The sequence below is a fragment of the Clupea harengus genome, chromosome 21, assembly GCF_900700415.2.
Source record: "Clupea harengus chromosome 21, Ch_v2.0.2, whole genome shotgun sequence".
In the NCBI taxonomy this organism is placed as follows: domain Eukaryota; kingdom Metazoa; phylum Chordata; class Actinopteri; order Clupeiformes; family Clupeidae; genus Clupea; species Clupea harengus.
This window is the reverse complement of record NC_045172.1, coordinates 10,126,350-10,269,406: the sequence shown is the minus strand read 5'-3', so window position 1 is coordinate 10,269,406 and position 143,057 is coordinate 10,126,350. Positions and strand designations below refer to the sequence as shown.

The 143,057-nt window shown below is 42.5% G+C and overlaps 7 protein-coding genes and 4 long non-coding RNA genes across 23 annotated transcripts in view; 4 read left to right on the top strand and 7 right to left on the bottom strand.

Moving 5' to 3' along the window:
- Positions 1–9,600, bottom strand: part of LOC105911781 (high affinity choline transporter 1-like) — a 17,085-nt gene extending 7,485 nt beyond the window's left edge. The window contains exons 1-9 of the mRNA XM_031559189.2: positions 9,461–9,600; positions 9,077–9,277; positions 8,779–8,892; positions 6,809–6,964; positions 6,110–6,258; positions 5,745–5,888; positions 5,154–5,307; positions 3,431–3,603; positions 2,537–3,091 (exon numbers count right to left, since the gene is read on the bottom strand). Coding sequence (XP_031415049.1) covers positions 2,537–3,091; positions 3,431–3,603; positions 5,154–5,307; positions 5,745–5,888; positions 6,110–6,258; positions 6,809–6,964; positions 8,779–8,892; positions 9,077–9,277; positions 9,461–9,464 — 1,650 coding nt within the window. The 5' untranslated portion in view covers positions 9,465–9,600. The remainder of the gene's footprint in view (positions 1–2,536; positions 3,092–3,430; positions 3,604–5,153; positions 5,308–5,744; positions 5,889–6,109; positions 6,259–6,808; positions 6,965–8,778; positions 8,893–9,076; positions 9,278–9,460) is intronic.
- A 6,233-nt stretch (positions 9,601–15,833) lies between these two features.
- On the bottom strand, positions 15,834–21,575 carry LOC105911654 (toll-like receptor 13). The gene is made up of 2 exons (XM_031558980.1): positions 21,492–21,575; positions 15,834–19,219 (listed from the first exon to the last, which is right to left on the bottom strand). Exon 2 carries the CDS (start codon positions 19,090–19,092, stop codon positions 16,222–16,224), a length of 2,871 nt encoding a protein of 956 aa, XP_031414840.1. The 5' UTR covers positions 19,093–19,219; positions 21,492–21,575; the 3' UTR covers positions 15,834–16,221.
- A 14,010-nt stretch (positions 21,576–35,585) lies between these two features.
- On the bottom strand, positions 35,586–35,969 carry LOC122128606. Its single transcript, XR_006151487.1, has 3 exons — positions 35,930–35,969; positions 35,713–35,817; positions 35,586–35,627 (listed from the first exon to the last, which is right to left on the bottom strand). It is a non-coding gene; the product is annotated as an uncharacterized LOC122128606 (long non-coding RNA).
- LOC122128604 lies at positions 35,961–40,135 on the bottom strand. Of its 3 annotated transcripts, none has more exons than XR_006151481.1 (3): positions 40,093–40,135; positions 38,734–38,838; positions 35,961–36,004 (listed from the first exon to the last, which is right to left on the bottom strand). It is a non-coding gene; the product is annotated as an uncharacterized LOC122128604 (long non-coding RNA). The 3 variants fall into 3 exon arrangements; XR_006151482.1 differs by lacking the exon at positions 35,961–36,004 and adding an exon at positions 38,588–38,646; XR_006151483.1 differs by lacking the exon at positions 35,961–36,004 and adding an exon at positions 38,605–38,646 and having other exon boundaries at positions 38,737–38,838.
- LOC122128605 lies at positions 40,124–43,507 on the bottom strand. 3 transcript variants are annotated; one of them, XR_006151484.1, is made up of 3 exons: positions 43,465–43,507; positions 42,866–42,970; positions 40,124–40,167 (listed from the first exon to the last, which is right to left on the bottom strand). It is a non-coding gene; the product is annotated as an uncharacterized LOC122128605 (long non-coding RNA). The 3 variants fall into 3 exon arrangements; XR_006151485.1 differs by lacking the exon at positions 40,124–40,167 and adding an exon at positions 42,720–42,778; XR_006151486.1 differs by lacking the exon at positions 40,124–40,167 and adding an exon at positions 42,737–42,778 and having other exon boundaries at positions 42,869–42,970.
- A 2,844-nt stretch (positions 43,508–46,351) lies between these two features.
- On the top strand, positions 46,352–82,388 carry LOC105911834 (radixin). Of its 3 annotated transcripts, none has more exons than XM_012840682.2 (15): positions 46,356–46,565; positions 49,417–49,519; positions 59,811–59,894; positions 65,001–65,096; positions 68,117–68,239; positions 69,742–69,893; positions 70,840–70,923; positions 71,399–71,545; positions 72,937–73,033; positions 73,235–73,398; positions 74,105–74,235; positions 75,405–75,565; positions 76,383–76,475; positions 77,687–77,908; positions 78,496–82,388. In XM_012840682.2, exons 2-15 carry the CDS (start codon positions 49,508–49,510, stop codon positions 78,658–78,660), a joined length of 1,731 nt encoding a protein of 576 aa, XP_012696136.1. In that variant the 5' UTR covers positions 46,356–46,565; positions 49,417–49,507; the 3' UTR covers positions 78,661–82,388. The 3 variants fall into 3 exon arrangements, with proteins under 3 accessions (XP_031414300.1, XP_012696136.1, XP_031414299.1); XM_031558439.2 differs by lacking the exon at positions 46,356–46,565 and adding an exon at positions 46,595–46,639; XM_031558440.1 differs by lacking the exon at positions 76,383–76,475 and having other exon boundaries at positions 46,352–46,565.
- A 474-nt stretch (positions 82,389–82,862) lies between these two features.
- Positions 82,863–101,652, bottom strand: LOC105911653 (probable ribonuclease ZC3H12C). Of its 2 annotated transcripts, none has more exons than XM_031558437.1 (6): positions 101,515–101,652; positions 89,815–90,686; positions 88,742–88,881; positions 87,876–88,110; positions 87,653–87,759; positions 82,863–87,329 (listed from the first exon to the last, which is right to left on the bottom strand). In XM_031558437.1, the coding sequence occupies exons 2-6, from the start codon at positions 90,576–90,578 to the stop codon at positions 85,786–85,788; spliced, it is 2,790 nt and encodes a 929-aa protein (XP_031414297.1). In that variant the 5' UTR covers positions 90,579–90,686; positions 101,515–101,652; the 3' UTR covers positions 82,863–85,785. The 2 variants fall into 2 exon arrangements, with proteins under 2 accessions (XP_031414297.1, XP_031414298.1); XM_031558438.2 differs by lacking the exon at positions 101,515–101,652 and adding an exon at positions 94,361–94,790.
- Positions 101,653–101,677: 25 nt separating this feature from the next.
- LOC116218134 lies at positions 101,678–103,980 on the top strand. Its single transcript, XR_004162699.1, has 2 exons — positions 101,678–102,062; positions 102,570–103,980. It is a non-coding gene; the product is annotated as an uncharacterized LOC116218134 (long non-coding RNA).
- Positions 103,892–119,381, bottom strand: ankrd10a (ankyrin repeat domain 10a). 2 transcript variants are annotated; one of them, XM_031558444.2, is made up of 6 exons: positions 118,854–119,381; positions 116,895–117,047; positions 114,790–114,881; positions 107,514–107,728; positions 107,034–107,132; positions 103,892–104,931 (listed from the first exon to the last, which is right to left on the bottom strand). In XM_031558444.2, the coding sequence occupies exons 1-6, from the start codon at positions 119,052–119,054 to the stop codon at positions 104,510–104,512; spliced, it is 1,182 nt and encodes a 393-aa protein (XP_031414304.1). In that variant the 5' UTR covers positions 119,055–119,381; the 3' UTR covers positions 103,892–104,509. The 2 variants fall into 2 exon arrangements, with proteins under 2 accessions (XP_031414304.1, XP_012696243.2); XM_012840789.3 differs by having other exon boundaries at positions 103,892–104,928.
- Positions 117,021–128,625, top strand: LOC105911652 (heat shock transcription factor 2 binding protein). 4 transcript variants are annotated; one of them, XM_031558443.2, is made up of 11 exons: positions 117,021–117,074; positions 118,048–118,110; positions 120,686–120,833; positions 121,376–121,479; positions 121,618–121,767; positions 122,645–122,789; positions 122,872–122,989; positions 123,454–123,557; positions 123,661–123,744; positions 124,162–124,438; positions 125,871–128,625. In XM_031558443.2, exons 3-11 carry the CDS (start codon positions 120,728–120,730, stop codon positions 125,875–125,877), a joined length of 1,095 nt encoding a protein of 364 aa, XP_031414303.1. In that variant the 5' UTR covers positions 117,021–117,074; positions 118,048–118,110; positions 120,686–120,727; the 3' UTR covers positions 125,878–128,625. The 4 variants fall into 4 exon arrangements, with proteins under 4 accessions (XP_031414303.1, XP_031414302.1, XP_031414301.1 ...); XM_031558442.2 differs by having other exon boundaries at positions 117,065–117,868; XM_031558441.2 differs by lacking the exons at positions 117,021–117,074; positions 118,048–118,110 and adding an exon at positions 119,540–120,082.
- Positions 128,626–137,604: 8,979 nt separating this feature from the next.
- The window catches only part of LOC105911651 (serine/threonine-protein kinase SIK2-like), a 10,951-nt gene continuing 5,498 nt past the window's right edge, over positions 137,605–143,057 (top strand). Inside the window, exons 1-10 of one of the 2 annotated variants that reach the window (XM_031558828.2) lie at positions 137,605–137,886; positions 138,112–138,271; positions 138,403–138,519; positions 139,071–139,134; positions 139,578–139,739; positions 140,657–140,781; positions 141,167–141,290; positions 141,425–141,654; positions 141,822–142,206; positions 142,969–143,057. The exon at positions 142,969–143,057 is cut by the window's right edge and continues 199 nt beyond it. In XM_031558828.2, the coding sequence (XP_031414688.1) occupies positions 138,128–138,271; positions 138,403–138,519; positions 139,071–139,134; positions 139,578–139,739; positions 140,657–140,781; positions 141,167–141,290; positions 141,425–141,654; positions 141,822–142,206; positions 142,969–143,057 (1,440 nt within the window). In that variant the 5' untranslated portion in view covers positions 137,605–137,886; positions 138,112–138,127. Of the gene's footprint in view, positions 138,272–138,402; positions 138,520–139,070; positions 139,135–139,577; positions 139,740–140,656; positions 140,782–141,166; positions 141,291–141,424; positions 141,655–141,821; positions 142,207–142,968 lie in introns of both variants that reach the window. The other variant, XM_031558829.2, reaches the window with a different exon arrangement.

Sequence of the window (143,057 nt, the reverse complement as noted above, 5' to 3'; positions counted from 1 at the left end):
CCTCCCAATGTCTTGTGACAGGCCAATAAAACGGGAATCTCATTCGCAGACTCAATCATGACGTTTCTGACCATAACAAAGATCCAGGAACCATAACAAAGATCGCCAATGGTTTTTTTCCAGCGTTTTTGGGTTGGTAGACATGGCAGATACCCAAATGAACGTGTAGAAGCACTAAAAAAGTGGAATTTTCATAATATGGCCCCTTTAAATAACCTTAAACAATTTAAATGGAAGAATTCAATCTGCATGAAATGATAGCTAGTTATCTAGCTGATGTTATAGTCTCCTAGATTTAACTTATACAATTATAATGGGAAAAGGTAGAAACCCTCAGGGTGCTTAGTGTGCAACTTCGTATGAAAGAGTTCATATTCACGAGTTCATATTCATGAGTATATTTACACATTTGAACATGAGTTCATCACAAGCTAGCAGTTGCCAACTGTATGTACTTTACCTATGTGTGTGTAAAGAATGCTGATATGAAAAACAACCAGTAGCCAATGTGCAAGCTGCCAATTGAATGGTGATTTAAGATACTCTATTGGGTTTATATATGTGTAAGTTCAAATGCACCACATTTTCGCATATCAGTTCGAAAATTATCTCGGTAACTCCATAGGTACAAGCAATAGGGCCCTGATAGTGTCGCGAATTCCCCTGAATTCAAGTTTGTTTCAATCTGGTTTTGCTTTTATGTGTTATCACCACCTCCTGTTCCCTATCGCATATAACATATGGGACGTGACGTAGTCACGGAACCAATCGAAGCACTATTCACTCACGCTGGATGGCTGAGATGCGTCCAATCACTCTCCTGAGCCCGTCCCCTCAAAAGGAGCAGACAAAGGGCCTCATTGTGGGTATCCTCACTGTGTTGGAGGATGATACGGCTCAAAGTGTCACGAGTGCTGCAGGACAGAGATTGTCCTTCAAGATCTCCCTGACCTGCCAACTGCTTTTACTTACCTCTTTGGACTGATCTATGCTTTAAACCGTAGGTACTGTGGTTTGGGGGTTTTATTATATTCTTGGTTGTGTGTCTTAATTCTGAGGTTAATACAGTCCTGGTAAAGGGTGAAAAATTCCCTAACAGGTACCCAAAGGATCTCAGGTACACAATTTGAAACTGTACAGAAGGTTATCATGGAACTTGGTACAGACCTCTCTGCAAGGGTCAGATCCCTCAAAAACAAACTCCTTCAGTGAATCCACAAGTTAACTGATAATGTTGGATCTGGAACTGTTGAAAAGTTCCCTTCTGTCCAGCCAACGCCATGTCAATTTAATCTTGCTGTTACTCACTCTCAACTCTTATGTACCTCGATCTCCCACTCTCTTACGTTTATTTTGCACTTTATTGGGGTTTTCTTAAACATGTTACATGTTAAGATTCATTCAACCTTGTTAACAGATTTATTAGATTCATAGTTGTGTATCATACTGGTTCTGTATGGTCTTGTAAACATGACTCAGTGTTCGATCTTTTATTCAATCTCAAATTTTACAAGTATATAAATGTAGCACAAGTTGATGACTGGGAGAATTGGGTCTCATTAGTTTGCATTAACTTGGCCCTGTTGGAAGAGATTTGATGCTGGTACAGTGTAAATAAAACAAATGTTTTGAATGTATATGTTGCATCTGTAATTATTTATACATTTGATTAGAAGTTATTGGTTCTAAATTATAAAGTTGAGTTACTTTATAAACTATTGCAGTGTGCTATTTTAAATTCCTCTTAAATTATTCTGCTATACTAACTTAATCAAATTAAAGTGGATTCTGTGTAAGATTTCAGAGTTATTACAATGTATAATTATAAGTTAGTACATTTACAGGACAGTTAGCAGAAGTAAGGATTAAAAGTTATTATAATGTAAAATTATAAATCAGTACAATTTACAGGACAGTTAGCAGAAGTAAGGATTAAAAGTTATTACAATGTAAAATTATAAGTTAGTACAATTTAGGGGAGAGTTAGCACAAGTAAGGATTAAAAGTTATTACAATGTAAAATTCTAAGTTTATGCAATTTACAGGACAGTTAGCAGAAGTAAGGATTAAAAGTTATTACTATGTAAAATTATGAGTTAGTAGAATTTACTGTTGGGTTGACAAATCAGAATTCAGAGTTGAGCAAACTCAAAAGCAAAACTTAAAATATTTAGTTTAATTGCCAAACTTAAAATTTTATCGAAGATTGTTGCCTTGAAATTTTGAGTTCACCCAACTTTTCTTTTTTTACAGTGAGCATGACAAAAACTGAATCAACCCCCCTTCAAAAAGAGTGACAAGTCTAAATCACCACATCCATATTTGCAAACATTAAATGCCAACATGTATAACATTTAACAAGAATTAATTTACAACTGATTCTATACTTTTCATAAAGATGTTCCAAAACAGTGAATAGGTGTAGTGGTTTCATGTGCTTTGCAAATTGCTTGACCACAAATGAGAAATACACTTTTCCATTTGGCCTCAGAACACTAGAGCTGTCAACAAGCAGGACAGATCCCTAGAGCTTTGCCTTGTCTTCCACCTCCAAGTTTCTCCTGTTCACAGTGCTGGAGCCAGATGGTGACGTCATCATCAGTCTCTCTCCTTCAGCATTGCTTCCTGTTTGATCCAGCCCTGGCGTCATGACCTCGCTGACCCCAAGAACATCCCACTTTTTGGGCAGTATGCCACGGCGGAATAGTTGAGTGAAGAGGTAAGAGAACAAAAGGATGCAGAGGAGTGTGAAGAGCATAGCTATTGATCGGATAGGTGCTTGCTGGATGTACACACCATCGGTTATTTCACCACCTGGAAAATGGATTACTGGCGGAAGGCCTATCAGAGGCTCCCCACTCAACAACCTCAGCAATATGCCCATGAAGTACCCCACACCTGCCCCGTAAACATTGGAGACAGGACAGAAGAGGACACAAATCAGCTGAGGGAGGATGACACAGTACGCCACATCAGCTCCAAGGACCCAAAATGCCAAAATACTGTTATCAAGGAATGTCAGAGCTGTGCCTGCCACACCAGTCACAACCACAGTGATTCGGATCACCCACTGGATCTCTCTGTCTGATGCCTGTAGACACACAAACAAACAAACAAGCATTCATACATACACACGCACACACACACACACACACGTACACATAGACATACATTCATGCCCACATTGAGAGATTTATGCTTTTTTTTTCAAGTAAATGGTTACAAATTCATAATCATTATTGCATGGTGTACACATTCATCTAAATCATTAGTTTTAAACACAGTAAAAGAACATGCTTACTGAGGAGATTGTCCCTCATTCACATTCCTTTAGCAGATCAGACTGACTTGTGTCTTTGCAAAACCTGTTATTTTTTTTTTTTTTTTTCTTGTAATATCTTGTTAGTTATGAAAACCAATGGAAATGTACTGTGAGAGGAGTGCTGAATCTGTGGAGGACATAACTGCTGCTTCCCTGCTCCGATCCCCTAATATGGAGCATAAGGAGGAAGAAAAGGTACTGCCGAAACAGATAGGCAAGGATTCCATATGCCTCTCCGCGCTCGTATGGAGAAGGGGTGCCATAATCAGTCTGATTCCAGTCTGTGGAAATACATGCACACAGCATCACATAGCTAGAAAAGCAGTAGACCAGTCAGAATTAACACCATTGCTGTTGTCTTTGATAGGCAGAAAACCCTGTGAATCCTAACTATTGGCATGCAGACTTCTGATTCTTTGGCCAGGGGGTCATAGTCAGCTTAGCAGATGACCTCTCTCAGTTCTTCTCACAACAAAGGACTTTTAGGTACCAACCCCAAGAACAAAATTGGGGAAATAGGCCAGACCATCTATTAAGTGGTACCTGTATTGGTGAGGTCACAAAAAACTATACGCTTTAAAAAAAACTATCTGTAAATGTATATGAATGTAACATATTTATGCTCAGTCTCGAAATTGTCCTTATATGGGCAGCAGTCTGATCATTGTTTCATTACAATCTAAAGTATCTGTACATGATCGTGTTTTTGACTAGAATCTCAGTACTTTAGTTCCTGCATACTAATCAGCCTCCCTGACACCTCTACCCTATTCAACTCCAGACAGCCAACCAAAGAGTCAGTTGGGTAGAAGGTCTTACTTGAGCCACGTCATACATTTAGTTTATGTTGTTGCTGTTATGAAGTGAAGCAGTGGGGTTAATACGGGTTCAGCCTGAGGTTGCGAGGCGATCACGTGGGGCAATGACATCATCAGATTAGAAAGGGTTGCGGATAGGCGTGCACACGAACACCAACCCGCAAACAGATTCGAGTTACTCACTTTGGACCCCCGATTCGAAGGAGTGCGGCTACAGTGTGCGGATACAGTGGGTTAGTGTGCACGATAGGGCGATCCGGAGACATTTCTCTCCGGGATCAGGCAAACTAGACTCCGTATGCACGGGGGGCCTTAGAGCACTCTTTCTTTCTGGCTCTCTTTTCTGTGTTGGCCCTTCTTTCGTTCTCACTCAAACTCTCATTCTCTCTCTCCCTTCTCTTTCCTCTGTCTCTCCCCTTGTGATCTCTTCAACTCTTTCACTCACTGCTGCTACGCCATGCCACACTGTGCCACTAACTTATATACTGCTTGGTAAATTTGAGGTCATTTAATAATTTCATGTTGTCAGATTAATTGTATATTTCCACAATACCACTATAATGCATTATATTGTCCCATAATGTTCAGACATGTATAAACCTCCCAGCCTGGTGTTTTCTGTCTTCGGTAACATTTTGGCTGCGTATTTACTGTTTAAAAGTGCAATTTGCAATTCTGGCCAAAAGTTGTTCCTTGCAGCTGTGGACTGTGTGCTAACACTAAAAAAAATGTGCGCACACACTGCATGGACAGAGGACCGTGAGGAGCAGTGTGTTGAATTTGACAAAAAGCATAGTGAGTTTGAAGTGCGGACTGCACCTTTAACAGGAACATTCTGGAGAGAACTTTTGTTTAATGTGGATCAGGGCAGTGTGTCATTAATGGTTGGCTCCCTGTTCAGACTATGTATAAATCACGTGATTTATTAATTTACATACAAGTTCAAATACAATGTGGGATCAGTTACATCCTTAACGTGGCTTAGTGGTTAGCAATGGATAAGCAGCCCAAACCTGTAGATGCAGCCACTGCTCCTATCAGTACAGATGGAATGCCCAGGATGAGGACCAACACCGCCGCAGCAAAACATGTGATCTGTGCTTTGGCTGCTGAAGCAGAGGACAGGGTCCTCTGGTGAAAAGTCTGGAAGCCTAGGGCTCCGATGCCCTACCCAGGAAAAGTATTAATACACTGACAACTTTTAAAATTACACATGTACTTAATATAAAAAAGAACATATTTTGTTTATGTCACCATATGAGAACATGTACCTGCTGTGCCGATTGCAAAGTCTATGACAATTAGAAGGCTTGGGGCCTACTGAACTCAAGGAGTGGAGTTGGATTATAGTCATTTCATTTTAGTAGTGATTCCTTTTAGGAAAAAAGCAGCTCCAAAATGAATGGAAACAAACAGATGTTGAAGAGAAAGAAGGTAGTGTGTAGGTTGTAGGCAGAGGCAGAGTAGAGAGTAGGTTGTGCTAAGGATGGTGGAATTCAGGTAAAAAGAAAGATTGCTAGGGCAGCATTATAACAGGATCCATTTCAACTCGTTAAGGCACTATTTAGTCAGGCGAAGTAGGGATGTTGAGTTTAACTACATACCAGCACAAAAAAATCATCCAGCCATTTCCAGATGTCCCGTGTCTCCAGACGACCAATCCAAGGCGGCTGGTATGTTTGATTGAAGGCTGTGATGGAGATGTCAAGAGGGATGGGATTCAAAAGGATGAATGGCACACAGACCCACTAAAGAAGAAACACAACCCAGCACACTTAATATCACGATTAAACAATTAATTAAGGTCGTCCCATTCCACCATAATGATATCTCAATAAAATTAGTAAAGAAGGACAATTTCAATATATGTTAAGAGAAGATAGATGCTCTGGGTATATATATATATATTCCTGGAATCATAGCTCATACTCTTTCCACTATATATGGTCATGCACTGGCTGAAACTCACCAAAGCGATAAAGATTAGGATCAACTGAATGACATCGGTGTAGGCCACAGAGTACAGCCCCCCAAGGAGGGTGTAGATGATCGCCACAACCGCTGACAAGACCACAGAGTAGACATATGGCAGATCAAGGATTGTGCTGATAGTCCCTCCTGGAAAATATCAGACAAATGTCCTCCACTGAGAATCTCTCATTATGATAAGAGGGGGGACAGTTAAGACTGATTTGAACATTTACTTGCCATCATCATGTTTATCTCTCATCAACACCATCATGTTTATCTCTTCTTCACATAACCATATACAGTCATCGAAAGGAACCGGAGCATTTTATAAACCTAGTAGCTACCTTTAAGACATACCTTAAAATGGTTAAAACCTGCATATTGCTTTGAAGTAGCGGTTGAGAGTTTTGGTATAAAACTAGCAAGTTGGCACTGATTAAAGCTAGCTACTGTAGCTTGTTGATTGATGTATTTAGATTTTTTTTTTGTAAAAAATGCTGATTGAATATTTCAGATTTGTATCACAAAACTACAATGTGAATAGCCAGGGTGGCTAGAAACGACAGTTGTATTTATCTGTACTTCATAGGCTACTTTGGATATTTGTCAGTAAGTTATATTATTCTTCACTTATATAATTAATATGTCGTAATTAATGATTCATTTACATATAATAAAGAATATGTAATTATTTTACCCAGAGCCACGAGTGTACATGACACCCACAACACATCTCCAATGATGGCAGGGATGACCAGAAGACCAGTCATAGCTTTGCCATATTTGATCTGAAATGGATCCATCATGGTAACATACTTCTTCTCCCTCATTGGTTTAGCAAAGACTAAACCACCTGAAAAATATGAATCCAGAAAAAACACAACAGATTATGTACTGTAAAATAATAATTTAGTTTTAATAATCAAATTAATCTTCTCTCATAGCTGCCAAATGTTAAATGGATCCTTTGTGGAAGCTTGAGTTGATAGCATGTTGATTTTGAACTGTTAGGTGAAAATTCACTCAAGTTATCTCAGGACTCCGGAGTTGTAAATAAGTACATTTATTCAACAACAATTGTTGGACTCAGTCACAGCGCGAAGATGAGAGAGAAGCAATTTCACAAACATCGCACAAGGTTTATATACCCCTCACATCCCTCACACAATGTCTTTCTAATTCTCTCCTCGAGCAGACGCTACAGTTCTCTGTATACCAAAAACCACACAGACAGCAGTTTCTCTCCATATGCTGTGATGCTCATGAACAGCGGACCAATGACAGGCCTGTCTGCAAAGTCATTCTTCAAAAGTATTCTTTTTTTATTTTATATTCATTTATATAATGTATTTTTTATAGTGTACAAATACTCCATCACCATCACCATTGTTTTATTCCCATTCAAAAGGCACTCTGTTGTTGTTTTCTCTGCTGTACACTTCCACTTTATGTATAATGTTTTTATATTATTTGTGTATTGTCTGGGTTCCGGGCCTAATATGCTTGTTTTTCGGATTTATCCTGTTATGTGCTTCTCTGTCTGATTGACACCTCTGTAATAGAATAATAGTGGACATCCAAGGACAGGCTTTGAGAAGGATATTGGCAAGAGACTGATCAACACCTCTACTCCTCACTGCCTGATGTCCAGGAACTTAGAATAATCATTTGGCTTAACTAAGGGACTCTATAGTTACTGTATGCAGTTCTGTTTTCAACAGATACGTTCCCAAAGGGGTCTGCCAAAAATACTTTTTGTGTCATGATGTGGCCTCTAGAGGCCGCCAAAAAGACTCTTTACCTGGTGTCTTATGTTAACTTTCTGTCCTTGCATTCCCACCATTTTCTGTTTTCACCTGCTCATCAGCGAGTCAGGTGACCAATTAACTCAAGTATTTATACATGGCTTTTTGTTTTGATTTTTTCTGTGGCTTTGTTCTGGTTTCTGGTTTGAATTCTGGTTTCTAGTTTTCGGTTTCAAGTTTCCTACTCTCCAGTCTCCTACTCTCTAGTCTCCTGTCACAATCTTTGTGGTTTTTTGTAAGTTTTTGTAAATTCCTATCCTCTTGTTTTGTATAGTCTGTATAGCTGTTTTTGCCTGCACTGTTTTTTCCCTCTGTTTTTGATACGATACTTCTGAGCTTTGACTTTTAGGTTTTTGCCAGTATCCTCCGTGTTTTTGGATTATCCCTTTTTTGGCAATTGGGTCCTACTTTGCTCAGTGAGTTTGTCACTGAACCGGAAATCCAGCGGCTTATGTTCAATCCCGGACTCCGGCCCTGACAAATTGTAACTCCAACAACAATTGGAAGTCTTGTCCTTCATTCAGAGATAGTTTACATTCAATTTTAGTTTGAATGAGCTCAGTTAAAAAACACACTGCAATACGTGTGTGACGTATGGATAGTCAACAAACCGTGAACAAAGGTGGAAACGGACAAAGACAATTACAGTAGGAATATATTAAGACTGGAAAAAACCATCACATGACCATTAATTCTCAGGTGCATAAAGGGGGTGAAGTAATAGATTACACATTAAAAGTGGCTGTTTTTTTCCACTACTATCAGGCCTTCAGGTTTGCTGAAGACATATGGCTGCATGAACCGACAAATTCCTCTTCATTACTTTATTCATTCACAATTACAAATTACTAAATAAACTTACCTACAATAAATGATACTGAGTAATAGAGTGGCATCAGTGCCCAGATTAGACCCTTATTTGGGCTGTAGACAGCTTCCGCCACCCCGAGAATGAATCCACCTCCAACCCAGGTAGCTATGAGAAACACATACACACACACACTTTAGTGAGTCACATAAAATCACTAGCAATTCAACATTAATTTACAAAGAGTTAAAGAACGTAATGTTTGGTGATACACCTCCTGTACCATTTTGCACGCAAATGGAGATATTGAGGAAAAGCTATACGGCTGCCGGCACAATCAAAATATACTCACCCGTCATAGTGAAAATCCCCACAGCCAGATTTATGGAGCGTCCCCCTAACAGAGCCACTTCTGTGACTGTCCCAGTGGACTTTTTTGCTTTTGATCTCTTGGCAGCCCATATTCCTGTGCCCAGGACAGCAACATAGAAACCTACAGTGGCTATCAAACCTGGAACGTTAAGGCCCATGATCTCCAGTAGATCTATGACTGCTGAATGAGCAAAATGGTAAAGAGCAAAACATCCAGGGTCAAATTCTTGTAGTAGAGTAATTTTCCATTGAGGCTGCTGGGTATTTGCCAGGTTTAACAAACACACACATTTAAGCAGATATCTACCCATTTAAACACACCCAGAGACACACGACCCCCCAACAACCACAGAAACACACTTACACATATTGGTAATCCTGAAAGTGTCATAACTGCTCTCGTATGTTTTTTCAAAAGCTCAAGCTTTTTCTTTGAGTGACAATATAACCTGCTCCATTTTCCTATCTATTCCTAAAGAAGAAGAAAAAAACGTTGACCTGTACAGTCTGTTAATTATAAATGAAAAACAAATGATGACTGCCAAGCAGCAGGGGGGGGGGGGGGCATGGTTGAAAAAGTGTCACTAGAGTGAAAAGGGTGCCCTTATGAAGTGCCCTCTATGCTACCCCTTCATGACAGTGGGGGGGACACAAAAGGAGGAACTTCTGCTCTTCCACCTTTATCCACTTTCTCCTCACTAGGTGTCGATGATGCCACAGAATCTCTCTGATCCACTTTGAGCTCATGCTTGGACAGTTTGTGTCCACTTTCCACCAGACCTGCTCGATCTACCCAGTCTCATTCATGGCTGAGTGATACCCTCCGAACGCAGCAATCTCAGAGCGGCTGAGAGAAAGTGGCACAAATCTGCAGCACTGGACGATCTTGCAAGCTACCAGACACTGCTGTCCTCCTTCTCATCCAGCATCACTGCTGCTAAGAAGACTTTTTTCAATGACAAGATCAACGGTGCAACTGACGCTCGGAAACTATTCTCCACCTTCAAAACTCTGCTCTATCCTCCTCCTCCTCCCCCAGCTACTAACCTCACTGCTGATAACTTTGCTTCCTTTTTCACAGAGAAAGTGGGGCCATCGGGAAACAGTTCGACCAACTGTCTCCCCCCCCTAAGGGCGCAACCGTCAATGGCTCATCATTTCCTTCTTTCATCCCTCTCAGCGAGAGTGAGGTCTCCAAAATCCTAACAGGCAGCTGTCCAACTACATGCCCGCTGGACCCCATCCCATCCAATATCCTTCAAGCCATATCGCCTGCCGTCTTACCGGCAATAACACAGGTGATTAATGCTTCATTTAATTCTGGAACATTTCCTTCTCTTTTCAAAGTGGCTCGGGTAACGCCGCTGCTCAAGAAGCCGTCTCTCGATCCCACTCAGGTGGAAAACTATCGACCGGTCTCACTTCTCATGCTCCTAACTAAAACCATTGAGAGGGCAGCTTCCAAACAGGTCACCGAGTTCCTGTCAAAGAACAATTTCCTCGATCCAAACCAGTCTGGATTCAAAAGCGGTCACTCCACCGAAACAGCCCTGTTGTCTGTAACGGAGGCCTTAAAAACAGCTAGAGCAGCAGCTCAATCCTCGGCTCTCGTCCTGCTTGACTTATCAGCTGCGTTTGATACAGTCAACCACCGCATCCTTCTGTCCATACTGTCAAGTATGGGCCTTTCTGGCAATGCGCACTCCTGGTTTGAATCCTACCTCACTGGGCGCTCGTTCAACGTGTCTTGGCAAGGTCAGCTGTCTGTACCTCACCTCCTCACCACTGGGGTGCCCCAAGGCTCGGTGATGGGACCACTTCTCTTTGCCATTTACACCACCTCGTTGGGCCCTATCATCCGCTCGCATGGGTTTTCCTATCACTGTTATGCCGATGATACTCAACTGTTTCTGTCTTTCCCTCCTGAGGACACCACTGTCTCAGCGCGGATCTCGGACTGTCTTGCTGATATATCCACATGGATGAAAAATCACCACCTTCAGCTGAACCTGGCCAAAACGGAGCTGATGGTCTTCCCAGCCAAACAGGTCATCCACCATAACATCCATATCAATATTGACTCTTTATCTCTTGTTCCATCCAAAACAGCAAGAAACCTGGGGGTCATTATTGATGACCAACTGACCTTCACGGCCCACATCGCCTCTGTCTCCAGGTCGTGCCGCTTTGCGCTATACAACATCCGCAAAATCAGGCCGTACCTAACCCAGTATGCCACCCAGCTGCTGGTGCAAACCTTGGTGAGTTCCCGCCTTGACTACTGCAACGCCCTTCTAACGGGCCTGCCGGCTTGCGTGGTGAAACCATTACAGATGATCCAGAACGCGGCGGCGCGCCTGGTGTTCAACCAACCGAAAAGGGCACACGTCACCCCGCTACTCATTGAGCTCCACTGGCTGCCGGTAGCTGCTCGCATTAAGTTCAAGTCACTTATGCTTGCCTACAGAGTGCTTGCTGGTTCTGCTCCCACCTACCTAAATGCTCTTGTAAGGGCAAATGTTACACCCAGGACGCTGCGCTCGTCTAGTGAGCGTCGTTTGGCACTGCCGTCTGTGCAAGCACGGCAATCCAAACTATTCTCATTTGTAGTTCCACGTTGGTGGAACGAACTGCCTAGTACTACCAGAGCAGGGGCGTCCCTCTCTACCTTCAAGAAGCTTTTGAAGACCCAACTCTTCAGAGAGCACCTCCCTTCCTAACTGGCGCCTTGACTAGCGCTTAACTTGCACTTCAGCAGCTACATTCCTGCACTTCTTTTTTCTTTCTAGGTCGTTTTTCTAATTCTTATGTAAAGTAGTATTTATTGTTACACCATGTTTTTTATTGCTCTTAGCTTGACTGTTCTCTCCATTGTACGTCGCTTTGGACAAAAGCATCTGCTAAATGACTAAATGTAAATGTAAATGTAAATGTAAATGTACTTAAGGTTCCCTACAGGTGCCTTTCTGATGAAAAATACTCATGATGTGCCCTCTTACATACCTTTCAAAGTGGTAAAACAAGATGAAGGGCCCTTACAATGAGGAGAAAAAAAATCCCAGTGAAGAAAATTTAACTGACTTGAAGTACCCTACCGTCTCCCTTACAACATGCCCTTAAGGGCAGGCTTTCCCAAAGTGGGTGCTGTGTCCACAGTCTAGGGGTACCACAAAATAAGGTGATAAGATTTTGAATTTATCACTACAACCCTGCTTACATTCAAAACTAATTTTATTTTTGCAAGAGACCAATACATTAGCCTAATATCTAGCTTGCATTTTAATGTAATCTCATCTGCACTGTCCCTTTTTTATAATTTTTTTGGTAGGCCTGGGCGAACTAGGGTTACAGCCCCAAATGTTTTCTGAATTAATTTAAAAAATAGTCCCAGAAATATCCATCTGTCATTCCAATCATGCACTAAAGCCCTCATAAATAATATGATAGCGTTGAACAAAAACACAATTATGTTTTGAAGCAGCAGATCTACTTAACATTACTTCACTGAATTTACTGAAGCAAGACTTAAAAGCTAAGGATATAAGAAGCTTTTTCAAAAAGGATGAAGGCAACAAGGCACAGGTGAGGCAAAAGGAGGTGGAGGAATAATTATATCCTGCTTCTGACCGTTTGGGTAAGAGCCAAGTAACAGTTTAAATCCTCCAGTTTAGTCGATCTCCAGACAGCACTCTTTATAGGCCCATCTAAACTTCGGTTTACCAAACAAAGGCTGATGACTATTTAATCATACATGATGTATCATAGCTTTTTGAATGGTGGTGGGGTCCCATGGGGTGCAGTAGGTGCCCATCCTGCCCATCAGCTATTGGAGGCACGAGGCTCCTGCTACAAAACATGGCAACGACAAGGAGATGAAGTGCTTAATTACACGCTGACTCTAACTGGCATCGGATTGCGATGGTGGGAGGAGATGTAATTCATAAACTTTTGTTTCTTTTTTTGTAGACACACACACTCAGATTAATTACCAAATTAAAGCCCAGGACAGTTGTACGCAGCACCCCTCATCTCACCACCCAGAGGGAGTCAGTGGTCCCCAGCCCCTACTACACAGAGCATCACAGCAGCTGGAGGGACTCAGTTGGCCTTTGCCTTTATTTTAAACATTTTCTTGCTTTCCTGTGCGTGAGTGCCTGCACACACACACACACACACATCATCTTCTAATGCAATATCTCAGTTAGTACTCTTAAATCCGTATTCCTGCCCCTAGTTTAACCCTTGCATGGAAAAGCACGGGAGGAAAACCAGAGACAGGATAGAGATAAGAACACCAGCAGGGTGGTGAGAAAGTCAACCAAATGGAGCAATGCAGTTCTGGGATGTTATTATAGGCACAATCTCCAACCCAGATGGCTGTGAAACACACTGTGAGAAGGTGAAATCCCCCCTTCTCACCAAAATTGAGGTGGACTCATATTTTCCTACAAGAGCAGGAGAGACTTGGACTTCCCCCACTACAATGGTTGGGTCTAATTGGCTTGATTGGCCCAACTAAGCCCAGGTGGCAGGCTATTTAAAGGGTGCCTCAATCATAGCCAGGGAGAAGCATGGGAGGGGCATGGAACTATTTGAGATGCATGAGAAAACACTCACTGCTGTGAGGAAGTGTTAATGGTGTTTAGATGTGTGAACACTGTGTAGGTGTAATTGGTGCCAGCCTCACATGGGAGTACCAGAATATGTAGGTACCTTATCTTGTGAGCAGGCGCCAGGTGTGTAAATTGTGATACCATCACCAAGGTTTACTATCCTTTCCTATCCTGACACCAGCACCAATATGTTGGTAATCTCATGCGATTGGATAGGCATCAACCATTCAACACAACGGCAATCAATTAATTTGAACACCTAGGGGGCGCCACAAAAAGGGTAGTGTCCTCCACAGAGGTCAAAATACAGATAATCCACAAATCAGTCTCATTAAATATATCAGTCTCATAAAATAAACTCCTCAAAAAAAGTTCGGAAACGTTATTTCGGTCGATTATTCCTCTCTTTTAATAATACCAATTGGTTTTGTATTTTATATCGTTGGAAACCCTGATTAGTCACTATTACTACGAGGTACAACTTGTAAGGATCGTGCATTCGTGGAATGAGCAACACAGCTAACCGTGTGGGTAGCGGCCCAAATTTTTTTGCCAAAATCCCCTGCAATATTCTTCTGTTGGTATTCAGTGAGATATCGGAATGAGATTCTGGAGCCAGTGGCGATCCCATGTCTCCAGAATCTGGGACCTAACTCCATCCTCCAGGATGACAACGCTCGCCCCCACAGAGGCAGGATCATCACAGAGTACCTCCAGAATTTGGGAGTATAGAGGATGGAATAACCTGCCGTGAGTCCAGACCTCAACCAAATTGAATACTTGTGGGATCAGCTTGGGCGTGCTGTACGTGCCAGAGTGACCAACGCAACCATGTCAGCTGACTTGCGACAAATCCTGGTTGAGGAATGGGATGCCATCCCACAGCAGTGTGTGACCAGGCTGGTGACCAGCATGAGAACGAGGTGCCAAGCTGTTGTGGCTGCGTATGGATTTTCCACACACTACTGAGGTCCCTGACAGTGTAAAATGAAGTGTAAAAATGGCCAATATGTGTTGTTTTTTCCTTATTACTGTGGGAGAGTGCAATAATCTAATCCACCAAGCAACTCAAAACGAGAGTGAATACCAACAGAAGAATATTGCAGGGGATTTTGGCAAAAAAAATTGGGCCGCTACCCACACGGTTAGCTGTGCTGCTCATTCCACGAATGCACGATCTTAACAAAGAATGAATGCCTCCACTTGTCGCTAACCTAACTTCGCTAGCTAGTCAAACTTTAGCCATTAACGTATACCATGAAGGAAACGATTCAAATGTTGTGTACTATCATAGACCTTCTGCTAGTTTGTTAAGTTTGACTAGCTAGCGAAGTTAGGTTAGCGACAAGTGGAGGCATTCATTCTTCAGCAAAGTCGGCAACCGGAGGACTAAACATGGGTTTACTTTACACTAGCTTGCAGAAAACAACTATTTCGTATTATATCAAAAGTAAGTTTTCTTGCTGTACCAGTTAACAGAAACACCACAGCAGTATTCACTGTAAAAGCTGCTACTTTAGCTCATTCAGAAAGCTAGTCAACAGCTCCCTCATCTAGCTCTGACAACTTTTTTTCTAACAAAGTTCTGCTGAGAATGACGGCGTTTGGTTTGACAAAGTTTTGTGTGAGGATGACGCCGTTTGGTTTGACAAAGTTTTGTGTGAGAATGACGCAGTTTGGTTTGACAAAGTTTTGTGTGAGGATGACAGAGGTTTTTCTGAGACTGAAGCCGTTTCGCCTGAGTCTGACTATTTTTGGTCTGAGACCTGACGCCTTTTCGTTTGAGTCTGACACTTGAGTCTGAGATCTGAGGATGTCCTAATATGAATACCGTAACGGCGTGAATTTTCTGCAGATTACCTCACAAACTGGAATGCTAATGGTCTACAAGGCTGCAATTGCTGCGAATCGAGGATCCTTTGATTAAAAGAAGTAATCACAAATTATTTTGCTCTTTTGTGTATATGTTTATTGATTACATTTAGTCATTTAGCAGACGCTTTTATCCAAAGCGACTTACATATGTGCGACTTACAATGTATACACATTTTACATTTACACTGATGGCACACTGCACATCAGGAGCAATTAGGGGTTCAGTGCCTTGCTCAAGGACACATCGACAGGGAATCGAACTAGCAACCTTCTGATTACTAAACGACTTCTTTACCTCCTGTACCACTGCCGCCCTATGATTAATTGATTAATACTGAGTGTTTTAGCTAAATAACCAATGTACCTACATACATACAGTAGGCATAAGTAATATAACCTATGAAATCATTAACATTTTCCTGTGCTGTTAATTTGTATGGTCATGTCCACATTTTTCAGCATTTAAAAGAGAGAAAAAAAGTTTAATGTAAAATGTTCACATCAGCATTCATTTAGTAAAAGAGTTAATGAACTAAACAAACTATTACTGCAATCATAGTTTTAACAATGATTTCATCAGTTAGGTCAAACTGAACATGAGCTTAAGACCTTATCCCTTGACAGAATCTGACAAGGTTCAAAGAACATTCTGCACATCACTGAGGGAATTCTCCTCCTCAGAACCCCTTCTGGCACCGAGGGCAACTCGTAGTTTCTCCCAAAAGACCCGGGGGTCCTGTCTCGCTTTGGGCCAGCTGAGGTATGTGCACTTCTTCACGAGGCTCCTCATCCTGTAGTATGGGGACAGCCGATAGGTTGGAATGTCCTCCAGGAACACCAGGATCAGAACATCCTTTTTCTCATCGAACAGACGGAAGCTGGCCACCTGCACTTCCCTGGAGCACCACTCACTCTCCAAGTAGTGTTGGCTGATGACGCAGATAGTCTTACGGCTACCATAGATGCCATCCACGATATTGTCCACGATGGGCTTTCCTGGTTGGAAGTCCTGGTGGTGCAGACATATTCTCCATCCTTGTTCCCCCTCCAGTTTGGGAAGCAATTCACTAGTAACCCACAGTTCATCATGTGCGTTGTAGGAAACAAAAGCATCATACTGGAAACCACATGACTTGCTTGACCCCTGCCTTTTATAGTCATAGAGAAATGCCAAGAAGAGATAATAGACATAAACTATTTGCCTGTGTAGAAAGTGATAGATGAGAGAGGTGAACAAAGTCAGAAGCACAAGTAAAAAGCTGGATATGTAAAAAAAAAACGCTGTATCTTGTGAGTTACACGACTGTACATCTAGTTTTAGAAGTTTAGTTTCTATCAAATTGGGAGGACTATTACATTCATATTTATTAGCTGCAAGTACTTCTGTAAGGTCATCCTCCTCCACCCATTTGATGAACCAAGCCATACTGCAGTCACAGGTGAAGGTGTTTCCTCGCATATCGAGTAGCCTTAATCCAGGGAGAGACTGGATAATTGAGTGATTGATAGATGCAAGTTGGTTTTTGCTGACCTGCAAATAGTAGAGGTGGTGTAGGTTTGCTTGCACAAGAAAATCTAAAGTTTTCAGGTGGGTTTCTTCTAAATAGAGTTTATAGAGTTTTCGCAGGGGCAGGAATATATCAGGAGAAAGAGCCGTGAGGTCATTTCCACTCAAGGCTAGTTCGGTGATCTGGGTGTTATCCTTGAACAAGTCTACATGTAAAGACTTAACCCCAAGATTCTGAGCCCAAAAACTCTGTAAATGTGTCAAATTCCATAGAAAATTTGAGGGCAAGAAAGACTTCATTTTATGAGGAGACTGAGATAAAACTGAAAGCCATTGAAGAGATTTTAAATGAGAAAAAGGAGCTTTCCTAAAAGAATCTTTTTTCAATATGTGATTTTTCTGTAAATGCAGTTGTAAAAGATTTGAAAGTCCTGAAAAAACATCTGGTGTGAGTGATTCATCTGTAATTTTGTTAGACAGCAAGTTTAGTACTCTCAAGCTACTTAATGCCTCAAAAGTCCCGTTATCAATTACTTTGATTTTATTGTCATTTAAACGCAAAGAAGAGAGTGATTTTAAACCACTGAAGTCATCAGTTTTAAGGGAAGATAAGGAGTTTGAGCTTAGTTCCAGATGTTCCAACTTTGCAGGACCATTTTTGAAAGCTCCTCCTAAAGAACTAATATGGTTTGTTCCTAAGTATAGGCTTTTTAGATTTATCAGGTCTTTAAAAACACAGTCCTTCACCATATTAATTTTGTTTCCATACAAGTAAAGATTTTTGAGATTGGTAAGATTTCCAAAGGTGAAACAATCCAATTTTTCAATTTGATTAAATACAAAGTTTAACGTCTCCAACATGGATAGATTATGTATCATATTTGGAATGTATGAAAAATTATTATAGCCCAGTTGTAAAGAAGTAAGATTTTTTAGTGATGCAAAGACATTTTCCAGATTGGAAAGACTATTATAGTATAGATCCAATACCTTAACTTGAAAGCATTTCTCTAGCCCTGTTCCTGTTAAGTTTCTGATTCTGTTATCTCTCAAAGTAAACTCTGTGAGTGTTGGAATCAGACAAGTGCTATTTATGAGGGATTTTGCACGGTGCACAGCACTCAGTGTTAGCTGGGCCAGTGACTTATTAAATGCTTGCAGTATGGCATTGGATTTCACTTCTGAGACATTGACACCAGCCATTTCAAGCCTCTTTACATTCTTAAAGAAATCTGTGTTCAGAACTTCCCATTTTAATCCACCATTTGAAAAACAGAACGACAGATCGACTGCCTCAAGGTGGGGGAAAATATCTGCACTAATCCTGAAAATGTTTATAGGATTGTGCGCTAAATTCAACACTTGAAGTCTGAGGGATTTATTTGAAATATCAGTCGAATGAAAAATTGAAATGTTGTTATGTGCGATATGGAGTACGTTCAGTGTTTGTATCCTGAAAACGGGTTGCATTGATTCCACGTCTCTTAGCTTATTGCCAGACAGTTTCACACACTCAAGGTGATGGAAGACAGAAAATGATGAATTTTCAATTGTCGAAATGGAGTTATTCTCCAGGAGGAGCAGTTTAAGATTGGTCAGGCCATTGAAGAATTCATTTGTTATTACGGTCAAACGGTTTTCACTCAGGCACAATTCTGTTAGGGAAATCAAGTCTCTGAAAGCTCCTTTCTCTACACAAGAGATTAAGTTGCGAGAGATGTTTAAGGTTCCTAAATGTATAAGATTTTGGAAATCCCCACTCTTTATCACTGAGATGTTATTGTGAGCGATGTTTATATCAGTTACGTCGAGTGGGAGTTTTGGTGGCACCTGCTTTAGATTTTTTTTGTTGCAGAAAAACTTTACATGACCTCTGAACTGCTTTGGGTCATGTACCATGCAGTCCCCATATGTGAATCCAGTCACGTGACTAATACAGATCACAGTGTAGAGAGTAATGCAGAGAGGAGCAGTGAACCATCTGTGCACAGTGGTATGCATGGTGATGCCCTTTATCTTCAGTCCTCTTGTTGGGGTTGAAAGCCTCAATCACATCAGAAGACTTCCATCCAATGGCATTATATGACTGTGCCAGTGTTAACTAGATCCAGGCAGCGATCAATCGAGTCTGTAATGGAAATAACAAGTATTATTAAATAATGAATATTATTATATAGATATTATGAAATAATACATATTAAATTAATATTCCCTTATGACATTTTATTAAATCAAAAGAATATCATTCAAACAGGTGTTAAAAATTGTTTAGTTTCTGAAAAAAAGCTACAAATAGTCACCTACAAAGCAAGTGTTGACACATTTAGTTACAAAACGTTATACATTTAGCTTAGTCTTTCCATAATAAAGTATTATTAATAATGAATATTATTATATAGATATTATGAAATATTACATATTAAGTTAATATTCCTTTATATATTTTATTAAATAAAAATTAAATACATTTCATTTTAGCAAAATAATCTCTTTCAAACTGGTGTTAAAAATGGTTTAGTTTCTGAAAAAAAGCTGCAAAGCAAAGCAAGCTTTGACACATTTAGTTACAAAATGTTGTACATATATAGCTTAGTAGGCAGTGGTTCTCAAACTTTTTTTGTCATTCCTCACTTGGAACAAGGGGGCCTTTTCAAGCCCCACCTGTCCCTCATCGCTCCAATAAAATGGTAGGCCAAGCTTAAAATTATCTAATTTATTGAAATAACGATAAGTTCTAAATCTTAATCAATAACAAGTAACATCAGTTCACAAATATAGAAAATCAATAACAAAAGTAACATCAGTACAGAAAAAGAGAAAATAAAAGTGCAATGGTGTCAATCCTTGCCTCAAATGGGCTGAGTTCCAAAAATAAAGAAAAAGGGCCTACTATGCAATTGTGTTATCAATTGGCCAATCTTAAAATCTCCCTTGTACGTCGCTTTGGATAAAAGCATCTGCTAAATGACTAAATGTAATGTGTTGTAAAATTGTCAAATTTATTGAAATTTGAAATTTTCTTTTAGGTTGATTTTTTGGTGGATTAGCTGTCTTCTTCGCGAATGGTTCTCAATCGACAACCTTTGTATTTCGTGTCACAAATGTATCCATAACGTCAATATTAGCCTATCGCCGACTACACTTTCATGCTCCGGGAACGTTTTTTTTTTAATTGTCCTGCTGCATTTAATACGCCAACGTCAATCGAAATTTTCGCACTATGGTTCCAGGTTGAAACCATAATATTTAGAATATAAATAAATAAATGTATAATAAATGTATAATGTATAATGGAGCAACACGTAGGCTACAGGGTGGGTGTGGTAGAGCAAGAGAGAGAGAGAGAGAGAGAGAGCCAGCGAGAGAGAGAGAGAGAAGGGTGATGCACACGGATAGATCAGATGTAGCGACCGGAGTAAAGTTATGTTGCTGTAACGTTGAATTCTGTGCAACCAGTGTGGAGAATAAATAATCTGGCCAAATCAAGTTGCAATTAATTTGCTCATCAACCGCAGACCGAAGGGAAAGTGAGATAACCCCAGAGTTTAGAATATAGAACACTTCGGCCCTGGAGCAGTACACAAAAGTATCCCCTGTAATCTCATGTAATCTTTTCCTCAGCATACACACTGTCAATTTCATTTCTCAGTGTCAGTTCTCAGTTTAAAAAGCAGAGGAGGCAATTCATGCAACAAGTTTATTCTGTAATCCATGTCTAGGCTAAAATCATATCAGGCTTAGGGAGTTACTAGATACATCACATTCAATTTCAAAATAAATGTAATTGTAAAAAATACAGTTACTGTAATCAATTACAGTTACTGAGAACAATCAAACTAATCAACTAATCAAAAGTAATCAAATGTAAGAAGTTACAGTACTTTTTAATTAGTAATCTGTAGCCTTTAACATTTCAAAAGTAACCTTCTTAACCCTGGCTAAATTTTTTCAGGTTTGTTTGGTTGTTGTTTAGTTCTTTGATGATAACTTCCATAGTTAGCTATAACTTCCCTTTTGTACCCATCATATTCAGCTTTGTGTTTTTCAGCACAATTTCACAACATGAATGTTCTTTTTTGTTATTGCTGTTTTTCATCCCTTTTTTCCCATCGAAATGAATGGTCAAACATTTGCCTTTTGTGACGTTAACCGCTCTTCCATGGTTACATGGGTCTTTGGCCTGAGCTAGCCAGAGGGTAAGGCATCTCATTTTTTTATCTTAAAATTAGACAGTCTTTATTTTTGTGAAACTTGTATTAGACTAATCTGTGAGCAAAATTAAGACTGGCCTAACTACAAACTATCTATGTGAAACAGGCCCATTTAAGACATGAATAGTAAATAGTTGTTGTTGTTACATTAAGTATAAATGTTACATTGATGTTTCAATGCTTACATACCACTGGTCCTTTTCAGGTCTATGTTGGAAAAAGTTTTCCTTCCAGGCAGTGTAAGGAATGATTAACCTCACTCTTCTGTGCTGGATTGAGAAGTCTGAGACTCTCTCTCAATGAGACACAAGTCTTCAGATGTCTAAAGGGGAACTGAGTCTGATGCACTACCTGAATAAATGGAAGGAGTGGACTTTTCAAATTCACCATGAAGGGACCGGCATTTGAGAGTTAGTTTAATAAATATATTCCATAGTCAATAATTCAATATATCTCATTCCTAGTGGTAATTTTAGTGTTATTTGGAAAACATGAGAAGTGGAAAGTTGGAAAGTGAAAGAGATTAGGTGGAACTACACTCAGTGAAATCTAACTCTCTCTCCTCCTCTGGTGCGCATCATTGAAAGAATAAACCTGGATCCTTGGTTGTTCCTCACTTTGACTGAGTCTCCGATAATTGGGATAAAATAATTCCTATGAAGTGGAGGTTCCGACCGTGAGATATTACTTCTTGTATTTGAGATTTCAGTTCTGCTGTAGAGATCCTCTTCACCCCGTTTGACACAACACTGTGGTAAGTACTTCAATTCATGGTACTTACCTAATCTTGGGAAATATAGGAAGTAGAATCCTGTGTAAAAACAGATTTTTTTATTTTTTTATTTGGGTGATTTTCAAGAAATTGACAAAACACTCTAGTTTTGGGTCTTATAAGATTCTATGTGTGGGTATTAGTCCAAGGCGGTCTGAGCTGTACTTGTTGACATACTCTATTTGGTTTGCTTACCGCTCAGATATTATTCCCAAGACAATAGAAGTGTTTGTGGTCATAACGGGTGTTTGGAAAAAGGATCTTCAGCGTTTTAATATTTGTACATTTGTAAATTATTTACATTAGATTGTGGAGATTCAGTCTTTTGAGATGGAAAACCAGGATTCAAGACATAAAGTCCCTTTGAGTGTTCAGATTGCAATGGCCAGTGTGGGAAATTATATAAAACATGAGAAAATTAAAATTGAGATGATAAAAGATAGTTTTCAGCTAGTATGGGGAATCAGAAAAGCTAGTGAATGGGTGTTAGAGATTAAGTCTGAAAAGAGATATTCTCGCTATCTCATGAGCAGATGGACAAGCGTTCACAGGGTTTCTTGGTGGAATCAGACGGCCAGCCAGCGGCCCTTCCTAGACTGCGTGAAAGTATGAAACAGAATACTGACAAGCTTCAAGAAATTGTTAAGAATTTACTGGGAAAAGTCCCACCTACTGATGTTAAAGATCCCAAAGGTATTGCAGATTATGCCAAGCTAATAACTGAAGGTCAGTGTGGATAAAGCCGTTTTACAGGTAGAGGAGAGGTCTTTTGAAATTGCCGCTGTAACGGATACTAATGTGCCTACAGCCCCTCCCCCGCCTCCGGATTTGAAGCCACAAGTAAACTTGTACTCCACTGCTCCTTTTGTTTCACAGAATGTGTTATCTCAGATGCCTCAGATGGCTCCGATTAGGCCTGTGACACCAACAGAGGTTCAGGACAATGGGGTCCAGGGTGTTAATGTTACTTATAAATGGACTATGAGGTGACTTGGGAATGGCTACACCTGCAGCGCTTAGCCATATTTTGCAGCCTCTGCCGCCACTTCAAACACAAAATCCAAATGTTGATTTCTGGGTAAAGTTAAAAGATGCCGTGATTACCTTTTCTCTTGAATATAGTGAGGTAGCTACTATAATTAAAGCCAAAGCCCCTTTGGGCTATGCCTCACGTTTAGCTGATGCACAGTGGCCTAGGAGGATGCCAGATAATGATCTGGCCTGGGAAATCCATCTTGTGCAGTGTGAGAATATAACTCAAGCAATTTTAGGTAGAGGATATCAGTCATTTACTTCACTGTCAACCTGTACCCAGGAACCAACAGAGAGTTTTAACTGCTGGATCAACCGTTTCACAGAGAAACACAGGACCCTGGCTGTCTGTCGTACAGACATGCCAACTCTCGGGTCAAGTTTTATAATTGATACAGCTTCTAGAAATATGAATGAAAGATACCAACAGATGGACCTTAAGTCTGCCGGTAATCAGAGACTGGGGAGCATTTTTGACTTGGGGACAGAGAGCTGAAGCTAGTGTAGCACAACTTAATGACAATAAGATAGCTGCAGTGCAGGACGTATCCTCTCACAATAGTTATCAGGGAAGAAGGCAGGATACACCCACACATTTACATTGTCACATATGTGGGAAGTCAGGCCATTGGCCCAAGAATTGTAGAAATAGACATAGAAGCACAGACAAGTCTCAGCAGAGGGGCATGGACTCTGACACGACCTCTGAGATTTTAAATCTTCTCAGAAGTTTGGGTAAATCGAACATCACTGATCCATACCGCCAGGTGGCCTCCCTGGCTGCATCACATTCAGACATTAACTTTTACATAGAAAGCAGTTATTGGGGAAAGGTTAATCTGGTGTAAGATTTACAAAAGGCTTATCCTACTACTAAATGCATATCTTAAATAAGATGATAATTGCAGAATGTTCTTTCTCAAACAGGTCTTAGCCTGGCTGAATGTCTGACTTCACCAAATGATCCTGGAGCGCTGAAATAATTATGAAGAACAAAGAAAATATCAAAGGCCACCGGAATCTGGATACAAAAGGGGCTTTATGACATAATTCTGTAACTTGAACAGCCTGTTTCCTTTTCTCTAGGCATGAACATCTGTCTCCGGAGCAAGCGAATGAATGTGTGTGTGTCTGTGTGCCGGCCGGCTGTATGAATGAATTTACATGACTTTTCACTGACTTGTTTTCAGGGTAAACTGTTGGAATTGGAAATATTACTTTCCATTTCTTTCACAGGATCTGATGTGTCGATTATGCAATCAGAAACATTTGGCTTCCTGTCCTTAGGGAATGGACGACACCGGACGACATCGTTGGGCTTATCTATCGCAAATTAAACCTTTTGCATAAGATTAATTATTTTGTTAAGATCTCTTTCAGAAGCAAATCAGTTGACGGTCACCTGGACTCTACCACCGGCCCTCACAGTTGGAAGAACAAAACCGATAGAGCTCGCCACAGTGTCAAAAGGGGGAGGAGCACGACCATTGGAAACCCAAACAGCGCGCTAATTCAGCCATCCACATCCCAGACAGCGCTAATTCAATCACCATCAACTTCATCGACACCTTTCAACTCCAAGGAAGCACGGCAACACCTGAAACAATTTCCCACCCCCACCCAAGAACTTTGACGAAACAGCATATCGGAAAATTGCCGAAGGCGGAATTACCCCATATGGAGCAGGGCAAACAACTGAGACAAGCCAAGCGTCACACACACACACACCGTCACACACACACACACACACACGGACACACAAACACACAAACACACATACACGTTCCTACCCCCTCCCAAAACAGACAGTCACAGTCAACCATTGCTTTTAAACAAAGCAAGACACAATACACAGAGAAGACCACATGAGACTAAGAACTGAAACATCAAAACACAAACACACACACACAGACACTCACTTAACTGTATCAACTGTCAACCCACATTACAATAAAGTAATGCTACATGTCATGTACACCTCAGTAACCAGAAAGGAAATGTATTTCCCATAATCCGTTATCTTCTGTACTATTGTTTAATCCTAACATTTTTCATTTTTGTTTAAGTTCATCTTATAAGTCATCATGTGTAGTTATGTTTTTATGTGTTCCCGATGTTTGTAAATTCATGTTTCCGAATGGGTACCATGTACATAGTATGTATTTCTCTGCTTACATTTTTCGGCTCTCACGGCTGAGACAGGGCGGTTATTTTGAGATAACGTCGGTAAGGAATTTCCCCTTAAAACATCAGGGGTCCACCAAAATTGGCAAAAAGTGTGGGGTACCCTGATAGGAAAAGGTTTCGCCTTACCTCATGAGAGCATGTCACTTTTAGGAGAGAGAGAGAGAGAGAGAGAGAGAGAGAGAGAGAGAGAGAGAGAGAGAGAGAGAGAGAGAGAGAGAGAGAGAGAGAGAGAGAGAGAGAGAGAGAGAGAGAGAGAGAGACTGACTGTATTCACCCAGACTTAAGCAAGCGTTTACTCTGGTCTTACAACAAAGATTTATGTTCAAGACCTTAAGTCTTGAAAAGGGGGAATGAAGGGACTGGCATTTGAGAGTTTAAATAAATATATGCCATAGTCAATAATTCAATATATCTCAAGACCCAACTCTGCAGAGAGCACCTCCCTTCCTAACTGGCACCTTGACTAGTGCTTAACTTGCACTTCAGCAGTTACATTCCTGCACTTCTTTTTCCCTTCTAGGTCGTTTTTCTATTTCTTATGTAAAGTAGTATTTATTGTTACACCAGGTTTTTTATTGCTCTTAGCTTGACTGTTCTCTCCCTTGTACGTCGCTTTGGACAAAAGCGTCTGCTAAATGACTAAATGTAAATGTGAATGTACACGAACACTGCAAATGTAAGTGAATAAATAAATAAGCACTAAACTCAATCACGTTGATATAGCTATAGTGGAATAGAATGGACACATCTACATCCTGCAACGGTCCACCTCTGCACGTTGAAGTTAGATCTGCCTTTACTCGACGGTGCTCGCTTTCCGCTTTGACATGACTCGTTTACGAGTTGCTTTCGTGTAGATTCGGTCGATTCCGACTGCACACGTCACTACGGTTGCGTGCCCTTATAAGGAGCTGGCGGGGCGTGTATGTATGAGATTCAGGAGCACGAGAACGTGCTTTCAATTTAAGAAAACTCTTCCGGTGGAGCACAGCTCAGAACACTTCTGCTGCGTAGGAACACATTTTCAAGCGTTCATGAATTTGTCGGATGTCTTTTTCTTTTCTTTTTTAACTTTATTGCCCATGATGATCATTACAGGCATTTTTTTGCGGTACAACATCAATCATAAAATAAAAAGACACACCAAACAAAACAAAAACAGTCACCTTACGGTTGGGCTTTTAGTCATCACATACATTGGATACATACAGTAGGGTCATTTTACAGAGATACATCACACGTTAGGCAGATTGATATTCTTAATTCAGGTAGAGAATGACAGGTGTCCACCTTCGTACGAATATAGGTACTTTTAGCTGAAGGATAGCAGTCATATTTTCCATTGTATTGACCTGTCTGACTTTTTGTATCCATTGAGCTATTGTAGGAGGGCTATGCTTCATCCAGTTAATAGTGATAATTTTTTTAGCAATAATCAACAAAATATGTAACATATAGCACTGGTCCTTAGTAAACAATTCTTCCTGTGTTTTTTCCAGTAAAAAGAACAAAGGGTCCAGGGGAATATCAGTCCCAAAGATTTTTTCCAACTCTTCCTTGATGCCTTTCCAGTATGTCTGTATCACGGGACAATCCCAGAATATGTGGGTATGGTCCCCAACCATACCACAATTTCTCCAACATTTGTCAGTGGCATTATTTTTAAACATTGATACTTTCAGAGGAGTCCTAAAGAATCTTATCTTCACCTTCCAGTCAAATTCTTTCCACATCTGACTACCAACCCCCTTGTGACACGCAGTACAAATATCTTCCCATGTATCATCATCTATAGTTGTGTTAAGTTCCATTTCCCATTGTCCTTTAATGTGTAAAGTGTTATCTGATGTGTCTATCATCAACCTTTTATACATATGAGACACTTGGTGTTTGGTTAACACAGTTTGCTGAAAACTAAGTATGAAGTGGATCTCAATATTAATAGGGTGTCTTTTAATACTATCCCAGTCTGTGTGCTTTGTAATGTAGTGTCGTATCTGTAGATATCTATATAGGTCACTTGAGGGCAAGTCAAATTTGTCTTGGAGTTGTGAAAAAGATTTTAAAGTATTTCCATCAAATAATTGATTCATAATGTTTAGTCCCTTCTCAGCCCATCTTCTGTAGGTATTATCAACCAGAGATGGGAGAAACTCTATGTTTCCTAGTATGGGCATTGCCCTTGACAAGGCTACAGATCCCTTTAGTTGCTTTTGGACATTGTTCCAGACCTTTAGTGTGTTTTTGACCCATATGTTATCTATTTTGATTTTTTTCTGAGACTGCTTACTTAGAAATGGAAGAGTAGATATTGATATCCCTGGTAAAGAGTTATGTTCAATAGATACCCACCCAGTTTCCTCATCCTTGACCATTCACGCCATTATTGCTCTAAGCTGGGCTGCCCAGTAATACATTTTTAGATTAGGTAGACCCAGTCCTCCTTTCTCTTTGCTTATCATCAATATTTTCAGACGGATTCTGGGCCTCCTGTTTTGCCATATGAATTTAGATACAAGTTTTTCAAGCAGCTTAAATGTGGATTGTGGAACTAGAATAGGCAGAGATTGAAACAGGAAAAGGAGTCTCGGTAGGATATTCATTCTCACCGACTCTATCCGACCCAAAAGTGACAAGGGCAATACATCCCATCTGGTAAGATCTTGATTGATCTCTCTGACCAGTCTGCTTTAGTTTTCAGAATATAGTTGTGTTGGTTTTGGAGTGAGAATAACACCCAAATATCTAAATCCCTGCTTAGATCTCCTGAAAGAGACCAACTCATCTAATTGTAAAGGCCATTCACCACTTATCATCATGGCTTCAGATTTGTTTGCATTGATCTTATATCCTGACACAGCACTGTAATCATTTAAGCTATTTAGAAGTGCAGGAATAGAGACCATGGGGCGTTTTAAGAATAATAATATGTCATCTGCGAATAAAGGTAGTTTATGTTGAATCATTCCTTCGTCGGATATGCCTTGTATGAGGGGATTGGTTCTTATTAATTCTGCTAGAGGCTCAATGCTCAATGCGAATAGAGAAGGGGACATAGAATCTCCCTGGCGGGTACCACGCCCCAGGGGGAAGAAGTTGGAGCAATGACCGTTTACTCTGACTTTGGATCTAGGGTTTTTATAAAATATACCAATCCACTTGACAAATGTATTATTGAAGCCCATATATCTGAGGGTCTGCTGGAGAAAGGTCCAGTCAACCCTATCAAATGCCTTCTCAGCATCTAAGCTGAGAAGCATTGAAGGAGTATCCCTTTTGGCTGTACTTGCTTGTAAGTTCAGGGCTCTTCTGACATTATCAACGCCCTGGCGATTATTAATGAAACCGGTCTGATCTGGTTTAACAAGTTTATGTATGTAGTTTTGAATTCTCTTCGCTATAATTGAGGTAAGTATTTTAAGATCTACGCATAAGAGGCTGATTGGACGATAGGATGCACATTGGGTTGGGTCTTTATTATCCTTATGGATGACACTTATTATTGCTTCTGACCATGACCCAGGCGGATCCTCCTTTGTTAGTGCGTAGTTATAAACTTTGCATAAAACTGGGGTCAGCTCATTTACATATGTTTTGTAGTATTCTCCTGAAAAACCATCGAGACCTGGGGATCTATTGTTTTTAAGTTTTACGATATTTTCTCTGATTTCTTCTTCTGTAATTGGTAAAGACAGCATGTTTGCCTCTTCTGATGTTAATTTTGCCAGTTTAATTGATTTAAAAAATGACTCCATCCTCTCATTTTTATGGGGGTCTGCTTCCTCTTCATATAGCCTTCTATAGTATGAAGCAAAGGCCTCTGTAATATCTTTTGGTTGTGTTAATATCTTGTCACTGTCTGGGCCCTTTATTTTGTGTACTGTCCTGCTGGATTGAGCTTTACGCAGCTGGAAAGCCAGTAAGCGGCTTGCTCTGTTTCCCATTTCATAGTATTTTCTATTTATGAATCGCAATGCTCCCTCTGTTTGGTAGGTTAACAGATCATCCAGTTTTTTCCTAGTTTCTTTCAACGTTTGCAGTACTTCCTGCTTCTTGGATTGTTGATGCTCTGTCTCCAGTTTCTTAATTTCTCTCTCTAATGTATCCTGTTGAGCTAACCTTTGCTTTTTCAGCCTGGAAGAAATAGCGATAATGCTTCCCCTCATCACTGCTTTAGCCCCCTCCCATAAGATGGAGGGGGAGACAGTTCCGTTATCATTTATGTCAAAGTAATTTATTAAATCTTTGTGTATTTCTTCCTTAACTAATTCGTCATTGAGCAATGAGACATTGAGTCTCCAGTATTTGAATTGTTTAATTAGTCCTATATTTATCTTCAAGATGACTGGGGCATGATCTGATATAGTGATTGGCTCTATTTTACAAACACTGGCCCTGTATAGATCTGATCCAGACATCAGGAACATGTCCAGTCTAGAGTAACTGCCATGCACCTGTGACATGAAAGTAAAGTCCTTCTCCCTGGGATGCAAGTGGCGCCAAACATCCACCAAGCCCAGTTCACACATCATTGCCCGAAGAGTAGAGGACTTTCTAGATACAGAACCAGTTTCTGCTGGAAGCCTATCCATATTTTGTCTCAGGATGCAATTGAAATCCCCTCCTATTAATACAATCCCATCTGCTTTATCTGCTAATAACGTTGCTATATTCTTAAAGAAGTCAATACAGTCTTCGTTTGGGGCATATAAATTCAGCAGTGTTATTTTAATACTATCAATAGTCCCTCTTACCATAATATATCTACCTTCTTTATCATTAACTGTCTGTGTATGATTAAAGTATACTGATTTATTTAAAAGAATGGCCACTATCTTTTCCTCCCCCTCTCAAAAGAAGAACTGTAGACCTGATCCACCCATTCTCTTTTTAATTTTTGGTGTTCTATTTCTGACAAGTGGGTCTCTTGGATCATTGCTATTGAACAGTGTAATTTTTTAAGTTGACTCAATATCTTTTTTCTCTTGATTGGATTGCCCAAGCCCTTTACATTATAACTAATGCAATTCAAATATTGATATCCTGCATATTGTGTAAATGATGTGTTAGTATCCTTATATGACCAACTCGTTGTTTTCCTTAACATAGACCCAACCAAAAAGCAAGTTGCATAGAGTAACAGCCCGTCAGTAATCTCAAGGTGAAAATAAAAAAGGATGTCTTTTTCTTACGTTGTTTTTCCGAAGCCCGTAAGAAACATTTCAGAAGAAACTTCAGAGAATGAGGCCCAATGTTTCTCCAGTGGCAGCACCAACATTGGAGAGTTAAAGACAATTTCTAGATGATTTTAAGATTACCCCAAGGCCGCGATGGCAGTTGCATTTTGCAGTAAAGTTGCATTCAACACAAATACTCAATTAAATGGCTTTATGTCAGCTACAATTACTTGATAAATTAAGTGATATCAGCCCCACAGTTGAATAATTAGAGCTTTCAGCTGATACTTTTTCTTGTTTCTATTCAGTGACGGACGGTAACCTCATCAAGCCAATTCTGTAAGCTTTAATTCATTTAGCTGTATTCACTGCATTATTTCTGGTTTAAAAAAAAACGCAAATTTTCAAAGTGTTATTGTGGTCTTCCACTCTTTGCATTTAACCAATAAGCATCAGCCACCACTGCAGGCGCCACCCAGCAGTTTCAGGGCCATACACAAGTACCAAACTCGGAGTAGGCACTAATTTCTCTCCTAAAAATCGGCCTGAAAGAGGTCCTACTGTCAGGATTCGCAGGAGAGAACCCAAGAGCATGATACAAAAGGCAAAAGGGAACAGAATAATTTGGCTCTTATGAAATGAAAACAGGAACAAAACCAGGCAAGCAGAACAGAGCCCAGACCAACGCAGAATCCAGAACAGGGGTAGGAAACGCAAAAAGGAACAAAAACAAACAAGCAATAAATCACAAAGGTCAACAGGGAGTCACAACAGTCAAGAAGAAGCTTCGAACAAGCTGTGGTCAGGACAAACTGGGTACATGAACAGAACACGCACATGAAACTAGATGATCTAACAAGGACGCACAGACAGAGCCCGGTATGAATATGAGGGAATTTAACAATGACAGGAAGTTGACCAAACAAGGTGAGGGGCGGAGCAACACACACGGAAAACAAAACAAAAGTACATGTCAAAACCATCACAAAACTATCACATGGAACAAAATGGCCACCAAAGTCGCTAACATAGAAAGTCCCGGCTGGAACCCTGACACCTACAAAGTCAAAAAGTCAAAGTCAAAGTAGCTTTATTGTCAATTTCTTCACATGTCAAGACATACAAAGGAATCGATAGGACGTTTCCCACTCTCCCATGGTAAAACATATAAAGTGCACAGGCACAACAGATAAGATAAGACATTTCATAATACTAAGTAAACATACAGATTCACGTACAGCAGCATACGTTTCTGTAAAGTGAGGTTATGGTAGTGCAAAAAGGCAATTTGGTAATACCAGTTGTGCAGTCGAAACACGCACAAAGATGCCGCCCCAAAATGGCCCACTAATTCCTGCAGTGGAAAACCACCTACAAAGAAAGATTTGAGCTGTGTTCTATTTCACAGTGTAGAGAACTCACAGTGCTCCCTGTATTCATGTTCCCTGTCCTTCTAAACATATCAGCAGAAAAAAAATAACTAAGGGGAATTGTTACATGTAGAGAGTATAGCCAGTGATTCATCAACAATATATAATTCAAAATAATTTGTATCTTCTCCTTTTTCCAAGATGAGATTTAAAATATGCATATCTACAAACTAACCTTTTAGACATGAACACCAACCTCCAAATTTGGCTCTCACAGTGCTGGCGGCAACTTCCGGGATGCTGGTAAACAGCCATCAAAGAATACTTTAACACATTTTTTTGCCTTGAAGGTTCAGAGGACATTCTGAGTCTAGCCCTAGACTAGAGGGCCCTATTTGGGCCAGCAGAGGTGTGTGTGTTTCTGCATCAGGCTCCTCATCCTGTTGTATGGGATCAGAAATTGGGATTTGGAAGTCAGAATCTGCTTTGAAACTGTGTTTTAGTCAGTGACTGATTCTGAGCAATGATAAAAAAAACATTCACATATTTGCTAAACTAACAATTTTACAGAATTAGAAGATAATTTGGCAGAGACTCTCAAAATGTTTAGAAATGGTGCATTTATAGGAGAGAATTGTTTCTCTGTCATTTGTATTGGAAACGGTTTCAATTCTTTCACATGCCCTTATGCAATATCAGTTATATACTGTACATGCAACGATGTGTGTGTGTGTGTGTGTGTGTGTGTGTGTGTGTGTGTATAGATGGATTTAATTAAAGTCAAGTTCTGTCATAAACTGTTTTTTGCATGCTTCTTCTGTTCTTGTTCCTCGGGACTCCAGCTCATACCCCGGAAATCCGAATAAATGCACTTGAGGAGAGAGGAGCAAGGAAAGAAAGGAGCATCCTTCAATTCAATTGGAAAGTATGACGGTGGTGGAAGGTGGAAATTGGAAAGTGGAAATTTCCATCCCCTTCTTCACATCTGTCGGTCTACAATTTAATAGCGGTTTATGAACGAGCGGTATCAGCATACACACTATGTAAGTTTCATCAAGTCAAATCAAGAAAACATTTTCATGTGTAATTGTCATCAGATATAGGCTACTAACTTTAATTAAACATAGAATAGGCTGTTCTGTTGCCTACGGAATCGTGTTAAAATAATAATATATAAAAAAAATACCTAATACATTCATAAGGACAGCAAAATAGCATTTTTTTAGCAGGATTTGAGAATTCTCCGTGCTTTAGTGAATTTGAACAGCTGTAGGATGGTAGGCCTTCTATTGAGGGAAATATTGTCAGCAATTTCCACAGACTTCCACATAAAGTAGCCTAATTCAATCCAGAGTTTGTTTAAAATAATTGAAGCTTTTCCTTCTTAACATGCTGTTTTTAAAAGGTCGATTTAAATTAATAATATTTGCTGGTGTGCAACTATTTCTTTCTTTTGCACTATAATAACTTGTATTCTACTGTAGGCTACTCTATTTAGGTTGGAATTCATGTCATACATTTAGCCTAGTTTATGGATTTAAATGGAGACCTCAGCAGTCGAGATGTTAGCATTTGGCATAGCCTATAGACAAAGAGAATAGCCTATTATTGAGGCTACTAATTAATTAAATGTATCCTGTGTCAATCTTGGTACAAGTCTTTGCATCAAATGGTTATTTGTTAGCACTCCGATAAGAATTACATAGGCTACAGTAGAATTAATGTTTTGATTGATCTTAACGTCCTTAGAGCAGAGGGAGGGGCTAGGATGTAAGTAAGGAAGGAAGGGAGGATTAACATATAAGTGAAATGAGAGTCATCCCTGGTCACTCTAATCCAGGGGTTCTCAACCTTTTTTACTCCGAGGTCCAACTTTTCGTATTTGTAACAGTCTGGGCCCAACAGACACCCCGCTTATTTGAGCTAATCTATATTCCATTAATTAAATCTATAATCCATTCATTCTAATTAATAAGCGATTGTTGTGTCACAAAAAGCAACATCAGCACCTGCTACAGGTGGAAGCCTAGAAAATGAATACAAGAAAATCTAACTCTAGATATTGCATCAAAATTTGATTGTGCACCAGAAAACATAAAACCACACAGAGCATTTTAAGCACTGTTGGATTGGGTAGCCAATGTCGAAAGGGTCTTTTGTAATAGAAGTCCATTTTCTTTTCTTTTAAAATATTGCACCGGCTTTTCAGCGAGTGCTGGATGTCGCGTCTCTAAATGTCGCTTCAGCTTTGACGGTTTGAGCGCCTCCTTCGAGAGCGTTAAACCGCACTCAACATGCTGCGCTCTGGGCTCAACGTTGTCACCGCCGTTCACAAAACCAAATCTAATAAAATCAGGGTTGTATTTAGACTGAATGTTACTAACTTTCGGTAGTATGACACAATTGCTTTCATTCTTCCGCTTGAGAAACGTATCCATTTCCCGATAATATCGCCAAAGAGTAGAATATTCGCTTAGGACCCGAAGCTGCCCCATGGGGAAGATTGTGGTGTTGTGGGGATTTAATATCTCCGCAAGTTTTTATCCTACATACGTAAAAATAACACCCCCAGAAGCCTCGAAACAAAATAAATGAACACTTTTATGAGGAGAATATAACTGAAGTCTCGCACAGTTCAGTCTCTGAATGTGGAAGCATCTGCTAACGTGAACGAGAGATTCCCACTACCCATCCTGGATATGCACTTGGTCCCTAATGCTCTGGGACTAAAGACCCCGTGAAACGCATGAAAAGCTTTCACAGCACAACATTGTAAACTGTATTGCCAAGAGACACCAGTTAACACGATGTCAAGGTGCCATCAGCCGCAACTAGGCTGTTAGTGTTTGAATGCCTTTCAGGGAGATAGTAGGGACGGACATCGGTTTACCAATTACCACGCAAATTCACTTGAGATGTACATGTCAAACAGTACAGTAGAGATTATTGAAATGCCACAAGCAGTCACTACCAGTGCATCCCTACCAGTTCAACCATTTTACAAATTCAGACACAACTAGATGCTTTTAAATTGTAGAGTTGTTAAAGGCCTTGTTGCATGAAGCATATAGTAAAACCACTACAGGAAATACGTTAGGAAAGAGGCTTCATAGTCATCTCTACCACCAAAACAGGACGGCCTCAATTTGAAAAAGGCAAGATAACATTTGATTAAAAAAACAAATCTGTCCTTTATTGCAGTCAACATGTAGAGGCAAAAAGTCCAGACAGTGTCTCAGGTCATTGTGACCAGAGGAGCAGTCGAATCAGACTTCAGTCGTATGGGATACTACAGGGAGAAGAAACAAAAACATTTTAATTGCACATTTATTGGGTGAAATCCTACGATATGCCACTGCTCCAGGCAGAGCTGTTCAACTTCAAACAAACATTTGTGACTACAGATATAGATTTGTTAGAGACCTGCCAGGCTGCATTTTTAAACCATGCCAAACCACAACTCAAAGTTCCTAGACCCTTGCACTGCATCAGATTCCTTGTTAATACATTTTTAAGAGCAAACAGTTTGAACCATCCAAGTGGTTCCTTGTATAATCATAACTCCCTTACCAGTAGTTCCAGTTTGGGCATCCACAGCACCCTCACTTGCATCATCTTGCGATTACACAAATAGAAAGCGACACCGTCAAAAGGGGGGCGCAAACATTCAAAGTGTTCCATCAAAACAGACATGCACTGATGTCCTTACCGGTAGCTGCAGTGTGGTCAGATGTAGTTGGGGGATTTGGTGCTGGGGTGGTAGCCACAGCATCTTCACTTGCTCCATCTTAGGATAACAATACAAGTGAACATTTAACCAACACAATCAAGACTCAACAGAACCCATGAATATCGTTAAAAAGAAACCTCACCACCAGCTTCAGTATTGGCAGATGTGGTCTGGTTGTGGGGATCGGGTGTTGTGGCAACAACCACGTCATCACTTTGGCGGTCCACAGCATCTTCACTGGCGCCATCTTGGGATTCCACATGAGTGAGGGGGCCAAAGAGAAGCCAAAGGACACACTTACACATTTTATACAAAAACCAAACTTGCAGAAAACCACACAAAAACTAGAGAAACCCTACCAGTAACTTCAGAAGTTGTCTGGTTGTGTGGATTAGGTGCTGGGGTAGTAGCCACAGCATCTTCACTTGCACCACCTTAGGATAAACATACAAGAGTCAACATTTAACCAACACAATCAAGACTCAACAGAACCCATACATTTCACAAAAGAAAACCTCACCACCAGCTTCAGTATGGGCAGATGTGGTCTGGTTGTGGGGAACGGGTGTTGTGGCGACAACCACATCATCACTTTGGCGGTCAACTGCAGAGGCCTTAAAGTTCACATCTCTCTTCGGAAAACAGAATGCTGTTCAAAGGAAGACAAAACGAGTGACTATTTCACACAGAATTTCAAGATAAAAAGCAACTAACAGAAACAAGGGGAATACTTACCATTACAGACACAAGCAATGAGGACACACACAACCACCTTTGCAAATGACGCCATGTTTAACAATCAATAAACAACAAGGGAAGGGATAACTCCACGGAAACATTAACGCAGTCTTATAAAGGCACGACGCCCTCGTTCTCGTTTCAATAATAATCAGGGTCACGTGAGTTACAGGTGTGCATCGTTTAGTGAGGCAGCCTGGGCCCCGTTCGTCGTAAGGGCTGAAGTTAAGTTAATCAATTGTCCTTTTAGCCCGTTAACATTAGCGAGCTGATTGAGAACAGCAAATATCGGTTCGTCAACGGCTCATCCGCCTCCAAATCATGTGGTTAATTTCAACCAGGCTAAACTTATCAGGGCAATTGCGCGTGCACGTCCTACTTTAAAAAGCAGGAAAGGTTGATCACCAAAACAATGATTTTCTAACGGTATAATGGTTCTAAACTCAAAGGGCTCTTTTTTTCTCCGCTGGCGAGCAAGAGATGAACATGAACGCTTATGAAGAATACAAGACCATAATCATGGCAAAATTCAACACCGCCACCGCTGTGAGAGCAAGACAAGAGGCGGTGTGTTGGGATGTTTATAGGATGATATCTATGTATGAAAACATGATGGCAAGTGTGGACTGGTACAGAGGATACCGCTATTGGTTATTAACTGTAAGATTGCTAGTTCGATTCCCCTCACCTCCTACCTTGGTGTAGTTTTACATTTCCTTGTAAGTCGCTTTGAATAAAAGCGTCTGTTAAAACGACAATCTAAATGTATTAATAACAAATGTAATAAATTGAAGCAGTGAAAATAAATTGTGTGTATTTCTCTCTATTCTTATCATGAGTCCACCTTAATCATTTTCTACAATAATGATATGCTATGGTGTACTAATAAGACTGTCATATAATTATGAGTGCTTTGTTCTCCGCATCGCCAACACTACAAAAATGTACCACTCGCAAAAGAGCACAACACAGTCAATGTTCGACTGTGGTGTTTGCAATAAATGACTCGAGAAGGTCTTGTAAATTACTTATTCCTTGTCGGCTGAATCGGTAGCGCTCATACAAGAACTCATGATGGAATAATGGATCTTGGCGATCGCAAAGAACTCTCTCCCTACGCTAATCAAACTATCTAATATGGCTCCTTGGTCAATGGGATCCCTCCTTTTTCCGGGGTTGTGGCAAGCTTATCCAGCTACATATAAGTTAGCCTGCGCTGGAGCAGGTTAGTGCTAATTGATATGTTACTATGGTGATTTATCAAAAGTTGCTTCCACGAACCAAAAAGAGGGACCTTTATCTTAGCGAGCTACGACGAATACCCCCCAGGTCACTTGCTCCAGTGAGCTGTACGTTTTCAATGTCTCGCTGAGTGACCAGATGGATGCTGCTGAGTGCGAGTGTGTAATATGGACCAAACAAGCCAAATCTCCCCGGTCCCCCTTCATCACACTGTTCCCCCTCCTACATGTCAAACAGTACAGTAGAGATTTTTGAAATGCCACAAGCAGTTAACCATTATAGTGCATCACTACGAGTTCAACCATTTTACAAATTCAGACACAACTAGATGCTTTTAAATTGTAGAGTCGTTAAAAGGCCTTGTTGCATGAAGCATATAGTAAAACCACTACAGGAAATACGTTAGGAAAGAGGCTTCATAGTCATCTCTACCACCAAAACAGGACGGCCTCAATTTGAAAAAGGCAAGATAACATTTGATTAAAAAAACAAATCTGTCCTTTATTGCAGTCAACATGTAGAGGCAAAAAGTCCAGACAGTGACTCAGGTCATTGTGACCAGAGGAGCAGTCGAATCAGACTTCAGTCGTATGGGATACTACAGGGAGAAGAAACAAAAACATTTTAATTGCACATTTATTGGGTGAAATCCTACGATATGCCACTGCTCCAGGCAGAGCTGTTCAACTTCAAACAAACATTTGTGACTACAGATATAGATTTGTTAGAGACCTGCCAGGCTGCATTTTTAAACCATGCCAAACCACAACTCAAAGTTCCTAGACCCTTGCACTGCATCAGATTCCTTGTTAATACATTTTTAAGAGCAAACAGTTTGAACCATCCAAGTGGTTCCTTGTATAATCATAACTCCCTTACCAGTAGTTCCAGTTTGGGCATCCACAGCACCCTCACTTGCATCATCTTGCGATTACACAAATAGAAAGCGACACTGTCAAAAGGGGGGCGCAAACATTCAAAGTGTTCCATCAAAACAGACATGCACTGATGTCCTTACCGGTAGCTGCAGTGTGGTCAGATGTAGTTGGGGGATTTGGTGCTGGGGTGGTAGCCACAGCATCTTCACTTGCTCCATCTTAGGATAACAATACAAAAGTGAACATTTAACCAACACAATCAAGACTCAACAGAACCCATGAATATCGTTAAAAAGAAACCTCACCACCAGCTTCAGTATTGGCAGATGTGGTGTGGTTGTGGGGATCGGGTGTTGTGGCAACAACCACGTCATCACTTTGGCGGTCCACAGCGTCTTCACTGGCTCCATCTTGGGATTCCACATGAGTGAGGGGGCCAAAGAGAAGCCAAAGGACACACTTACACATTTTATACAAAAACCAAACTTGCAGAAAACCACACAAAAACTAAAGAGAAACCCTACCAGTAACTTCAGAAGTTGTCTGGTTGTGTGGATTAGGTGCTGGGGTAGTAGCCACAGCATCTTCACTTGCACCACCTTAGGATAAACATACAAGAGTCAACATTTAACCAACACAATCAAGACTCAACAGAACCCATACATTTCGCAAAAGAAAACCTCACCACCAGCTTCAGTATGGGCAGATGTGGTCTGGTTGTGGGGATCGGGTGTTGTGGCGACAACCACATCATCACTTTGGCGGTCCACAGCATCTTCACTGGCTCCATCTTGGGATTCCACATGAGTGAGGGGGCCAAAGAGAAGCCAAAGGACACACTTACACATTTTATACAAAAACCAAACTTGCAGAAAACCACACAAAAACTAAAGAGAAACCTTACCAGTAACTTCAGAAGTTGTCTGGTTGTGTGGATTAGGTGCTGGGGTAGTAGCCACAGCATCTTCACTTGCACCACCTTAGGATAAACATACAAGAGTCAACATTTAACCAACACAATCAAGACTCAACAGAACCCATACATTTCGCAAAAGAAAACCTCACCACCAGCTTCAGTATGGGCAGATGTGGTCTGGTTGTGGGGATCGGGTGTTGTGGCGACAACCACATCATCACTTTGGCGGTCCACAGCATCTTCACTGGCTCCATCTTGGGATTCCACATGAGTGAGGGGGCCAAAGAGAAGCCAAAGGACACACTTACACATTTTATACAAAAACCAAACTTGCAGAAAACCACACAAAAACTAAAGAGAAACCCTACCAGTAACTTCAGAAGTTGTCTGGTTGTGTGGATTAGGTGCTGGGGTAGTAGCCACAGCATCTTCACTTGCACCACCTTAGGATAAACATACAAGAGTCAACATTTAACCAACACAATCAAGACTCAACAGAACCCATACATTTCGCAAAAGAAAACCTCACCACCAGCTTCAGTATGGGCAGATGTGGTCTGGTTGTGGGGATCGGGTGTTGTGGCGACAACCACATCATCACTTTGGCGGTCCACAGCATCTTCACTGGCTCCATCTTGGGATTCCACATGAGTGAGGGGGCCAAAGAGAAGCCAAAGGACACACTTACACATTTTATACAAAAAACAAACTTGCAGAGAACCACACAAAAACTAAAGAGAAACCCTACCAGTAACTTCAGAAGTTGTCTGGTTGTGTGGATTAGGTGCTGGGGTAGTAGCCACAGCATCTTCACTTGCACCACCTTAGGATAAAACATACAAGAGTCAACATTTAACCAACACAATCAAGACTCAACAGAACCCATACATTTCACAAAAGAAAACCTCACCACCAGCTTCAGTATGGGCAGATGTGGTCTGGTTGTGGGGAACGGGTGTTGTGGCGACAACCACATCATCACTTTGGCGGTCAACTGCAGAGGCCTTAAAGTTCACATCTCTCTTCGGAAAACAGAATGCTGTTCAAAGGAAGACAAAACGAGTGACTATTTCACACAGAATTTCAAGATAAAAAGCAACTAACAGAAACAAGGGGAATACTTACCATTACAGACACAAGCAATGAGGACACACACAACCACCTTTGCAAATGACGCCATGTTTAACAATCAATAAACAACAAGGGAAGGGATAACTCCACGGAAACATTAACGCAGTCTTATAAAGGCACGACGCCCTCGTTCTCGTTTCAATAATAATCAGGGTCACGTGAGTTACAGGTGTGCATCGTTTAGTGAGGCAGCCTGGGCCCCGTTCGTCGTAAGGGCTGAAGTTAAGTTAATCAATTGTCCTTTTAGCCCGTTAACATTAGCGAGCTGATTGAGAACAGCAAATATCGGTTCGTCAACGGCTCATCCGCCTCCAAATCATGTGGTTAATTTCAACCAGGCTAAACTTATCAGGGCAATTGCGCGTGCACGTCCTACTTTAAAAAGCAGGAAAGGTTGATCACCAAAACAATGATTTTCTAACGGTATAATGGTTCTAAACTCAAAGGGCTCTTTTTTTCTCCGCTGGCGAGCAAGAGATGAACATGAACGCTTATGAAGAATACAAGACCATAATCATGGCAAAATTCAACACCGCCACCGCTGTGAGAGCAAGACAAGAGGCGGTGTGTTGGGATGTTTATAGGATGATATCTATGTATGAAAACATGATGGCAAGTGTGGACTGGTACAGAGGATACCGCTATTGGTTATTAACTGTAAGATTGCTAGTTCGATTCCCCTCACCTCCTACCTTGGTGTAGTTTTACATTTCCTTGTAAGTCGCTTTGAATAAAAGCGTCTGTTAAAACGACAATCTAAATGTATTAATAACAAATGTAATAAATTGAAGCAGTGAAAATAAATTGTGTGTATTTCTCTCTATTCTTATCATGAGTCCACCTTAATCATTTTCTACAATAATGATATACTATGGTGTACTAATAAGACTGTCATATAATTATGAGTGCTTTGTTCTCCGCATCGCCGACACTACAAAAATGTACCACTCGCAAAAAAGCACAACACAGTCAATGTTCGAAATTGTAAATTAATTATTCCTTGTCGGCTGAATCGGTAGCGCTCATACAAGAACTCATGATGGAATAATGGATCTTGGCGATCGCAAAGAACTCTCTCCCTACGCTAATCAAACTATCTAATATGGCTCCTTGGTCAATGGGATCCCTCCTTTTTCCGGGGTTGTGGCAAGCTTATCCAGCTACATATAAGTTAGCCTGCGCTGGAGCAGGTTAGTGCTAATTGATATGTTACTATGGTGATTTATCAAAAGTTGCTTCCACGAACCAAAAAGAGGGACCTTTATCTTAGCGAGCTACGACGAATACCCCCCAGGTCACTTGCTCCAGTGAGCTGTACGTTTTCAATGTCTCGCTGAGTGACCAGATGGATGCTGCTGAGTGCGAGTGTGTAATATGGACCAAACAAGCCAAATCTCCCCGGTCCCCCTTCATCACACTGTTCCCCCTCCTACATGTCAAACAGTACAGTAGAGATTTTTGAAATGCCACAAGCAGTTAACCATTATAGTGCATCACTACGAGTTCAACCATTTTACAAATTCAGACACAACTAGATGCTTTTAAATTGTAGAGTCGTTAAAAGGCCTTGTTGCATGAAGCATATAGTAAAACCACTACAGGAAATACGTTAGGAAAGAGGCTTCATAGTCATCTCTACCACCAAAACAGGACGGCCTCAATTTGAAAAAGGCAAGATAACATTTGATTAAAAAAACAAATCTGTCCTTTATTGCAGTCAACATGTAGAGGCAAAAAGTCCAGACAGTGACTCAGGTCATTGTGACCAGAGGAGCAGTCGAATCAGACTTCAGTCGTATGGGATACTACAGGGAGAAGAAACAAAAACATTTTAATTGCACATTTATTGGGTGAAATCCTACGATATGCCACTGCTCCAGGCAGAGCTGTTCAACTTCAAACAAACATTTGTGACTACAGATATAGATTTGTTAGAGACCTGCCAGGCTGCATTTTTAAACCATGCCAAACCACAACTCAAAGTTCCTAGACCCTTGCACTGCATCAGATTCCTTGTTAATACATTTTTAAGAGCAAACAGTTTGAACCATCCAAGTGGTTCCTTGTATAATCATAACTCCCTTACCAGTAGTTCCAGTTTGGGCATCCACAGCACCCTCACTTGCATCATCTTGCGATTACACAAATAGAAAGCGACACTGTCAAAAGGGGGGCGCAAACATTCAAAGTGTTCCATCAAAACAGACATGCACTGATGTCCTTACCGGTAGCTGCAGTGTGGTCAGATGTAGTTGGGGGATTTGGTGCTGGGGTGGTAGCCACAGCATCTTCACTTGCTCCATCTTAGGATAACAATACAAAAGTGAACATTTAACCAACACAATCAAGACTCAACAGAACCCATGAATATCGTTAAAAAGAAACCTCACCACCAGCTTCAGTATTGGCAGATGTGGTGTGGTTGTGGGGATCGGGTGTTGTGGCAACAACCACGTCATCACTTTGGCGGTCCACAGCGTCTTCACTGGCTCCATCTTGGGATTCCACATGAGTGAGGGGGCCAAAGAGAAGCCAAAGGACACACTTACACATTTTATACAAAAACCAAACTTGCAGAAAACCACACAAAAACTAAAGAGAAACCCTACCAGTAACTTCAGAAGTTGTCTGGTTGTGTGGATTAGGTGCTGGGGTAGTAGCCACAGCATCTTCACTTGCACCACCTTAGGATAAACATACAAGAGTCAACATTTAACCAACACAATCAAGACTCAACAGAACCCATACATTTCGCAAAAGAAAACCTCACCACCAGCTTCAGTATGGGCAGATGTGGTCTGGTTGTGGGGATCGGGTGTTGTGGCAACAACCACATCATCACTTTGGCGGTCCACAGCATCTTCACTGGCTCCATCTTGGGATTCCACATGAGTGAGGGGGCCAAAGAGAAGCCAAAGGACACACTTACACATTTTATACAAAAACCAAACTTGCAGAGAACCACACAAAAACTAAAGAGAAACCCTACCAGTAACTTCAGAAGTTGTCTGGTTGTGTGGATTAGGTGCTGGGGTAGTAGCCACAGCATCTTCACTTGCACCACCTTAGGATAAAACATACAAGAGTCAACATTTAACCAACACAATCAAGACTCAACAGAACCCATACATTTCACAAAAGAAAACCTCACCACCAGCTTCAGTATGGGCAGATGTGGTCTGGTTGTGGGGAACGGGTGTTGTGGCGACAACCACATCATCACTTTGGCGGTCAACTGCAGAGGCCTTAAAGTTCACATCTCTCTTCGGAAAACAGAATGCTGTTCAAAGGAAGACAAAACGAGTGACTATTTCACACAGAATTTCAAGATAAAAAGCAACTAACAGAAACAAGGGGAATACTTACCATTACAGACACAAGCAATGAGGACACACACAACCACCTTTGCAAATGACGCCATGTTTAACAATCAATAAACAACAAGGGAAGGGATAACTCCACGGAAACATTAACGCAGTCTTATAAAGGCACGACGCCCTCGTTCTCGTTTCAATAATAATCAGGGTCACGTGAGTTACAGGTGTGCATCGTTTAGTGAGGCAGCCTGTTGTCTCCGCACTGACAGGGAAGCATAGCCTAATGAGGGCATGGTTTCGCTTATTATCTTCTTTATTCTTTATTATCCTTAAGCAGCTCCATCACCATCAATTCAGCTTCATTTTCAGTCAAAGACTGTTTGGCATCTGTCGGCAATGACCGCTTAAGAGGTTTCTGTTGTTGCCTGAAATGTGTATTGGATAAGTCATTATTTATTGTAGGATATCCGAAACGACGAGACTGATTTGAACTTTAATGCTAAAACTATTCACTTAGTCTACTCTGACTATGACTGTGCCATGAATTATTGGTCTATTTTAGTCACTATACTAAAAATATTTGCTGGCATGTGTTGCCTGTCTCGCATCTCGCGGAGGTTCGCTTTTACTATGTCTTAAAATGCTTTTTCATGTAGGAATGAAGACACGCGGAACTTTGCTGTGATTGTTTTTAATCTGACATTGTTACGGATTTCATTTGTGAAAGAGACTATTTACTCAGTGACCAGATTTTCTGATTTGCAAACTAACTAATTGTTGCCACCATGAACATGTCGGGTAACGACCCACCGATGCAGTCTAAAGTCAAAAACAGGCCTTAAGAGTCAAAAGCATTTGCTGAGCGCCTCAACTTGATGACACTGTAAAGTTCGAACAAGATTGGATATTATTTTCATGATTTGTCTGTTATGCCTTTTTATATATTTGATATTGTGTTTAAAAAAATCAAATTTCAATCGTAAATTGTATTAATATTGTTTCTAACTAAAGTTCGTGGGGAAAAAAAATCTGAAACATTTTCGCGGCCCACTGGAAGGTGCTCCGCTGCCCATGAGTTGAGAAACACTGCTCTAATCCTCCCCAGTAGGCCTACTAAATTATATATGTTAAAGTAACACTATGCAACAATTTGACACTTTGAGGTATCATTTTATAGGCAACTAGTTTTGGTACCATCCTCAAATTCATTTCGATGGCATATGGTCATGTGAAGGACAGATAAACACCTATTTCCTCCCCACTAGCCATCCAAGATATGCCCTGTGTAGTTTTCTGTAACGGGCTGGAACCCCCTGGAAAAATGGAAGAAAAGCTTTCACACGCATGACATTGCCAGCTGTAATGCCAAAAGACACCAGTTAGTGTGTTCGCAAGCTTCTGTGTCAGGTGGGCTGTTGGTGGTGTTCGTAAGGTTTTTGCATGCCTTTTAGGTAGTTAGCCTACTACTTTTGGAACAGAACTCCGTATTGCTGCTTTAAATATTAAATAACTAATTTATAACACTAGGTGGCGCCATATACCTTAAATCACATTACCAGCGTATGCCCAGTACATTTGGGACATTTCAGCCTAAGCGGTCAAAGGGTCATAAGGACCGATTGGTTTTCCATTTTTTTAATCTATTGATATAATATTATTATCGTTAAACCCTTAAATGTTTTTCTTTGTGCAGTTGATAGTCTTAAGCTGTTTCTTTAGCGTTTGGTATGGAAGTAGCAGATAGGACTGACATTGCTTCAAATAGTCATTTATTATCCCAATCAATCAACCCGATTCAGTACTGGCTGGGAGAAAGATACATGTTTTTTTTACTCATATACAATGTGAACCTAATTAGCAAAAACACCAGATTCAGAAAGAGGTTTAATTCAAAAATAAAACATGTAGTCCTAACTGTTTACCAAATACATTCAAGTGAATGCGGTGTTTTTTCTTTTTTTTTTTTCAAAGAAAAATTCAAATAGAAATTTTTAAAATTTCCGAAAAGTTCTTATATAGAGAACATGTGCAATGAGCATGGTACATCGCTGTCATGAGCTCCTAAATAGGCTGAGAAGGTAAGTCTGGGGTTTATGAGGTGAAGAAGATGCAACAGACAGATGTAAGGCAGACTTCGGGAATCAGCTCCTTGTCACCTTTCAGGTCAAGCCAGGGCAGTCAAAGTCCTACTGTCTCTAGTACAGTCAGAGCCCGTCTATTACAAATTATCTGGTACAGTGCATAGGTTACCTCAAGTTTTTATAAGGTGCATTTATCTTTTTCGTCAGGAACTAGGACATGATCCACGTGAAGGTGTTGTCAGTCAACTCTCAATTTAGTAAGCCTCGTCCCTACACCTCATATACAATCTGGACCATCCAGTGTCTAGTTCAGTGGCTTGTTATTTTTTCGCTTTTTTGTAACTTTAACTTTCTTTTTGAATGATCATCCGTATTAACCAAAAAGATAACAATGTCGCAGAGGGGCGCGCTCACACCCCTTCTCATCTATCAATTGAACCACGCCTCGCTCTGACTCCCATGATGACGGCCATATTGGTTGCCTCACAAGCTCTCCTTTCGTAGATACTAACAAGTTAGGTCTTCTTCAGTCTGGTCTTTGCCGTTATCACAGCGTGGAGGCGTACGACAGTGGTAGTTCAACAGATATTGTAGCCTACTGACTGTTTCTTTTTCTAAATAAGACGTCACTTCAATAACGGTGGACCTAGGGAATTTGCATATCTGTTATAACACGCAGTCCTTCCTCCGAGGTGAGTTTTGCCCGTTGTCTCTTTCAGGTGGCTTCTCAAGCTTTTCGGCTTCAGTGGGATATGTCTGGTGTTAGGTACTTAGCTAACGTTATTATTTGAGTTAGCAGTTTTTTTCATTGAGACTCACTTCGTATTGCGTCCTTCTTGCGATTACCCTTTATATAGTAGTGTAAATGCCTTTTTAATCTCATGGTTGAATAACTAAATCGTATTAACATAGGAGGGTTAGCATACCGAACGTTAACGTTAGTTTCCAATAAGCGGGACTGCATGTGCGGTAGCGTCACGTTTCAATGAAAAAAATAAGCGGTAGCAGGCTAATTTGTGGTTCTCTAAGTAGCTGCATTTAAAGTCCGTTTTATTTTTAGACGCAATGTTTACGCTTTACTGCAACTTGTTGTCAGGGTTTATTAATACATGTGATGATGTTAACTTGGTCTGTGTGAAATTATAAAAAGGCAAAATAACCTACCTGCTTAGCATATATAGAGTGCGTCAAGATAAAGTTTGCGGAATTCCATGTGGCTAGTTTTGAGTAACGTTACATGCATCGCAATACTGTTAGCTTGTTAGCTCTCATTAATATAAATGTAGTAAGTTAACAAGTCATCAACCCAAATGAAAACTATGGATAACGTCGGTTGTTATGGAATTCAGTGGTCGGACTGAATATTTAAGGGGCAGTTAGTTAAACTCGTAAATTACACGTTATAACTCATTATCATTACACCTTAGACAATGTTAGCCGATTGCTAATTAGAGGTGCGTGAAACTAGACGTGGAGCGGAAAAGCAGTTGGTTGTCTCACGTTAGGAGAAGCGTTATTGTCCCGGCCTTGATAGGGAATGAATGGGTTTATGTAGCGGTGGGAACATAGCAGCATGCCCTTGTTGCTAACGTTACTGGTACTCTGATGTCGGTTCCTGCGGCAACTAACGTTACTTGATGTTACCCTATTCAGCTAACCTTTTGCTTTTTTAGCTACGATAAATAAGTGAATCCACTAAGAAAACAGTCCAACTTAACTGATGTATTGAGCAAAACTTGGAGGTAGGGACTATGGCTACATTAGTCCGAGAGAGGTTTGTAACGCTAGCTACATCGCTTTCATCTCTTAAGGGATGAGGCTGGTATCAAGCAACCAGGACTTAATGATTTAACATGAACCTACCTTAAATTAAATAGTTTCTTGTATTCTTGGAGACTCAATGGCAAATCACATTGGATCGTTAAATATTTTAACATTTATGGGAATAGGCCTCCTAGCATTCGTTGACTGAGGACGTCAGGTTATACAAATTGTTTTCATGTACTGCAGGTCACTGTAATCACTTATATGCAGAAACCTAGTCAAATATTTTTGAGCTTGTATAAACGCACGCTACAGCACTTATTTGTGTTGGGGCACTGTTGACTCAGCATTTGCATTTAGCACGTAAACTGTGACGCGCCAGTAGCACTAACTATAATGCTGGAACTGCAAGGTTTACCATTAACAGTAACGTTACTCGGGGAAAACGAGTTTGAGACTACTGCAAAAGTAACCTTTCGGTACGACTTATTGCCACAAACGCTTATAGAGAGGAATAAACGAAAGCAGCTTGGACAACCTCTGTTTCATAATATGCACAAGGCCTGCATCTCGCTGTACCCGTCTAAACAAGACTTATCTTTCAGAGTCGATCTGCAAACTCTTATTTTTCTTTGTGACCAAACCATTGCATAAGATAATACTCGATGGAACCGCTGATGTGTATTTACTCCTTTGCGACACTAAAATAGTCAGTGTAGACCTAGTGTCTTGGGGTCATGTCCTTCAAAATAAATGCCTTCAATTGTTGGCTGTTTTCTTCATAAGCAAACTATATTTACTCAAGTTCACTAAGAGCTTCACTTCCACTAACTTGAAAGCCAGGTGTAAATTGGGTTTTTAGGAAGTACAGGTCAACTTCTACTTTTGGTTACCCTGTGCTCCAGAGTCGTTGATGGTGTGCAGTTGTATTAAAGTATCAAATTGGCAGGTGAAGGAAACACTGCTGATTGATTGTGTGTTCACATAACTGGCAGCAGGAGCAGTAGTTGGAACCCATAGGGTCAAACCCATGTGTCTTTTAAAGAGTCGGGTTACAGTTGTGCACTGAAGCATGACCAGTGTGCCAGTTCAGTTTAAAATCATGGCTCTTCCCAAGCAGTGTTGGGAAGCAGGACAAACTTGGATGTTTCTGATTGCTCATTCTGTCAGTATTGAAGATGAAGCTGGAGTTGTTGAGGTTTAAGTACTGTGTGGTAATCAACCATAATTGGAGTCCAAGTTCAAGAGTGTATCTTTCGTGGAGTACGCATATCTGCTATAGTTACTTGATACCTGGCTAATGGACCAGCCTCGGAGTAGAGGCTTGGGCTAGCCCTACACCAGCACTACATTATAAATGTTTAATAATAATTACTCACAAAAAAATCATCTTACTTTGGGGATTCAATCCCATAATAATCTCATTAAAAATGCTTTACCTTATTGGTTGTATTGGTCTTTTGTGGTCAAGTCTTGATGTTAGTTATGTAGGATATGAACTTCTTCTGAAGATCATGAGTATGTTGTTAACCTTGCTACCTTGATGATGGCCCTCTCGCCTCTAAATCGTTCTGAAACTTTCTGTTTGATTTTTATCTAATCCTGAAAGGGCATTACCCTGTTATTTTCAGAAATAGAATTATGAACCAGTTGATGAAATATGTAGTCTTCCTGTAGTGTTGCCAAAATAACAATAATACTGTAATGCTCAGACGCTGTTAACATTGTGAGCGTGTGTTCAGAAGTTCTTATGATTGCTGGATTTCTATCCTTCCCTAGGCCTGCTGCATTCAGCTTGTGCTATCCTGTGACACAAGACTAGGTCTTTTATTTCTGCGGAGATAAGGGGACAGGAGGAGAGGAGGCAGAGATGCCAAAACCGGTAAGACCAAATGTCCCTTCCTCTTATTAACATTTTGCCAATGCTTTTTTACTTAATGTCTTAACAATAGTCTAGTGATTCAAAGTATCAGACTGGTTTGCTTCACATGGGAATTATGTGTTTACCCTTCAAAGTCAAACATCTCTCTCTCTCAAACACCTCAGTGCACACACATGTGTACACACACACAAATACACACACACCCCCACACACAAATACACACACACCCCCACACACAAATACACACACACAAATACACACAGGCTCTGTTTCCACTTGGTTTTAAAATGCATCTTGGGCGATCTGATCACAAGTGGACAACTGAGACACATCGCCATTTACCTCTGTGCCTATTACGCGTCTTCAAGGTGTCCAGCTGACCACTTGTGTTCAGATTTCGTTACTGCCTACGGGGACTCCTCAGGACACGTTAGCATTTACACTACAAAAGATATGCAGTGAACCACTCTTGTTTGAGTGAATGGATCACAATGCGCCTTCGTGGTCATTTACACTTGTATTTAGCGCTGCCCACTTGTGATCAGATCGCCCAAAATGCATTTTCCAAGTGGAAACAAGGCCACAAAGATCATTGACGTCAACATGCACATTGGTTTTGGTAGCCGTACACGGCGCAATCCTTTACTCTCCTGATGCCTTGAAACCACTTTGAGAGAGAGCAAAACACAGGGGCTGTACAGGATTGGGCTTGCCTGTTACTTCCTCATGAAATACTCACACTCTCGTGTCACCCACGACAAACAGATGTGCTTTGTTTGTAGTCTTTTGTCGCAATCAGTTAATGTCCACACCGGTTTAGTCAGTGGCGTGTAAAGGCATTAAAATCAAATTTTCCTGAAAGGGGTTGAAACATTTATGGTAATGATTTTTTTTGCCTGAAAGCCTTGAGGAAATTAACTCTCAAAGGTTAAACCAACACATTTGTAGCTATTGAAAATGGTGAGATAATGCTAAGATAAGGTAAGCCCTAGAGATAAGGGGTCTGAGAGTGCTGATAGTTGCTGATAACAAAGATTGCTATTGCCGTGTCTAATGATAACATGAACAGTTAAATGCGCCATTTTGTTCACTGGACTGAACGGAAGGCTGTGAAATGCCTATTTTACCTACCTGCCGTCTAAGTTCCCCATGCCTGGTCATACATGCAACATCCTATTTTATGTACTGGAATATTCTGTACAAGAAAATGCTGAGACTGATTAAAAGCATCTTGTCATTTTGCATTTGCCCATTAGAAGCTCATTGGCTAGTTACAACTCTTATGTGAAGTGCAGAAATACGATCCCAGCATCAGAGTGTGTTGATATTGGATACCCTGTTCCTCATGGTTAATAATGGCTATGCAAGTTCTGATTGTTGTATTGATCATTTAATAGAAAGGTCTGTTAGCATCTTCTCAACAATTGATGGTTCAGTGATGAAATTAACTACACACTGTGTGTGTGTCTGTCGATTGTGATTATATTCTGTTTTGTTGCAGAGGCCTTTCAGTGGTTAGCGGTAGTTCATACTGTGAAGGCATTGCTTTATTCAGTTGACAGCGGGACCGCCTGTCACCCTGCCGCCTGCTTCCTCTAGTACTGGCTGTGCGTGTGTGTGTGTGTGTGGGGGGGGGTGGGGCTCAGTATGACCCAAAGGCCCCCCACAGGAAGAGGCCCTACAGGCATCCTTGTGCGTGCCTGTTTTTGTTTGCACAGAAAGAGGTGGAGTGTGTATGTGGTCCTGTGTGTGAGACAGGGCCCCCTATAAACCTAAGGACTGCATCAACATCCTGTGGAAGAATGGAAGTAAGAGTGCGAGATTATGTGTGTGTGGAATTTGAAATGTAGTGTTTCACCCTTCTCCAGATATGTGTGCCTTGACATCGTGTAGTAAGTGGTATAAGTGTGCCTATATGAGTTTAGAGGACATTTAGAGGAGGTCATTCCTGCATAATTTCATAGCAGCAAGTGGAGTGGTGTTGGACCAATACAAAATAATGCATGAGATGACATAATTGTAATTAAATGACTGTTGGGGAAGCGTTACCACTGACACATAAATGAGTAGGAGAGCTGCCCGGTGGTTGCGATCATCCATTTAGTAATTATTTCTATCATTCTGAGACTATTGTAAGTAGTCACCCCAACTGCCATTACAACTGTGCTGCTGAATATCTGCTTTAAGGATGTCAAATTTAACACAGAAAGCAATAGTCTGTCAGTTTTGTGTGTGTGCAACAAGCACGTCAAAGACCATGTGTGTTTCTGTTTCTTCTTTTCAATGTTGTTCTGTCAGTGGACCAGTAGGCCTGAATATAGGAGGTATTTTTGGTTGCAACACGTACTTGAAAGACAGTATGAAACAGATGGGCTTCTTATATAGCCTTTTCAAGGCGGGAATGTTGCGCCTTTATTCCGCCTTGCGCATGGAATGGGGGGGTCATTGTTGTTCCACCTTTAAGCCAGCAGTGGAGGTTGTCACTAGCCTGGGTGCCAGAACGACTTAGCCCCGCCCACAACATTTGAGGTTGGGAAGTTCGGTCTGGCATTGCTCCGTTGGGGAGAAACTGTGTCCAAACAAAAAATTGTTCGGACCAATCAAATGGTCAGGGTGGGCTTTATACGATGATGATCAGTAATGTAATCAACCACGTCACCAAAGAGCGCTTGGGTTGAATTTGTTTTCAACAAACATGGCTGCCGCTGGAGAGTTGAGATGTGTAGAGTCTGTTTTAGACTGTTCATCGACAGCGCATTCATTTTGAAAGAGGAACAGAGAAACGCGATCAAGGCATTTGTCGATCAAAAAGATGATTTTGCTGTCCTTCCTACGGGATTCGGTAAAAGTTTAATTTATCAGCTGGCCCCGATGACATACTATGTTGCTCTGATTGGTTGTAGGTCTATCCAATTGAGGCATTTGTTTTTTTTTTCCTGGTTCGGTTGAAACGCGCCCCATAATCACAGCCCAATGGAGCAGTATCAGACTCATATTCTGACTAGAATTATGAGTATGACAACGTCGGGCTAGGTTGTCTCAGAACCAGATCGACATCTGTGTAAAAGAGAGCTGGCATGAGGGGATAAGGGTGTGACAGCCTAGCAGCTAACCAAAACCAAGCAAAACCACCATGTTGTCAGAAGACTCAAATCCTCTTTGAAATAACCCATTTATCAAATCCAACATGATGCAAACCAACTTAGCTTGAGTCTGAACATAGACACTGCTTGCAAGAGCCTGCCGACACCGAGTTCACCCATCATTTTTCTCCCTCTGTTTAGTTCAGTGTAAACAAGTGAAGACGGTATAATGAGGGGTCCTCTTAATGGCAGTATAGCGGGGTCTCTGTTTAAAGGGGGCTAGAGAGAGGGAGAGCTGGTTAATGAGCCAGATAGGGTAGCTGCCCTTAGTCCTGTTGGAGGATTAGGGTATATTGGGGGCAGGGATGGTCTGTCTGAGGTCTCCCAACAAAGCCCCTGTTAAACGGCTTACCAACAAACAGCTGCACATTTAATTAAGGAGTGTCTGTGAGGAGCAAAAACAAATACACTTGCAGATTCAGAGATCTTTCTACTTGAAGTCTTGTATCTTGCCTGGAAACATTAATGAGGCCCTATGATTTCCATGATGCAGAAAACGTCAATGGAATTGCGGAATTCGATAAGAAAAATGGTAATTGCGGATGAATGTGTAATTGTGCGGAATTTGACGTTTTCCAATAAAATGACAAGAGACATTTGATTGCATTAAAGGCCACGTTTATGCCCACATAAGTGACACAGGCACGTCAAAGATGTTGTCAGAGACCGCTAGCCAAAGTCAACGATACAACAACTTGGTAAATCTCATATCAACCTCCTACGTTCCTTGGTTTTAAAATAAAAAGTTTGATACGTTGATAGTGAACAAACACATCCCTATGCACTGTGAACTGATCAGGAAACATGGTTACTCGTTCTAGACTGACACAGGAGACTTCCTTGATTTCATAAGGCCCTACATTAAGACGCAGATGTATGTGTGCACACACCTGACACCTCACCGCACATGACTCTAAACTAAATATACTTTGCCACTGACTGCAAAGGTAAACTGCGCACGCACACGCACACACACAGTCGAGACTACTCCTTAGATGACATGACGAGTTGCATTTTGGAACAAGGCCAAAGCCAAGAGGTCACCACAGGGTCCAGCGGGGCAGAGATCACACTAATTCTGTCCACTTACTTAACCTGTCCTACCCTCCAGTCTACACATGTTCATTCACCTTAACGCCGTCGCCATTTTCCTCTTCCCTACTTGCACATATCTTGCATAGCCTACCCTTTCTCTCCCTGAGGGATGTCGGGCAAACAGACTAAAATTATCCATGCCCCAGTCAAAGAATCTCACGTGCAGTGGGAAATAGAGCAGGTATGCTACAGCTCTGCAAGACCCCTCTGTTCATCTCCCAAAACAGGATGTAGTTAACTGTAAAATAGCCGATCACACACATTTATTTTGCCCTAAGCTCGGTGTAGTCAGATACACACACCTTCATCAACAAACACAAATGCTCTGGTGCGTACGTACAGGTACGAGCGTACAAGCCTGTGCGTGTGCACACATAATATGCAATACCCCGGCACTCAAGTAGCACAACATTGTCTTGCATGAAGTTGTGCTCAATACATACTTAAAAAGCTCTCTTAAACTCAATTGTGCAACTGTTAAGACATACGCAGAAAGCACACTTGCCACACATTGACACGCTAATCTCACTTAATCGTTTGGTTGTTTTTGTGGACCTTAATAGACTCTGGGTCACAACCAAGGCCATGTCAACAGCAGTGTAGCAGTATTACTAGTTTATGATTTTGAGCTTTTTCAGAGTCGTCTTTGATTCACAGACCCTGCTGGCTCACTGTCACTGGAAAGTGGAGAGTTTGAAAAGTGCAGCTCTTGGCTTGTTCTCATGTCCCTGTTTATTGGCCTTCCCTTCCCCCCACCTCTCTCCACACCTTGCCTTTTGGTGGAAGGAAGAGATTAAAGAAAGGAGAGCTTTTTTTCCCCCTGCCGCACTCCATCAAGCCAATTCAGGAAGACGCTGGTGTTCTGCCCCCGCCCCCAACATACACGTACACAAACACATGCAGAAGAAATATATAGTGGTGAAATAGTCATTCATCTTTTACATGTTCTAGCAAACCTGAACAGTATGCTCTTGAACTGCAAGAGACACAGTAGTAAAATTGCACATATTCCTGCACTTCACCTTGGTATTCTCTGTATTGAAAGATCTCTCTCTCTCACACACACTCACACTCACACACACACACACACACACACACACACAAACAAACTCTCACTGCACAGCTTAAAGGCCCACACATGGTGTGTTTACTTAGGCGTACGGCTACGCTCAGGATGAGGCATCTGCTGTCTGGGGTAAAGGTTAAATATAAGGGCAGTGAGGTCCTACGCGAAATGCATTGGAGTTCATACAACCCACCAGTACCACTGTTACCAGCCTTTTGTAACATCTGTGTAAATGATGGCTTATTTGCGTACCGATGGGGAGGAAAATTTAAAAAAATCACAAAGGGAAGGGGTTATACAGAGATCTGTGTGTGTGTCTTCTGTGCCCGTCATCCTACCGGATGAGACTTGGGCAGCTGGTCAGTGCCCCCTAGCCTTGGGGACACAGAAAATTGAGCCCTGCCATGAAAAAGCTTGTCTGTCTTTTTGTTTGAAGTGTAGTGGCCGCATACCGTGATGAGGTAAATTGTGATGTTCAAGCAGCCTTTTTTTTTCAAGCCTAGGCTTAAGCATCACCTTATCTTAATCAAGTTTGTGGTCTTTGGCCTAGTTTTAGGAGTACGAACTTATTTTGGCATCATTGAGGTGTTTGTGTTCAGTCTTTTTCACCTTTCCCCTCTGTTGTACAATGATGCTCCTAGCTGTAATTGGTTCTGGCTGGTATTCTAAGGCTAATCATTTGTTGCATGTGGCAGTCTTACATTTGTTGTGTCGCCTCTAGATGCAATAGCACTTTTGTCTTAATTGTATGTTTGTTTTAGCTATTCACTCCCTTTTCCCTGCTTCTTATGTGTTTATTTTGAGCTGCGCAGCTTTTGGAGAACCTGAGCAGAAATTAATCTGGGATCCATGACCTCCTGTCTTGATGGTTCATATATGTTCTACCCAGTGTGTCTGTAAACTATTAAGCATGGGGGCAAGTCCATCAATAGGTGAACATGGACTAATCAAAAAATTACTGTATAAAATATTTATATTTAACTGATGTACTAACAGAGCCTGATAGTGATGAATTTGATCCACGAGGCCTCTCCTATATAGAGGATATAGAGGGGTGGGTATGTCTCTGTGTGTGGGTACATTGTGAGTGCAGCCTCTGCTGTTTTATACCTGATGAGTGAAATCTCATAATTGTCCTATTCATTATTTCCATATTTGTGTCCATGTCTTGGCTGGTTAGGCTACTGCAATTGACATGCTGTTTGTTTTAAATGAGGCCTACTTGAATGCTACATGCCAATGTTGTTTTTTGTAATGTTCAGATTTGCTTAATAAATAGAATATGTTGAAGTACACAGGATTTATTGATTTGCTTTTGGTATCGAATTGGGAGTTGAGAATCGTGGAATTTCACCGGTTTTGGTATCAATTACAACATTTTCTAGTAGTTTAACATGCCTAACCTTTAGTAAGGCAATTGTGAAACGCACAAACAAATCATGATAGAAGGCTAAGCAATAAATGAATTGATGTTTTGGTAACTGATACTTCATGTGGACTAGACCTTTTTCCCCCCCAATAATTACATTTAATATTAGAACTCTTCATAAATATTAGAACCATTTAGAACTTATATACTTAACTCTGTCAGCCCAAGCTACAAGCAGAGATATGTAAAGTGTTTGTTTGTTTATTGTAAGTGGACAAGTTGTAACGCCAACCACTCGCACGCAAGGCACTTTCACGCCAGGCACTGTAATACCAGGCACACTACATTTATGCCATTACTGGAAAAATAAACCACCATTTGTTTGTAACATCAGTCAACCTCCAAATCTCCACCACAGCAGAGCTTTAGCGCATAGCTAAAGACGAATTGACATTTTTTTTTTTTTTTTTTTTTTTTTTTCTCCATGTCCAGTATAGTTAGCCAGATGGCTTGAAACTTGGCAGCTGTACAATAATGTTTGATGTTACAAATTGGAGGGTTTGTGACAGTCATGGCTCATTCACCCTCGTGATCTTGTGATGGCTTTTAGGGATGTATGTTTCTTAGCGATCAACTAGTTTGTGTCACATTTCATATATTTTGAATGTCATCCCATTTCACTTCATCCAATAGTGCTCTATGGCTTTGAGTGTGTTGCCACTTTGAAATATTATATTGAAGATTTTTGTTTGAAAATTGATTCATGATTTAACATGCAACATTTTTCAAGCTTCATAAAGTAAAACAATGTGGGGCTGTTTGGTTACTAACTGCTGTTTAGAAACACTGAATAAGGAATTGGCCAAATATTTTGAATACAAGGTGTGTGTGTGTTTGCGCGCGCATTCTTGTGTCTCTCTCACTGGAGAGCGTGTGTGCTGCTTCGATGAACCACACTGGCATGTCTGAGGAAGTGAGCTGGCACGCTGCACTTGATCTCAAGGCGGCAATTCCTTTTTCACTTTGATTCAGTTAAGAAATGGCAAAAATCTGCTACCTGCTATATACGTGTGTGTATATATGTATGTATATTTGATATACTTCCAATGAGCATTCATTCAGTGCCCTCATATTTGTCTTGTTCACCTAATTAAAATGCATTAGTGGCATTGTTTAGAGCGAGTGTTTAGAAAGAGACTGGTTGTTTGGAATCATATGATTGAACACCTGTCATGTGAAGATCTTCCAGGATGACCCACTGGAATTTCCAATTTTTCATTTTTCATCATTTTTTTTTTCTACATCCTTAACTGACCCACAAAGGCCAGGTCTACAAGCACTTAGAAACTCTACCCAAGTATTAAGACTTGTAAGTAAAGGAGAGGTCTATTTATGGCAACGGCAGCACACAGGCCAACATAAGTTGAGAGGAACCTGAGCATGTAAAATGGAGGTGCCCATTAAATGAAAGCCCCAGTTGTAGCATCCAGCCTTTTGTCTGTGTGTGTGTTAACAAGTCTTTATTTTCCCTCTTTTACTTTCCTTCTCACTCACACTCTCTTAGTGATTCTCACATGAATAGACCCATGCATACAGCCAGTGTTATTAGAGGGAGAGATGTTGCATGTTTTAGAGTTGTAGATTATGTATGCAAGAGTGACACCAGCATGCACTCAGAGAGGGAGAAATCCTCTCTCGGTTGCAAGTGCTCAGCCTGTTCGATTTCACTGCATGCAAGACATTTCAGTAGCAAAAGGTCTCTGCTGTGCATGTTTTATGTGACTGCGAAAGGGGCTGGAAGAGGAGAGACCGAAATAGGCCCTGAAGAGTGAGGCAGTGAGCGGGACTAAAAGAGGGAGAATGTGGGATACGTTGTGTAGGTTTCATGAGTAATTAATGATTGAGGTAGAGAAAGGGGAAAGGAAAGCGGGGCTGGATACAGGAGACTGAGGCAGAGAAACACAGCTGAAACTCTACACTCCAACACCAGCTGCTGGGATCAACTTTCCTCACTGTGTGTGTGTGTGTGTGTGAGAGAGAGAGATGGGGCTACCAAGAGAGCATGCATGCTTTTTAGCATTGCACACAGAGACGTGATCGCTTGTCTCTCTCTGTGTGTGTGTGTGTGTGGCTGTGTTGCATAAGTTGGTTGATTCAGTTAGTTGAGAGATTTTAGAGTAATGTGTGTGGCATTCATGTCCTGTCTACTAGGTTCAGGGTTAAGGACCAACTGTGGATCTTTTTGTGTCTGTGCTTTCCAGCTTTCATGTAGTCATCTGTGTATGGAATGAATTATCGGTGTCTAAGTGTGTGTGGTGGCACGGGGCAAGCTTAAGTGTACCCTGTGGTCTCTTGCACACACTGTGTGTGTGTGTGTGTGTGTGCCATGTGCACAATGCCAGCTCTGAGCAGGGCTGCATCCAATGGGTGAGTCTCAGCAGCTGCTCCTCCTCAGCACAGGAGAAACAGGGAGAGGGAGATTGGAGACGTGCCTGGAAGTTGAGCGTTTGCCCTTTGAGAGAACTGAAAGGCCTGAAAGTGTTCCCTGGCTCACGCTCTCACTCGGCGAGCAAATGTGACACACACTGCAGTGTCCGACAGTCTTTCCCTTCCCACTCTTGCACATTGTATATGTCTGCATTGTCTTGTCTTGACTTACTCTGACCTTCCTTGTTTCACCCCCTCCTTTTTTCCTCAGCAATCTCCCACACCTTGCTTGCCCTGGTTTTCTTGTGAAAAGCTTTTTCTTGAAGTACACAAGAGCGAACATGTGTTAACACACATACACTCACTTCCAACGCAAAAAGATTTTAGTTTGGTTGCCTAGAGGGAGCAGACTTGTCGCGAGGCTTTTATCTGCATGTCAGGCTGCAGGCCCAACAGTCTGATGCCTGAGAGGAATGCAGGGTGCATTATTCAGTCACCCCTGGACTCTCCCTCCTGGCACACCTCTCTGGCTCTGCAGGGCTCCATCACAGCATTGCAGATCAGTATGGAGTCTGCTCGCGGCGTATCGGGTTACGCAATGTCATCCACACCGGCACAGTCACCCCAGCCAAAATGTACAGAGCCCCAGTGTCTGTGGTGCGGACCTCGTTCTATCATAGTTTCTTGGCCGCATACACATCAGGGTTTGCTGCATTATCAAACGCATACAAAAACAAGAGGGATGCCGAAACCGCAAGGGGGTTGTTTTTGCAGAGGAAGGCGTTAAAGTTTCATGCTCTCAGTCCTAGTGATGTTTCTCGGGTTTCTGAACTCTTGAGCTGTACAGGATTGTGCCTTTTGAAGTTGAAATCTGTCTCTGAGTTGTAAAACAATATTAACTGTTCTTATTGAAATATTTTTTCCACAGTTTTGAATCCATTTTGCTGGGTTTAATTTTCAGGACGAGGTCTAAATGTGGGTTCTATTAAAAGTTATTTGGTGTAGTTTTCTCAGTTGCTAACTGTTAACGGAAGAGAGAATATGAAAAAAGCCCTCCGGTCTCCTCTATCGAACTGAAAACTTTGAGTGGTGCCTGGCCATGTATATCAACTTTATGTTAAAGCTGTAGCCCGTTGCTTAGGACTGTGGTCAATATAACACTGTCTTTCTCCCTCCCACCTTTTTTTGCAGATCAATGTCAGGGTTACTACGATGGATGCGGAGCTGGAGTTTGCCATCCAGCCAAACACCACAGGCAAACAGCTCTTCGATCAGGTAGGTTCCTGTGGGGTGGGTCATGGAGATCTTTGTCTTATTTTGCCTGAGACCTGAGCAGCTGGAGAAGCAGCAGCTGTTGCAGCAACAGCAGGTTCATGGACTGCATGCCTATATGGTTCTTTTTTTACTATAAGGAGAACTTGCAGTGCTCAACAATACCTCACCAAGATGATCCATTCACCTCCTAAGCATGGAAAGTGCCATACCTGCCAATGCCAGTTTGTCATGAACAGAGTTGCACCAACATCTCTTCCAAAACACCCCAAATTCCTCTCAAAGAGCCTTGATTTAACTGGCACATTACAGTTCAATGTGTTTACCTTTTCTGTGGTGTTTGTATGTGGAATTCAACCCAACTGTCTCCTGTCGTTTGTGCTATATGAGTGAATACAATAGAGGTCATTCCCAGCAGCCCTTGGCAGAACAAATCTGGAACAATGACTGCCACAGTCCTTCTCCTTTCCTCTGGCAGAAAAGGGAGAGGCTGCAGCCTGTATGCAGAGCCCTGTTGGTGCTATTCACAGAGTCCTCTGGCCAACAGTAGACCACTGTAGTGGGCCCGGGGGCGAGCAGACGCCAGTGCCGTTCTGCCATCTCCTCACAGTGATGTCACTCCTCCCACAAAGTGCTTCTAGTATTGTGGATCAAGATGTCACTTGAGCAGAAAAAGGTGATGGAAGTTCTGTGCCAGAGTGTTCCCTCACCCTCCAAAAGGGTAGCATGTCTCTCAGTGGCCCTGTTAGAAGCGGACCTGCTATGCTATGCTAGACTAGTGTAAATCACCATTTATTGTTGACCGGTTATTGAGTGGAGAGGCTGGATTGGGAGAAGTAATTGCTGGAGTGGTTGAACTTTTAGAGCAAAATATCATCTTACGGCTAGTTAGTCGTTTGAGTCAGGGCTGTCGCTGATTTTTCTGCATTATAACCTGTAAAACAGATGAGCAGCCCACAAACCACTGATGAAATGCATATTGCAGTCAAGGCTATGTCTATATAACAGTTTTTAAAACACACTGTTGTTCCTTCACATTTTTTTCAAAAAGACTTGCTCAACCGCATCTACAAGAAAACTCAAAAATGAGTGAAAACGCTGTTGCTAGTTAGGTCATCTTAAAATCACATTTCTTGCCTAATCTACGCTTAGTTATAGCCAACAACTTAACGAGACTATTATCAAAGCAATGACACTATGGGATGAGCGCAATCCAATGAATCTTATTTTTTAACATCATCAAAATGTGGTTTGGGCAGAATATCCTCAGTGAAGGAAACCTACTCTGATAGAAAGTTATTTGCTAGCAACTTTAAGCAGACTAACACAGACAAGGCTTTGGTGTCATTCTGATCATTGGTTGCCATGTTGAAATTATACTGGATAAAAATGATTTGTTGGAAACACTCAAATGCCAGGTAATGTACACCTGCTATATATTCAGCACCTAGCACAAGGACTCAACTTCTGGCCCAGATCAGATATGTATTATGACCGTAAAACCATGCCAGGGGCGCCAAGGGCCCTCACAAAGCTGTATCTCAAATATGTACAAGCACACATGATGCAATATTAATGTCTCTGGCTGAAATATTTATTTGATGTCACAACATGTGAGGTCCATGGGGTTTTTTGTCCTATTTTGTTAATGGACCAAGAAATTTGACCCACGTTCAATCAAACCGCACAATAATACACCCCATAGCCCCCAACCTCCCAAACCACAATGCATTTCACCTGTGGTCAAGTGTGTCTGTGGAGTGAATAGCCCTTCAGTGTGGTTTTCCTCTTCCCCTGGAGAGCTTTTACGCTGTCTTGAGTTATTTATGAAAATAAATAAAAATCAAGTGGGCAATGTCTGAGCAGTAGTACCTCCGATCCACACCCTTAGTGTATTTCACGCTAAATGCATTTTTTTTATCTTACTGCATTGCTGAACACAGGCATGCTGTCAAGTAGATGTTATACACTCCTTGATCTGTTTATTAGAAAAATGCCTCAACCTGGAGACAACTACAATATGAAATGAGCTTGCTCAGTGTGTGAGTGAAGCCTGAATTGACAGTACCCGTAAATTACTGTTGCACATCAGCTCATATACCAGTAAAATATCCACAATAATCTCTTGTATTTTGAAAAGACCATATTATTTATGATCAATGGTATCAAATAAGCTGCTGAATAAAGACCTTCTTAACAAGCACATACAATTTCAGTATCAGAGCTGCTGTTCAAGACGACGGCAAATGCTGCCATTCTGTTGGGCAACCTGTTTAATCTGGACAAACTAAATATGGCAGTTTTGCTTGTGACGAATTGCGAACATTGTGAGCTGTAGCCAAACTAACTGCAGAAGTTTGTGTTTAAAAAAATAAAAAATTGATTGGTATATAGGTCATTACCTGTAATTCCAGGCCAGGCTTTTTGTTTGAAATGATGCCAAATCGCATGTAATTATACCTTAGCAGTAGAAATAATAATAATATATATATATATATTTTGTATTTGCTCTGGTGCGGTATCCAAAGCTTTGAATGACTAATTTTTCCTGGAGAATGACCTCTCTGGCCTTCCAGACGGCTCACCCCTCCCTTCTCTCCATTTCATCCCTGCATTTTCCCCGTGCACTATCTTTAAGTCCAGGCTTGTCCTCAGCCTCCCCCGGGTTGCATTCCGCATTCTCGGCTCCTGTGCCATGGCAGCCGCAGCTGGCTGAGAGAACGCCAGCCTCAGCTGTTTAAGCAGTTGAGCAGACAAGAGAGAGTGTGTGTGTGTGTGCCCAAATGTGCGTGCACATTCTTCCATATACACACATTTGTGCATCTGTTGTTTGTGTGCTTGTGTGTACATATTTGATTTGTATTTGCGTTTACACACGCATGCCTACTTTCACCCCGGATGGCCATTAATCACACTCCATTCCACAGCACAGCTTCAATCTAAACCGGTTTCAGCAATACCAGGGAAAGGATGCTATTGATAGGATGTTGGACAGTGTACTATTCTACACATTTGAAGGAAAAATGCCTCCTCTGATATTTCCAGAGACTTAATATTTTGGAGCAATAAATTGCAGGATTGAATTGCGATACTTGCTGTGTCTTAAAATGTAAAGATTCACAATAATATAGTATCATCATGCCCAAATATTGCAATAGTATTGTGGTAGGACTGTCTCATGCATGGGCATGGATGACTATAGCACGGGGAAGGACACATTCTTACTGTTACTTTGATACCAGGAGGTTGAAAGTTAGCTTGTCTTGTAGTTGTGTTCAATGTGCACTTTGTGACCACACTTCAAATTCAGTCGCTTCTTTTGGCTAGGTATGTGCATCGAGGTATGTTTATCAGCACTGCATGAAACCAGGTATCTGCTTGAAATCAGGGCTCTTACTCGTGTTGTGTTAAAGGTGTTACCTGCAGATGGCTATCGAGGTTTGCGGCCTTGCCTCATTGGATATTCTAGTGAAGTATTTTTTCTGTTACCAATGCCATTTGATACTAGTTCTCAAAATGGGCTGCTTTGATTGAGGAAAAACAGTGAAAAGAAAAGAAGACCGGATGGGAAAAGAATAGAGGAGACCCTGGAAATCTGTGTGAAATGGTTTGCCATTTCTACTTTTAGGCGTTTGATTAAATATCAGAGGGCTTAATGAGGAGTGCAAAATGAAACCTCTGATTGTCAAGTGAAGAGTTTTCATGTGTACTGGCTGCCAAACCGCGAACTAGTATTGCATGCCATTAGAACGATCCAGTAATGACATTATGAGACTAGAAGCATAGCTAATCTATTTGATGAGGCTTCAGAAAGTTCCACGAGAGTCTCAGGCAAACTCCTTACTAGGGGTGGAATTGGAAACCAGTTTTAACATTAACAGTGCAACTACATCAGTATACAGACCCCTGGATCGATCTAAATGAACCATGACCTGGTCAATGGGCCGATTCTGAAGTTACGAATCGGTTGACTAATGGTTGCCAATTCTACTTTCGGATAAACTAAGCTGTTGTGGAAGACTCACTGCTTTAACATTGCAAGTCATGTTACACTCAAAATAATAATTTGATAAATCTGCACAGCAGTTAGTTTGGACCTTTTACAGGAGTAAGGCTAGTGTTATGTCACTGATACTACAATGGTAAATGCTCTAATTAAACCCATTCACAAGTAACTGGTAGCAAAATCGAGTGGAGAACACACTACGCTGTCTCCAGTCAAAGATGCAAGTGTTTTGGTTACGTTGGCATTGCAAAAAAAGGACGCTACCTTTTGGATTCATGGTACTGATCGCAACTTGTCAAAACGGATGCGTGCTGCTCAACTCAAACATAGTAAACGTGTGTGTGGTAAACTTGTGTATTGGTGTATTGGATCAGTCTATGTGCCGTAACCATCTAATACATAGCCTACTTCAGGTAATGTTACAGAAAGAAGCTAGCAGCAAGCATTATAACCTTGCCTGTGTGCTAATCATAGCTTACCTGTGTCTATGGTGCTAACTGAGACACCTGGGCATGGGTGTGAGACAGACCTCAGTTTATATTCATAATGTCAGAATGTTTGATCATACAGCAAGTCTTTCTTGTCTAACTGTGTCTATTGGAACAGGAATAAACCCGATGACTTGTAATTCCAAAATAAGAGGCCACATTTGTCTGTGTCATAAAGTAACAAAAATACTTTTGATTCTTTGGTCTTTTAGGAAATGTATCTATTTGAAAGTAAGCAATGCCACTTTAGCTTATTTTAATGTATAATGGAAAATGAATGTCAGTGTAAGAACTGTATCCGATTACCTCGCACCAAATCATTCCATATGATGATATATCATCCCTGAATTGTATCGTATCCCATGTATCTAGATATAAAATCTTACAAGGGGAGATTAACACCCCTACTGCTTACGTCTGCTCTTGATGTTTGACCTGCGTGTGTGTGTGTGTGTGTGTGTGTGTGTGTGTGTGTGTTGTACAGAGCTACTGGGTGATTTCTGATACACTGTTCTCCTGCTTACTGATGAAATTGTGTGTAATTGCTTTAATCGTGTAAAGTGTTTGTCTGCACTCACCAGCGACTTGCATTTGTGCTGTTTGTTTGACGAGCAGGTTGTGAAGACAGTGGGTCTACGTGAAGTCTGGTTCTTCGGCCTGCAGTATGTCGACAGCAAAGGCTACACCACATGGTTGAAGCTCAACAAAAAGGTAAGTCACATAGTTTTTTTTCTTCTCTCTTTCCTCTCTTCCTCCCAAAACTGTGGCCATCAATCAGGGTGAAGTGGTTATTAGGCTGTGGTGAGGGCCTCCAATTTTAAGACATCCTGTTCAAGAACGTGGCAAAAAAGGATTGGTTAATGACCTCCTCCTCTAACGCACCTCTGTACCCACCACTACTCGGATGTGTCATAAAAAGTGTGTGTGTGTGTGTGTGTGTGTGTGTGTGTGTGTGTGTGAGAGACTGCACAGTGTATGTGTGTCTACGTGTATGTATACGTGTCCCATGAAGGACGTTTTGAACAGTTGTGCAAGCCACGGTGCATGCGGGATGATCTACGGCAGGGTGGCTGCTGCAGTGGAAAGTACTGGGGCCAGCTCCTGGGGTTCAGAGCAGCCTCTAAAGCGCTGAGACTGCAGACTTACGGAGGCCCAGCGAATTCTGATCTTGTGTGGGAACCAGCAGATGATCAGATTAACGGTGACCCCTGATTCACACATATAGCATCTGCATGCTGTGTGTGTGACGTGACTGTTACCCAGTCTGTAAATAACCAACAAGTACAAGCTGTATCAGTCAGTATACCCTTAATTCCTGCATTTGCGGCCAACTTCACATGGCAGAATGCAGAGAATAGGGCCTCTGGACCTGTAGAAACAATGGTGCGTCTGCAACACTTCTGTTATGCATGCACAGGCATACTAAGACATTCTGCTCTGCACACTAGAAATCGCCCTCTGTGTGAAGGCAGCATGTGGGATACTGGGTGGTGATTTGATCACTTGTGATTACTCTGCAGATTAGTTGCGGTGAATCAGAAATCATCAAAACCAAGATAACTAAAGGATAGCTTGCCACTGTGAAAGATAACCCGCTCACCAATCATGGATGATTGCTGGATTTAATTTAGTGAAGAGGAAGTCATTTCCACAATGAGGCCTAATAGTTCATGACGGACCAGAGCCCGTATACACAAAACGTTTTATCTAAGTCGCACTAAAAATTATGAAAAAATTTCTCCTAAATCCTGGACGGAAGATCTCGTGGAATCGTTTTCCTTATTGTTGTTGACAGTTGATGGTGGAAATTCCCGTTTATTTTTTTTATTAAAATGAACATGATGACTTTTGATTAAATTAAAACTATAATTAATTTCATCAATCATTATTGAGATGCATGCAACAGGTCAGCAGTGCAGGTCACATGAGCGTTGAGTGTTTTTATGCACATTTTTATCATCAAATATTGCATTTTAAAACTATTTAAGCATTCTATTATGGAAACACGCGTCATGTTTATCATGGGAAATTCCAGCCGGTGAGGCTGATTCTCTGACATCATAAAGGCAAGTCCTAGCTTGTGCAGCAGATGGAGAGCAACTGCAGCGTCTGACTTAAAAAACGGCAGGGTTTTCCTGTCGTTGTGACATGGTGATGTCCCGCAAAACTGACAATTTCTAACCAGCATGCATCGTTTTAAGTCCATGCATGCATCACGTTAAATAATCGCTGCGCAGTGTCTTTCGAGCCTACAGTAACGTAGAATGATTAAAACTGAAATTTTTTGGTCGTTTTGGAGTTTGTCTTTGTGCGTTAGGAGTCCTTTTGACTTACTTAGTGCTGAATTAGGCTGACCTGAATGTTCTCAGGTTTATTTAGGCTACGAGAAATTATGGGAGAAATTAATGATTTAAGGTAATGCATTTCACATTAACATAACCACTGATCTGACTTTGTTATACTGAGATTCGTAACCTCAGAAACAAGTGTGTTGCCAAAACTACACAATGAAAGCACTGATAATTTAGTTGAAGGATGTATTGATGACATTGATTGATTGAAGAACATCCTAGCCAAATATGCCTTTACATATTATACTAAATTTCGACTGAAACACTGTGGCATACAGTCACCATTACCATTAACGTTGCTTTGCCCTTCGGAGAACGATTAAAGTTGCATTTGCGCAATTGCTACTTCGTAGGCTACTGTAGAACAAAAAGTCACATAGCTATAGTAAACTGTCAAATACCTGTCAAACTGGTGTGTGTGTCTCGCTCTCTCCCTCTCTTTCTCTCTCTCACAGACAGGGATTGTTAACTATTTTGATAGTTCCCATTCATACACTTTTAGGTGAGTTAATATAGAATAGAGAGCTTTTAAAACCTTCATAACTCTTTTCTGAAAGCATAGCCAGGAAGGACAGGAGTATTAGTAGTAACATGTATAAAAAGAAATTAGGTTGTGGCCAATTTCACTGATTTAAACCAAGCATGTTTTTAAGGCCATTTTAAATCGGGCTCTACTACAGAAGCTCTGCAGTCTTTCTGGCATTAAGAATTCAGCTGCGTTTATTTACTGGAGGCCTTCTCCGATGCACAGGTGTCAAACTCGGTCTCACTGGAAGCTTCTCTCTACAGCCAAAGGCTACAAAGCCCATGTGTGGAATTTTACCCAGATGGTTTTAGCATCTACGCTGCATTGCTCATTTTGTGTCAGTGTCCAATAAACATGGACAAGGAGTTATTTTCCAGGTTAGAAAAGGCTTTTCAGTATACAGCCTCAGTGATCAAAATCGTTCTGAAGTATGCTCGGCATTTATGAACCCTCCAGTTAACCTGTCATACTGTAGTCTGACTTTGGGACGGCATCCACGTACTCATATCTGCACAAGCAAGTGGCAAGGCATATTTTTTACCCACCAAAATTAAACCATGGTTTATGTTAATAATCTACCCTTATGTGTAATTTTCATTTCATTGTACACCAGATAGATTGGATTTAAGAAATGAAAAGTTAACTTTCAGTGTGGATATAATTTATAAGGTTAAAATGATTTATCATAATTCATACTTGTTCAACCTTTTAAGTTAATTAAGATTAATAATAAGCAGACAATCACTAAATCAATCGAGTGACAGTGCAAGCTCTCGTAGCCATGACGACATAATGGACATGCCTCCAGGAATGGGTGCCCTCTCATCATCCTTCTGTCTGTGTACCATCTCCAGGTGACCCAGCAAGATGTGAAGAAGGAAAACCCACTCCAGTTCAAGTTCAGAGCAAAGTTCTTTCCAGAGGATGTGTCCGAGGAGCTGATCCAGGAAATCACACAGCGCCTGTTCTTCCTGCAGGTGAGGGACGAGCAGCTGTTTCTCTCGCTTATTCCCTCACACTAACCCCCCATATACACTTTATGGACAAAAGTTTTTGGACCCCTGACCATTACACCAACAGGGACTGTAATGACATTGTATTAAAATACATATACTTTAATATGGAGTTCGTCCCCCTTTTGCAACTATTACCGCTTCCACTCTTCTTGGAAGGCTTTCCACAAGATTTGTTTCTGTGGCAATTAGTGCCCATTCATTCTGTAGAGCATTTATGAGGTCAGGCGCTGATGTTGGATGAGAGAGCCTGGCTCGCAATCTCCGTTCCAGTTCATCCCAAAGGTGCTCAGTGGGGTTGAGGTCAGGGCTCTGTGGGGGTCAGTCAAGTTCTTCCACACCGAACTCAATAAACCATGTATTTATAGTCCTTGCTTTGTGCACGGTGGCATAGTCATGTTGGAATAGAATAGGGCCTTCCCCAAACTGTTGCCATAAAGTTGGAAGCATAGCATTTTCCAAAATGTCTTGGTATGCTGAAGCATTAAGATTGCCCTTTACTGGAGATAAGGGGCCTAGCTCAAACAAATATGGCCAAATACTTTTGTCCATATATATATATATATATATATATATATCTCTTTCTATATCTATATATCAATATCTATATAGAGAGATGTGTGTGTGTGTGTGTGTGTATGTATGTATGTATATGTATGTATATATATATATATATATATATATATATATAGGGCCAATGATTTTCCATTTTAAAAAAAATGAGTTTTCCGTTTCACATTTGGTGAATTCCGTTTTTTTCTTTTCGTTTCGGCTCATTTTGTTCACCTTGAGGTAGATTGATAGCTTAAAATGAGTAAATAATATGTGCCACAACTGACCCAAACCTTCTAAGATTGTTGTTTGCCAGCCATCAACAGAACAGAAGACTAAACAAACATTATTTGCAGGCGATTGGGAAGATGAGCAAATTAATGTGACAGGCCGTAGCGTCAACCGTTGAATAGGGGGGCGTGGCCGGAGCAGAGTTCAACATAGACGTGACATTTTCTCAATGTTTTTATTTTATTAATGTTTGTTCATTCTTGCAATCGTTGTTGTGCTTATTTGAAATAAATATAGTCTTGCAGGATAAAATACAGGGGAATTTGGGCGATTTTGACAAAATGGTGTTTTCGTTTGAAAGTTGCAATTCCGTTTCAAAGGGTACATTCCGCGAATTCCGTCCGCTTTCCGTTATCGCGGAAAATCATTGGCCCTATATATAGAGATAGATATATCGATATGTCTCACCATTTTTGTTCTCGGTTGTTTCTTCTCTCCCTTTCCTCTATAATTTGCTCTTTCCATCCCCCTCTCCTATGCAGCATGCTTTTTCAGTTTCCTCCTCAGTTAATCTCTCTTTCATTTAGATAATTTCCTGGAGTCTTCATTTCACCGCTTATCTCTCTCCAACACTCCCTCGCTCGCGCACACTAATCTCTCTCTACTCTCCCGGGTTATTACAGGTGAAGGAGGCCATCTTGAATGATGAGAATTACTGTCCTCCTGAGACCGCCGTCCTCCTAGCCTCCTATGCAGTCCAGGCCAAGTACACCGACTACAACAAAGACATCCACAAGCCTGGCTACCTCAGCAACGACCGCCTGCTGCCTCAGAGGTGAGCAAAGCGAAGAAATGCATGTGTGATGACAGCATGTTCAGTCATGTGGCAGAGGGAGGGTGGGGGGTAACTATAGGTTATATCCTGTGTGTACACGTGAAAATGTGTGCGTCTCTCTAGATAGTTGGTCTAATGACTGTATTAAAACATTAGTTCTGCATGTACTGTATGTGGAAGTGTGTGTGTCCATGCATGTCTTTGTGAAAGCACTCTTGTCGCATGCGAAGTGTAATGAGACGTCCCAATGGCAGAGACAGCTTTGAAGCCCTGTGGTAAATGACCTTGTTAAACACACACAAGCGGAAGGAGGGAGGGAGGGAGGGAAGGAACACATCCAGCTGGGCTCTGAGCTTGAACTTGACCTTCAGTGTGTTCTTCAAGGAGCTTTAATCCAGGGTTTCCCTTCTGTTTGTTATTGGTCAGGTGGCCTTGTTGGCCTGTGACTAGGGTGTCTTGCTTGCATACTTAAATACAAATTACACTTCACAAAATACCAATTCAATGAGTTTAGCTGAAGAAAAGGAAGGACCTGTCAAAGTAAAGACCATAAGTGTATACTAGGATATATAGCAGGAAGTGTAACTTGTTCAGTCATTTGGCTAATTGGCAGATTGGTGGGCCTTCCAATGTCATGCATTGACTTAAAACATCTGTACTCCATGTATTAGTCATTGCATTCATAGCTTTGAATTGTGCTTATCAGATTACCCCATTCAATTAAGAATGAAAATCACATTTCTTCTTGAATGACACAACCAGTCCACCCTCCTTCACTGGAACGGGTCTGAATTATTTTCTTTTAAAAGTGGAAAAAAAGTCCCACACACACAAGAGAAAGTATCACTGCAACATCATTGCCTGCTTGGTGTTGTGTCTGTGTCTGAATGTCCTTGAGTGACTTGGCGAGTTTTGTCTTTGTTTTTTTTTCACCCCTGCATTGCAGAGTTCTTGAGCAGCACAAGCTCACTAAGGAGCAGTGGGAGGACCGGATACAGACCTGGCACGAGGAGCACAGAGGCATGCTCAGGTATTTTTCTTTCTTTCTTTCTTTCTCCCTCTCCCTCTCTCTCTTTCTTTCACTCTTTCTCGCTCTCTTTCTCGCTCTCACTCTTTCTTTCTCTCTCTTTCTTTTTTTCTCTCTCTCTCTCTCTTTCTCCCCCCCCCCTCTCTCTCTGTCTGGCAGTTTTTCTTCCTCTTCGGCCAGTCTACTCGTAGCCTTTCAGTGAAGCAGTTTTGTTGACTATATCACTTCTCCTTTCCACTCCCAACATGAAAACTTGCTCAGGTCCCCTCAGTTTTTCTCTTCAAAATCTTTCTTAGTAGAAATTGAAAAGTTGGCTTGTCGTCTTTTGCCAGTGTAGTTCACTGTTTTGATTTCTGAGAAGTTTATCTGTGGCACAACTAGACTTTACCACGCCATAACTGTTTTGACGTCAACATGCTCGATATTGTGTCTGTGTTTGGGTCTGTGTGTGTGTAACTGGCCTTCTGTGTTTGAGCAGAGAGGATTCGATGATGGAGTACTTGAAGATCGCACAGGACCTGGAGATGTATGGGGTGAACTATTTTGAGATCAAGAACAAGAAAGGAACAGAGCTGTGGTTGGGCGTGGACGCGCTCGGCCTCAACATCTACGAGCACGAAGACAAGTGAGCCCTCCATTCTTTGCTTTCCCTTGCTAGTCTTCGCACACTTGTTTTAAAGGAAAGGTCAGAAACTGTCTAGTGGTGTGAGGTAACCCCACAGTTTTTCATTTTTAAATACATTTCAACAGTACTTTCATCTTTTCATCCTTCTAGCAGCTGAGAGAGTGTGCGTGTGTCTGTTAGTTGGGACATAGCTACCTCTTCTCTGGTTACTCACAGTTGAGCCTCTGCCAAGCACTCTCCCATAGACCCTCTCTTAGTAGACTTACAAGAACTGTGTAGGTGTTTGAAATATGGCTCTGCTGTAATCAGTCTTGTGCTGATGCATAGCCGGATCTTGGTGATCCTGCAAATAGAGGCTGGAGAGAAGTGTTGCAATAAAAATAAACTCTTGAGAATATATAGGACTGCCTGTGCTTTACGGGAAGGTGAGGCTTATTAGGCAGTTGAGTCAGATTTAGTCTGCAATACTGGTGCTGATTAGAATCACAGGGGGTCTTTCATCATTAAGAACTGGGGAAATGTGTAGTTACGGTGACTTTGGCCAAACGTATTTTTTCCCCCTTCAAATTGAGCGAATCATAAGTTTGTTTCATTCATAATCACTGTTCGTATTGGCTTATCCATTTGAGCATAAACGCCCTTCTGCATGAATGGCTGTTGTTGAGCTTGATCGCTTTTGAGTGTCGGACAGACAAGCACTGGTGTCGGTGGTTAATGACACTCTCAGCTGGTGAAATCCGAGTGGCCAGTGGCGTGTACTGTATGTACACGCTGCCATTCTGATGAGTCATGCTGCTCATGCTGCTCGGAAGCCCTTAGCTTTGAGTTACTGCCTTATAACCTCTGCGACTCTAGTTGCCCCTCCCGTCTGATAGGACATGTGGGCAGGGGGGCGTTAAGGTCTGGGGGGGGGTCACTCATAAGCTGCTGTTTTCCCATCAGCATCAACCAATTTGGTCTGTGTGCATCACTACAGTAGAAATGCTGAATCGAGTCTAAATTACTCTGACCGAATGCTCTGGCTATGACCTTTTCTCTGAATGTTCATGGCTAATGGCTTAATCTTAGCTGTGAGATTAAACTGTCCAACACCACAGAAGCTATTGCTACACAGTTGACATTCCCTGGTTAATTTATCCAGCAGCACATGCTGAATGCCTCAAACAAAAGTCAGGGAGAGAAGCAGATGGTCTTTAGAATATTTGCGGGGGGCAGGGGCAGTACTTGCAGCTTACAGACCCCCTGAGAGACTGTCTCTGATCAAGGCAGGTCTGATCTGGTTTAAACTGCTTATTGGTAGCTATCGCCCCCTCATGGCTACTGTAGAAGTTGATTTTGATTTGAGGTCTGGAACTCTTCTACAGTCTTCTGTTGTTGTTGTTTTCCATCAGACTAACACCAAAAATTGGCTTTCCTTGGAGTGAAATCAGAAACATCTCATTCAATGACAAAAAGTTTGTCATCAAGCCGATCGACAAGAAAGCTCCGGTAAGTGTTATTTAAGTGTGTCTAATCTTTACAGTAAAGCTAGATGCCACTGTTATCAACTATTGCTTCTCATCAGATACACCCCTGAGGCATACGATTCCAATGGATCGGACAATTTAAACCGGTTCTCAACTGGAACAGGTTCTCTGTTCCCTTCCCCTATCTGTGAACATATGCCCTGACGTTTTATTTTTCCTGCAGGACTTTGTGTTCTATGCTCCACGGTTGAGGATCAACAAGCGCATCCTGGCACTATGCATGGGCAACCACGAGCTTTACATGAGGAGGAGGAAGCCAGATACCATCGAGGTCCAGCAGATGAAGGCTCAGGCCAGAGAGGAGAAGCACCAGAAACAGATGGAGAGGTGTGAACATGCATTCATATACACATAGCCTAACATGCACAAACCCAGAAAGTTATAAAAAATGAGAAGATGTGAGAGAGATAATAATCACAGGTGCAATGGGCGGCGACACAGAACACACATGCCGAAGCGGTCGCCGGTGAAATTAGTCCTGTGCCTTTAACCCATCCGAGCTGTCCTTCCTCAAGGGCAGCCAGGAGCAGGAAAAGTTTCACACGTCACTTGCTTAGAGCGGGAGTGCAAAATGGCAGTGAAAACAAAGTGTGGCGGAGAAATCAATTGTGACAAATCAAGGTAGACATGTAGCCTCAGACACACAAATATGCATCTTTGAAAACAATCAATCATAAACAGATGGTAAGTTGTGATTGAATCCAAGAACAATTCCATCCATCTTTGCCGCCTTACATATTTCAACGTCTCATGCTTTTCCAAGTGGAGAAGCACACCAAGCATAATTTATATTTATTCATTTTGCAGATGCTTTTAACCAAAGCAGCTTGCAAGTCAAGGATGCATTCATGTGTAATTTTCATTACATTGTAAACCACATATAGCATTTTATCAGTGTGTCTACACTCCCATGTACTAGGTCTACAAATCGCCACAGGAACACACCATCACTCCCATGCTTTGAGTTACCTGAATTGACTCCACGATCGACATTGTTGCCATTTGGCCCGAGTTGACTCTGCTCTCTCCCCAGGGCCCAACTGGAGAACGAGAAGAAGAAACGCGAGTATGCAGAGAAGGAGAAGGACAGGATTGAGAGGGAGAAGGACGAGCTCATCGAGAGACTGCGACAGATCGAGGAGCAGACGTTAACAGCACAGAAAGGTGGGTGCTGCAGAAGAGACACACTGCCCCCCCCCCCCCCCCCCCCCCCTTTTCTATAATACTGCACCTCGCCATCTCCCACTTTCTAACAGCCTCAGCCCTCTATTTACTCACATCCAATCCTGCTTTTTAGGACTCCTAATGTCACCCTTAAACTCAAGCTGGCCTTGAGCATTTACCACTAATGTTCCTTAACAAAAGAAGGGAGTAGAGGTAGCTGTCCAAGCATCCTACACACATGATTAGGGGGAACCCAACGTTTGGTCCACTGTGGAGAGGGATAGCTTTGGTTGTGTGTTTAAACTGTCAGGGCATCCGGGGTGAGGGCCTAACCACATGAGACACAGAGCATTTTCGCTCAACGGAGCTTGGCTTTTATGTGTGTGCCTTTTAGCTGCTTGACTAAACTCTAATCTCTCGCCTTTCGTAGGGTTGCCCCCAGCTCCAGGTAAAATCAGAACACTTAGAAACACCTCTTCATGTAATGCCACCCTTATTTGTACCCCTTTGCCCTACAGATAAGAGGTGTTTCTCCCCTCCCTCCCCTACCCACCCTACCTTCGTGAAACATGCGCCACCATCCCCTCCACTGTCTAATCCTCCATGTGCATGGCGCTGCTCTCTGTTGTGTTGTGTTCAGAGGGTCTTCATGTGTGACGTTTATTTGTGACCGACAGTGATGAGGGACATGGGGAAGGTCCTTCCTTCTCCGTTATTGTTCAGTGTTTCTCAATTGTGGCTGTTGAGTCCTTAGGGCTGGTAATTGAGTATTTCTCATGTCCAGGAAACCTCTTTATTCTTTATTGTGAAACTTCCTTGTTAAATCAGCTTGGCAAAATGAACTGAGAAAAAGCTCATTTACACATCTAGCAGATGTGACTGTCTGTCTGCAGTTTTTCTGTCTTCCTGAGCGACTTCTGTTGTGTTGTGTATTGTCAGATTGGCATGGTCATTTATGTTTGTCAGTGGATTTGAATGTCTAGATCTCAGATGAGAAATTAATTGAAAGACTTTATGCAATACATTCTTCAGGCTTGTCACTAAGTGTGTGTGTGTGTGTGTGTGTGTGTGTGTGTGTGTGTGTGTGTGTGTGTGTGTGTGTGTGTGTGTGTGTGTGTGTGTGTGTGTGTGTGTGTGTGTGTGTGTGTGTGTGTGTGTACACCTTACAGAACTGGAGGAACAGACGCGCAAGGCTCTCGAGCTGGACCAGGAGAGGAAGCGGGCGAAGGAGGAGGCCGAGAGGCTGGAGAGGGAGAGGCAGACCGCTGAGGAGGCCCGCGCAACACTTGCCAAACAAGCTGCAGACCAGATGAAGAACCAGGAACAGCTGGTACGTCTGCTTGTGTCATGATGTGTTTGTACTCCAGGGTTAGATTTTAAGCAGTTCGATATGTATTTTCATTGTTGCATATTACAGATGTTCTCACACGTAAATATTTATATATGGGTCCCGTCACAGCAATATCATTCTAGTGTCGCAAAGGTTCATTCTGAGATGTAACGATTTGAGGGAGAGTGCCTCTGAAAATGACCCACATACAGTTTTTCTAATTTTGCCATAAATAGATTGGAGGTCAACCGGCAGTTTGTAGTTTATAGTGTTAGCATGATTCCCTGGTTCCAAAGAAAAAATCCCTATGGAAAAATGATTGGGTTTTTTAAATTTGTGAAAATAACGTGTGAGGGAAACAATGCCGGTAGAAAACCTAGGCAAACCATTTTGTGAGTTAAAAGGCCGTTCTGTTGGTCTTTTGTAGCTAACTGTTTTCTTGTCTCGTAAAAATATAGATGATACAAATATGCTGAAGTGTTGCTTGCCACAAGGAACACTTCAAGGAATCTAGAGTTGTATCCATGGTTATAGACATGTATGGTGCCTTTCAGGAATGTACCGTACAAGTCTGAGGAAAATTACACACGCCTGTGTTTTATTATCAGTATTGTTACTGTGTGACATTTTTTTTGTTGAGATTCATTTTCCTAGCACAGCAAAGCCTTCAGCTAACATTTAAGCCCTAACCCTCAGTTGCCGCTTGGTGCCAGTCAGAGTCCCCTCACTACTGAGGGTAAGCTGCTGCTAACTCGAGGAGACACTGTCAGTCTCTCTCCTGACGGTGAGTGCTTCTCTGCTTCTTGCTCCATGACAGGCCGCAGAGCTGGGAGAGTTCACCGCCAAAATCGCCCTGCTTGAGGAGGCCAAGAGGAAAAAAGAAGAGGAGGCCTCAGAGTGGCAGCACAAAGTAAAGCCCGCCCACCTGTCACCCCGCCCATTGTCCGCCGTCCCCGTCTACTCGCCTTGCTTTCCCTTTCCTCTTATCTGCCTCATGCATGCAGCACGCTAATAACAGGCTAGACCAGAAATTAGTATTTGGGAGTGACAATAAGGTCTGATTGATTGATAGTGTGGGTGGCCGTGTTTACAGCACTGAAAGGCTAGACTGATTCAGTCATTAACAGCTTGCCATAAAACTGATGCTGGATAGGCCTTTGCGTGTGTGTGTACGTGCATGTGTGCGCGCGCAAAACGCGTATGCTTCCTAATCTTTGCCATATCTCACTGCTACATGCCTCAACAGCAATTTTGTAAAATAAGACTTAACCTCATAGCACTACAATGTATTTTAAGTCAGAATTTTTTTAATGTAAATATTAATATTGCACATGATTGGCATATAGTCTCGGAGTATGCAGAGTATGTAGTAAGGAAAAGCACTTGAGCACATTGACAGTGTCCACCATGTATACTCCACACAAACGTGCACTGGTAAAAGGTCAGGCTGCCCCATGTGTACCGCCCTAACCCAGCAGCATAACAGCCAATGGCTTCAGCCCATCGGCCTGAAGTTTGGGATTAAGCTTTGATCATGCTGAAATCCCATCCCTCCCCCACACCCAGGAGGTGTACAGTAAGTCGTTTATCCACGCCTGAATGCACAGCCACCTAAAAGAAACTTGGGTATGTCCGTGCGCTGTTCTAGACTTGAGCCTCATCTTCTCTCCTCATTATCTTTCCTATTCTGATAGAAGGTACACACAGATCTTTAGACTTGCCCTGTGGATGGTTTTGTAGTGGATCTAGTGGTATTACTTATAAACGGCAAAGATATAAATTGGGAAGGAGTGCCCTCCTCTGGTCTATGTTGGTAGTGAAAAAAGTTTTTGGATTTAGTGTAGAGTTTGGAGGCTTTGACACGATTCACAAAATAAATCCACTTAGTTTCCTATAAATTCTTTCAAGTCTTATTCTCTTGACCCCACCCATGACCTTCCAGCCCTAACGGAAGAGTGAAACCCGGAGCATGCCTCACTGATATCTCCTTCCTTCCTCTCTCCTTTATTCCCTTCCCTTTTCTTTCCTTTTAAAACTTGTCTCTCTTTCTATTCCTTTCCCTTCTCATCTCTGTTGTAATTTTACTGTATGTTAATCTCACTCTCCTCCTCTCCCCTGCAGGCCATCTCCGCACAGGAGGACCTTGAGAAGACTAAGGAAGAGCTAAAGACGGTGATGACCGCTCCTGCGGCGGGCGCTGGGGAGAACGAGCACGACGAGCAGGACGAGAACAGCGCCGAAGCCAGCGCTGACCTCTCCAGCGACGGAGTCAACGACCACCGCAGTGAGGAGCAACGCGTCACTGAGGCACAGAAGAATGAGCGCGTCAAGAAACAACTGCAGGTAAAACTCATTCTCTGTTTCACGTACACACCGAGGCACACATTACCCCATGCAGCACACCCCCTCATTTGTCATCTTCATAATATTAATAACAACGTTAATAATACACCTTATTTGTGTCGCACGTATCAGCAGACTCAAAGTTCTCTATACGATCAATCAGAAACAATACAAAAAACCTACATTATACAGAACAATGTGCATTGGAATAAAAAAACAGATAAATAAATAAGACAAAATAAGGAAGTAAGGAAAATGATCAAACAACACCCCTCTGAAATTGTGCATGGCTCCGTTTGAACCACTACTTTTGTTTACGGAGCCAGCACTATATGAGTTTTTGTTTTATGATCGCACAAACAAAATGAACACCCAGAGGACTGAGAGGAGCAATTTGCTGACTTTGACAAAGTGTATTTGGAATGGCGAACTGCTTTTAATTTCGCTGTACTATCACAAGCTTGTTAGCAGGGATACAGTCAGTGTAGATACCGTACAGGGAATGGTAAAAATGTTTCTCTTTCTGCTCCCCCCCCCGCCTCCCTCTGACACTCTTGTCTGTGTCTTCCTCACTGTCTCTCGTTCAGGCTTTGAGCTCAGAGTTGGCCCAGGCACGGGACGACACCAAGAAGACGCAGAACGACATGCTGCATGCAGAAAATGTGAAAGCTGGTCGGGACAAGTACAAGACCTTGCGTCAGATCCGATCGGGAAACACCAAGCAGCGCATCGACGAGTTCGAGTCCATGTGAGGGCGAGAGGGGAACGCAGAAGCCTGACAGCCCGTTGCCTTGGAGGCTGATCTCAAGCCCCCAGTCCATCCTGCTTTATACCCCCTTCTTAAGCCACCAAACCCTTCTGAAACCCCCTTCCTGAACCCACCTACCCCCAAACCCAACCCCACTCCCGTCCCCTGACCCGTTTCTGACAAGCGTACCCGTACCCTGCAGAGAGGCCAGAGGGGGCTGCTTCGTCCCCCTCATGCTATGCCAAAGCTCTCTCCGGCCAGCCAGTCAGGGCTGCTTCGTGTGTCCAGCTCCTTCTGCCCACCCCTGTATGAAACCTTTTCAATCAGGAGCAAGTGACGTATCATATTGTTATGAACTGCTTTGGAATTGTTTTGGCTTTTGTTTTCACTTTGTTTTAGGCGATTAAGGATAACTCAAGATGCTCACAGTTCTAATTTTAAGAAAAAGTGAAAAGAAAAGAAGGAAATAAAGAACAAACATGCTTTTATCTAAATGGCCATTTACAGCTTAACCTTTTTTTGTATATTTGTTTTTGTTTAGCTAGTTGTATGCTAAAGCTTTACTTTCCCAATGAATACTTTCTTTTAATCATACCCACCCACCCCCAAAAAAACTTTATTTTATGAACCCCCAAGCTTTTAGTTACTCCAGCTCTGTCGCCCTGACATCTGGATGGTCTCTATACAAGGGTCAGGCCTTCTTGTGAGGGTGTTATTAGCAACTGTTGCTACCATGGCGGTCATGACTGATCCGATGACCACCTGATTGTGACGTAAAGAAAAAAAGGTATACATTACCCCTCTCTCCTCCTCCACCACCTATCCCGTCCACCTTTTGGTCCCGTTCTTGGGTGCACCAGTGTGTGGACAGAGCCATGGAGTCATCAAAAGGTTGTGTGTGTAACTGTATGCATGTGCTTTTGTATGAGGTCTGAATGTGAAATGAAATGTAACCAAAATCAAAGGATCACCAAAGGGAAATAATGACTTCACTGACAGCTTAAAGGATTGGGGAGGTTGCCGACGTTAATAATGTCATGTAACCTGTAGACTGGAATGGGACTGATGGAAACTGAACTCCTGGTTTAGATGTTTCTCTATAGAGCACCACTTGGGTAAGCTAACGTTAAAGAGCGTTGTAAGCTCTGAGAATGTGCTGGCCACGCGTGGCCGTTATTGTGACGTATGGGGGTATGGCTTGTTTAGTACGAGCCATCAGATACATGAAAGCACATCCTCCTGACACACTCCTCCCTCTCTAACCTTCACTCCTCATTTCTCTGCCCCTTCTCTGGCCGCTTGCTCCAGTGTTTGATGCCCAGTTGTCATATAGATGGTTTTCCCTGCCTACTGGCTCACAAAGGTTCAGCAGTAACAGACGGACAGACAGACATTATGTCAGACGCACTGGAGCCCTTGCTAGTCAGTCTGTACGTCTGTACAGTGTGTTGTGTGTTGGAAGACTGCACCCATGGTATACTTGATGTTACGCATTGGATGAAGTCTCAATGTACATCATTGGGTGATTATGTCAAATCTGTGGGAGTGTTGTTGAGAGTGAACAGAATGTATGTGTGCGTGTGCGCTTACTGTTGAAGGGAGATCAAGATGTTCATATGTTGACATCATTTTGTGTGTGTGTGTGTGTGTGTGTGTGTGTGTGTGTGTGTGTGTGTGTGTGTGTGTGTGTGTGTGTGTGTGTGTGTGTGTGTGTGTGTACTTGTGGATGTCACAACTCTGGGCCTTTCTGACCAGAGAGCATATGAAAACATCAGTCCTGATTAAAGGACAGCTCTCTACCTCATAATTGCACTCATGGCAACTGGCCAATCAAACACTGGGTGAGAACAGCCATCCAACCCTCACTCTGTGTACCTGTGCAGTGTCCCATTCTGCTTGCTTAGTCCTCTTATTCACATGGGTCCCAACCTACTAGCCTGTTATACTGACAGATATAGTGAGATATAATTCCCGTAAGAGGTCCATGATGCAGCGACGTATAGTGTCACTCTTGGAATGAGTTGATGAGGTTGGATGGTATGAAAAGACTTGTTGCCCTTGATGCGGTGTATGTACTTGGGGAGATGTTTTACCTGATTGTGCGGATCAGCCTAGTATTATCCGTAGAAACTTGTACCCCTTTTTTCCCCGGTGGAATAGTGGATGTGCTCGAGGGTTGCTCCCATCCAGGTTTAGGTTTGTATTAAAACGTCTGCGTTTGCTCTCAGTTGGTGTGTGCGGTACCTGCAGTGCCACAGAACAACTGGAAGAATGTATCCTTGTAAAACTCAGCAAAGCTGATATATTTTTCTGTGAATGTGATCCAGTCTTGGGAAACGTGGGTCATTACAGCTTTGTGGAGATGGTTGCACTTTGGGAAACTGTGTGTGAGGGAAAGAGTGACTGTGTGTGTGCGTGCATGAGATCATTTTGTAGAAAAAAAGAAAAAGAAAGAAAAAAATGAGAGACTCAGTTATGGTGCTGAAACAGGAGAGAAAATGACTCTGGTTTTGTTCTTGCAAAATCTGTACGGATATATATATATGTGTGTGTATATATTCCCAGTTTTCCAAATCACCAGTGAGAACAATTGTTTTAGACTATGAAAGGACAGGCCCTTTATCCTTTGTTTAATGCAGCCTCTACTCCCTATCCTTTTCTCACCACAACACAAATATTTGACTCCCCTGCTCCCCCTAGGGTTTTGAGTGTGCAACAACAAGTTGAAACTTTAGTAGTCAACGCATTGAACTGTAGTAGTTGAGTGAACGTTGCATTTATGCTCTTGTTTCTGTTTGGAGGTAAACAGTGTCTGACATACTGATACTTGGTTTAATTAAATATTTTGCAGTTGGGATAAATTATTTTCCCCCTCCCCTCCATTTTAATTATGTCCCTATCCACACACCCTAGAAAATTGTAGCAGGAGCATTTTGAAATAAAACAAATTTTTATTTTGTATTTGCAATCATGTCTGTTTTCATTGTCTGTTGTTTGTATGCATCCGCAGACAGCTAGGTCACGTAGAGTTTGTAAGCACTTGTTTGGGTTAAGGATACTAAACTGGGCTTACAATTTGTAAGCCTGTCTTTTGGTTTCATGGACACTTGTCTGTGTAAAAGGGTTGTTTTGCCATAGTGTGAAAAAGAAGTTGATTTTTAAAAAAAAGTGCTTCCAGCTGAATTTTTTTGCTATGCTTTTTGAAATTGAACCACCAGCATTAGCATGCTCGTTATTTAACGGATGTTTCACCCAAATTCACAAAGTTCTTAAACATTTGCAATTTTAATGAGTTCCAGAGTTATGGTCAAAACGTTTTGGCAGTGTTCTGTCAGAAGTATTAGTGTCGTTTTCCCGGGTATATGTTTAAAGAGTTGTTGCATTTGGTTGAATCATCCCCTTTTAAAGTGTAAAATGTGCTACTTACAGGCCACAGTGGCATGAAGCTGTTGGATTTGTGTTGAATGTTTTGTTTGTAATAGTTGAATTTATTTGGTTATATGTACCCGGGTGGTCAGGGAAGCCTCCCAGTGAAAACTCCCCCCGGGTCAAACTCTCCCTGCAGGAACCAGCTGTCATTGTTTGCTGTTTGTTTATACTTTCAATTATTATTATTATTATTATTGTTCATATAGCTTTCTGTGACAGACCAATAACACACTATGGAGCATTTATCCATTACTACACAACACTACACTAACAATAAAGATTAAAGATGTAGTTTTTGCTTTATTGCTGCTTTTTTATTTATTAACTGGGACACTTTTCTGCCTCTAGGTTGTAGTCCAACATGTACATATACATTTTTATGATGGAAAAAGGAGCGTTTTAGTGTCATGTTCTAAGATAAATGTGAACCCACTTACCTCCAAAAATGTGACCTTTCTTTTTCAGTAAGATTTGGCAGGAGCTCCTAATTAAAGAAATGAAGGTTCTGATCTAATGAAGCTTAGCCAACTGTTCCAGCTTTTCAGTGCAGCACAAAATGGATTTTTCCAGCAGAGCGAATAGGTTACTAGTCAGTAAAAGCTTACTCTTGAAGGCATTGTACAGTGAAGCGTCTACATTGGAACCTTTTTTTTTTTTTGTAGCAGTTTTACAGCTTGCAAGCACTGTCTTGTAAGTTTAATGAATATAAGATTAACAATAGAATAAGCTTAAATGCACAATATATACTTGTGTAAACACATTTACAGAACGTGTCAATTTGGGGTAAATATTTTATTTGAATAAAAATACACATTTGGAAACTTTAGACAGAGCATCATTTAACACCATCATTGCTTTTTTTTTCTTTTTTTTGTGTACATAATTAATTTGTAATACTCAGAATGACTAACTATGACTGACTAATGCTTAAGAAAGCATGGCCCACCCAAATGCCAACGCAATCACACCAGTTACTTTGGTCATCATAAACAGGAATCGAACCAGCACTGGAATGAACACAACACCATAGCAAGTGTATATAAAAAAAAAAAAACACAACATTGGAAAGTTCGGCAGACACAATTGAGCTGGTAAAGTACCGTTGAAGAGGAAAAGGCGCCTAAACCGTTACAGGTGCAGTACCACACTGAAACACTTGGTGTAATACTGAACTAACACAAAGATCTACTTGCAGTGGACCATATTTCAAAACAAGACTTGAAAGAGCCAGTGGTCAAACAAAAATAGCAAAGAGTCCACCAAAGCTCCATTTAGGCTAAATAAGCTCACAGGCAACTTCACACAATAAATAGCACGTGAGGTGAGGATATATTGTTTATATATGGAAGAAAAACGGACAAACAACAAACCCAAACAACTTGTTTGCTGAACATGGTTCAGATCATCAGATGTGTCTTAAGGACAATGCCAGTCAGAGGCATTTACTCTATGCCCAACCTCCGCCCCACTCAACACATGGTGCTGACTGGCCAGAGGGAAGGCTCTTTTCAAAACAAAGGTGCTCTTATGGAATACTTATTTCAGGCAGCATTTTACCCTCTTCTCTTTCATCTCTCTCTCTCTCCCCTTTTCCCTCACACTCTGGAATATGGTAAGGAGTCTTCCTTTGACATAATAATCATTAAAAGAGTTTGCATCACCAGGCCTGGTGATGTCCTGGTTGGGGGGTTCAGGTTGACCAGTGACTCCTACCTCATCTTGACATTTTATCCGTATACAGGGTTCCTTGTAGCAGATGCTCTGCTTTTCACAACCCTTTTGGCTGAGTAATGGGTCACTGGGTATGTAACCCAATCACCTGTCTAGTTCAATTTAATAGTTTCTGCTACGTAGGAAAATTTTGCAATTTCTTTTTCTTTTTTTTGAGCCATAACAAATTATTGTGTATGTCAAATGGTTCAAGAATGTATAGTTTCCAATACAATAAATAAACTACAACCACAATCCCTGTACCTCCTAGCTCTAAACAGATGCATTTTATGCATTTGTTCATAAAAAAAAAAAAACCTTCACATTCTGGTAATGGTGATAAAATGTTGCCAAAAATAGTTCATAAATTACTCATGTACTACCAACTGTACATAACACATGTGTATACCTTTTCATAAATTATGTTTCATAAACAACTCTGATTTAAGTTAATAAGATACAATTTGTATCAACAAGGACAGGTATTCTCTGACAGCCAAGGCTCACAATTTTCCTGTCGTCACCTGCAGTTCTGATAGACTTCATACACTAGGCCCGAAATCCGACAAGGACGACTGTCCCCATATTAAGACCCGGGTCTTAGTTTAATCAGTAGCAGCAACAGTGATTTGCTTCCGTTCCTGACAACAGGAGTACAAATGCAGGACAAGGAGCCAGAGACGTCCCTTACTATAACTAAGGTACATAGACGTCAAGAAATGTCCGTCTCTAATACTACACCTGTGGCTAAAAGGAGAAGTTCTCTCTTGGTAACACTGACAGATCTACTGAAGGTCAACAAAGAGTCCCCATCCCTGACACACACACACACACACACGTATATATTCTCTCACGCAAACACTCAAAATAGTAAAATGATTCTCTGAAGAAGAAAAAAACATGGGGGAAAAAAAAAAAACTTAAACAAAACATAGAATAACAATTCTAAATAAATTAATATAAATTTCTGCATATCCCCAAGAACCATTCTTTTGTGATTCGAATGGCACATGATTTTGGAGAGAATGATTAAAAATAAAACACAAGAAAGAAATCAAGTGAAGGTAAGCATTACATCACCAAAGAGGAAACGAGGCCAAACGAATTTAGGTTCAAATGTGGTGTGCCACAATTAACTATTAACCTGAACATCTGCACCTAATACAGCTCCATTTTTAAGTATCAATGGTTACTGAACGGTTTTCTGTCAACTTTGACTCACGAGCAATGGTAGCTAATCAAGACATTAAATGTCTTTAAAAGGTAAAATAAATAAATAATCATCTCCTGACTTCAAAAATGACCTGTGATGGTCATAGATGGCACTGTATATATGCATGTATATGTATGTGTCTGCATGCATGTGAGTGTGTGTGTGTGTGTGTGTGTAGAGGTTAATGTTAGGCTTTCTGTCCTTTTAACGCTCTTCTCTTTTGGTTTCTAGTACCTCAGAATAATAAATTATCTAAACCTACACGTACCCTGGCCTCTGACATCCTCAATTTTGATTGCCACGAGTTACCAAATTATTCGCAAATCTGATAAAAAGCAACAAAAAAGTGCTCTGTGAATAATAGATGCTCACCTGAAAATTATAGTAAAAATAACATTTGTATAATATATATAAATATATATATGAAAAAACAAACCCAAAATAAATAGAAGTACACATTCAGATCTCATTCACACTTCAGGTAGACAAATATGCTGACAGCGCTATACTTCCCTCTCTCTGCATAAAATGGTCAAGTGTCCTATCCAACTGTTTCTCCTTATTTCAAATGACTGATTTAAAATGCAGAGAAGTTCTTTTGGTGAGCTGAAGCAGTAACATAATACAACCAAAGTACCCCAGGATACCCCAAAAGGTTCCTTTTCCTTGGACATCAGCAATTCAAGATCCACCCAAAAGGATAAGGACTCAGTCACTGTGCCTTCAATCACTTTAACCTGTGGCACAAGACATGAGGAAATGGGGGATGGGCATGACTCAGTACGCACCAGTCTGAGTCTTCTCGGCCAAAATGGCCGCTGCAAGCTGCTGGGCGTCGGTCACGTGAGGGTAGCGCCCCATCACCAGGCGCACCAGCTCCATGGGGAAGATGTTACACAGGTTGTTGAACACCTTCTGCCGTACCTCCTGGTGGCGACTGACAGGAGGAGGCTCGGGGGACTGGGAGCCCAGAGGGGGAGGCAGAGGGACGTGGTTAGGGTGAGGAGGGGGTGGCTGGCTGGTGCCACGGCCCCACGGGGCCCTCCAGGCCTGCTCACGGCTCTCCAGGACCCCCTGGAAGGTGAAGGGCTCGTAGCAGGGCTGTGGAGGAGGGGGCTGCGGCTGAAGGTAGTAGGGGTCCCATCCACCCAGACGCTCCTGGCCCATGTAGAGGGCCTTGCGGGCCAAATGAGGCGAGCTCTCGTACAGTCGGGAGTCAGAGACGCTGTCGGCCCGTGTGGAGGCCAGTCCCCGGGCCAGGGGAGAGCTTTGGGGGTGCGAGCTGCTCGGTAAGGGCGGACAGTCCCCAGGACAGCTGGACCGAGCCCCCACTGTTTGGTGCTGGAGCTGTGGCGACAGGTATGGTCGTGGGTGATTGCTGAAGAGGGGGGAGTCCGAAGGCTCGTCATGGCTGAAGCTGTACCCATGTTGTGTTAGGCTTTGCTGCTGCGGCTGGTGATGGTGGTGGTGGTGGTGGTAGCCTGGCACAGCGACTGGCGTAAGCACATGGCCCTGGTGCAGGTGGTGCTGGGGGGGCGTCTGAGGAGGTGGGAGAGGGGGCGGGTACTGGGTACTGCCTCGATGGTGGTGGTGATGGTGGTGGTGCTGCTGCTGCTGCTGCTGACTGAGGAGGTGGTGGGTGCACCGGAGGCTGCCATCGTCCAGCAGCAGGTCGGGTGAGCTCATGCACGACCGCTCGCCTCCTGGGCCCATCACTCCGTAGGAGTCCGTGCTGCTGCCGCAGCTGGCGCTGCCATCGCTGCTGCAGTCCGACGTCAGCGAGTCCGGCAGCATGCGGCGCTCGGGGCTGCGCGGGGGCACTGAGATCCTGAGGCCCGAGTAGGTCCGCACCAGCGAGCAGTAGCTCAGGTCCGGGGATTCGCACGTGGGGTAATGCGATGTCAGCGCAGTGCCAGACTGAGGCTTCCCCAAGGCATGGAGGTGGGGGTACTCTCGGGTCAGGTCCTGGCCATGACCGTGACACATAGGGGGCCCACCGGGAGCAGGTGGTAGCATCATGCTCCCTTTACTGTGGGACGGGTCCAGTTTTGGGGAGCGGCTGGTCAGCCGGTCCTCCACATCGCTGTAAGACAGGGCTCGGACGCTGGGGTCGGACTGGCGCTTGGCCTGCGTGCGCTTGGCCTCGGCGGGCCGCTGGCTGGCTGGCATGCTGTGGCTCTTCACTAGGCCCGACTCAATTTGCGCCTTGGCAGAGCAACTCTTGGCGCTGGCCCGGAGCTCGTCTGCCACCGAGCGCTGAGGCTGCGTGCCACGCTCAGGATGATAAAATTTACACTTGTGCCCGTAGGTACACTTCTTGCCTGCCGGGCAGAGAGGAAGCATCACATGCTCTGATTAGCATACATGTATTTCCAGTCTATAACATGCAAAACATCTAAGGCCACTATGCCAAGGGTTTTCCTATGTTAAAGATGCACATATGAAATATGCAAATCAAAGTTTGATACTTGCTATCTACTTGATATAGAGGGCAAGAGACCCTCAGGACAGAGAACTAATGGGAATACCAAAAACACACTAGAGATTGTGTGTCTCAGGAGGCAAAATGAGGGAATATGGGTCCCATATAGATTTTGAGGATGGACCTAAACCAGCATAAGGCCACTGGGAGAGCAGGACTCACCATAAGGGCAGGGCTGCTTCTTGTGTTCTGGGATGATTGGTCGCTTCCGCAGAAAGTTCTCCAAACTGGGGCCGTGTCGACCCAAAGGATCATCAGGAGGCATGAACCTGCATGACAAAGAAAGAACACAAAGAAATGAAGATAAACGGAGGATAAAGGATAGGTGTTCTGTAACACGCCCATAAATCAGAATGATGTGTCAAGTCCTGTCCGGGGCACTTACTTGTCATTGACGAATGAATACATTAGCAATCGCTCGTCGATAAACTTCTTCCACTCTGGCTTCTCATTGGCCAAGTCCCGGTAGTTGTCGTTGGAGACTATGATGCCGTCAGACTCGTAGGCCAACTTGACGATGAAACGGTCATCGTAGCAGACCACCCTCCTTCCCTGCACCCGCCGTGACGGAGTGAACACGAGGATTTTGTCCTTCTCCAGCCGCCGTAGGAAATCCTGGTCTGCAGAGCGGAGAAGGATATATATATAATGTTGAATATTTATCAAGAGGACAGTAACCAATGCGCAAGTGGTTAACTTTTGCTGTTTTCTTCTATGGGATAGCTTAGAGCTGTATTGCAAGTAAAACTAGAGTTCATTAAAGGGCAACTTGAATGTTTTGACAACTGCTTCAATGAAGTGTCAGTTTTACTAGGTGCCCCTGTCTCATATGCCCTTTTTGTTAGATTGGGTGCAAGATAAAATAAACAATAAAGCTCTAAGAAAAAGGAAATTGGTAAGAAATAGCAACATCATTCACAGCATCTTCAGGGATCCCACACTTTACTCTGTCTGTTGCAAACAAACAAAAATCTAGATGCCCCTCAAGAGAAAGTGCATCTAGTGTGCAAAGGAAGTGAAGAGGAGATTTGGAGGTGATAAGCATTAGCCTGTATAGAAGAAGAATTTAACCAAAGAATTTTAATTTAAGATGCTATTTTCTCTGCACACCAAAATAAAATGAGTATTCAGGCATTGTTTGAGGCCACACAGAATGCAATATTGTGAAGTGAAATTATCCTTGTTAACTAACAACCACATGGCTTGCGTGTATCATAATAATTTTCGAAAATGCATCAGAAAAGTTCACACCTGAGATAAGAGCATCTGGGCGCGACTGCTCCTTCCTCCAGGCAGGTACAAACACAGTGATGTCACGGTGCCCTCGCTCCAGGAACCAATCAACTGCAAGCTGCATGCCTTGGCATGAGAAGACCTCCTTGTTGCCATGGCTTTAAGAGGTACACAAAAACGATACTGGTTTATACTCAGACTGATCACTCTTGCGTTTTTTGCATACCCAACCCTCTCTTTGGAGAGCTACCCTCCTAGAGCTATACATGTTTGAATTAGAATTTGAAGACACTTCTCCAAGACCTAATGTGCTCCATTGTATGAGGTCAAATAGGGTTGGAACTATATTTATCAAAGAAAAAGGTCTGGAAGTAAGGTGCTAAAACATGGCTCTTTGAGTCTCCAATTCACATAGGTATGCCTGAAGATTAAGCAGAAATCAACTTTACACCAAAACTTCTCATAAAAGTCTGTTCTATCATATCCATCATCATTATAAACTTGTGCTTAGTCCTATATCATATATAAAATGATGCTTTGGATGGTCCATTGAAATTTGTTTTCAATATTAGCTTTTACATGTTCCTAAATTATTCCACTTTCCAGACGGGGGCCCCTTTTCAGGGGATCTTTTCAGACATATTGTTGCACTCCACTCAAAAGGGCACAATGGAGAGTCACCCATCAGTCAAGGACTTGACAGCTGTTTCAAAGGACCACATTCCCCCGGTACTACTTGGGAGGTCACCAAACCATGTACCCCTGATTCCACAGGCATGCATTGACACACAACGTTGTGAGGGGACAGCTGTCTCCGCCAGCCCTCCCAGTGTCCAACTCTGACAGTGCGTAATGATTATGCACTTTTACTGATGTAAACTCCATGAGCTGTGCTTAAAGAGAGAGAGTGCCTATGAACATGCCTCACATGAACATCTGCACTCTTCTAAACAAAAGTCCTCAAGGCATCACGCTACTATATGTTATAAACAAAACTAAAAGGCAGTCAGACTGATACAGATTTTATCTTGTGCCAAAATGTAGGCCCTTGAGGCCCTTACAAAGCTGATATTAATTTTGTCTGTACTTACCTCATGGCGACGTTACTGCCGTCAATCACAACGGGCCTCAGATTGTCCTTGTCGTCCAGAGTGTCCATCTGTGAGGGAGAATCTGACTGACGGGACTCTGTGGAGTCTGAGAACCCACACCCTGAGGAAGACGTTGTAGATCCAGCGGAGGAGCATGAGGAGGAGGAGGGCGCCATGGATGAAGACCTGGATTGAGAGGATCCCTGACCACCTCCCTGCTCACCATCTGACTTGCTCCCCAGCTTCACAAGCTCGCCGAGAATATCGTTAATAAGTGCCTCGGGTCCCAGTTTGCTAAGCACCAGTCGAATGAGGTCCTCCTGGTAGCCAAGCTTCAATGCAAACTCCATCTTGTTCCGGTAGGTGCGGAGGGCTTCCGCGGGGTCTTGGTTTTCGGGGACGGAATCGTCTGGAGGTGAGGTGGACTCGAGGTCCAGACAGGGGGAACGGCAGAGTTGAGGATGGGCAGAGCGGGGCGGGAGGTCGGGGAAGCCAGGTCGGACGCTGATCTGCTCAGCCTCGCTGTCAGTGCTCTCCTCGGAATCGGCGGATGTGGATCCAATGCCGCTGCTGCTGTCCAGACTTGTCCTGACAGGTAGCCTGCCCTCGGCCTCTTCCGACGGGCCAGGCTCCATATTGGCATGGACATCCGCTCCAGAGGGTGGCCGGACAGTGGCAGTAGCCTTTACGTGCAGGTAGTCCAGATCCAGTCTGAGGTCAAGGATGTGGCCTGTTCCATCATCTAGATGGTCCTTCAGGCCCATGAAGCTGTCGAATACATCCAGCGCCACCCCACCAGAGACCTCCCTGCTGATGCTGCTCTTCCAGCCACCTCGGTTGCACTTCTCTCAGGCCCACCTGAGCATGAGAACCTAAGGATAATCACACTTAGAGATTCAGTGACCTTCTTCCTAACTTTACAAATTCACATAGTGCCCTAACCAGCTCACTGCGCTTGAATATGCAGCCTCTCCTGTAACACCAAGAGTCTGCTGAATATGCCAAATCTAGCGTTCACATATACAGCAGCTGACACACCCACGTTGACATAACAGGTTTGAACACGGGCATGAGATGTCAAAGTAATACACATTTCCATAGACTAACCTTCTGGGGAAATACTGAACTAGAACTTTCATTCTAGGGAGTGCCAGATACTAAAATCGAACTATTTTGACTTTGTTTGAGTTTTACAACCATCACCTTGGTTAAAGGAAACCATAACCATCAGTGTTAGAAGGACACCAACATCAATGCAGATTGGAGTGAAAGGACAAAGGCAAGGGATGGTGGGGGGGGGGGGGGGGGGGGGGACTACAGGGTGCAGGAATATCATTACATCATGAAAGGCGACTGTCTGGCATCTGATTCAGCTGTTGCTAGGCTGCAGCTGCTCCGAGGCATGCCCCTTGTAAATGCCTTAACAGAACCAGAATAATTTATATCCCCCGCACAAAAAGAGGGTGCAGGGAGAGTGACAAGATGGGTGCTGGAGTGGGTCTTATTCACTCCACCAGGACTGTGTGCCAGGCCAATCTGGAAAGTATGGCTTGCCTCCAGCTTGACTGGTGTGCGCACACACACACACACACACGCACACACACACACACACACACACACACACACACACACTTATCCCTGAGTGTGCATGTGGTATAGAGATTCAGGAGATTTTCTGTTCGCTTCTGCATGACAACATTTAACTTCAGATAAAATCATAACTTGCCGATCTTCTATTGTGTCCCAAGCTTGCCGTGCTTACTAAAAAAAGCTGTTATATTCAAATATTGTACTATTCAACCACAACAAGAAAATTAGCCGGAGGGATACAATGTGCTTTCATAATGCAGGCGTAAAATGTCATAGACTGGGAATGCGCAAAGATGTTATCGCTAGTTATTACACAGTCAATCCATCATCACTTAAGAACACACAAACCCCTACCCTCTGACCACACCTCCAGAGTAACCTTTAAAACACACCCATTATAAGTGAGGCCCAACCCTAAAGCAGTATGCATAGGAGTAAATGTTAGATGAACCAAATGTTGCATGTGCGGTAATGATCCAGCAGAACAAAGGCCTCTGGTTTGAATTGCAAATTCGTGTACAATAATCAAATGCATCAGCAGTCATTTCACTGTTATCTACATCATGTTTTGCTTACTGTTTTTAAGAAACAACCTCCTATCCATAGGTCATAAACTCAAGTCCAACTTCACATAATGGGATAGTTTCTTGCAATGCATACCTTTCTGTCAGTTTAATATTGCCCGAATCTCGTTTACTTTTATTTGTAGGGTTACGTTTTCTTTTTGTGTCCAAAAGGTATGAGTACTTCATTAATGCTATTTCTCTACTTCTAGGAGTTACAGATGCCCTCCTTAACTCCTAACAGGCTTTTCATGAAGTATGCTAAACGTCTGATCATTTTATTTGGATTGGCAAAGTAATATTTTCCCTTGGTAGATTTATGTGATCATTTTGACTGTTGCTGTATTGTAAGTGAATCAAATAAGAAGACAGGTTTCTAAGTCAAGAACATTATTTTGCCTTTTGTACATTTTCTGATTCTGTATCACATATTTAAGATCATCTCCCATTCATTTCCAATAGTAAGTCTGAAGTGGGAGCACCACAAAGATTCAAACTAAACATCTACAACTGATCAAGCCATCTTGGCCCACTTCCTGGTATACTGAAATGAAATCAACACTAAATACTTAAATTGAAAAAATAAATAAAAATACATGTTGTTAAAACAGGTCAATCTATAGCTACAATTGTACAGTGTGGAGAGGAAGTATTTACAGCCATGGCTATAAGCTTCTGTCTAAATAAATCTTGATATAAATATCATGATTTGTTAGTTATTTTAGTAGAAACATACAAAAAAAAACTGGCCAACACTGCTGTGAAGTGTTTCATTGAGAAGTTTAATTTGATGTTAAAGTAGAACTAGTCAGAAATTGATTTTGGCTTTGACTTTAATCACACATAAGCTTTACCAGAGATTTGGCCTACTAATGAATTTAATTTCTGTTTAAAATCACATGACATCATACATTGTCAAATGATTGTCATCATCATTGGATACATCTCCTTATTTCAAGGATGCCAGTACTCAGTCCTGAACTACATACTTTTTTCTGTGTAACATGAAGAGTTAGATAGTAGTGTCTCTAGATATTTATTCTAGGGCTCTTCATTTACATGTAATGAAGTGGGGGCAGTTCTTATTGGTCAAGGGCATTCTATTGGATAGCCCAGACACTGACAAATAAACATTTTATTGGTAAATATGTGAGATTGAGTTTATGGTGGAACTCTCCCTCGCACATTTCCCTTTGAACATTCTCTAACTAAAAGATATGTATATAGTCATGAAGCAGTTTCTCCAAGCTATGCCTATGGAAACCTTACCTGCAACACTCCCGAAGAAAAACCGACATATCCGTAAAAACAGGAATGCACAGAAATACAGAGGACTGTAAGGACAGCCTTTGTTCCTAATATGGCCTAACCATAAACAACTACATGACATTTACAGCTTACCAATGGCAGATGCAGAAGTGTAGCATTTTTCAAACTGCAAAAGTCCCTGTATTATATATGTATATGAAGGGGGAAAGGGGTGGGGGGGGGGGGGGGGGGGTGAAGAAAGAGAGGGAGAGAGTGTGGGAGAAAGATGGAAGGAAATAGAGAGGGGGATTGAGAGGAAGGCACGTAGAGAAAGAGAAGGAGGGAGAATGAAAGGGGAGGGGGTCCTCTGGGGCCAGGCCATTGTGAACTGAGGAGAGGGAGGCCTGATGCCTACCCCCAGCCCAAAAACACAAAGGGGACGGACATCCGTGCGTGGAGACAAGAGTGTGTGTGTGTGTGTGTGTGTGTGTGTGTGTGTGTGTGTGTGCGCTTGGAGGAGGGGAGGGTGACGCTGTCGGGAAGGCAACAGATGTCTACTGTGGCTACGGGAGACGCAGCAACTGGTGTTCTCTCTCTCTCACCCTCTTCCTGTTCCTCTGAGCGTGCCCAGTAGGCCCAGCACATATGTCCTGCCTGACAGAGTCACGTATGCAAAAAGGGAAACCTTGCCTTCACCCCACAGTGCAAATAAACACCACCCCCATCAATATCACCCATAGAATGGGTTGATGAAGCACAACTGAATATCCTCAAAATATGAAACTAACACAAGGCTTCCAGCTGAAACTACACTTAAGTGGAAACTTAATGAAACTACAGAGTATCTGTGGCCAGACCAGAGGATGCGAGTCCCTTACGCATGCACATAGCAGACTGTTGTTGGCACTAAAACTTACCATCAACAAATGCACCAACAACAAGTGAAAGATTAAATGCTGCTTTGACAACTTTTTACTTGTAAAGAAAACCAGTAGTAATGACACATCAATACAGAAAACTACCGATCAGACAGTCTGGAAAATGCAAATACCATGGTTAAAATGGTATAAAAATGTTATATAACAATTGTAAGAACAAATTTCATTTTCTTTGGAACAGAGTTCATACGATGAAAAACTACTCACCTTTGAACACGTGGAATATTGTTGAGGAATAAAGTCCTCTGTAAGTGCTCTTGTTAAAAACAAAACTAAATACCAAATCCAGCCTTTACAGAAGTGATTGGTAAGTTCACAGATTGTCACCAAAAAAAAACAATATTATATCCACAGACTGATCCAGGTTCTTCCTTGAATTCCACCCAAAAACTGAAAAGAAATGTAGCTTTTCACCACCAGACACAAGCACACAAGCTTGCAGGGCATGGGCAACCTAAGCCAACCTAAAAGGACTGTTGGTGCTGCAGGCAAGCCAACCTAAAAGGACTGTTGGTGCTGCAGGCAAGCCGGCTGAACAATGACTGATAGAACAGATGGAGCTTCAATGTCTACCAGTCCCCCATTAGAGAGGGCCTGTTCCTGGACCAATGGGAGCGCAGTGACCTCACAATGGAACTCACACCACACACACACACACACACACACACACACACACACACACACACACACACACACACACACACGCACACGCACACACACACACGCACACACACACACACACACAGGGATCCACAGATAAGCTACCACACGTCATTCCAAAGGGGGTCTTCCCTGGCTGGCCCATGAATCAACGAGGGGTGCGTGGCCCAACAATAGGCTGACACAAAGGGGACGTCAGTAGGCAGCTGCAGCACGAGGCCTTAGCCATTAGAGTGGTGGCCGGCAGTGGGAAACACCTGGCTTGCTGAGGGACTGTGCTGGCTCGGCCCCCTTTGTCTGCGGCTGGGGGGTGGGTGGTGTTTGGGGAGGGGGTAGTGGTTGTGGGGTAGCGTGTAAACAATGAGCTGAATTATGTTAAAAGCATTGCATGTTCTCTGAAAAAAAGAGAGAAGAGATGGAGAGAGTGGCGGAAGAATAGGGAGAATGGGGAGAGTGTGCGGGGGCAAAGGGTACGGGGTGCGAGTGTGTGTTGGGGGTGCGAGGGCAAAGGGTACGGGGTGCGAGTGTGTGTGTTGGGGGTGGGGTTGGGGTGACAGTGCAGAGGAGGGATGTAGAGCAAAAGCTTTATTTAAGTCAAACAATGCACGTCTCTCAGCAGTTATATGGAAAAAGATATCTTCATTGTTGAGACACACTTCGACTAAAATGGCACCTTCTTGGGGTGGGGTGCGGGTGGGATTTGAAGATAGAGGGACAGCCCTGACTTGACAAGCCTGTGTAAAATGTCAGACTTCTGCAAGTAGACTTTTCATTTCATAACCTTAATTGAAGGTAATTCTGAGCAGCTATGAGTTCAGAGAGTTTATTTCCTGCTTCGTGCAGCACCTTTTGTCAGGAGTCAGAGGCCAGAAAGGAGGAGACGTACCATATATTTGCATAGAGCCAAATTCAAGTCGTAACATAAGCCTGGTAAACTGGGGAAAGGCCATGAAGGCCTTGAAGGCCCTAACCATTAGCAAAAAAAGGATTTTGAGTGAAAAAATATAAAATGTCAAAATGATGTGTTTCTGTGTCTGTCTGAGCAGGCATAAACTCTGGCCTCCGCCATCCTGAATGCATATAAAGTACGTATGGTCGTCTGCTTTTGTCTGGCCTGCTGTCCTTTGTAGTGCAAGCTTCCTGCGGCTCAATGCAATTTTACACAGGGGCTGACATGCAAGAAGGTCTGATCCAGACTGAAAGAGACAAGGAAAGACTCAGACGCAGCAGTCAGGCATTGCATTGCAGTGTCTGGAAGTGATGCTTGCACATGCCTAGGACACTAACCTCGCAGCAAATCACTGAAATCTAAAAACAGAGGAGTTTGCCTGGGCATGACTTTAATGGCTGGGTTTAGGGATGGGATTAAACTATGTTGAACAATGTGTACAGTTTGTGCTCTTCCTTACAGCATGTAGCATGGCCATAGAAACTTAAGATTCAATAAAAAAAACTTCCTTCACAATATCCGATGAAATGTAATGGTACATATTTGTTTATTTTGTTCATGGTTGTCATCCCATTGAGGATGTTAGTAAAGGCACCATTCGTAAAGCTATACAATCTATGTATTCACTATATTTTAAACACTTTATGTAGAACTAGCCTGTGAGGCTTTGTATACCAGTCATCAGTGGAAACAGTGATTGTGCCAGTTGTCCAACAAAACTTCAGCTCCCAAAAAATGCATTAACGTCTGAGACTAAATTCAGGTTCTCACACCTCCAGAATTCTAGAACCAAACACATGAAAGGGGCAGGTTCAGCTTAAGATTGTTCTGAACTGGAACACAAGAGAGATGAAACGGCCTACGGGAGCAGAGCCATAACTCAACCCATTCATAGCAAGCCACTGGGTGGACCGCTGCACCGGGAGGACTAAGTGCATTGTGGAGCTGTGGGGCTGGCTGACACTGGATCAGGGGGAGTGAGGGCATGCTGGTTGACTTGTGGTGACTCTCTAATTGAGCATCAGCTGGACGGTCCCCTGAGGGTCCAGAGCACTGGCCACCATCTGCTGGGTGGCCTGAAAGTAAACAGGTGTTTTTACACCAAACGCTGCGAGCCACCTCAGACCCAAAGTGCCTCCACCACCAAAGCTTAATATTTAAAACACCTCCTTGGTTAAATAAGGATAAGGACTGTAGCACACTACACTGTTCATAACATAATTTCAACAAGCTCTAGTAGAAAGAGCTTCAATCACCAGCCTCTATGCTTCATACGATTTAGTTTTTTGTCTATGGAAGTCTCAGACAGACACAGGTTTTTGCCAATGGTTAGGGCCTTGAAGGCCTTTTCCCAGTTTACCAGGATTATGTTATGACTTGAAGTTGGTTCTATGCAAATATATGGCTCCTTTCTCTGTGAAAATCCATTTTCCGAGAAGAAAAGGTCTGCCAGACATGTTGATGACACATACGCTCATTTGACGCTTTCCAAGGAACACAACCAAGTTAGAGCAAGCAGGAATACAACCAGTGGGGACGTTTTATTCTTGGCCAACAATCATTATTTAAATGAATAATGAAATTCTGAGGCAAAACCTCGAAATAACGCAATGCCTCAGGATTTTCAAAATATAAATTTTTCTACAAAATATATCTGTGCCTTCTGTGCTTTTTGATAGACTTTTTGTCTATATGTTCACGGGCAGGCAAACGTAAGTGCAACATGGAGAATAAAAGGCAACGCAATAATGACACCCGGTATTTTAGCCAGGCCCTCATATTACATAATCATTGCAGACTCTAGACTCATTGTTCCCTACAATAAACAAAAATGGCACAATTTAACAAGCAAAACCACGCAAAAGCACCAGGGCATGCAATGCCAAAGCACAGAACAGGTGAACCTCAGCTACCAGGCAATACGGGGACGTCCATACATTCATCCGTCTATCTATCTGTCCGCAGAAAGAGCAGCTGAAGCAGGGAGGAGGGGTGGGAGGAGAGACAGGGGGATGAAGTTGCTAATCCCACTTCAGCAGCAGCCCTTTCTGCTGTGAAAGGAAGAGCAGAAGGAGGCCTTATGTCCTGCCTGGCCTCCCTGGCCTTTTCCTCAACCCCTCTGTTTACTCTTTCATTCAGTCCGGGGGAATCGCCCCACCTCCTGCCTGAAGGGAGACACCAGGTCCAGGTGTGTGTATGTGTATCTGTGAGAGAGAGTACACTAACAGCAGGCAGAAGGCCCATGATGACTGTTTTAAGACCCAGAGTCAGTTGCTGGGTTATATTTGGTCAGTTGACTGCTGGGACTGACCACAGAAATGATCCCACACCTCGTAAGGAGCGTTTAAAACATCAATATGCTTTTCCTGTGAATCTTTAATAGCATGCCTCAACTGATTGAGGCATTAAGCAAAGGTTAAATATTTTGTATTCCTGTGGCATTCACATTAGGGAAACACATTAGAGACTAAATGCTAAATTCACTGGCCATCAAACTTTACCAGCACAACTAATTTCTTAATAAGTCTTACATGCAATGTAATATTACATGGTAATAGATCAACAACTGGGACAATAGGTTACTGTGTTATTCAAGGCTTTCAGACGACATGCTGTCCTTCAGCCTGGTGGATATATATTTTCTGAAAACAAGTTCTGAAAACAGCTACATTTTTGGACAATACAATATGTTGTTAATAAGCCCGTTCTGAGACACAAACACGGCTAAACTGATTTGTTTTCTTTGGGGACACAAGAGGGTGTAAATGAACCCACCTGCTGGTCCATAAGGAGAACACGTCATACCTGAGACATACAGACAACAACTAACTGGACTACTGTGGTTTCAGCAAGTGTACTTCCAGACGCAAAAAGCAGACAGAGGATTTTGGTGTTGACACTGCAAGACTCAATAGTGCCTAACACATGGGGTATTGGGAGTAGAGGGGGTGTTTAAACAGAAGGGTATTTTGGAGGGGTGACAGTCGTCACCAACAGCCTGCTGCCTCAGCTTTCTTCACTGGGCTCTGTGTGTGTGTGCATATGTGTGTGTGCATATGTGTGTGTGCATGTGTGTGTGTGCATGTGTGCGATGACAGACTCGCTGCCATGTGCATGGGGTCTCTGGGGAGAGGCAAAGGGGAGTGTGGGGCTCACGGGCCGGGGAGAGGTCCCTGGCAGGCCAGCGGAAGAAAGGGTGAGGGGTCCCCAGTGGGACGAGACCAGCTGTTGGGCTGCACGCAGACGGCCCACCGTCCTACCAGCCCGCCAAGGCCCATTGTGATGGGCTCGCTCCTGTTCGGACCTCCGCTTGCCAGGCCATGATCACGTCTGAGGGAGACCAGAATGCCCCCCCCCCCTCACACACACACACACACACACACACACATCTCTTTTTCCCTTTTTTTTTTTTACATATTTTCTGTCTGTCTTAGTCCCATTCTTTCTCCTTCTCTGCTGTTGCCCCGTCTTAGCAGGGAAGTTTGTGTGTATGTGTGTTTGTGTGCGTGTGAGCGAGAGAGAAGGAGATCACGGTTATCAGACATGCAACCTGTTTTCTCCAGCTTACATATTTCACCAGGTTTAATCAGGGATGTGTATGACAATGTCTGATAAATGTTAAATATGCATGGTCCATGTCATCCAAGTTTCCCGAAAAGAGGAACGTTAACATTCACAATACTAAAGGCTATCTTGCCAAGCCACAAGGGAATCTATTCAAAAGGTAAAAAATAGCTTACAAAATTCAGAAGGAAAAAAACATTAACCGACTTAAACAAATTGGGTCTAAATATAAAGAAAAACCTAACATTTAAAGGGTGTGCATTACTCATCTTGCCTCAAAAAAATACTAACTCAGCCTTAGGCCAGCTGACTTAACTCAAAATCAGACAAGCCAATAAGAAACTTATATTTCACTGGGTACAAGAGGCAACTATCTGAACTTTGCCTCCTTTTAGGATTTACATGTACAGACCTTTAAAAGGTCACTGACAATCTTTTTAACATTCATGTAAAAAGATAGGATGCCTAAAACAGGAATGTTTAGGTATATATGTAAAGGTCATAGCTGTCTGTTTCCCCGTCGACTTCTGCTGAAGCTACCCAAACTTAAAGGAAAGTGTAAGAAGGCCATCACGATACAGCAACAAAACATCACCAAGCAGACATGTTCAACCAATAACATGTAACTATATATTTAATAGTGTTTAAAATAGTTTTCGTTATGTAAAAACAATAAAATAAAATGACTGCTGCAAGTCTTCAAACAATTAAGTAAATCTGAAGTCATGATAAAGTAGTTGCCCAATGTTTCTGTGCATTCTACACGTCATTTCTTTAGGGTCTTATATTGCATTTGTTTACACATCTCCGGTTCTATGTACACATCTAAATGGAGACGTATAGACTCTCTAGGCTCTATTCTTGGGCCTTTCTCTGAAAACAACTCTATCGTGTTCTACTGCGGATTCTATTAGGGCTATTGTTCTATGGTTCTTTATTCAGCCCATTTTTACCTTTTATTGTTTTTCACTCTTAAGTTTTGTCTTCATGTTCCCTTTAGTTATTCCTTTTGCATATATTCAAAGCGCATTGAATTGCCTCTGTGTATGAAATGTGCTATGTAAATAAACTTTGCCTAGGATAGCATACTGGAGGAATACTAGAAAACAGTCTTCACAGTGCCTTTTTTTTGTTTAAAAACAAGCCCTAAGGTAAGAGTCCACTGAGGTCAAGGTAGTTGATTATGAATGTCTACCTAAACTGTGGTCTTATGCAAATCATCTAACTAAGGCTTATTTAAAAGTCGACAGCAAATGCCTAGAGCTCTTTGAGCAAACCACTGCAAGGGCCTGTGGATAGTTTTAGGTCACATAGCCAGCCGGGGAGAGTGGGACAGTTCGAGTGTGCACAACTATATCATTAAAAAGCGACCGAGAGGAGAACAATAGCCCTTAGGCAGACGGCAGTGATTTAAAGTAGAAAGTGTGGCCCTACCGTCGCCCACACAATGGGCTCACAAAGGCAGTTACCCTTTCTGGATAACTGCCATCTGCTCGGCACAGACGCACGCGCGCGAACACACCCACAAGCCGCGTTTCATCCCTCTCTCATTATCTATCGCTCCCCCTCCCTGTGTCTCTAACTGAAGACAAGTCACTTAAAATTTTCAGAAACAGGTGCAGTGTACTCCTCCTGCAACTGGATAGGTTTTGAATAGTTTCCCAAAGAAAACACCTTCATCGGCAAATGGCATTCTAATTTGCAATAGTTTAACATGCCGCTCCGTTATGTTCTATAAGGGACGCGTACATTTTGTGTATCATCAATCATGCTGACTGACTCCGTTATGTACAACCTCTCTACATAAATAGGAGTGAGCGTTAATCTCCGGGTCTGGTTATGAACTTGGGCCTACTCAAAATTAAACAACAACACCACCTCTATTCAGTAAATAATGTTAGCGCATTTCTACAAACATCGTTGTGGCAACCCGTGTGCGTGTGTAACGCCATTACTTGATAAAAACAGACCTGACTGAGCTTTTAGCTACAGTGGCTAAACTAGCCATCTCTTGCTACAAATGTAACCATATGCTGTGGCTAAGTTAGCTAACGAAACACGAATAGCCGCAATGGAATCCTTCCCTTTCAGACTGGAAATGCAGTGTTAATTTCACAAGGCATTCGTCCGTTTTATGCAAATTCACACATTTCCTGGCATAAAAATAATAGACTCTTGTGCTACGTACCGTAGACTGCATCTCCGGATGCTGGCGCACTGTGCGGTATGATACGCTTCCCTTACCAACGTGCCATTGCTCCCCCGAAATGTGAGAGGGGAAATCCGGTAGCCCTACTGTTGCAACTGATTGCTAATCACCACTATAGGCCGATAATTCACGCTAATACAGGGAGACGGATTTATACAAAACGTTCACTTCAATGCTGTGTATTTTATGTGACCAAGAACAAACTTGGAGTTTGGAGAAAAATGCCGTCCCTATTCGTACATATGCACGCTAGAAATAGGTACAAGAACTCTGTCAAACACGTAGCTTTTAAAACTTAATGTACTGCATAGCTGTGCGTAATATGACCACCGCATAAAGTAAATAGTGGTAACTTAAATGATTACGTTTCTCACAACGTAAGACTAAAAGGTTTGTTTGTATATCTTATTCTGTGTGCAACATGGAACTATAGTTTGTGGATGTGGCGGTTGTTCACTGCTAGGGTGGGAAGCAGTATGCCTACCTGTGAGATGTGCGACCTGTGGATGAATGCGACTTTATAACAGGTATAATCTTGTGCAAAATTTGGTTAAACTTACATGTATACATAAGCAGCATTATGAGCATCATTGTATAACTGTATTTGGCATTTATTTACAAATTTTTGAAAAATATACCTGTATATAAAATGAAGGATTATTAGTTGAAGGTAAAATATGTTTGAAAACAAAACTGCATGTAATGAATGAAATGACAAAAAGAGGATATGGAAGCTCTGGAACGATGAGGCAAAATCGCCTTTTTAATGTCCCATTCAAGCCTCAGAAAGACCCAGTTACCCCAGGGAATCTGAGATACAGTGAGATCTCTGTCAAGAGATGGAAAAAGGAGCGACGTGCCTTTGACAAAGTAGCACAACATAAATGCACCAACCGATTCAATGAGCACTCATGGGTGGTGTTGACCTTCAGGTTTCAAGATGCCTTATCTGGATCAGGTCTAAGAAGGGCAGCCGGCCCCTCTTTGCATGGTCTCTCAACAGTGCACTCAGTAAACAGGCATTTCTTTTACAGAGATGTTATGGAAGGGACCATCGAACTGCTCACCCTCTCACAGATAGTGGCTTCGTCTCTTATGCAAAAGTTTGGCACAAAACCACGGATGGAGATCTCTACAAGTCGCTACTGTTGAAGATCAGGCAAGATATGACAAAGCTTCTCACTGTCCAATCAACACGATGCACCAGTTCCAGAGATGTCATCACTGTGACAAACGCACTACCTATGCATGCAAGAGATGCAAAGCACCACTGCCCATTGAGTGCTTCAAGATACACCATGGACAGTAGAAAAGAAGATAAGAGGGAATGAAAAAGCCCCCCCCCCAAAAAATAGAAAAGTCAGTGAGGGGAAGCAGTGCAATAGACTCCGGGAAGAAAAGAAAAGTTAAGGAGAAAGGGGAAAAGACTATCAAAATGGCTGAAATGTTTCTGATCAAGGTCAATTCAAGATACACTGACATACAGGCCTGACTGATCATAGTTCAAAATAGTGATGCGCAAACTAATCGTGTACTTGGTTGACACCTCTAAGATTTTATATATATATATATGTTAAGTGTGTGTTATGTGTTATGTTAAGTGTAGGCCTCTACCTGAATGCATAATCTACAGGCTACCTTTATCCTAAATGTTACCTTTATGTTCAATGTTAATGAATCACATGACTGCTATACAGCTGTTAGTGAATAAGGGTTTTCGATAAGGTCACACTAGTATGTGATAAAGTATTCTAGTGGCAATGCTGGGGACACTTTTTCACCTACTTCTCCATGGAAAAAAATAAATAAAAAATTGATTATTTCAAAGGATTACTAACGACACAATTTGGATATTTTCACATCTGGGAAAATGTGTGATTAATCATGTTAAGATTGGGCGTTCACACAGACATGTATTGGCTGCTGAATTCTGACTGGCCGTTGGCACAGTGACACTTTTAAGTTAAATTTTCATTTAGATTGTGTCAGAATTATTCTCTTGAATGTACCGCAGCCACATTACCCACCACATGTCTCCCACTAGCGGCAATTTAAAACCCTCCATATTTCATGTCCATTGATTTGGGCCAGTCCAAAACCTCACCTTATATTTTGTCTGTGCTGTGTTTGTTTTGTAGTTATATTCACTTGCCTCACGTGTTTATATTCACGTGTGCATATTCAGTCTTTTTTTGTTTCCATGACCAACCCCATTCTGAAGACCATTTTAGTATAAGATACATTCAGCTTGCTGTTGCCTGGGAACATCAGGACACAAACACATTTTTAGACCAAAGAGAAGAGACGTTTTTTGTTAAGACAAAGTATAGTGAGATTTATAACAAAGGAATGTTGCAGTTTTTTTTTTCTTTAGAAAGAATCCCTACACGAAAACTGTTTTACAGTTCATTTCACTCTGGAAGTAACAGCAATTCAACCAATTTTACAACAATACAAAATTGAACGTTACAACCACAATACATTTATAAAAAAAAAAAACAGGCACAAAAAGTACATCCTTTAAAATGGGTCAAATTAAATTACTTCTCATAGACATTCATGATTTTTTTAAAGACATTTCACTCATTGCCTCAGACAAACTACACATTAATGCTTGACCATGAGATCCATATTAAACCCAGTTAAGCGATAACACACTTTAAAGAAACAAAGAAATGCTTTACATCGTAATACAAAGATGTCTACACTAAGCAATTTGGCCCAACATAAACAAAATAAAAAATGCAAGTAAAACATTTTCGCCCTTTGTGTTATCATTAATTGTACCACTTTCCACTTTAATTGCTTTAATTGCTGGGGAAAAGGGAAGGTACTCCAACCATAATGACAGTAACCATTCAAAACAATTAAGGCTGATGGTGATGGGCCACTACTGTGACGTGAAACACACACTCACACCACACCACATACATATGGATGGTCTGCTGCTATGCCCTCTCTTCTTAATCCTCCTCTACGATCCATGGTAGAGCTGCATGGTGTTCAGGAGCGCTTGGTTGTACTTCTGCTCCACCCTCATGGTGCTGGAGTGTTCTAAGCGGCTGCTGGCGTCTTCGAGGTCCTCCGCCGTGTCCCCGAAACCGTGGTAGTGGCCGTAATGCAGGTGGTCCCCAAAATCGCTGGCGAAGGTGCCGTTAAGGCTCCCCCAGGACGGACGGTGGCTGACACAGCTGCTGGGGCTGCCAGCGAGGTGCAAGGAGCCGCACATGTCTGCCGAGTTCGGGTGGCGGGGTGGCGTTGTGCCGCTGCTGTCGGACGAAGTCAGGTGTCCGTTCTGGGCTGGCAGGTTTATCTCAAGGACCCCATTGGAGGTAGAATTTGGGATGGGTTGTGTGTTACTGTTCATCAAGGACGGTGTGATGGTGGCGCCACCTGCTGTCCGAAATGAGAGTGGAATACGATGTGGAATGTCACCATCACACAATACTATGAACAAATATAGCTTGTCAACCTTTGCAACTCTAAGGATATATTAGTCAAAAAACATGTAAGCCTGAGGCATATGTGAACCACCCATGTCTTATTCTGTTTGAGTTTTGTTTTGCACATCATGTCATTACTACAGTCATTAATGATAATTAAACAGTCTCCTTTAGCAAACCTGAGGGATAAATAAAGGCATTTCTGTGTCTGAAATAAAAGGTACAGCTTCAAATATTGCATCGCCACTTCAATCTCATGAAAGGTTCAAAGATCACAACAACATCTGGCACCATCTCTCAGTCAGTTTAAAATGTGGAACCTCAGTGTTGTGAGTCATCTGCTAGTTTTCAGCAGTCCCAAAATGGATACAAGTTCCAAGATGTAGTTTGTTCCAGAAATGGTGATCTTGCAGGAAGGAAAGGCTAAACATAGCAGCAAGGCAAGTAGGACCAGATAAAGCTCTTTACTCAGCATCTGGACCATGGCCTTCTGCCAAACTCCAAAATATTACACTACTAATGTAGCAATTTAACCAGTTTAAGAAAATACTCCAAACACTACACACACCTAGCTAATCAGTCAAAATACCATCAAAGATATAGTTTCACTAAATGCCTACATCTAAAGAGGTAAAAACACCCAAGTAATACTCACATGACTTGTGCAAGTGGGGATATTCATGGAATTGTATATATAGAAAAACAAGAAATTACAGCAAGACACTAGTTCTAACTAGCCTCTGACAACTACATAGTAACCTCAACAACATATAAACCAAACTGAGACAATGCTGTTACACACTCAAGACCAGAGTCGTTATTGCTTCAAATGACAGATCGTTTAATTGGACTGACGACAAAGTATTACACAAAAGGTGTAATGCATTTGACAACCCATCACCAAAGATTTTCACGAATATGTAGGATTACAATAGCCTGGGACACATCCCTGGCACAACTTCTTAAAAATTAAAAAAATGTTTACAAATGTATTACTTAAAGACAACCACCAAAATAACACTCCCTTAAGGAATACAGTACAAAGCATGTCTAATGCTGTTTTTACAACAGTAAAAGGTGTATCCATACTCAAAGCTGGTCATTTATACAATATTTTCATCTTCACAAAGAATATCTAAATTTCCAAAATTGGATCAGACTTTACATGGTGTAAACTACAAAAATAAATTATATGTGGTTTGCTTTGTGGGGGAAATTGTTGGGAATTTAAATGAGAACTTAACGTAAAAGGAAACTAAACTGCGAGTAGAACAGCATGCCCCATGCAGGTATTCAAGATCCTCTAGCTCCAACCTCCTACTCTATGTTCTATGGGTTTCATCCTTAACTTAATCAAACTGTAAATTGCACTCTTCATGCAGTGACTATCATGTCTCCACTCAAGCGCTCTTGGGAAGGCTGACATAACAGAATGACAAACTTGACTGTGCAAAACAAAATTCACGTTTTGTTAGAGTCTTTGTGAAGGCCAATGGCATTCCTTAAGCACTAGCTATTTTGACCTTAGAAATGCCTTTGAGAAAATATCTCTAAATACATAACCAAAGCACAAGAGAAACAAATCATGTATAAAGTACTATAGACCTTAAAAATACATAATGTATACATGCATTTGAATGTTATGCAAGGGTACAATATAACAAGTGCAACAGAAAGTTTGAGCCAAAGGGAGTCAAAACAGAGGACATCTGAATAGGAATGAACAAAATATTTTTTTTTTTGCCTCAGAGCCCCCAATATCTGATCTCCGATCAGTAAAATTTCAGAATATCTAACAGTTCAAGGTGGTTATACCATATACTGGTCTACTTATAAAATACAAATTTTCCTATGCATGTGTAAAGTCACCAGGGCCTGATAGACTTGGAAGGGGAATAGGCCGTTACATGTAGGCATACGAGAGCGTGCACGGCCAGCGAGCGGGCTCAGATTTGGGCTCCGGCTTTTTGGTCTCCGGAGAGGGGCTCTCTGTGGCTACCTGGTCCATCTGGCTCTCAACACCATTCAGTGTAACCGTTACGGGCCCAGTCCCACCTGAACAAGACGGTGGCAATGGCTCCTCCACGTGCATCACGTGCATGCCCTCCATCTCCTCTCCCGCACCATTGGGCATCTTCAGGGGGAGGTCCATGTCTGTGGGACAAGAGAGGCAGTCTGAATGCAAAGCTGAGTTATCAGCACAATGTCGCTGTGTAAAGTGAGATTGTAAAACAAAAGGAAGTTAATAATGTAAACTAATCAAAAACACTATCAGACACTAAACACTTTTTAAGACTATGGGGTCGTCTGCTATAGTGGTGTTTAGTGCAAACCACCACTTCCTCACTTTCAATGGTTTTGTAGTTATTAGCTTAATATGTTATGTCAATGCATTGGATAGGAGCAAAAGTTCATTGCAGTTTTGGAATGATAAGACTAATGAAAAGGTTTGAAATAGAGCATTTTCACAAGAAACCAAACCGGTGTAATTTCAAATTGAAGTGCATCACTCACAGAATTTAGAATGAACCTCACCTCCTGTCCTTGCCTTCTTGAAGTGATTATTCTCAGAGCAGTCAAGCAATCTCTTTCTATTGGCTACGCCATTGAGCCCTTGGTGGTGGCCACTGTTCAGCAAGCCGTTGAGCTGATTGAGCTGGTTTTGGGCGTTGGAGAGGAGATGGGCGCATTCCTGGAAGCCCTGCGCGTGGGCCAGGTCCGCTGCCGTCTGCCCGTTGGCATTCCTCAAACTGCCAAATGGAGAGAGCAGCCAGTTAGCGACAAAGGCAATGCTGCTTGTGCGCAAGCAACACAGAGAGAGAGAGAAAAAGACAAGACAAGCATCAACCAAAAACTGTGACTGACAAGACAAAAATCAATCAACTGTGACTGACAAGCTGTCAAGTTCACTGGTACCCTTGTGCTCAGATCTGACACTGAAACATAGCCCTTTATTTAGTGTCAAAGATGTCCCATGAGTTAAGACTAAACACAATTTGGGTACATGTTTACTGCAGAAGGAGGGGGTGACCACTGGTGGACCAGATTGTACCTGTTTGATCTTGAAGAAGTATAATGCCTGATAAAAACATGCAAACTCGTCAGTAAGCTACATGTAGTAGCACAGTTAGCAAGAAGCACCGGTTGAGTACTTCTGAGGTAATATATATATTTATTTTTTAGAAATTGCACAAATTTAAATAGCTCCAATTTGATTATTTAAGTACAACTGACATGAGATGCTTCCCAACCCTTTTCTAACTTTAAAAAAAGCTCATGCCTACCTGGGAGCAAGTTTGTGGGTAGGTTCTTAATTTCACGTAGGAAGGACTGAAGGGACTATCAGCAAAGCTATGCTCTTTGGAACACTGAAACAGCTTCCACCACTAGAGAGCACCTAAGCTATTCAAATGACTGTATGTGTGTGTGTAATATATAACTTTTATATTAAAAAAAATATATATACATAATATACAAAATATAAAATGTAACCAGGTCAGGCTTGAAACTCCTTCCACACACATTTGGTGCCAGAATGACTGATTTCTGATTATTCACAGTAGTGAAAGTCCCCGTCTTGCCAGTGAGTCTGGGCAAAACTGACATTTGCAAGCAGGTTATTGCGGTGAGTTTTGATGATTAAATTTGAGATTAAATCTTCAAATCGAATTATTCTTAAATTTCATTATGATGTGAAAGTATTGCACAAATGCAGTACCAGTGTTTAACCTCTAGGAGGTGCAACAATTCAAGGCACATTAAACTGTTTTACTGGTCAGGTATGGACTACAAGGGAAGTCTCTTTTGTTCAAGTAAGAAAAATAGTACTCTGGACAAGGTTTCTTCTCATGTCAGTTGCCCTTCAGGTTGATTTTGTGCTTTCATGATCTTAAAAAGCCACATTAATGTGGCACAGGTAAACCAACCAACCCACCACTCAGGAATATAAATTCCCCAGATGTCATCACCTTCCACTGCAGTATCTCCAGTCTACTAGGAATTCATGAATGGGAAAATACACATGGGATTCAGCAATACCACACTAAAACTTTAGTATAAACCCCTTTTTATTGTATTTACTAGTACAGATCAAATCAACATTACATTATAACCCTCTCAAATATGAAAGCTCTTGTAATTTACTGCAAATTCCCTCCTGCCTTCCTCCTCCTTGATTCCCTCCTGCCTTCCTCCCCCTTGCCTACACTGACTGTTCCACTGTAGAATTCCTTCTATGGCAACAAACATCTAACTTGCTCTGCAGGAAAGCACAAAGCAAAGAATTTCCTTCTCTGTGTGCCAAATGCCAAACCCCACCAGAAGTATGGCTGGCATATTCATTATATTTCAAATTATGCACTGAGACCCAATATTTTTCCACATGAGGGGAGAAATATCCCTCCACAGAGAGCACAGATGGAACATCTGGTCCAATTCACAGGGGTTCATGTGGACCTACACCATTTAAGGCTTCCTCCATGTTACCTAGTCACTCCCAACCCTCTTATCCATCCAAACTTTAATAATAATTAAAAAAAAAGGTCTTGGAGATGGTTTGCTGAAAACAATGTTGGATTTGGTCATTCATGAATTCAATATCCTGCCTAGTAAATGTCACTCCTTCCACTTTCCTCTTGCATTTAACTCAATCGCACTGAATGAATCATTCTAAACAGGACAAAGTGACAACATGAAATCCATTGCTAAGCAGGCGAACACAGTGCACCCTTTAGACAGATACAAAGGAAATTACATAACAGGCTTGTATACCAATTCGTTTTCTTTAAAAAAAATTAAATGCTTCCAGCTGAATTACAAAAGGATATTTTGCATTCAGATATGACTGAAAAAAACCTTCTGTCCTAGCAAATTTGGATAATGATGCCCGCTTTAAATGCCAGACAATCTGTGGGAGCCTTTTCACATCCAAATTGTCGGAGTCAGCTCTCAAATGACATGGAAGAGGACTTCACAATTTAGACTTGAGTGGACATCAACATTTGGGTTTCAATAATACTTTAAAAAAATGAACCAAAAGATGCAATAAATAAATTGCACTACCATATTCTGCATGCTGCTGGTTGGTGACACTAAGCCTAGCACATCCTTCTTTTATGATCCTAAAGGACGTTACTCAAGCCAGACATTTTATCCAAGGCTGTTATAACTACATAACAGTCATATATAACAGCTTCCAAATAATGTATTCACCCCAGCTTGCAAAACAAACCTTATTGTTGAGATCTACTAATCTCAACTGAAGGAGGAACTTGAGAATGAATTCACTAGTTTAAATTCATTACAATATACGAGTCAAATATTAATGGCATAGTACTACATCTGACTCATAAGGATATTGCAAGGTGAAAAAATATTATTTAGATTATTTTATACAAATTAAATCACATGCAAGGCAAGAAGTGCTTAATACTAACCAAACCAAAAAATGGTTATTATCTGGCACTGAAATAAAGGCACAGGAGGTTCTTCCATTTCATTATGTGATCATATTAATGAGAATCACCATTTTGTTCAGAGAGGAAGCATTTAATTTTTTCAACCCAAATCCTGGAATGCTTTGCTTTGCAATTTACCCTCATTCTGTCTAGGTCCCTGTCTCATTCCTCATAATCTGCAAACTCTAATCCATCAACCTAGCAAAGATTAGTGCTGGGCCTCAGTTTATTCAATGGTTAGTTGAGAAACAAAACAAAACTAAAAAAATCCCCTAAATAACAACACGTTAAACTACACAAAAAAATCTCAAGACAATGATTAACAAGTGCTTTAAGCAAAGCATGCAGGTCTAAAAACAACTAAAAATATATCATGAATGACTGAGCTCCTAAAATTTAAAACCAATCACCGCAAGAAAATACCTCCACTGTTTGCCCGTGTGTAGATAGGGTAGGTAGCGATAGTGAGAACTCTCCTATAGCCAGAACAGTAGCACTGGCTGAAGCACGTGCTGCAGATTGTTCAGTTGTTTTTGGATTGTTCCACCCTTTCTGGGACTACTTGAGAAAATCAAGCCATGTTCAAATTCAATAGCTGCAAAACATTAAGATGTGTAGGGGTATTTGTGGTTCATGGCAGTTAATGCTCATCAATAAATACTCAAAAAGGTCATCTTCAGTGAGACCTTTTCAGATGCTGCTTTTCATGAAAAAAGGTCACTTCAAAAGCAGGGAGATCAAAACTCAAAATATCTGAACATTCAGGTACAGGAAAAGAAACATTTTCAAACAATTAGGGCAAGAATGTAACAAAAGAATGTAACAAAACATCCTAAAGACATCAAGACAATTTCATGACTAATTTGTTAGTATGAGCAATTAGAGTTCCAGAGACCCTACTCTCAAGTAACCTGGTCCTATTCCTAATCCTCAGTTTTTAATTTGTCATTAAATGAACATTACACTATTAATTTGGCATCATTATTGATTGCTGGCAATGATAACTAGGCAAATAATGAGCCTCACTTCACCCTCACCATGTAGCTTTCCTTTTGCTAAATTGAACTGACCAAACAATACAATACTGTAACACGTAAATGAGTGGATGCAGGATTTTGACATAACATTGAATTGACACACACAAACACACAAATGTTAAGCATCTGCATTACTGCGGAGAATATAACAATTTGGCCTAAAATTGACGCTTCCTGAATTAATCAGTTGTATGAAATAATATTTTTGCTATTTCATCCAATCCCCATTTTCATAAAAGTCTCAGGAACACCCCCAACTCTTGTTTTGCACCGAGTGATTTTCATTTGGAGGGCCAAAGGACCAAAGATCACAGCATTTTTTTTCATCTATAATTCAGTGATGAAGTGTGTGAGTGTGAGTGAGTATACAGCTAAAGAGGCCTCATTTTCCTGGATACAGAATTCAAAGAAGGCTCTATTTCTTTAGTTCACATATTGCCATTTTTGGGTCAGTATTGCTGCCATTTCCACTACAACAGCATTCTGTATTTTACAGTCTGCAAAGCACATCCAGTCAAAGGTTTTACATATCAGAACACCTTGGTGGCCATTAACCCTTACTTATCAAACACTAATGTCCATGATGTCTTTGGTGTGCTTCATCATCATAATTATTAATATTATAGTAATGAAAACTGCCAAGTATCATCTGAAGGTGTTGCCCTGTTGAAGCAAGTGTCACGATTTATATTTTCCACAAGAGTTGGAGGTGACCCCTCCCCCCCCCCTCCCCTGAAACAATAAACGGGGGATGTGAGCTGTACTTGCAAAAATTCCTCTAGCTGCAGTTGTACTATTGCTTAGCGAAGTAGAAAGCGGTGACACAATTTTAAGATTTCAGATTAGACTAAACGGCCTAAAGCTACACTTTGTTAGCATTGCTAAAAGGTTGAGGGGGTCTACACAGGTCTCTTCTTTTCAACCACACAAACTCGCTGACACAGACCATAATGTTAAGAAGTAGTTTGGTCCTAAAAAAAAACTGATTGAGACATTTCTCTCATTAAGTTTTTGGTGATTTTGAGATAAACCTTGAAATACAAAGAGTTCAACAAACAGGTAAAATATTACCACTGGGCATGATTCTTTTTTTGCCAAACTACCCCTTTAATATCACAGCCTGAATCAACATTCATTATCCAAAACTCAGTGCAATGATGGGAGACTTGTGTGTTTCCATCAAAACATGCCACACATCTATAGAGACTTAACTGTGGCCATGGAGATATAAAGCTTGGCACCCCTCACTAAATCAGTACTTTTAGCTTTTATAGCCTTTTAGCCTCGGTATGTAAGCATCTGCTGTCTTTGCTAGATTTTCCCTAAAAGTGTGTCATATTGTAGCCAGTCTCTTTTTTGAAAGCTTTTTGCATGATTTGATTATACTTGCATTTACTTCGATTGCAATAAGGAATTTCAACATCAAGGCGTTATGACAAATGCACATGTCATCATTGATATTTGCAGGTAATAAGAATTACGCCATCGTGTGTAATGCCTGTGCCTAATAAGAAAATATACCAACAATGGATGTCATCATCGGCTCCTATTACAAGACACCTACCTAATGTCACCGTATTAATATACACCAAAGCAAAAATGCTAAGAATTTCTTTTCAGGGAAATATTCAGCAGTACCTATGTGATGATACAACGCAATCGCCTATACAACTAGCCAGTACTTAATAAACTAATCTGACAAAACACTGCTCAGTTATATTCACTAGCCCTCCTTTGACTGTTGGTGGGACCCAGCTGTTAGAGAATCTAACATGTGTAAAAGCCAAGGCTCATCAGAACAAGCTGTTACATTTCCAACAGTAAATGGAGTCGGCTGTTGCCAGGGCAGAGCGACCACTCAACAGACATTAAACATGGAGGCCAAATCTAACACCTGGGGCCAGACTCTTACTGACAGGGCATGCTGTGCCTGACACTGTTCTCGGAAAGTACTACATTGCCCTTCTGCCCCAATCAGTTTGGAATAGCTAATTATGCATTCAAAGACATAAATCTACCCTCAACTTACGGTCTGTTAAAACGGCGAGAGAATTTTTACAATTCAACCCAAGCCTTTATATCAAAACAACTACAGCCACATTTGTTTTAATTTAATACATTTTAATCTAATTGTGATTGGCCTATTCCATGTCACAATCTAATTATGTCACTGCATACGAGCCAGATGTATTCCAAGCCTCCAAACTTCAAAACATTTCTAGGATCAGATAGGTTTGCCAGAATTATTGTGCCACTGTTATCACAGGAATCCTTACAAAGTTTTGTTTTCACGTTTCAACCCTACTCGTCCTATTACTTTCTATGTCTCATCCAAGCTGCACCTTTTGAGGCAACATATAGTTTTTGTAGATGACAAAACACAAATCAAGGATTTCATAAAGACCGCTTTAATAAACTGCATCCCTATTTCCATAGACTATTTTGCACTTTTCAAGGGAAAACATTGCAAATGAAACAAAAGACAATCCCTAGGTAAAGGCTATTTGTTTTTGTGCGTCTGCTCCACTGTCTTAAATGACACCGAAAAAACCTGTCTAGCCCGTTACTACTTAAGTGAGATTAAAGGACTATAATTAAACAAGTAACATCCATCCCATTTGCCTAACGTACAAAGAAACAACAGTGTTACTCTGAATTGTGCCTGTGGCACAAAGGGTTTGACTGACAAGGCAAACAATGATGAAATGTGCATGTGTCTTTTCTTTGGATAGTAATCTTTTTTGGACTCTTACCAAAGGTTCATCTCAACACAGGTAAAATAACATCGAACAAGAAAAACAGGAATATCAATTACAGACATTTAGAAAGTATTAACAAAAAAACAAGAGCTCACGAAATAAAAGCTGACAATTATATCACTTAAAGTAGAGGAAGGAACCCCTTTAACCAAACCCTAAAATGTCTGTAAAATAAGTATGTGTCCAGAACTTTAACTGTTGCACCTGAAGTCATTGGATGGTTGACAAGAGCCAAATACACCTGCTAAACATCAACACTACGTCGCCCCGTTGTCAGGCTACATTTAAACTGGCTTGGGGACACCTGGGGGACACCTAACAAGTTTGTGGAAAACAACAAACAAAATCCACCACCGAGAAGTTTGAAAGCAACCTCCTCACGCTCGTAGGTTGAATGCATTTAATGACACATAACTGTTCCACTTATTTTTTATAATATAATGGCCTGTATACCACTCAAGGGGATGACCTGGGTCATTAAAGGGGTTCCTTCGCCCACTGGGCACCGTCTGACTCAAAGCAGTGGCTGTAAGTGAGCATGTACTGTGTGGGTACTTACTCTGGCTTGATCCCCTGCAGCAGCAGGGCAGTGATGCACTCCACACTACCTGCCCGAGCTGCCTTATGGATGGGGGTCTCACCCACGTAATCCTGCAAACAGACACTTAGTGGGATTAATGTGGGAATACATTTTTTTGTTACATAGCCACTATGTAGCAGAAAGCGAACTATTCTTCTGAGTGGTGCTTTGCATACCTTGTTTTCATTAAAACCTTTCCAGAGATGTTTTAAGGGAGGAGACAAATCACTGACGGGGAAAAGAAGGGGGAAATCAGGGGTATGGGAATCCGTACCGTTAAACACGGCAGATTTGTAACTGAAGTCCTGCCCTGTATTATAAATATCACATTGTTGGAAACACCATAACTGACGTAGTTACGCCTCACCTTAACATTCTCTTTCTTTCCACTGTTACCTCAGCAGTAGCCGTGGCATGGAATTTGGTGCATGAGCAGATCAACATGAGGAATTCACACAGTTTATGTCATATTTAAATGATGGATTCACGCAACGTACTTTAAATGTCTGTTTGACCATCCTATGTGGAGTTTTAGGATCCTTCCCCATTCATTTAGATAGGGGCCAGATCTTGTTTGCCCGAAATAGCTACCCGGAGGCATTGCCAAGATTGCTGCCAGTGCCGAGACTTTGACCTTTCTGTAGTGTGCCACATTTATCATTTTTAAATTTGATTGATTTAGTGACTGAGGGGGAAAGGGAGGCTTTCTAGTTTCGCTGAACTGGAGGTCTTGATAGCAAATACCTTGATGGAGGAGAGGCAAGAAAACTAAGACATGTTTAGTTGTTTTGGAGCTTTGTGTTCTCGCTGTCTTTTAGCTTTGCCTCGCAGAAAAACACCACACACAAAAAAAAACATGAAGACCCAACAGCTCTCTCTGGATGTCTGGAGAAAGTTCCAATATGGAGCATTCAGGAGGAAATCTTTGTCTGTGCCTAGATCTAGCGCATTCTGCAGGAATGTAGGTCAAAGAACACTGTGTCTAGGCATAATCAGCGAGGCAGCAGACACGATGTGACGTGTGTGTACCACTATGTGTGTGTGTGTTTGCGAGCACAGACAACAGCCATGCTCTCAGTCACAGAGTTGCGTCACAAAGCTGCCCACGCTTAATTGGCCCCGGGGTCACAGCTGAGTGTAGCAAACTCTGACCTATACTGGCTCGCCGACTGACTCGCAGTCTCCCCTCTCCCTGCCTCCCTCCAACTGCTTTTCAGTAATCCATCCGCATCTTCTAAAACGACATCAGCACAATCCAATTAATGGCAACCTTTGTGATGCTGATTTGCTGCTATAGAAGGGTCTTTTAAGACAATTAAGGACATTGAGCATGACTAAAATGCAGTGGCACTGGAATTTTGGAACCTAAGATTTAAGTCACTTTGACAACATAATCTGATTTTTAGTGCTTTCAGTATCACTGTCTGTCTCAAGATGAATTTTGGGAGGTCAGAAGGGCGGTTAGCTTATGAGGTATAATATAATATATATGAGGTATAAATTAATGCTAATAACTTCAGTAAAGAGAGAACAAGCCCCTGCCTCTAGTATAAAAACTGAACTGGTAAAGACATGGCCTAGCCTAGCCATGGTACACAGACAGCTAGGAGCTTGGCCACTGAAGAGACCGGGTTACAAATGCAAATCCACCAGTGAGCGCTGCCTTTCCTCTTATCCTGGTGACCTAATTTTAAGAGGAGTGGGCTAGGGTCGTTAGGTTCAGATTGCTTTGCATGTCACTAATCCATAGCATGACAAATAGGAAGCAGAAGAGACCTTACGTGTCACGCCAATAATCAGTGTCACACACAGATACTGACGGAACAGGTGTTCCACAGTTTAATAACCAGCATCCTGTTACAATGAGGGATGAAATTGACACTAGACTACTGATAGTAACATTTTATATATCAGCATGTTTGGTGTTGTTCACTTCTGTTTAGTTTCTGCAGGCACGTGTGCATGTGTCTAGAATGTTCTGTGTTGTTCTTATAAAAAAAGAAAAATACTACATCTACTCTGATATCGAAAAGTAAACTTTGTTATCCTACACATAATATTTTAAAACAGAAGAGGCAGGTCACCTGTCGGTTGATGTCAGCTCCAGCCTGCAGGAGCCACAGCAGGCACTGAGGGTGGCCCCCGAAAGCAGCAATGTGCGCGGGCGTCTGGGCAAAGCGCGTCGTCACTGCGTTTACCTCACACCCGACCTGCACCAGACGCAACACACACTCCAGCTGTGCATGGGACAGAGCCAGAGGAAGGTAGGAAGGAAAAAAACTGAATGACTAATCTGTTGGCCAACATAAACAAACTATTGTTTACATAAATATTTAACATTCATACGGTCATGTCCATCGAAGATTATGAAATAGTTTGCTACTTCAGAAAATGTCTCCAAAGTAATTTTGTAAATATATTTTGAAAAGGTACAATATCCAGTTACAGCCCCTGCATTCATACAGCTACCATGACACTTAATGGTCAATATTACAACAACAACAGAAATTCTGAGCTCAGAAACTAATTTCCTTCACTACATGGCGTGATAACATTAAACAGCACGATGCTGCTTTCCCCAATGCTTACTGGAATATAAATGGGCATGGCCAAATTATACCCACCCAACAGCCTCTGCCTGCATGGTTGTGCTCACACTTTCCTTTGACATAAACCAGCAAGGCAGGGACACCTGCCAGCTCCCTCCTACTCTCCAAACCACTGACGTTGTGATCTGAAGTGCACTGCTACATTCTCTACAGTCTGTTGAGGTTGTTCACACATTCAGGAGGGGCAGACATTTATGGGCTTTTTGTTTCCTCATTCTGAGTGTTAATGATGAACAGATACGATTTAAGAAAAAGACTTATTTCATAGATGACAAGTAAGACTGACATTAATCCACTTCAGCTGGTCAGTTAGCATTACAATTCACAGAGGCTCTTGTCAATGGTTCTTGTCAGCCACTCACTAACATGAGGGGACCAGCTTAAACAATTACCCAGATTGCCTTTCAAGGACACACAGCCAACTAGCCTCTGGAAGATTGCACCTCTTTGTAAGTTAGTTTAGCTTCCACATTAAGCATACTAAACTGTTTTTTTTTTTAAACTACATGATTTTCGATACGAAATCCAACGTTAGCTGTAGTCCTTCCGCCAAATAGTATGTTGTATTTTTCTGCAGTCAGTCTCTGACGTTTTTTAGAAGTTGGTTTGTTTTCATTTGGTTCGGCAGGAGGTGCCCTTGAACGCCGTCACTAGGCTTTTCAATGGAGCGGGAATGTGAAGACCAGTAAAGGTTAAAGTACACTTTTTTATATTGTCTTTTAAAATACGATTTTGGCGCGTTGTATGCCATTGGCTCTCCTTTGGCCAATAACATAATTGCGTACTGGGAGCGCCGTGATGAGCGCTCAACGTGGAGCCAGTATGCTATCGCCTGCGCACGGCACGGCGGAGTCAGACGGGTACTTTCCAAAATTATTCATGAACTCAAACCCTCCCATACTTGGTCCATTTTATATAACATTACATTAACACTTAATCAATACACATAACCAGAAACCACAATATCGCGCTTTCTGTCCGAGACGTGGACATAAACTATTATGCACTGATTGTATTCCAAGGATTCGTAGGGTCCCTTTCCCATGCACACGGAACTTATGATTAAATATTTACTATGGAGCAAAGAAAGATACAATTTTCCCCGCATCAAGTCGTAGGCACTATGTTTACCTTGTTTTAAAAGCTAATCTTCCGCTGACTATGCAAATCATCGCGTACGAAGCTTTAGCTTGCTAGCAAGCATCGCCTTATCTTTTGTCCAGGAATAAACATCCGCTGCGTATCCATATCTTAAGTCATAGCGCTTTCTTTTGTTGTTTGAAACGATCCTGATACCTTGCTAGCAAACGTTAGCTAAGTTAGCAATGTCAGTTAATGTTATCTGAAACTTGGCTAACGGTACAGTTGGTCCATTCAGTTCATCAGTCCGCAGTAAATCAGCGTGGTATTTGAATTTGAACAAAGACTTCTTACCTTTCCGAAATGTGCTGCCCAATGAATGGGTGTCCAACCGTAAAAAGAGTCTTCAGCGACCAAGTCCGCCTGGTTTGTGGCGCACTGTAGCAGCGAACACAAGGCACCGACGTCCCCATCCCTGCAGGCGCGGTGGAGAGGAAAACGATTGTTGAGAACCTCATCGTTTGAAAATCCAGCTTCGATGCCCACCGACATCATTTTATTGCCTCAACTTTTCTGGGGGGTAAAAATAATAAAGAGTGCCTAAACTGTAGGCAGCACACCCCGTGGAGCTTTTTCCTGAAAGCAATCCGAATATGCAGCCGCCGTTTGACAAGAATGGACACATACAAAGACACACCGGGCGCACACCCTCAAAGTGTAACTTCAGTGGCAACAGGCAAGACCCGAACAGGAGTATCTGAAAATATGGCTTTTGTGCTACGAGTTGGGAACATGTAAAATCCGTGATGGCCCTTTTGAAACAAGGATTTCTATTGGATCATTAGTGGTCGGTTACTTTAAAAAAAAAAAAGTACATGCTGATTAAAATATTGTTTATGCTAGTTAAAAGGTTATAACCTTGGTAGACTTACATATTGTACATAAATAGTAATTATTACGTAAGATTACTACAGATTACAGATAATTTCAATTTCAGGAAACATACCACTTTTGAGGTATGTTTTTATACCCAACTAGTTTTGGTATCATCTTCAATGGGATGGATATAAACACATGTGTTCTCAATAGCCATACAGGCTATCAATGGAACAAAAGTCTAATGCTAGGGCAACACGATAAGGTGGCCTGTTCATCTTTGAGTTTACATGCACTGAAAGGTTAACATCAGCCTTTAGTTGGAGGGATCTAAACCTTTATATTTCTATGTGCTTCTTTAGTACACTCTCACAACTTCTTACTTTAGGGAATCTATTTCCACTCCCCCTCGAATGTTCAGGTTTCTCTGTTAAGGGAAATAATTTATTGAAATTAGTGTAAACTAGAATTTGTAGAAAGTATTTGCTAATTGCGATTGTAATCTGAGAATGTAGATGGGTCGGTCCACCAGAGGGCGCACTGAGCCTTCAGGTCTTAAAACAGTTCCTTGCTAACTCAATGAGCCCTCAGGTCTTAAAACAGTTCCTTGCTAACTCAAAGAGCGCTTCTCTAACGAAATAGGTCACCAGTGAATGACAATGAAAGCATCTGAAACAAAAATATCCACTGTTACTCCCAAGACAGAGGTAATATATGCTAACTTATTGACATTATGGGTCCAATCTGCGCATATAAATACTCTAGCTCGCTATTTGACATTAAACTAACTCAGGCAAGCCAGATAAATGAAGTTAGCTGGTGAGCTAATAATAGCAACAGTGATGTTAGCTACTCAGCAACCATACATCTTTGTGTAACATCTTTTACTTATAATTAGACTTTGATGAAATCTATGATAATTGGCAGAATTGTTTTGACAAAGTATTTTTGTAATTTTTTGGAGTAAATTCAATGAATTATTACATTAACGATACATTACCTGTTTCGAATTAATGTGGGTCAGTTAATTTATCATGAGCTAATCATCTGATTGAAAAGTGACAAGTTCAGAACATTCACTTTTGAAAAAAAAGGATTACATTTTAGTTACATGAGGTAAGAAATATCACATAGTTTGCTTTAATAAATGACAAGATCGTAAATTCACCTAAATGGAGAGTTTATGAAGTTTCACTCAGATCCATGCCCTGGTCGTCTTGGATAGTGCTTGTAATTGACACAGCACGTGGTTGTAGTTCCTGTCCACTAGATGGTGTGTTTCTCATTGTTAATGGTATATGTCCATTCAGGACTTCAGAAGAGATGGGCATGTGTCAATCCGAAAAAGGGACATGGAAAAACTCACAACCGAGGTCATGCAGCTTCGAGAGTTTCTGCCCAAAGTAATCAACGGGGACCTGCTTGACACACTACACAAAGCACGACAAATAGAAACACGTAAGATGTAACACTGCCAAGCACACATTGTCATTCTCCTTCCTCAATTCAAATTGTAGGACCGTACAGTCTTTATATATGATGTAGACTTATATTGGTGATTACAATTAAAATTTGATTAACTAATTTATTTATACAGCATTAAGCAATCATTATTATATTTTCAGTTAAAAAGTACTTCAAGGCAATGAACATCTACTGTAAGTGTTTAGTAGACACTAATCCGCATAAGAACACATTTCAAATGCCATTCTCAATGGTGCTTGGTGAGTTTATCAACAGTGACACCATACACAAGAGTAGACATGTTATGCAATGCAGATGTATTGGGTTGCATTGTAATAACCCACTAATCCATCACAGTTTATTAAGTAATATCAGGCTGTATCTGTTTCAGCTCTTGTGTCTGTCTTTATCTCTCTTTACCTCAACTACCATGTGTCTTTTGGGTAGAGAGACCCTCTTGGCCTCTCTCTCGCTCTCTTCCAAACATGCACATAATGTGAAGTGTTTGTTGGTCATGGCATTGTTCTTCTGTGCAGAGAGGGAACGGCTGGAGCAGGAGCAGGAACAGCAGAGACAGGACTGCCTTCACCTCCGCTCCCGTCTAGAGATTGCCCAGAGCGAGTGTCAAAGAGAGAGGGAGGTGAGAGAGGAAGAGGGACAAAAAGGAGAGAGAGGGATAAAAGAGAGAGATGTTGTATGTGTGCATGTGTTTTTTGTGTGAGTGGCTTAGTGATTGTGCGTGTGTTCACGTGTGTGTGTGTGTGTGTGCCTTCCACAGGAGAAGCTGGTGCTGCGTGAACAGCTTTGGGAGTGCAGAGAGCAGCTGCAGCAGCAGGCCGAGTTCTGCACCGGTCTGGGTGCTGCCTCCTGCACCCTGCTCTGGAGCGCCTCCAGCAAGGAGGAAGCTGTCAGGGACATCTTGGCTGATGTAAGTGCACTGACAGTTAGGCACACACATAAACACCGGACACACACACACTCAGTTAGGGATACTAAGGAGATGTAGGTAGGTACAAACACACACACGCAGGGAGAAAGCGAGGGGTGTAATTGTTTTTATTTTGTTTTGTGTTTTGGCTTAGGAAAGGCTTGCTGACTTTCTATCAGATTTCTAATTTCAGTTGTTTATTTGTATACCTGGAATGTACATTCACATCTACATGCACACCTCACAGTCACATACATATATATATATATATATATATATATATATATATAAAACCAATATAACCAATATATATATATATAACCAAATATGCACACACACATACATTGGGGCACAGATAAACACGCAGAGATTTGTGTGCAAGTGGATGCACATTCATCCATAACACACACTGGCATTTTCAGGCCATACATTTTGTATTAGAGGAATTGTTCCTTTCAAATACCATACCAGACCAGACCAGACCCCTGCGCCCCCCCCCCCCCCCCTATATTATCTCTGGATTTTGAAGCCAAATCCCTTTTATTAGTAACTTATTTTTTGGCGTTGCTCCAGGAAACAGCTAAAGAGGGATTTCCTAGTCTGATACGTTTAGTTTAGTTTCTAAGAGGATAAAAGAGATAGCATTTGAGACAATTGTGTTGTTATGGCGCTATATAAATAAACTTGAATTGAATTGAATTGAATTGAATTGAATTGAGCATTACAGACGGTGTGTGTGTGTGTGTGTATGTGTGTGTGTGTGTGTGTGGGTATGTGTGTACATGGGAGCATGCATGTGGTTGTGAGCATATTTGTGTCTATGTATTTGAATGTGCATCTGTGTATGTGTGTGTCTGGTTGTATGTCTGTAACATAGGGTAAGCTGGAGCCGTTTCTGAGTGTGGCAGGTCAGACTCTGGAGAGCTTTGTGAAGTCACTGGACCAGGACTCCAAGCTGCCCCAGCAGGACTCCAACTCCCATGAGCACCAGTTTGTCCTTGCTCTTGCTGGAGTCGTCACCAGTGAGTACATGACCTCAAATGCTCCTCTTATTGCCAGTTTGGTCCCGGAACCCTGATGAGTAGGATCTCTCTGCCTTATCAGACTTGGCAGCTGTGACGTGTGGGCGGGACTTCCTGTCGAGCTCGGCTCATATCTTGCTGGATACACTAATGGAGTTGCTGGGGCTGATCAAGCCAGGGGTGTTTCCCAAACTAAAAGTGTAAGCCACCTGCACACACACAAATACACACACACACACACACACACACACACACACACACACACACACACACACACACACACACACACACACACACACACACACACACACACACACACACACACACACACACACACACACACACACACACACACACACACACACAAGGGATACTCTTGCTTGGCTGTTCTGTCTCAAAATTATGAACTTCTCCCACGTTAATATCCCTGCATCTGTTTGCCTGGGCTGTTCAGATCCCATGCATAAGAGACTGACCTTTGCTGTAATGTGATTCAGTCGTGAGTCAGGAAGGATGGTATCACAAAATGCAACCCATGTTGTTTTCAAGGAGCTTGTGCCTCTGGTCTGAACCTTGAGAAGTTCCTTCTGTTCTACTGCTCTGAGGCACATTCGCACGTTCTTCTCTTCCATGGAACACCTGCATGTTCTGCTGTTTCATCCAGGTTAATGCTGATGGCCCTGTATAACGTGAGCATCAGTGTGAAGGGCCTGAAGTACATCAGTGGAAACCCGGCACTGCTCCCTCTTATCTGGACCCTACTGGAAGGTAAGGACGAACTGGGCAATTAGAAAAAGAGATATGGCCCTTGGTTTAGAACAGTCTGCATATTATCACTGTGTTTGCGTGTGGTTGCGTGTGTATTTGTCAGAGATGGCCCTGCGCACTGCTCTGACGTCAAAGCTGCAGAATTCACGTGCAGTGGGGGAAAGCTGGATTAAGGCCATGTCTGTCGGTTTGTGTCTCACTTTCTGGCTTCTTCTGTCCTCCCCATCTCTCTCTCTCTCTCTGTCTCCCACATCTGTATCCTTCCCTTTCTGCATCCTCTGTTCCTCTCCTGCCCTCTTTTTTCTCGTTGTTGTCTTTTCTCTCCCCCTACCTGAGCTGCCCTTTTTCAGCTGGCCTCTGTCTCCCTTTGTGCTTTTCATTAGTCCTCAGTATGTCATTACAGAAAGGGCAACTAATGTCACTCTCAATTTCACTCTTCATCTCTCTTTGTAAACATTCACATACTCCACACAAACACTCATGACTACATAAACCCCCATGTACATATGCCTGCAACGAAACATGTGCACATCACACACATGCACACTGTCATACACACACACACACTGTCATACACACACACACACACACTCTCACCCTCCAGACAGTGACTCGGACGTGTGCCTCCACGCCCTGCGGCTCCTCCAGTCTCTACTCCTGGAGGAGGAGGTGCTGGCCCACGTGGCCTCCAACCTGCTGTCCTCCCTCCCACTGGGGCGGATCCGCCAGCTCGCCGCCAGCCGCCACCTGGGCCTGCGCCAGACCGCTCAGGAGACGCTGGAGGACCTGGGGCCCCTTGGCCCCTCTGCCCAGGAACCTGAGAAGACTCCCAACAAGGACCACACTCCCTTCTTGGCCAAGAAAAGACAGCAAGTAGCAAAGTACAGTGGAATTCTCGCTCTCTTTGTTGTTTAGTTGCTGTACAGCGCCTCTAATGCATCTCCTTCCGACCTGCTCCTTTGCATCAGATATGCAAATTCCTGCAGTTATTAGCAGTACATTTAAATATTACTTAATTTGGCTCATAAGTACCTTTGTGAGCTAATTCAGAAGGTTGTTAACAACTTGTTACCTGTGACTGATTAAGTTCTAAGCACAAGGAAACTACTCTGCTCCACAAAATAAATAATGCACCAATGTCTACAAGCTCTTTTAGCCAACAAAGTATGTGAAATAGGCTCTGTATCACCCAAACCAGGCCTGTCGTAGTCCCATTTTCTAACCACAGTAATTGATTGGGCTTCCATTACGTAGCCAGTGTCTAGCACTGCAGTCAGTGGGGAGTCATAAAAGGAGTCATAGCTTGTGTCCTTAAGATAGTGTCAACCTAAGTGTGTTTGCCTAATGGGCTTGGAGACTAACAGCTGTATCATTGTATTTTCATTATAGCCTCTCATCTTTCTTTAAAATCATCTTCCCTTAAAGTCATTGGCATTTGCATAAGTGAGCAGCACATTATTAAAATGAAATAGATCGAAGTGTTTTGTCAAAGGATGATCTACGAGGGGTGATTGATTTGTGGCCTAAGGCAGAAGGAGTCAATTTTAGAAAACCTAGCACATTTATTCTTCAATATAGCCCCCTCCTACATTTACACTCCTAGCTGTCTCAAGGGATCTGCGTAGTAGGCCCATGTGATAGTGTGACCCTTTACCAGGTAGTTCACCAGCAGAACTTTGCATCTCAGAAAGCAGGCCATCACCTTGCCTGCATACCTCGCCGACTCGGCTTTCATGCGAGCCTGAGAATCTGGGTGTTTCCACTGTTTCGATTGTTCTTTCGTCTCCGGTTGGAGGTGGTGGATCCAAGTCTCATCCACGGTTGCGAATTCCTGGAGAAATCTCTCGGGATCCGCCTCAGAAAGGGCAAGATTGTCCCTTGACATGTGCCAAATCCACATCTTCCAGGCTTTCTTTAACCACATCGGATTTCAGTGGTCCACTTCTTCACCATGCTATAAGAAAGGGCACCCTCCCCTAGTGTTGCCACCACGTCCTCGTGGACCTCCTTGGGTGATAAGCCCTTGAGACCGAGGTACAGGATGACTGTACAAAGGCCAGTGTTGACCATTTTCTCAGACAGTGCAGGCTTGCACTTTTCAGCTGCCTCAAACAGAAACAAAAATACAAAAAAACTAAAGTTATTAACTTCAAACTTTCACTCTTGAGAGTTGAACTGCACATGCATGTAACGACAGCTGTATAACTCATCTGCTGCTACTTTAGGCCACAAACCTATCAATCACCCCTCGTATGTATTGTGTTTATGATTACTGAAAGTCAGTTGAGCACAGCTGCTCTTTTCCTCTCACAGGTACTAATGGCATGTGTGGATGCAGTATGGGTTAAGCCCAAACAGACGGAACCAAAGAGATTCTTCCAGACACATCCAGCTGCAGCTGCACTGTAGAAGTTGTTCTTAGTTTGTGATCATTGTTTCCCCAAACCCATATTCTGTTTTTTTTTTGGTTGTTGTTGTTGATTAATAACTCCAACAAAGATGGTTTGTTCACACACTATATTGTTGTTGCCAAATCTGTAGGTTGTTGAGTATTAATGTAATGTCTCCTATCAATACTAGGTTTGAATAAAGACGGTACATAGTTTTGCAATAACTCAATAAGAGCTTTGCTTCCGTTAATGTAGGTAAACCATCCATACATTTGTACTCATCCAGCACATTAACCATTTTAAAGTCCCTTTAGGTTGTCCAGCATATTTGAGTACCCTAGTAAATCTTATTTATGATATTCCAATTTAGATTCATTACAGTTTGAATTGTGTAAAGCATGCTGAATTCCTCAAATTAATCAATCTGATTCTCTAAAGTCTAAAATACAAACTGTATCAAAATGGTGCGTCCAAAAGTGTGAGAGCAGGGCCACTGGGAGATACGTTCCCTTAACGCTCAAGTCCTTAACACTCAAGTCCAGTCTCATTTACTCCGGTTATCTGCTAGGGACAATCAATCCGGAGTGTGAACGTGATGACAACACGGCTATATTCTGTATCTGGTTGTACTCAAGGCCTGTTTTTTCTGATTTTAATATATTTACTCAGAGCTAAAGCCAGCTCGCATGGTGGAATGGGACTACTTTCCCAGAAACTTGGCATTAGTTGACCTTTTTTATTATGCACTATAGTCTGGAGAATTATTATTATAATCTTTTTTTAAATTTTTTTTTTTTATTCTGGTACATTTTTGACCAAGACAGAATTCTGGGAAGTATCGGTGTTTAGACACACCCACATGATGTAGGACTTGAGCAGCTGTAACATTCAAGTCATGTCATGTCATTCGAACTGGAAAAATACTGACCCTAACAGGAACTGAAATACGAGTCTTTCCAAGAAATGTAAATCCAGTTCATTCACTCTAGCAGCTGGATTTAAATAGAAATTTTCCGGACAATCCCTATCTTTTTAACACTCCCACAGAAATGTGCCTACGTCACGCAGAGGCCTGTATGACATTTATGGGGAGATTTAAAATACATTGAAATTTGACAGGAATGCTTCTGCCCTTTTGATGGAAGAATTATGGTACCTAACCCCAGTAAAACAAAACGTCTTGCGTTATTCTCATGTTCTCTGTGATTCATCATTGGTGGCTGAATTACACTGGAAAGTGCTCAGTCACTGTGAACAAATATATAAGCAATCTGGCCTAGGTTCATTTTTTGTTGTTGATAGCACCACTTTTGAGTAAGAGTGGGGGGGACAGGGGCACAAGTATAGTCTAGTCTTCACTGGCCTGTTGCCTACTGCAGTGTTATTCAGAGGAAACACAATGCCTCTTTGTCTGTGTCCACATGCTGTCTGTTGTACAACCCTGCACTGTCTAAGTTTTGCACAGAGCCAAAATCTTTGCACGGAAATGGTACTTGTTCCTCAAAGGAACTCGAAGAAACAAAATTAACGATTGTATTAAGACAAATTTCAAGAACTGTTTTGTTGTTATGAAAAGGGCTCTGTCAATAAAAGAATATTCAAATCAAAGACAAACAACCCCAAGTAAATGTTTGACGTAACACTGTGCGTAACACTGTGCGTAACACTGTGCGGACAGAGGCTTTCACAATCACCTTTCCCTCCATCCAGTAAGACAAGGTGACATGAGGTCATGACCTTTGGCATGATCTGCCTCCCTCATGTGACTCCCAGTGTATCACAGTCGTGGGTTTAAGAGAAAATAAATGAGTCTTGACATTCCTCACTATGCTTCTCACATTTAATAAAAACATATAATGCCATATATATTAACAACTACATATTTAGTGAATAATAAATGTGTACAATTAAACATGTGGCATTAAAACGTGCATGTATTCCTACTACTAAAAAAGTGCCGATCTGTACGATTGGTTGCCTGTGGTACAATGGTTTGCCTGTGTCCAAAGAAGATAGCCTACCTTAATAGGCCGACTAAAACTTTCAGTCTTTACAAGAATATGTTCTAAATAACTTGTACATTCAAACAAATAATCCATTTACGTTGTGACCAACAAGCGCAGAATAAACTGAATGTAACATCTGTTGGATTTTGTCTGCTTCATGATTAGAAAATGAGAACCAAATCGGAGAGACACTATGAGGGAAGAGATTGGCGAGGGATGACGCAGATATTGTGGTGAGCCTCACCAAAGACCACGTAAATAAGACCTTAAGAGAATTGATAATCTGTTTTGACTCCCCTGGTTGATAACTGTGACCTTCACCTAACCTGTTTACCTGCACATTCCTGCCTTAGATTAAACGAATTGAAATAAATGTCACTGCAATGCGTGTGCATGAAAGAGCAAGATAGGCTACATAGATGCTTTAGTGATTCAAAGATTTTTCACGACTTCGATTTGTTTGGACCTACAGTGCACACATGTTCAACTTGTTTATTTACTCACGTCATTCCATGTGCACGTTGCCTGGTAACCTGACTTTACCCCCGGCCCGCTAGTCAGTGGTCCTTTAGCGCTCCCACAGCTATTGTCAGCACGAGACACTGACGCCAGAGTGACGTTAATGAATGGGGAATCAATTTGTTACCATATATAGTCAGGTGGCTTAATGCAAAATTTAGGCTCGATCGTGACAAGAGTGATAAAAGCATGAAATTTGGCACACAATACAATTAGCTTATACCCTACTAAAAGATATTAGAAGGGGTGCCCAAGTGAAACTGCTAATTTTTTCGTTTTAATGAGATATTAAGTTTTGACCTAAATCAAGATATGCGTTACCTGTGGTCCGATTTTCAAAACGGTTATTTTGCCTAGAAATGCTTACCAAATAAGTAATAAATCAGTTATTTATGCATGTTTGTGTTTTCTTGTTTGTTTTTGATATCCACTAGTTTAAACAAATGTCCCTTTAAGTAGCAAAACAGACAAAAAGACTTGTGCCCGTGCGCGCGCTCATCCAAGATGGCGGGAAAGACGTAATTCTGCTATATCTGTTAGGTAAAACCGTTATTTTACCACCATTTAAAACCATATTTGCATTTGTATCTTTTATATGTATAAGGACTGTAATATTTTATTAAAGATTTGCTTCAACATCATTAAAATAGCACCAACAAAGGCGCATTACAGTACCAGGAGGCTACGCAGAAAAAGGTAAATTTGGCGCAGATTGAGCGTGTCTTTTCGCACATCAAAACTGATCATATGAGGAATGTGCTGTTATAAATAGCTCTACGATTTGCTCTCTGGACAATCACATTAACACATTGGCTTGCATCTCAACTTTTCTTCAACACATTTGCAACGTGAGCAGCGCTGTTTGCAGGTGCACGTAATCAGCTCTCTGCATACAGTATAGACCAGTCGTTCTCAAAGTGTGGTCCGCGAGTGCCCCGTAATGGTCCGCGACGGCAAAAAGTAAATTATTGCGACATTTCTAACATACAACTCAGAACGAAGAGAACACAGTCAGTAGTAGCCTAATATATTAAAGAGTTGCCTAACCTATTAACAAGGGCATGGATTGGTGGTTTAAGAGAAAATTAAATGAGAAAGCCTCTGACAGACAAGAAGACGGTGCAACGGCGAGATGGTTCAGCCGCAGTGGGCATCATCCCGCCGCGGAGCTGCATTCAAACAGCGTTTTTTTTCTCCCACTGCGGAGACAGCAAGATGATAACTATATTATGTGTTGTGTGACGTTGGATAATGACAACTCTTAATTATGAAAAGTTGACTACTAGGATGGCTTTATTAATGCCAGTCGGCTAGCCTACTGTTGGTAGGGAATTACTGCATTCGCGTGGTCGGTAAGCGCATTGGTTGTGTTGTGTGATACATTGGCGTGTCTGAGTGTGTGATGGGAGTATGAGGCTGTGAGCGAACTATAGTTTGTAACATAACGAAGTCACGCATGGAGCAGGGTTCCAGATGCTTTACCTAGCGCATCATCTATAACTAGCCTACCGGTATGTAAAAAAGGAGTGCCCACCCTCGAAAATCATGTGCCGCTAACAATTGTCTGGTGCCAGGTCTGGGTAGAAGGCCTGTTGTTCCGGGGATATACTATTCAGTTAGATGGTCCGCGAGTTTTTTTTATTGGCTAAGTGGTCCTTGGTCTGAAAAAGTTTGAGAAACACTGGTATAGACACTTGGGGATAGTCATCCAAACCTAATGCTAACATTGCCGTGAAGTGGTGTTATTTTGCAGGCTGGAACGGAAACTGAACTTGTGCTTATTGCAACTGCAGAGACCGTTACATAGCTCTTTGGTTATCCTTGGTGCTCTGTTCCACATGGCAGAACTAGTGGGTATCAGGCCGGGATTTTCAGGCACACACGCAAACTGCAGGTTTGATGCAACAGTCAAGTTTATTCACTCCCTGACTGGTTGGGCAGACTAGCTAGCCTGATTCCCCCAGGCTACAAACACAGCAAGGCTATCAAAGTTCACAACCTCACCGGATACATAAACAGTACGTTCCACAATAGAACGGTTAGTCCAAAGGAAGGTAATCCACAAAGGTAATCCACAAAGGTAATCCAGGGAACAAAGTCTATCCACAGGAAAAGTCTTATCCACGTTGTGGTGGCTGCACAGGGTTAGCAACAGTCAAAGGTAATTACAGCTAGCCTATGCTAAGCTAATCGCGAGTGCGTTAGCATTCCACAAACAGGGTTGAGATACCCAAACAAGACTTCTTAAGAGAAGCGAGAAGAAAGAGAACTGTACTCACGAGACTCCATGACCGAGTGAAGAGGGAAGGACACCCAGTGCTTAAGTAGGAAGTAGTAATCACCTCAGGTGTAGCCCAGTGCAGAAGAAAGGTTAGTGTTAGGTGCTCTAGAGTGAGTGTCGCCCTCTAGAGGACTGGCGACCCTTCACAGACGTGACAGGACCCCCCCTCCTAGGGACGACTCCTGACGGCCCAGGGTGAGAGGCCCGAAACTGTTGAATGAGGGATTTGTCCACAATGTTCTTGGCGGGGATCCAGCTGCGCTCCTCCGGCCCATACCCCTTCCAGTCCACCAAGTACTGCGTGGATCTCCCGACCTTGCGTACATCCATAAGCCGGTGAACGGTGTAGGTGAGACCTCCGGCAATGAACTTGGCGGGTGGTGGGGCTGGAAGCTCTGGACATAGGGGGGAGGAGGTGGCTGGGCGTAGTGTGGAGCGATGGAAGACGGGGTGAACCCGCATTGCACGTGGCAGCTCCAAATGGAAAGCCGTCCTGGAAATCCTCCGGAGGATCCGGAACGGTCCGACGTACCGTGGGGCCAATTTTCGGGTCTCCCCTTTCAGGGCCAGGCCCTTTGTGGACAGCCAGACTCGCTGGCCAATCTTCAGGGTTGAACCTGGTCGTCGTCGCCGGTCTGCCTGTTGCCTCATCTGTTCTTGAGACTGGAGCAGGGCCCGACGAGCCTGCTGCCAGCGGTTGCGGAGGCGAGCCACCGAGCTGCGAGCCGCAGGCACATCCCCATTCTCTGGGGAGGAGGGGAACAAGTGAGGGGGGTATCCCCACATGATTTCGAAGGGTGAGGTAGCCGTGGCAGCGCTCCACTGTTGGTTGTGGGCAACCTCGGCCCACAGAAGGTTCTGACTCCACTTGGTGGGGTCTTTGGACGTATAGCACCGGAGGTAGATTTCGAGTGCCTGGTTGACCCGCTCCGTCTGCCCGTTGGACTGGGGGTGGTAGCCCGAGGTCAGGCTGACTGAGGCTCCCAAGTTACCCCAAAAGGCTTTCCAGAAACGTGCCACGAACTGGGGACCTCTGTCACTGACGAGATCTTCTGGGGGTCCGTGGTAGCGCACCACCTCTCTCACCAGAATCTCTGCCGTCTGTTTGGCCGTGGGGAGTTTAGTCAGAGCAATGAAGCGGGCAGCCTTGGAGAACCGATCCACCACCACGAGGATGGCGGTGTTCCCTTGTGACGGGGGCAGCCCCGTAATGAAATCGAGGGAGATGTGGGTCCATGGGCGATGCGGGACCGGAAGGGGTTGTAGGAGTCCTGCAGGCCTGCGGTTGTCTGGTTTGGCCACCATGCACACCGTGCACGCCGCCACATACTCCGTCACGTCCTGACGGTGTTTCGGCCACCAGAATCGTCTCCGGAGTAATTCTAGGGTGCGTCGAACCCCAGGATGGCCGGCCAATTGGGAGGCATGTGCCCACTCTAAGGCCTTCGTGCGACAGGGTGGAGGCACAAACAGAAGGCCCTTAGGAGTCTCCATGGGAGCCGGTGTCGGTCCTTGGGCCCGTCGAATCTCCTCCTCCAGATGACAACGTACGGCTGCCACGACTTTAGAGGAAGGGATGATGGGTTCCAACGCTGCTGGCTCGGCCTCAGATGTATGGAGGCGTGACAGGGCATCGGCCTTCCCGTTCTTGGAACCTGGGCGGTAGGTGACCACGAAGTCGAAACGGCTGAAGAAGAGGGCCCAGCGGGCCTGCCTGGGGTTCAGTCGTTTGGACTCCCCGATGTACTCCAGGTTTTTGTGGTCAGTGTATATGAGGAACGGGTTGGCTGCGCCCTCGAGCCAGTGACGCCATTCCTCTAGCGCTAGTTTGATGGCTAGCAGTTCCCTGTTACCCACGTCGTAGTTTCTCTCTGCCGGGAGAGAGCTCGGGAGAAGAAGGCACATGGGTGGAGCTTGCCATCCTCTGCTGTACGCTGTGACAGCACGCCCCCTACCCCAGAGTCTGAAGCGTCTACCTCCACCACAAAAGGCAGGGCTGGATCTGGGAGAGTGAGGATCGGTGCTGTGCAGAACCGTTGCTTGAGGTCCTCGAAGGTCTTCTGAGCAGCCTCCGTCCACAACAACCGGCGGGGACCCCCCCGAAGCAGCGCTATGATCGGGGACGCCCGGGCACTATAATTTCGTATGAACCGCCGATAGAAGTTGGCGAACCCCAGGAACCCCTGTACCTGCTTGATGGTGGTGGGTATTGGCCAATCCACGATGGCCTTTACCTTTTCAGAGTCCATAGAGAGACCCTGGGGCCCGACTACGAACCCTAAGAAGGTGGTGGAAGCGGAGTGGAACTCGCACTTTTCCACCTTGCAGAACAGCCTGTTCTGTAGGAGGGCCTTCAGGACGGCTCGGACGTGGCCGACGTGTTCCTGTAGTGACTTGGAGAAGATGAGTATGTCGTCCAAGTACACGAACGCGCACACCTCCAGGAATTCGCGTAGAACGTCATTGATGAGATTCTGAAAGACTGCCGGACTGTTTGACAATCCAAACGGCATCACTAGGTATTCATAGTGTCCGCTGGGTGTGATGAAGGCGGTCTTCCACTCATCTCCGTCTCGAATGCGAACCAGGTGGTAAGCGTTCCTGAGGTCGAGTTTGGTGAAAACTGTGGCACCCTGAAGGCGCTCGAAGGCGGTGGACATGAGGGGCAAAGGGTACTTGTTTTTCCGGGTGATGTTGTTTAGTCCCCGGTAGTCGATGCACGGCCTCAGTCCGCCGTCCTTTTTCCCAACGAAGAAGAAGGGTGCTGCCGCCGGAGACGTAGAAGGGCGAATTAGCCCGAGGCGCAGCGCATCTATGATGTAGTCCTTCATTGCCTGGCTCTCCGAGACAGAAAGGGAGTAGAGACGCCCCCTAGGGGGAGAGGCTCCAGGCAAGAGGTCGATGGCGCAGTCGTACGGCCGATGAGGAGGGAGAGTGGTGGCCTTCTTCTTGCTGAAGACCTCCTCTAGATCGTGGTAACAAGCCGGGACCATGGACAGGTCTGTTCTTTCTGGCGGAGCCAAGATGTTCACGCTGGGAGAGGCGTCAGCCGACCGAACAGGAGACACAGTGATGGGGAACGAGGTTCTGGAGTGTTCCTCCGCTGTGGTGACGCGGGAAACACAGGGTGTGGTCAGTGTGGGAGCTAGGAGGTGACCCGCCGTGGCGCAAGCGGGACCCCAGTGGAGTAGCGAGCCAACAGCCCACGCAAACTGAGGTTCGTGGACAGCTAGCCAGGGGTAACCCAGCACCACAGGGTCCTGCGGGGTGGTGGTGAGCCAAAAGCGGATGGTCTCTTGGTGGTCATTATGAGAGGACATGATTAGAGGAACCGTCACCCGCTCCAGATGTCCAGAGCCCAAAGGGCGACCATCCAGAGCCTGGACCGCCTGGGGAATGGCCACTGGGGTGGTGGGAATACCCAGCTGTTTAGCCAGGGTGATGTCCATCAGGTTGACTGCCGCGCCGGAGTCCACCAAGGCAGTGAGGGAGACAATGGGATGGTTCTTGCCGATGTGACGGAGGCGTATGGGGATGGAGAGACGGTTGGCAGGTCCAGGGGTCTTAACGCTACCACTCATCAGAGGCCCTGGATCCCTTGACGAGTGCTGTCTTTCCCCTGAAGGTCTGGGCAGAGGTGTACCTGGTGCCCGGAGGACCCACAGTACATGCAGAGACCTCTTTGGAGACGGCGGCTGCGTTCTTCGCGACTCAGCCGGAGGCGGCCGAGCTCCATGGGTTCTTCAGGTGACCGGGTTGGTGCTGGAGTGGTGATGGGTGTGACTGGCCTTGGTAGGAAGGTCGTCATGGGTGCCCGGGTCTCCCGGCGGTCCCGGCGACGTTCCAGAATGCGAGCATCGAGGTGGATGGCTAAGTTGATCAGCTCGTCAAGCGACTGTCCCCAGTCACGGTTGACCATCTCATCCTTCACAGCCTCATGTAGCCCGCGGTAAAAGGCTGAACGCAGGGCTTGGTCCTCCCAGCCACTCCGGATTGCCACGGTGCGGAACTCGACGGCATACTGGGCTACGGACTGGGTCCCCTGGTTGATGGTGAGGACTCGTTGGGCTGCCTGGTCCTCGGTGCGCCCTGTGTCGAACATCAACCCCAGGCGACGCAGAAACAGCTGGCTGTCACTTGCCTCGGGCAGCTGGCAATCCATGACCGCGGTTGCCCACTCCAGGGCTGATCCCGAGAGTCGGGAGATGATGTAGCCCACCCTCGCTGGTTCGGTGGGGAAGAGGCGTGCTTGATGGAGAAAAATCTGTGCACACTGAAGCATAAAGCCCCGGCAGGCTTTAGGTTCCCCAGAGAACAGTTGGGGGGCAGATAGAGGTATGGTGATGGTGGGAGAAATGGGAGGCAGAGCAGGGGCAGCGTGGGCGCTGGCCCCAGCCCCACTGCTAGGATCTGAGGTTGGTGGATCAGGTGGAGGTCGTGCACACAGCCCCTGAACAGTAGTGTTTAGTTGCTGCATTGCCAGCTCCAAACGACTCAGTCGCGGTTCATGGGCGTGGATGATAGCGCCCAGCTGAATTATAGCGTCCTTGATCCCCTGCAGCTCTGCTGCGCCTTGGCTTGACTCGGTCATGCTATCAGGCCGGGATTTTCAGGCACACACGCAAACTGCAGGTTTGATGCAACAGTCAAGTTTATTCACTCCCTGACTGGTTGGGCAGACTAGCTAGCCTGATTCCCCCAGGCTACAAACACAGCAAGGCTATCAAAGTTCACAACCTCACCGGATACATAAACAGTACGTTCCACAATAGAACGGTTAGTCCAAAGGAAGGTAATCCACAAAGGTAATCCACAAAGGTAATCCAGGGAACAAAGTCTATCCACAGGAAAAGTCTTATCCACGTTGTGGTGGCTGCACAGGGTTAGCAACAGTCAAAGGTAATTACAGCTAGCCTATGCTAAGCTAATCGCGAGTGCGTTAGCATTCCACAAACAGGGTTGAGATACCCAAACAAGACTTCTTAAGAGAAGCGAGAAGAAAGAGAACTGTACTCACGAGACTCCATGACCGAGTGAAGAGGGAAGGACACCCAGTGCTTAAGTAGGAAGTAGTAATCACCTCAGGTGTAGCCCAGTGCAGAAGAAAGGTTAGTGTTAGGTGCTCTAGAGTGAGTGTCGCCCTCTAGAGGACTGGCGACCCTTCACAGACGTGACAGTGGGGGCCTATTTTCGCCAGGCACACTTTCTGTTGTAAACTGAAAGATGCTGATACCAGTTCCGTGAAATGAGGAGACTGATGTCGTGGAGCTGGGATTGTGAGCAATGGACCTCATTCTCGCACATTTTGTTAAGTGTCTTTAATATCTTCAACCTAAGAAAAGATCTCCACCGGTCATGAATGCCTGGAAATGTGTTCTTAAACGGCCAAAGTGTGCACTGATTCTTAAATTGAACGAGCGTTCTCGTTTTCTTTATTTATTTATTTATCACGAAGCCTCGTAGAATCATGACTATAAATGTGAAACGTAATTGTTAATGATACAAATATTCTTGTATTTATTATTATTATAATTATTGATGCCTGTAGAATTCATGTGAACGCACTCATCAACGATTTATCACAAATTCAGCCCTTAAGAACATGAGCGCACTCCAATCTGGCCTTGTAGCACTCGCAAAGAGACGTCTCTAGCCAGTATTCTATCTCAATGATACGATCATAGGAAACAGAAATGCCCATTTGGTATATCTTTTCTATCAATGTCTTACTTCTAGTGGAGCTATGCATATTTAGCCCAATATATAGTGGTAGGGGTGGCTCACGAGATGCTGAAATGCGAGTTTGGCCAGTTTTGGCCAAACATGCCTGGCTTTCAGACTTCTCTTGATCCTCTATGTTGAGACCATAAAGAATGATAGAAACGAGAGACTTTAAGCTTGACGGTTAATATTTTGAATGGCAGTCCATTGGAAAGCACCCAGAAAAAATAAATCCTTTGTGTGCAAAAATGTCTTTCCTTAGCCTACAATTGTTGCAGGCCTCGCTACAATTTCGGCGTCTTCTGAAAAGTTGTGTTGTTTCAAAGCATCCTTCAATAGCCTGCTTATTGCATCCCGGAAATCTAAAACGTTGTTTCTTCCATCAGTTTGTTCTTAAAGAGTCTCTTTGTAATGTTCTAGCAAGACATTGATTAACCTGGTTTTATTTATAGTTTTCTTAACTCCAATATCTTCAAGCCTCTTGATGTACAACGACAGCTCAGAAAGTTTAAACATATGAGTTCCTTTTTTAATAGCTACATTCTTCTATGTACTCGATAAGCTCGATAAATGCTATTCACTTGTTAATTTTTCATCATCACATTTGTCAATTTATAACAGCACATTCCTCATATGATCAGTTTTGATGTAGGAAAAGACACGCTCAATCTGCTCCAATTTTACCGTTTTTCTGCGGTAGCCTACTGGTACTGTAATGCGCCTTTGTTGGTGCTATTTTAATGATGTTGAAGCAAATCTTTAATAAAATATTACAGTCCTTATACATATAAAAGATACAAATGTAAATATGGTTTTAAATGGTGGTAAAATAACGGTTTTACCTAACAGATATAGCAGAATTACGTCTTTCCCGCCATCTTGGATGAGCGCGCGCACGGGCACAAGTCTTTTTGTCTGTTTTGCTACTTAAAGGGACACAAACATGCATAAATAACTGATTTATTACTTATTTGGTAAGCATTTCTAGGCAAAATAACCGTTTTGAAAATCGGACCACAGGTAACGCATATCTTGATTTAGGTCAAAACTTAATATCTCATTAAAACGAAAAAATGAGCAGTTTCACTTGGGCACCCCTTCTAATATGTTTTAGTAGGATATAAGCTAATTGTGTGCCAAATTTCATGCTTTTATCACTCTTGTCACGAACGCGTTGTTAAGCCACCTGACTAATAGGGGCGGGGACTCATACTAATTTGGGACAGTTTCAATGGGCCAAATATGCTCTCGTGAGGATTTGTGTGAGGCACGCTAGATGTATAAAGAATCTGTTTTTGAATTACCTGCGTGTTGAAAACGGTTTAGCATGTGACTTTCCACCCATATGCTGTATAGGGACTAAAAGTCGCCTCTCCAAGAAGTTCTTACAGATGCTACTGAGGCTTGAAGAGGTAAGTTCAAAAACAAATCTGCGAATGCATATAGGAGATTTTGCGTGCTTGCGCACCGATTGCTGTTGTGTAGCCTATTATTGCAAGAAAATTCCCTATATGTATCCCTCCGACTTTCAAAGTGTTTCTGGGGCAATGTTATTTTGTTAAAAACAATTGCCCCATCATACTTTGCTTAAACCAATATTACTTGAATACGTACTTACATAGCTGTTAACTGTACAGTCACAGAAGGATAATCATGGTGATTCTTTCGGACCGTTGCGACTCGGGAACTCATCATGAGCGACCGCTTCAAGTTGGCTTCTATGAGATCCTTAAGACGTTGGGAAAAGGGACCTTTGCCGTGGTAAAACTGGCAAGACATAAAGTCACCAAAACTCAGGTGTGTAGTTTTGCATGCGCAGCAATTTCTGTAATTTCTGTCTGTGAGCTAGCCTACCACACAACAATTTTACTTCGTTGAGTTGTTTTAAGCAGCAGCCTATATTTATTCGAATGTACATTTGTCCTTAGGTTGCCATAAAGATTATTGACAAAACTAGATTAGACTCTTCGGATCTGGAGAAAATCAACAGAGAGGTTCAAATCATGAAACTACTGAACCACCCTCATATCATCAAACTCTACCAGGTTTGTGTGTGAGAGAGATAGAAAGGGATATGTGACAGTTTTTAATGCTTTATATAAATTACATTGAAATTGATTGTAAGATTAATCTGTTTTACACAACAAACTAGTATCTGCTAAGGTCAGGCCAAAATATGTCTACACAAAGAGGTGCTGTGTCATGTTAAAACTCTGCTCAGTTGTAAAGAGAACTTAAATAAGGAGTTTAGGTGACTAGTTCTTAACAGAGGGTTTGTTTCCCATGCTTGTCCCATTCCCTTTTGAGCCCTATTCATTCAGCCCTCTCTGGAGGATTGCACAGAGGAAAATTGTGACCTTTGCATGCAAAAGGTCAAAAGCAGATTGTTTTCCCAATAGCTGTTTCAGTTTACCACAGAATCAGGCTGTTCCAAAGCAATTGTATGACGACAACTGAACTGCCTTATATAAGTCATTGAATTTCATAATTATAACCATGTTTTACGAAGCTTATGGGCTTTGAACTGTAACACAGGAACTAAATGTTGTTAGAATGAGTTTTGTTATTGAACTGGTTCCTTTTTAATGATCTGCAGGTCATGGAGACTAAAGATATGTTGTACATTGTGACAGAATATGCACAAAATGGTGAAATGTTTGGTAAGTTTAAAATATTGTTACTGATTTTTGGTATCAGGGATTTTTTACACATAAGGGCACATTTTGAATGCACTTTTGCTCACATTTATTATATATTATTTATAGTCTTTGTGTAAGTTGGGGGCCACTGCTTTGTGAGTAAACAGTGCATGTAAAAAAAATGTTGTGTACGTGCGCCTTTGCACAGCATTACATGTTTTTGTCCAGCCTCCGGAAACTTAAACTGACAAGGCTCAGTCAGTCCATTGCCTGGATCTCTGAATTTTAAGCATTTCCTGTTGAGCGTGCACAAACAGACACTGATATGGTCGTTGTTTGAAAAACTTTTTTTTTCTTCTTCTTTTGTTGACCTTCTCTCCCACTCCCACTGGCATTCTATTAACCTGCTGTCTCACTCTTTCTCCTTATCTCACACTTGACGCTCCTCTCTGGCATCTTCAAAGACTATCTGACGTCTGTTGGCCGCCTTGCGGAGGTGGAGGCTCGTAGAAAGTTCTGGCAGATAGTGAATGCTGTTGAGTACTGTCACCAACATCACATCATCCACCGTGACCTGAAGGCAGAGAACCTGCTGCTGGACGCCAACATGAACGTTAAACTGGCAGGTGAGCTGCTGGAGCAAGAGAGGCGCCGCATTTGAAAAGGAAGTTTCTGTTCCTTGAGGCACTCTCACTGTTTCTCTCTTGTGTGTATGTGCAATGGGGTAAGAGGGAGGAACAGCTGGAGAATCTACATGTGTGTCCATGGTTCTGTTCCCTGAAGTATTCTGTACTTGTTGGGAGTGTCATGTTACACAGCCCTATTGTTAAAGATCTGGGTTGTGTATCTCAGTTAAGGTATCTCTTAGCGTTCTACGAAGACTCAAAAGGCATAACTGACTAAAGATGCTTAGTTTTCTACGAGTGTTTCCCAAAACCATCTCTTAGAAGCTCCCTTCAGAGAAACCTTCTTACATATATCTTAAGAGGCTGAATCCATGTATCCAGAATCGATTATTGTCAGGCATGAAGATTGATCATGCCTGAGATGAGTATGACGAGCATGAGTTGGTTTGGAGCGCAGGTGATAATCATTACAAAGAACATCAACAAGAAATACTGTGCAAGTCAAGATTTAAAAAAAAATCTGAAACAAGGATGGTTGTAGGCTAGAAGTTGCTTATAAAAATTAATGTCTAATTAATTTGATCTGTATTGTCTTACTTTGCAGTCAGTGCATATGTCAGATATTGACATTGGCCATTGACCACAATAATTACTGTGGGAGTTAGAAGAAGGCAGCCATGGCAAGTAGTCTAGTAGGGGACTCGTCCAGAGAGTGCTGGAGGGTAATAGAGGATATGTGATGGAGGACTGGGTGGAGCACCTGCTAAAAGTAATGGGGTGCTTAAAAAAGTAAAGAATTGTATTTCGACATTGTAGGCAATATACTATGTTTGCCAGTTGATAGACTCAACTCTGCATCCCTCAACTGGATTTTGACAGATTCTCTTATTTTGTTTTGTTGTTTTTTTATTTGTCAGACTTTGGCTTCGGAAACTTTTACAAGCCAGGAGAGACACTGTCCACGTGGTGTGGCAGTCCCCCATACGCAGCACCAGAGGTCTTTGAGGGGAAAGCGTATGAGGGGCCAAAGCTTGACATCTGGGTATGAGCCACATGCCACATATTCTAATGAAAAGTAGGAGAAACCATACTTCTTAACAATGAAGAGAGGTGAATTCAATCAACTTTAGTTCGTCATTGTACTTAAAGGAAGAGTAAACAGAGGTACACTTCTGCAGACACGGCTTTGCGCAATACTGATACGGACGTGCACATTGGTGTGTCCCAAATATACTTGTTTTTGTGCTGTTTTGTGCACAAGTTGAGCGCACTAAATTTAGCTGCAGCACGGACAGTCCGTACAGACTGCATGGATGTCTAAATTTGCGTCATCCGCACCGTGTGAAGACCATGCGCAGACTGTATCCGCAGAAGTATACCAAACGCTTAAGAAACGTGCTTTATCATGTTGTGTTTTCTGTTCCCAGAGCCTTGGAGTGGTTTTATATGTGCTGGTCTGTGGAGCGCTGCCTTTCGATGGGGACAACCTCTATCTCCTCAGACAAAGGGTCACTGAGGGACGTTTCAGAGTACCTTTCTTTATGTCACAAGGTAGGACGTGCCACACAACACATAGCCTACTAGCACACACACACACACACTAGTGCCCCACACCCATTCACAGGATCTTCACTTGATCAGCAGATCGATGCTAGATTATGATATCAGTAGTGTTTCTCCCACAGAATGTGAAAACTTAATCCGGAGGATGTTGGCCGTTAACCCAGCAAAGCGCCTCAGCATTGCACAGATCAAGCAGCACCGGTGGATGCAGGCTGACCCAGCTGCAGTGGCTGCCTGTCAGACTGTCCCCTGTCCCCCTCCCTCAGACAGCACTATTGGCCTGGGTGGCTACAGCGAGCATATACTGGGCATCATGCAGACACTGGGCATCGACAGACAGCGCACTATAGAGGTAATGGACAGACCAAATTAAGAATGATCAAATGAGTCTTATTCTTAATGTTTCCCACTGTGCTGAACATCTAGGCTGGGTACATGGAAAACAAATAAAGGAGAAGGACAATATACCAGATAATCCTGCTTGTCATGCTAGATAAACTTTCCTCTTTTCCGCCCCAGTCCCTTCAGAGCGGCAGCTACAATCACTTCTCTGCAATATACTGCCTCCTTCTGGAGCGGATGAGGCAGCACCTCTCCCAGCAGCACAGTCAGCAGGCAAGGAGTGGGGCCCAGGCCTCCTCTGGTTCCTCACTGGAAGACTCGCTTCCCCCAGAAGAGGTCACCCTGAGCGGACTCCTGCTTCGATCACGGCCTCCCGCCCCTATCCACCTGCTGAAGACAAGAATCAGTGACATAAAAGGTCAACCAGGGACACTTCAGTCAGAGGAACGTGAAGAGAAAGAGGAACAGACACATGTTGTGTCACCTCTGGATTCACCCAGGAATGGTGTGCAGGAGCCGACTAACACATCTGCCAAACCCTCCTTTTGCAACAAGCTACCATGTGAGTCTCAGGTGCCGTGTGGAGAAGGAAATTAAACATTAGCAATCTGCCTAGATATTCATACATCAGAGTCATTTTGTTCAAACTGCCCAATTATTCATGTCTGGTTGTATTAATATTGGGATAGAGATGAATGCAATTTTTTATGACATTATGTGGTGGCAGGCAGACATTTTCAAAAATACTAATAGGATTGAAATTGTATTGAAGTGTTATTCATGTTATGGACAGTCTTCAGAGTAAATCCATGCTCAATCCTTTTGACACTTGTATGAAAAGCCAGGACTGTGTCACCTCTTCTAGAATCATTTTGAGTAATCCCCCCATAGTAATCCCCCCATATTCGTCAGTGACACAAGACTAGGCATAATCTGCACTTAAAAACGTCATAGATTTCTGTCAGGCTGCTTAAGAGTTGAATTAGCTAATTGGATTCCCTCACTGATTCACACACGTTGAGGTAATTAACCTACATTTTGAGCATATTGACCTCTCCCTCTCTCTGTCCCTCTATTTCTGTACCTCCCTTTCTGTCTATTTCTTCATTTAGAAGATCACAGGCTGTGTTTTAAAGGCAGTCAGGTTGTTGAGCTCTTGCTGAGTTTGGAATGGTAGCATTAGGGGTTCACTAAGGTATATTAGCATACACATGGATAGCGCTGGCAGATTTGCTAACGCAAGTGTAAAGAACCCATGCTTTGGGTTCAGAAGTGCTCTCCATCTTTGCACTGTGACTCCAACACCCACTCTCTCCCTGCTCAGGTATAGTGGTCCAGTTGGCCAGCGATGACCCTTCAGACAGCAGCAGCAGCAGCCATGAGGAGTGTGTGTCCTCCACTAGCTCTGTGGTT

Coding starts and splice junctions, on each gene's coding strand:
- LOC105911653 (XM_031558437.1), bottom strand. CDS start 90,578: ATGGGCCTGAAGGACCATCTAGATGATGGAACAGGCCACATCCTTGAC. Junction 88,111..88,741: donor CCCAGATGCTCTTATCTCAG/GTGTGAACTTTT, acceptor TCCGCTCTGCAG/ACCAGGATTTCCTACGGCGG. Junction 87,760..87,875: donor TATTCATTCGTCAATGACAA/GTAAGTGCCCCG, acceptor TTTGTCATGCAG/GTTCATGCCTCCTGATGATC.
- LOC105911654 (XM_031558980.1), bottom strand. CDS start 19,092: ATGCATACCACTGTGCACAGATGGTTCACTGCTCCTCTCTGCATTACT.
- ankrd10a (XM_031558444.2), bottom strand. CDS start 119,054: ATGATGTCGGTGGGCATCGAAGCTGGATTTTCAAACGATGAGGTTCTC. Junction 114,882..116,894: donor GAGCTGACATCAACCGACAG/GTGACCTGCCTC, acceptor GTCTGTTTGCAG/GATTACGTGGGTGAGACCCC. Junction 107,133..107,513: donor CAAGAAGGCAAGGACAGGAG/GTGAGGTTCATT, acceptor CTTGTCCCACAG/ACATGGACCTCCCCCTGAAG.
- LOC105911834 (XM_012840682.2), top strand. Junction 71,546..72,936: donor ATCTACGAGCACGAAGACAA/GTGAGCCCTCCA, acceptor GTTTTCCATCAG/ACTAACACCAAAAATTGGCT. Junction 74,236..75,404: donor GACGTTAACAGCACAGAAAG/GTGGGTGCTGCA, acceptor TACACCTTACAG/AACTGGAGGAACAGACGCGC.
- LOC105911652 (XM_031558441.2), top strand. CDS start 120,029: ATGACAATGAAAGCATCTGAAACAAAAATATCCACTGTTACTCCCAAG. Junction 121,768..122,644: donor TCAGGGACATCTTGGCTGAT/GTAAGTGCACTG, acceptor TCTGTAACATAG/GGTAAGCTGGAGCCGTTTCT. Junction 123,558..123,660: donor TATCTGGACCCTACTGGAAG/GTAAGGACGAAC, acceptor TGTATTTGTCAG/AGATGGCCCTGCGCACTGCT.